At 49.6% G+C, this 121,074-nt stretch overlaps 2 protein-coding genes and 1 long non-coding RNA gene across 5 annotated transcripts in view; 1 reads left to right on the top strand and 2 right to left on the bottom strand.

The window, feature by feature from the left end:
• Positions 1-2,225: 2,225 nt before the first annotated feature.
• Rab6b (RAB6B, member RAS oncogene family) lies at positions 2,226-70,914 on the bottom strand. Its single transcript, NM_001108775.2, is given in 8 exon segments — positions 2,226-6,318; positions 19,145-19,211; positions 22,326-22,419; positions 23,663-23,774; positions 25,064-25,169; positions 25,361-25,414; positions 43,206-43,264; positions 70,499-70,914. Coding segments are annotated over 8 exon segments (627 nt in total). The 5' UTR covers positions 70,569-70,914; the 3' UTR covers positions 2,226-6,253.
• On the top strand, positions 27,410-45,384 carry LOC134480222 (uncharacterized). Its single transcript, XR_010054467.1, has 2 exons — positions 27,410-40,647; positions 41,249-45,384. It is a non-coding gene; the product is annotated as an uncharacterized LOC134480222 (long non-coding RNA).
• Positions 70,915-93,213: 22,299 nt separating the features above from the next.
• Slco2a1 (solute carrier organic anion transporter family, member 2a1) overlaps positions 93,214-121,074 on the bottom strand; it is an 84,185-nt gene continuing 56,324 nt past the window's right edge. For 2 of the 3 annotated variants that reach the window (XM_006243655.4, XM_039080798.2), the window contains 11 exons: positions 111,497-111,724; positions 110,339-110,437; positions 109,380-109,516; positions 107,209-107,284; positions 106,525-106,689; positions 105,288-105,477; positions 103,609-103,777; positions 101,244-101,407; positions 98,556-98,620; positions 95,959-96,082; positions 93,214-95,188 (listed from right to left, as the gene is read on the bottom strand). In XM_006243655.4, the coding sequence (XP_006243717.1) occupies positions 95,068-95,188; positions 95,959-96,082; positions 98,556-98,620; positions 101,244-101,407; positions 103,609-103,777; positions 105,288-105,477; positions 106,525-106,689; positions 107,209-107,284; positions 109,380-109,516; positions 110,339-110,437; positions 111,497-111,724 (1,538 nt within the window). In that variant the 3' untranslated portion in view covers positions 93,214-95,067. 3 annotated transcript variants of the gene reach the window in all.

Raw genomic sequence — 121,074 nt, 5'->3', positions numbered from 1 at the left:
GTTCTTTGAACATGGGATCCATGGGAATTCTGGGATTACTTAGCCTGGTATGACAAATTAATAGGCTTATAAAGTAAGAAGGTAATTTAATTGAAGTTAAATAAGAAAGGATATTAATTTAACTCTTATAAAGAGAAAGGTGAGATATATATATATATATATATATACACATATATATATATACATATATATATATATATATATATATATATATATATATATATATATATATCCCCACAGAGAGATTAATCTCCACAGAAGAGAAATTTAAATATACATAGATGAATAAATAAATAAATGGAGGCCTTTGATCTCATATAGGTCAGGCAGGGGTAGGGAGAAAAATCTTATCTCAGACAGATAGTAGGAATTTAGGCCTTGGTCTCGTGTATGAACAGGACAGGTCTCTGCCCCCAGGTGGTTTTGACAGGTAAGTAAAGTAGCTGGCTGCCAACGGCTGGGCAGGGAGACGGGTGGGACTTTAGGATTCGGGGACAGGGGACTGAGGGAGGAGGAGGAAGATAGAGCTGCCATGCCAGGAAAGGAGTGAGGTGTAGAAGGGAGAACAGCGATCATGTAAGAGCCAGGGAAGAGGAGCCCCCCCCACACACACACACACCCACACCCACCCCTGACTGGGTCTAGGGCAACAAAGATAAAATATAGACTTAGTAATAACTCATGGCTATCAGGGGAGGTGTTAGCTACGGGGAGGCCTGGGAGTGCTCCAGCTATTGAGCTGTTTAAGGCATTTTAAAATTTAAGGCTTCGTGTGCGTGTGAGTGTGTCTGTGCATGTGAGTGTGTGGTGTGTGTGAGTGTGTGTGGTGCGTGTGTGTGTGTGTCATTTGAAAACCCAGAACATTGGTGCAGGTAGGAGCGCATTGCTGCCTCAGCCACCAGGTCAGTTTGAGTAAGATTAATTGGCAGCCACAATAGTGTCTGCTGCACCATTTCATCCACCATGTGCTGCTTCCATTTCTTTCTTAAAGAATTGCCAACGTTCCAGCTGGCTCATTCCATTCTTCCCCCAAATTGCCTCTTTGCTTCCCTCCCCTGTGCTAACGGGGTAGTAGGTAGGCTGTTTCTCTTCTGGTAGCCTCAGGCAGCAGAGGATACCTAGTTCTATTGACCTGGAAAAAAAGGAAAGATGTGTATGTATTCAGGTTATGTGTATAAGTGTGTGTGTGTGTAATTTCCTTTCCCCAAGGCTACAAGGTTTTCCCGAATCTATTAAATCAGAGCGTAACAAACAGTGGCCACTCGTGCAGTGATGAGGAAAGTCACCCTGTAGCCCCTTGCCAATTGCACTTTAAGCAGAGCCATCACAGTGTCATTGTCATCTCACACACCCGCCTGGAATACCTCCTCAGTCTTCAGGAAGTGTGGGCAGCTGTGCTAACATCTTACCCAAAGAAAGCAACCATTCCCTCAGTGTGTGAAGCCTTGTGGCCCAGAACACTACTGTCCTGGGGAAGGACTGGCTGTTCTCACAGTCTGGACTACGTAGTAATTTTCTCAGGCTCTCAGCCGTCTACCCTTCCCCATCCCCTGCAACTGGTCAGCGCACACCTTATGGCTAGATGGCCGATCTAAGGCAGTGGGCAAGAACTTTCATAGCTTCTCCTAATCAGTAGCTGCCTTGTGGAAAAATTGGAGTGTCCCAGAACTTTTAGAATCGTTCCGACAGGTCACTGATGAACTTGGACTTGAAGAGTGTACTTCCAGCATTCTCGGGAACTGATCCGAGAGCAAGCTTGGCTCTGAGGGCACCTGTCAGAGGTTGTCAAGATCCGAGGGACCTCTCAGAGACTGTTCCCTAACTGCTGTGGGGGAAGCTTCAGGTAATCATGGTTGGTACCATTTTAAAGGTAATCATAATTACCCTTTAACTTTCCTTTAACTGATGGTCTGGAAATCAATAGTCCCTCCCTGCATTCTTCCTAACCCCTTCCTAGCCATGTCATGTAGAGTGTGGGGGTGATGGTGAATACATTCCCAAGTCCTGGTCTCTCCCAGAGCTTTCCAAACAGATTAGATGTGGAAAGGCTGGTGGACACAATCTCACTAGTCCGCAGTTTTATTTTAGAGCTGGTGAAGAGCCCAGGTGAGCAGGGAAAAGAGGCTCTGTGGAGGGGACACACCACACAGACAGAGGGCCTTTGAGGAAACCTGCTTTTAAGCCCTGATATATAGCTACACCACTTAGAAACAGTCGACAAGAAGTTTTGTGTCGAGAATTAGGACAGTTTATTGTTTGACCAACATGCTGAGTCTTTTCCACATATTACACAGTTGAATGTAAAGTCAATATGGCCACTGTGCCTTCTGAGCCCAGTACAGATGGAGATGCTGCCCTCTGCTCCTCACTTTGAAGGACAGGTGAGGTGAGAAGTCAACACATTACAACAGGCAGGCTGGCCTTCGTTGCTATGGAAGCTTCCTGCCTCCTGAAGGGCCCATCCAAACTCCCGCTGCAAGGTTTTCCTGATAATCATACCGCACTGCAGAGTGTCAATCAGACGGGGTCTGGAGTCCAAGGGGTCTGCACATTGAAACTGCAAGTTTTCGGAGTAGCGAAGAAGTTGATTTCAAACAAAAATGAAAAGGGTACCCTGACTACTGCTCCATGTGTGTGAGTGTGTGTGTGTGTGTGTGTACACAGACAATGCAAGTAGATTTGGGGACCACCCTTCCTTACAGTGAGAGCCTGAAATGCACCTATCTTCTCTCTAGCTAGTCGGGCTGGGAATATCCTTATGTAAGCCACGCAGTAGAGATGGCTTAGGGGCATGAGCACAGCAGTCCTCATCAAGAATGCCAACACTAGTTCTGATCATCTCTGGCTTGGGGGTGACCTTGTCTTTTCCGGTTCTCCCACCTGTGCAACAGGAAGGGTTTGGCTCCCAGTGCTGTGGCAAGGTCACGGTGCCTCCCATTCTTGGGGGAGAGGTAGTTTAGAAACTAGTGGGCATTGAGCCCTGAGCCTTTGACACTCAGACAGACTCTTGCTAGCTGGTTCTTGTGTCGCTAACTCCCCATCCTCAGCTACCCAGTCTTTGCTGACAGCCTCTCCCCCATCCATATGGAGGAGGAATAAACTGCTCTGCCCACAGGATGCTGAAGCCAGCAGTGCTTAGATCTGACATTGGTTAGCCACTGGGATAGAGACTAGGCCCAGGCAACTACACTCCTAGCTACCCCTTCGAAATTCTTATTTTTGTTTCCTGAGACATTGAACTGATGTGGCCATGGCTTCCTGGATCTTGAGATACTGGGAAATGTGTAAAGATGTCGACAGGGAGCGGTGACTGATATAACAGCAAGGCTCTCACCACCAAGCACTGTAGCCTCTGACCCCACAGCAATACCAGCACTCAGGACACTGACGTCACACCTTTGTTTTGGTCTGCAGGTGTGTACAGCTATGCTACCTGCCTTTTCAATCTCAGACTATTTCTGCACTGCTCACAGAAGTTTTACTGACAATTGTCCTTCAAGGCTCCTAAAGAAAAGGAAGAGGGCCATGCCCATCTGCCAGGCCAGACACGGTGTCCAGAGATCATGCCCTACGAGGAATCCTCCACTTTGTCCTCTGACTGATCTGAATTTAGTAAAAACAGGGACAAATAATTTCAGGACGTCTTTAAGAGAACCTGACTGGATCCTACCTACAAGTAGGATGATGGTGGTGATGGTCAAGGGGAGAGCCCAGGTCCAATACTGTTCTGTGTTAAGGCCTGGCTGCTTTAACTGCCTTTAGGGAAGGAAATGGGTAGCTTGGCTGAGGAAAAGAAGGCCAGGGTACCTCTGGGATGGGAGAGTGATGGGGCAGAACCCTCATTTTCAGGGGCCGCAGGGCTGGGAGAGCCTAAACTCAAGAAGGAATTTTGTACACAGGTTAGGAAGGCAGGGTTCCTTAGGCTGGATCAACCAGAAATAGTGTCTGACATGGCACCTGCTGTTTCTAACAGCAGACCATGACGCCTTAGATTGTGTGTACAAGCGAGAGAATGGAGCTTCTAATCCGAGTTACAGGAATACAAGAAAGGTTATTCAGGGTCAAGAAGGTTAAAATTCACCCTACATTCATTCAGTGAGAGCCAGTAGAGAGTTCTGACAGTGGGGCTCTGCCAGAGGCCACCAGCAAAGCCCCTCACTGCCAACCAGGCTGCTGTCACCACGGGGTAAGTATGCTTTCTTCCAACAAGCACCACATAGGTGGGGTGTCCACACTGGGGGGGACACTGGCCCACGACGGCATGCACACCTGTGCACACAGGTACATAAAGCAGTGTGAAGGTAATTCTGTGGACTATTTTTGCTTGTAGTTTAACACATCTATGCACTATTTTTATTGAAGGCAAGACAACCACAAGTTATTTGACAATATTGAATTATTTCTTATTTCAGTACACTGCATACTTTTTTCCAAAAACCGGAATCACAATGCAAGTTCCAAGTGGTGAGCAGGAGAGACGTGGATATACAGTGAGCACATGTGTATGTGAGGATGTGTGGAGGGTGTATACACAAGTCTATCTCTAAGTATAGTTATGTACACACATATAAAAACTAAACACGTGACACTTCAGTATGCTCATACATTGGTCCTTGCCTTCTGGAAGAGGTACCCAGGGGGATCCTGCTTCCTCTCCTTCACCAGAACCGGCTCTGACACTGTCTCCCATGATGGAGGGGCATGACAGGCCCACTCACAGAATCAGCCTGCCATTTTGAACTCATTTTTGAGAGATTCCATCATTCATGCCAACTTCCTTGCTGTAGTTCTGCCCTGTGGAGACAATTCACTTTGCCCACCAGCAGTCTGGAAGAAGAACCACTGCTACTGGGGCTGGGATGTTCTGATTAGAGTCACTGCCCTAGGCCTGCCCAAAGGCAGACAGATGGGTAGTGAGTTAGAATGTGAGTTATTTTGCTTTGAGAAGAGCACTCTCTGTTAGAGACTCTGAAGGTCTTCAGGACAGAAACGGTCTGGGGAATGAGTGGAGACGGCAAGGACAGCCTGCTGGGGGGGGGGGGCAGGTGGCAGTGCCCTGGGCAGCCTTCTGGAAACCCCACAGTGACTCCAAGATGCTCGAAGTGCAGCCGCAGCACTCCCAACCAAAGGTATTCATACAAAGACTGCAAACGTACCATGCCAGGGGTGAGAACACACTGAGGAATCAACTTTTCCAGGACAGCGTTCGGCAAGATTGGTAACCAAGGGTCTGAGAACATGGAGCGTTCAGAGTCACGGCGGACACCCCTCTCTTCCTCAATCACAGCTGCAGTGATAGCATGTGCCCTAGGCGTCAGCATCCCTGAGCCACCCAGCATCACATAACGAGTTGGCAAGTCAGCCTAACCACATGTGTCAGCTGTGGGGCCAGTAGATTACAACCTTTGAGACCACACACTGCCTCAGCCCACAGCTGCCAAGAGCACCCCATCCTTCCGGTAACTTCTTGTTCTGCTCGTCACTGGGTCAGCCCAGAGAACACACTGTTGCCTGTGCTCTCTGACTCCATGTTTGCTTTTCAGGGAAGGAGAAGAGGCAGAAGCAGCCGAGGGGTTTGCTGCTGAAGCTATGGTCCAAGGGCCTTCATTTCCACTCAGGGACCTGCTAATGTGCCCCACTCTGCCAAGGAAGGGCTCAATAATGGCCCTGCTGGGGCCGTTTTGTTAGATTAAAGTCTGATTTGACTGTGGGGTCCTGGGCTTGGTTGGCTTGGGTCATGTGACCCAGAACTAGAACGTAATTACTACTGTTCAGTTAATTGCTTTAATTTTCTGGGCTGGGGGTAGGAGGATAATAGAGGTGACACACAGTTCCAAGAGAACAGGAAGGAAGGGGTGTGTAGAGAGGTTCTCTGTAAGTTTACAAATATACAAAAACAAACAAACAAAAAAAGCACTTCTTTCAAATAAAAATGACTACTTTTCTTATCTGGCAAAAAGTTGTATACACATGATTTAAATTTTTTTTTAAATTTTAACAGTTTTTGGCAATCTTAATAAAGTACAATATATTACAACCAAACCAAAAAATAGTCGTTTAGGTAACAGCTGTTTAAGAGTGACGTGGTCCCTGACGCCCAGCCTCCCTCCCCATGTCCCACCCTACTCCTAGAGAGAGAGAGAAAAGAAAGATCCTCCCCGTCTTGATAAACTCAGTTCCCACCCCGTTAGGAAGCTAACCGATAGGAGGCAAAACAAGTGAGTGGTGTTGAGGAAGCCGAGTGGGCTGTGCATTAGCAGGAACAGCCGCCCTCGCTGGCCGGGGGCTCCTGAGGTTTGTCCAGCTTGATGTCAATCACTGTAGGAGGCGGGCTAAGGAAGAAGTGACGGTCACTGAGATGCCACGCTGTCCCTCTGCAAACCCACAGCCTCAGCTCTTGGCTAGAGTAGGAAGGAACTCCTTTCACCCCTTTTTACTCTCCTATCTCTACCTGTCTACACCCTGTCCCCCCAAACGGTCGGTCGACCCAGAGTGAAACGCTGGCTGTGATCTCACTATCAACACCACCCAGAGGCCAGGGAGAGTCCGGCTCAGAAGCTTTCCCCAGGGACTGATGAGCTGTGCTCCAACTCTTGCATCTAGCAATAGTCTTAGCCTGGTTAACGGCTGGGAGGGAAGAGTCCCCCAGGCCAGGCTCAGGATTGAGTGTCCATATCAAAAGATGCAGAAGGATGTGGGGTTGTCATGGTGAGCAGCGGTGGTCCTTACTTCTCAAGGCTGCTACAAGTGAGAAGCGGCTTCTGTGGGGACTAAACAGCCCCCTCCCCTTTCTAACGACATTCTGGGGACTGGGGACTGAATCATACTTGCCAGGAACACCAGCAGAGTGGGTTCAAAGTGCAGGGCAGCCTGTACTCTCTCCTCATCTCTGGCTGCCAACCCAGACTAACTAACTTCATGAGACTTTAGTTTGCCTCCAGCCAGATCATCTCGCTGCCGCTGAGCAGCAAGCCCTTGCATGCTCTGCAGCCTCATCCAGACCAGATCTCTGGCTGGACTCTGGTGGAGCTTCATTGCTGCAAAAAAACAGGTGAGTGGGGTGGAGTGGCCACGAGGCTTGCCGCTAGCAGTCGATGATGCCTCTGCATCTCCTATTTGGGGGTACCATATGAGGTTCTTCTGGCATATATACCCTGAGTTTCTCATCGTCTCTTTGCCTTGGCTGTTAAGAAGCTCACAGACAGTAGTTTGCCCTTTCTATCAACCACTCAGCACGGCGTGTCTTTTTCATGATTTTCTCCCTACCTATCTTGTACGTGTGCTCATAGAAAAACATACAGCTTTACTCTGTTGACATGTGTGTATGTCTACACCCACGCGTCTGATGCCACTGTAGAGTACACATAAGTAAACCTGCTTTCCTTCCCCCTGCCCCTCAGCTCAGCTCTGTCCTCTCCCATCCCATGATCCTTTTCCTCTGCTCCCTACATCTCTACAAACACTTCCCAGACCATCCTGACGCTACTCTCTGCTAACTGGTTCTGTGGCGATCCCTACTGATCCCAGTGCACTCCAGATCCTGGCTTGCTCGGGCCTCTTTGGGGGTCTTCTCATTTTTCCCAGGTGCCCCTCTGAGCCACCTCACCCCTTGCTCAGCAGAGTGGCGTCCTTAAGGCAGCCCAGTGACAGCCATCACTTGGAGCAAAGGCATGACCTCTAAGATCTCTCATACTAGCATCCATGCTTTCCCACGAATCAGCTCTGGTTTGATATACATGGAGATTCCAGCAGTCAAGACTGTCTGTCCCCTTCTTCAACAGATTCCATATTTTCCTTGCTTCTAGAAGTACCGCACACAGCCCTGTTCCATCCAGGTCCCCTCCCTATCTCTGCCTGTAAATGGCCTCATTCTAAGACAGGGCTTTCGACTGTGGAGCCTCTTCTGGTCACAGCGACCTCTGTTCCTGGCACTGCACGAGGCCCGGTGGATGTACCACCTAACTTCAGCATCAGATTTCACAGAGGGATGAATAAAATTCCCGTCATCTCGACTGGAGGCTGAGGGGCCTGGGAGAACCCCAAGGCTACGAGGCCTTCCCACCTGGAGTTGGTTTACTTACTTGGACTGAGGATAGAACCTAGGACCTCAAACACATCAAGCACGTACTCAACTGTGAGCTATACCTCCTGTCCAGCTTATGTCACCACACACACATTTCTACTGTCACTGAGTTGTGCATTTTCCCTAGGTGTCATGTGCACTACTTAAAAGGCCCTGGCCACCCCAGATCTGTTTCCCAGACTCTGTCTGTCTCTGTTTCCCTCTGTCTCTCTGTCTCCCTCTCGTGTCCCCATTCCGAGATGGCCTTTTGTGTGAGATCTGTCACTTGGTGTGATCTCTTAGCAGCACGCCATGGCTCCAACCTGTCAAGGTACTGCTACTTAATCCTAACATTGGTACTGAGACTTGGTAGGCTCTCCTGGTGCTTACGGCTCCTCCCTTGGGAGTCTGAGCTATACCAGGGCCCATCCACTTGTCTACAGTCCGCCTGCAACAGCCATTCCTTCTACTGATTGCTGGGCACCACACCCACCACCAGCAACTCCTGGGTGATCCCTCTCAGTTGTCGTAGATGCTTCTCTGAGTCTCTGGCAGAGGTACCCACCTCTGACCATTCCCATTGGGTGACACTTCGTTTTTGAGCACGGTTTTCATCTTCTGGCATCATTAGAAAGTCATGGTATGGGCTGGAGATTTAGCTCAGTGGTAGAGTACTTGCCTAGCAAGCGCAAGGCCCTGGGTTTGGTTCCCAGCTCCGAAATAAAAAAAAGAAGAAGAAGAAGGAGGAGGAAGAGGAGGAGGAGGAGGAGGAGGAGGAGGAGGAGGAGGAGAAGGAGGAGAAGGAGAAGGAGAAGGAGAAGGAAAGGAGAAGGAGAAGGAGAAGGAGAAGGAGAAGGAGAAGGAGAAGGAGAAGGAGAAGAAAAATGAATGCTAGAAAGTCATGGTACCAGGAATCCTGTGCCTCCTTGTGCTTTTAGCCCTGGCCCTTGAACTGTGTGAGGTGACCCACTATTCAACTTGTGCCTAAGTCCCTGGGACACCTTGGACTTTAGGTCTTGGACCTCCCCTTTTATGCTGCCCAATGGGAACTGTATCATTTACCTCCTTGCTCCCCCTTTGGGATGCCTCTTGGAGAATCTTTGACCGCTAAGTCATGTATACTAATAGATGGTCCTTCAATGCTTCAGAGATCTGCTGAATATGGCATTTAAAATTAATAAGAAGGATGTCCATGATAGAGAGACGTGCTACAGCAGCTCCTGGCTGCACCCCAATCTCCTTCAAAGAAGATGATGGACGCAGAAGAACCTTCACTTGGAGTTTGCTTTAAATGTGGCAAGGCTGGACACCAGGCCAAAACCTGCCCTTCACCGCTACCGCTGCCAGGATGCTGTCCAACCTGTGGACAAGCAGTAGTGTTTTACTGGAGCTAGATTAATAGTTTATTAGAACTGTATTGATTACTGTTAAAACTCTGGGATTTTGAAGTCTGAATACAACCATAGCATAGCACAGGAAAGAAATCAGAAGCGTCTTTCTTTTTTCTTTTAAATACCTTAAGTTACTTTCTTGGGACGCCTTTACAAATTGCATTTACACACCTTAAAAAAAAAAAAACACCTTCTTAGACCCTAAAACATCTTCTTAGATCCTCACAACTTCGGCTTTAAAACTTCACACCTTTTTTTTTTCCCATCCAACAGTTGACTAAGAGCAGTCATTGTCATGCAGAAATAGTGAAGAGTTACACTGAAGTCTGTTTTGTGAGTTTGTCTCTTTTCTGAGTCTGGTAACAAGGTACACCGTGCCCCAACCTGGTAGTAGCTCTGGGAGAGTGAGGCCTGGGGCCTGGTATTTATACAGAAGACAACGAGAGGCTGTGGAAGCCTTGGTCGCTGTTGTTAACTTAACAGCGCTGTCACCAGCCAAGTCCTCAATGCCAGGCATCTGGGACGGAGGGACTCCATCTGAGTTAAGTGGGAAGTGCTTATGACTCTATTAAAAATGACAGAGGGGCTGGGGATTTAGCTCAGTGGTAGAGCGCTTACCTAGGAAGCGCAAGGCCCTGGGTTCGGTCCCCGGCTCCCAAAAAAAAAAAAAAAGAACCAAAAAAAAAAAAATGTAAAAATGACAGAGACTTACCAGCTACCTGGACAGTCAGTCACCTGTAGTCACTGGGGCAGAGGTCCCAGGACCGTGTCAGACTTCAGCTACTAGGCCCACAAGAGCCTGAGAGACTTTTCTGTAAAGTAAGAATGTCAGGGAGACTGGCCTACCTTGTCTAGGCAAAGCGAGGTGATCATCTTTCCCCAGACTGAAAAGGCCCCTTTCTCTGTCACCCCATCCGCCTATATTAAATAGGCTTCCTTTACCAGGCCTACGACCTAACTTGACATGACCTTTATGTCATCCAGGCCTCTACCCTCACTCCGAGGAACGTGGACTGGTTCAGGCTGCAGACAGCATGCAGACCAGAGTCACCTAGTGGACAATATGGTCCCTGTGGGTGACACAGCGGTGCTGACCATAGAACCTAATTGGAATTAGTAGCCAGGTCACAATGACCACCAAAGGAGAGACCTCGGGGTCTCCTTTGGGGAGTGGAAGTGGTCTTAAATAAAACTGTTAACTTCAACGCGCTCTGCAAAATTACATGGGAAGCTAATGAAAATCATTAAAACAAAACAAAACAAAACAAAACATGGTTTAACACACTCGTCTTGAGCCAACCCCCCCAGCAGGTGCCACCGTCCTGCCTACCCAATTCATTTCCCAATCATCTAAAGATATTCGGGAGAGGGGAAGGCTGAGGATGGTCCCCAAACCCCCATACAGGAGTTGGTAAAGATGGTTTTAAGGTCTTTAACGCCTGAGAGGAGGCAGCTGAGTCATCTTCCCAACAGGGCTGCACTCCAAGCCTGAGACTTGGCGATTACCCTGAGGCCACTGGCTATCCCGCAGAGGGAACAAGGGAGATCCATCAGACCCCATCCCGTTGGGGTCCAGTCAGTGTCAACACCGCAGGAAGGAGCCTGTTTCAAACGCAGCCAGGAAGGCCACTGATCCTGCAAGTGCCCCACCATCAGCAACCCGGGCTCTGTCTGCAGACGGCCCTACCACTGGAAGTCAGAATGCCCCAATGTAGGCTTGTCCTCTGTGCCATGCCACAAGGGACCAGTCCCATCAGCACAGGTACCTCAAACTCTTCTGGCCTTCAGGCTTAACGGCCTGGCAGGGGACTCCTGTCACTCTTGCAGATCCCAAATTCATGCTCCAGGTAGTGGGTTAGTCCATCACCTTCTGGGTGGACATAGGGCTAACTTTTATGTGTTGACCTCCCACTCAGGTCCCACCGACCCATCACCAATTTCTGTTACGAGGGTGGATGGGATCCCCGCCAACTGACTATGCCCACTTTCCTATATTCTTTTTTTTTTTTTCCCGGAGCTGGGGACCGAACCCAGGGCCTTGAGCTTGCTAGGCAAGCACTCTACCACTGAACTAAATCCCCAACCCCATTCTTTTATTTTAAAGATTTATTTATTTATTTATTTAATGTATGAGTACACTGTAACTAACTTCAGACACACCAGAAGAGGGCATCAGATCCCATTACAGACGGTTGTGAGCCACCATGTGGTTGCTGGGAATTGAACTCAGGACCTCTGGAAGAGCAGTCAGTGCTCTTAACCTCTGAGCCATCCCTCCAGCCCTCTTATATTCTTGCAGGATGATTTTTCTCACATTCTTCTCTAGTCATGCCTTTACTTGGCCACAATATCCTCAGGCACTTTGGGGCCACCCTCTCTCTGATCCCCACAGCCTCTCTTTACTGTCTTCTTCCCTTGACTGCCTCACAGATCCCTACCCTAGACAACCTTGTTTCCACCCTACCAGATCCTGTCGACCCCTAAGTATGGGATATTTCCACTCTGGTAACTGCTCACCACCACCACTCGGTCCTAGTTTTCCCTAAGGATCCTTCTTCCTTCTCCTTCAAGAACCCAGCTCCCCCTTTCTGAGACCTATCATTGCTGTCTCAAGCTCATCATCACCCACCTCCTGTGTCAGGGACTTCTAATCCCTACTGACTCGCCTTGCAACACTTCCATTCTCCCTGTGCATGGGCCCTCCAGTGCCTACCGCTTACTTCAGGACCTCCATTATTCCAACCCGCTCTGTGGTTACCAACCCCTATGCCTCAGCTCTAACCTTCCTCCTATGAATTCCCATGTGACCATCCTTGACCTAGGAGATGCCTTCCTTACTCTCCCCCTACACCCTGACTCTTATTTTCTCTTTGCCTGCACCTGGAAGGGCCCTGATACAAGGGCTTCAAGACAACTCACAGACAGTTCTCCCTCAGGGCTTTCGGGATAGTCCACATTCCTTTAGCCAGGCCTTGGCCCAGGACCTCTCCTCCTTAGACCTCAATGCTAGTATACTTCTTCAGTACGTAGATGACCTCCTATCCACAGCCCCTCCCTGTCTTTGTCCCAGATGGCCAACTCCTTCCTTCCCTTGGGATCATCCTCCCCATCTACAGCTCAACTGTGCTCTCCCACTCTAGTATACTTGGGCGTTCAACTTAGCTGAGGCTCTTAGACCCTCACCCCTGACCAAGTGCGGATTCTGAGACCTACAGGCCCCAATATGAAGGATCATATTCTTTCATTTTGGGGCCTGGTGGGATTCTTTAGGCACTGGATCCCCTATTTTGCTAATATGGCTGAGCCACTATACCAGGCAGCCAAGGAGGTCCCCAGTGGGCCTCTCACCCACTCAGCTATAGTTCACCACCATTTCCTCCTACTCTCTGAGATACCTACCCTTTAAGCAGCCTCAGCCTTGGCCTTTTCAGATTCTACTCAGTCCTACCACCTCTTTACTGAGGAGAGGCTGAGGTCCTGACCCAACCCATTGGGCCCTCTCACTGAGCCACTGCTCTTCTGTCTAAACAACTGGACTCTACTGTGTGCGGATGGCAGCCATGTTTGTTAGCCCTAACAGCAATGGCTGAACTCTCTGAAAGGACCTCGAGATCACTTTACTCCAGCCTATTACTGTATACTCTACCCACTGCCTCTCTGATCTCCTGACTCACTCTTCTTTTTCTTTCCTCAGACCCTCATGGGTCCAAACCTTTTATCTGTTAGTCCTGGAAAGCTCCCAAGTCACCTTGGCCCTTAGCCCTGCTCTAAACCCAGCAATCATTGTTCTGCTCCACCCTGTTCCAATATGCCTTCCCACTCTTGCTTACAAGAGGCCCTACGTTTGCCCCAATATGGTCTCCTCGACCTACCTTTCACAAACCTAGAACTCACCTTTTTTGTGGATGAAAGTTCCCTTATAGATAACCCAGGGACCTGCCAGTCAGCATATGTGGTAGTCACCTCAGCTGAACAATTGAGGCGAACCATCTCCCAGAGGAACCTCTTCACAAAAGGCTGAGCTAATTGCTCTAACCAGGGCACTCCATATTGCCAATGGACAATGAGCTAACACTAATTCAAAGGTTACCTTTCTCAAAGCTCATAGCACCTCTGTCCTATGGAAAGAAAGGGGTTTCCTCCCCACCATGAGTACTCCTGTTGTCCCCTTATAGGCAAGTTCTTGGAGTTCTCCAACTCCCTGCAGAGATGGCCATAATTCAGTGTGGGGATAAGGGAGGGTTCAGACCTTTACAGATCCAGAGCCTCTGGATAATGCTAGGCCGGAAGTCTGGCTTTTAGCTCCTACAGACTCACAGGGGCACATCTTCTTCCTAAAATTTTCCTACAAACCTCAGTACCAGCTGGAAGAAAAAAACCAGATCCCTTAACAAAGGGACCACAACCACAAAAGATTGATGGCTTTACCTAAATAACAGCCTTATTCTTCCACACATCATGTCCGACATCCACCAGAGCCTACACATCGAATCCAAGGCTTTGTTCCCATTTCTAGAGCTCCCTCTTGGACCCCACCTCTGAGTCCATATTTTACAGGCCATGCTTCCTGCCAAACATGTGCCAAGACAAATTCACAGGAAGCTCTCCAGATACGCCAGGCCCTGCACCAGCTCAAAGGATACCAACAGGGACAAGACTAGCAAACTGACTTCACACTCATGCCCACCCAGAAAAGACCCCACCATCTCCTAACCCTTGTTGACACTTTTACGGGGTGGATCCAAACGTTCCCCACCTCCTGGGGAGCAGCAGGTATGACGGCCCAGAAGCAATTTGAACATATCATTCCCCAGTTTTACGAGCCAAGAATGCCTTGAACGTCTTGACAACTTCACATTCTGTACCACCCCAGTCATTGAGAAAGACAGAGAGAGCCAATGGCCTTATCAAAGAACTCTCAAAATTCTCACCTGAGCTCAGGTTATCCTGGCCTTCCCTTCTCCCCAGTGCTCTCACCTCTGAGCTACCCCAAGTTCTCCTACAAGCCTCAGCCCTCTTGGGCTCCTGTATGGAAGGCTGTTTCTCCTCAACCACTATCCACTGGCCCAGACTCTCCCATTGGTCAGCTACTCACCCTATCTCTCCTGTGCTCCCTTATCTGCTTACACACTGACAACTATCTCCCTACCCCAACATCAACAGACTCGGCCGATGCCTATCACCTCCTCCTTTCCTGGGGTGAGGGGACCAGGTGCTTCTCAGACAAATACCTTCCAAATCTTTAGAGCTCCAGTAGACTGGGTCCTACATGGCAATCACCACTCCCTCAGCTGCCAAACTCCTAGGACATTGGTGTTGGGACTATCTACGTAGGCTCAAAAAGGCCCCAGCCCAAGATGGCTGCTCTGTTCAGTATCAGGGACCCACTGCTCCCAGGCTCTACAGGGATTCTCAAAAACACCAACGTGACTACATTCACTCTATTTGCTTCTTCCTTTTCCTAGGTCACGCCCTTTCTCTGCTGCCACAGGCACCAGAAACCATGACACCCGTCTGATTGTCCATCTAGGTGAGACTGAGTCAGTCAGGTCCGACATGCTATTGACGCTTCCATGTCCAGCAGTTGAGCTGGTGAGACCCACAACACCACTGTGGGCCAAGCAGACTGTCCCTCTAAGGGACGTCAAGATGGTATCTCTACCCCTGTATCCTTCTTTCAGTGCACAGGGAGTATTGTTCCTCTATGATTTGCTTCACCCACGACCAGATGGAGGAAGCTTGTTGAACCCAAAAGGTCAAAGAACATGGGGGTTGCTCATGGAGTCCTGGTACAAGGAACATCTCAGGATGGTACGAACAAAAAACTGCTGGTGAGCATGGACAAGGATGGGTCTGTCCAGCGGCTGGATATTCCCCCACTAAACCACAGCTATGTTAGTATCTGAAATCCTTGGAATGACCAGTGGGCTCAGGATAATAAGCAAAGTCTATCAAAGTGAAACATCTTCATACCCGTGTGAACAAATCAAACTCTGGTCACCCTACATCCAGACCCTGCCCTCTTGCCTCCAGAGCCTGGCAAACCTCACCAAGACCATACAACAATAGGAGTCCCTCTGATCACACCTGAGAAGCGCCTCCCAATCTCAGGTAAAAACTAAAGAAAATGAACCTTTCTCCTGGCTGGGCCTCATCCAGGAGGGAGCAATCCTACTTAACCTCTCTAAAACCTTCAACCTTAACAGTTGCTTTCTCTGTGCTGCTCTGGGTCGCACTCCTCTGATCAAAATTCCCTTGCCGGTCCACTCATGAGGCCAAGGACTGGCCGTGCAACCAAAGGCTATCACTATACAAGATGTACCCTTCTCCAGAGTTCTCTGGACACTCAGTTCCCTTTCTGCTACCCTGGATCTTGCTCCCTTTGCAATATTACTAACACATCTTTGGTGCAACAGTCCTATATCAAAAAACTTGCCTCCTGGTGATCCTTCCTCTCTATGTATGATGACACTGGTACTGGACCAATACTTTACGGAAAGGCTCAAACAACCAGGAGTCCTTTCCTACCAGCTCTTCCCAATCTTGGACACCCTTTGCCCAGACAGATTACACTATTAACAGGTACTGCTGCTATGGCCCTGACAGTAGCAACCACCTTAACTGCAGGTGCCGGGGGATACAAGTGGAGGCAGAGGTCAGAGGGGTGTCTGACTGTCTCCAAAAGGCCAGCAACAACTTGGTGGCATCATTGGCCACCCCTCCAGTGTCAGATCACTTCGGTGGCCCAGGTGGCCAGGAAGAACCGAAGAGCATTGGTCCTCCTCACAGCAGACGAGGGAGGCACCTGTGTGTCCGTGGGAGAAGAATGTTGTTATGTCAGCAAATCTGGCCCAGTGGGGGCCAACACTGAGTTACCTCACACACTGTCTGAAGAGCTCTGCCAAGACAGCCAGGGCATGTCTCCATTTTATTCTTTCTGGCAGATTCACTCTGCACATGGCTGGCCCCATTTATAGGGGCCGGCGGTATCAATCTATTTTTTCTCCTAACACCACGCATCCTCTGCTTTCTCTGGGAATGGATCTTTGAAGTTTCCCAAGTAACTGCCAACCAAATGCTTTGGCACAATACCTCTCACTGACCTTGAACCCACCGGCTCTGGACTCTCTCCGCTCTTCAGCTAAGTAACCAGCTCTGAATCGGTGTCCCTCTACCCAAAGAGGTCGGGATGCTTGGTTAGAACCCACTTAACCCTGGCACAAGCTAACACATCATCTCTCCCTGTCTCTGTTTTCGGCTACGCACCGTGAGTGCGGGGGTTCAGCCCTTCTACCTTCTACATGCATAATTCCAGCTCCTAGCTCACATCATCACCCTGTGCCTACAACCCATATAACCCCCTTGCTTTAGCCTGGGCACTGACCTCCAGGCATGACTCACCAGATGGCTGACTCTCTATAAACCTGCCTTTATACTTTTGTCTTCAGACACACCAGAAGAGGGCATCGGATCCCATTACAGATGGTTGTGAGCCACCATGTGGTTGCTGGGATTTGAACTCAGGACCTCTGGAAGAGCAGTCAGTGCTCTTAACTACTGAGGCATCTCTCCAGTCCCCAGCCTTTATACTCTCGATTTGGTTTGAATTGCTTCATTTCGTCAGCAGAGAAACCTGTTAGTTACTGCCAACGTACTGCCATTATTTGGCACATGCAACCCTTGTTCCAGAAAGGAGAGCCCTGTGTTTGTGGGCACAGCAAAGGGCTGTGGCCCTATCTTTCTGTGGTCCCTTGGCCCAACTCTGTGGAGAAATCAAGCGCTGGGTGGTGGGTGAGGGGGAAGCTGTTAGAATGGCCCTGGGGAGGCTTCCTGTGCAGGGTAGAGGTGAAGAGAGGAAGCTCTCTAAGGACCTGGAAGCAGAAAACAGAACCTCTGGGCACACAGAGCACCCCTCACACCCCGCCACGCTCTGGGCCCACATAGCTCTCCCCGCCCTATCCCCAACACTCACACCAGTCCAGGGAGTAAAGCCACATTAGGACCATTCACGTATCATCACGTAGTGGCCATTCCTGGTTGTCAACCTGACTACATCTGGAATGAACTACAGTCCAGCATTGGAGGGCTCACCTGATCTCGAGGCTGAGAGATCCAAGTTTCTGACCTGGATCTTGGCATGGAGATCTTGAGGCATAGTGGCTAGGAATCCCAGGAGACTAAGGCAAGGAGACCTCTGGTTAGTCATCTGGGACAAACCAAGTCCCAGATCCAGGCGTGGTGTCACACACCTTTAATCTGAACCACACCTTCTACTGGAGACCTACATAAGGACTATGGAAGATTTTCTCTCTTCTTCACCTGCCTGCCTTGTGGGACTGAGCCACTGCTTGGACGTCCATTTACAGCTGCTGCTGATCATTGTTGGGGAGTTGGACTACAGACTGTGAGTCATCAACCAATTCCCTTACTATACAGAGACTACCCCTGAGTTCTGTGACTCTAGAGAACCCTGACTAAGACACATCACCGAGTGGCACTTCCGTGTGCTTGTCCCTTCTATTGATGCAATCCCAAGCATGACCCCTAGAGCACATCATGACAGCATCTGGGTTTGAACCATCAGTCAACAGAAGTGCCAGCTTGACACCGAGCTGAGGTGACAGCTGCCTCCACGTGGCCCCTACTGGGCTGTCTAGAGTCCGTTCCAGGCTGCTCTAGGCAAACAGATTGCCCTGTGTGATCTTGCTACCTGCCCAGCGCTCTTCTCCCTAAAGCCGGGCGAGATGCTAGGTACACTAGGATGCCATGTTAGTTGTCACTCTGAAGTGAGAGTCCATGGGACCTGACTGTTAATCCAGTATGGAGTCCCACCCGGGCCTCGAGGAGAAGCTGAATGAATTACCACTGTACATGCTAGTATGTTGGCTTTGCTTTGGAGTGGGCAGGATAAAGACAGGGTATAGGTCCCTCATGGTGGATATAGGGTGCTTGCTCCTGCCTTCCCATTGCCCTGCTCTTCTTTTGACTCTGCAGGTGGGTTTTTGCTCAGGCAGGGCCATCTGATGGACTTCAAAGAAAGCCTGCTTGTGGGCAATGCCCTCGCCCATCTCCAGTGCCTCCAATCTCAGCCTCACAGGGGCCCGCTCAGAGACAACGCTCCAGAACGGAGTAGGGCTAGATATGAAGGAAGTCTCCGTGTCAACGCCAATTCCCTGAGTTACATACAGTGCACCTCTGAGTAAACCGATCTACCTCTACGAACCTCAGAGTCAGCCTCTGGGAGTAAGCTCCGTTTTCAGTTCTACTGTGTGAGTGTTGGGCAAGCTTTTCCCACACAGCAGTGGGAGACGGTGGAAGCATTGACAGGGTGAAATCAAGGGCTCACTGCATGGAGGCCTCCTTGCCTTGGATCTCAGGAAACACACGTAGTTTTCACTACAAAGCAACACAGAGCCACCAATCCCCCACCCCCACACCGACCCCTACCCACACACCACACAGCCCTTGCCTCTCCTCATGGTAGGAAAGAAGAGGCAGCCTTGGTTAGAGAGGGTTGGGAGCTCAGAGAACATGGAGCCCATCTGGCTACTGGAAGAGGTGACCTGGCTATCTGTATCAGTCCAGGGAGGGCTGTGCTGGAGGCCAGGTGGTCTTCCTCTGCTCACCGAGCCAAGTGACTCACGGGCTTGGGAGCCATCTTGCTCACTCCCATGACAAAGGAAAAGGATACTCCCTTCTTTGCTCTTCTCCTGGACGTTCTCCATGCCGGGCAGAGCTGATGCCACACGTCGAAAGAGCTGCAGGCAGGAGATGCAGGGTGAGGCCTGCCCACTCCCCCTCCTTCCCTCTCCTGGTCTCCCTCTGCACTGCTTTCCTCCTGTATACAGATCCTGAGGATTGATGGCCTGTCTGTCCACTGACTGCCCCGGAGTGCAGGCCTGTTCTAAGTCCTCTGCTGTTGTCAGAGTCCCTCACAATGCTGGTCCTGGAGTGGCTCAGGATGCAAATAGGAAGAGGGAGCAGGGGCTAGGAAGACAGTCTGTCACCAAAGTGTTTGCCACACAGCATGAGGACCCAACTTCAGCCCTCAGAATCTACATAAGAAGCTGGGGGGTAGTCGCACACTTGTAATCCTAGTGACGGGGTGACAGAGACAGGTCCCCAAGGCTCACTGGCTAGCTGAACTGGTACACTTAGGTAAAATCGAAGACCTTGTCTCAAAGTACCAGGTGGAAGACACCTGAGCAATGACACCAGAGGCTAATCTGTGACCGCCACAGGTAGAAACACATGCATGCCCACACACACCTGCACACAAATACATGCCCCCCCACACACACACACGACATGCCTGCACACAAAGAGGAGCTGGGGCTCCTCCTAGAGACAGGCTGGCCCACAAGCAGTCAGCAGGGGTTAAGAGAGTGACTGCAAGGGACCTGCCTTAGTGCAGAAACAATCTTGGCCACAGAGAGCAGGCCCGTCAGCAGGCTTCTGTCCATCACTCTGACATGGGGACGAGGTGTTGAAAACCAGTTTCTGGCCTCATGAAAGATAAATGACTCTCCCCAGGGACACCAAGGCAGCCAGATCCTGGGAGCCAGGGCCACAGCCACAGTGAGGAATATGAAAATTTGTGTGGATGTGGGGGTGTGTGTGTGCACTAAGTGTGGTGTGCATGATTTTGTTTGTAGAGTGGGTATAAAAGTTAAGTGTGTGTCAGGGTGCATATGTGTGTGTGTGTGGGTGTTATTGTAAATGTTATGTTTCTGTGTGTATACAAGAAAACGATTGTGGGAGGAGCAAGCACGTGCAGTGTGGGTCCACGTGTAAGTCTACCTAAGAGTTGCAGGCCTAAGAGTGTGCACGAGAACAGGAGACATCAGGGGTACCTAACTGGTGGATGCTGGCAGAGGTAACATCTTGAACGTAACAAGTACAGGTAGGAGCTGGGAGCACAGAAGATTCTGAGCTGGGCTGGATGTCTAGGTCTCTCCCAAGTTAATAAGTTAAAACCAAACTGCTGGCCAGGCAATGGTGCTCTATACCTCTAATACCAGCACTTTGTGAGTTCGAGGTCAGCCTGGTCTAGAGAGTAAGTTCCAGGACAGCCAGGGCTACACAGAGAAATTGTGTTACAAAACACCAAAAACCAAACTAACCAAATGAACAACAAAAACAAAAAAATCAACTAAACAAAAACAACAACAACAAAACAAGAACAAAAAAATCCCTAACTCCCAGCAAAGCAGTGTAAGGAGGTGTTGCCTTACGGAGCCCCCCCGACCCCCGACTGGGACTAACGCCTTTACAGAGAAGCTGAGGGAGCCTTCAAGTTCCTTTAATGTGAGGACACAACTGGAAGGTGCCAAATACGAGGGAACAGAGTCTGAAAGACACTGAACCTTCCAGCACCTTCACCTTGGATTCCTCAGCCTTCGGAGCAGGGAGAAATGGTTTTCCGTTATCTCGGGGCTACACAGCCTGCAGTAATTTGTGATAGCAGCTCAAACTGGCCAGATTTAACTCCTGCTCGAACCCTTGCTCAGATTCTAGATCATTCCAGGACAGGGGAAAGGACCAGTCTCTCCTTGGCCCAGCAGATTGTAGATGCCTCTGCTCTGTGGATGCCTGATAGTGTCCATGGCTTCCACTTCCCAGGATGTCATGGGACCCAAAGAGCAGCAGCCCTACCCCCCACTTCTTTTCCTCCTCCCTAAGACACCATTAGGGGTGGCTAGGTTCACATCTGATATGGAGGCCAAGAATGGAGCTGAGGGTCCCTCCAATTGGGCACTGGGTTCTGGAAGCCGTGGGGTCTCCCTGATGTGGCCACAGGGCCCCTCCTACTTTGTCCCTTCTAGCTCCTTTGTCAACCTTAATTTCAGTATTGTCAACATGAAGCGAACCATCACCATCTCCCGAAAGTCAAGTGGTGTGGAGGTTTGCCTGGTGTTCCTGGGAAATCTAGGGCCACAGCAGATACTGCATCAGGCCACGCTCCTTTCTTACGGTCCCTTCCTGGGCTATGGGCACTCTGCTCCGATCAGTCCTGCCTATGATGTCCTTCCTCCTTGCCACCACCCTCCTCCTGCTCCAAGACATGGGTTCTTCACCTTGCTTGAGCCACGGACTCCTTTCACAGTCTGCCGAAGCCGGTGAGCTCATTTCCAGATGCAGTCAAGTTATAGGGATTGTGAAGGAAACGGTTTGCTTCTGAATGAAACTTCTCAAATATTTAAGGATCATACAATCTGAGCCACGTAGACATCTGTGTCTCCTTACAAACACTCTAAACAGGATTAGAGGTGGTCTAGGAGGATGCAGCTAACGCTGAGGCTGGCTGTGTACGCACATCACTGAGGACGAGGCAGCAGTCACAGTATGCGTGGGACTTTCTGAAGCCCAGGTTGGCTGAGCTGCTAAGCTCTGCCCACGAACTACTCTGGCTCTGTGGATCCTAGCCACACCTCGTCTCGCTCCTGTGATTCCTGACTGCCAAGGGAGCCTCTCTGCTCCACTTCTGAGTTACCCTCCGTGGCTCTGGGTTCTTGTCAAGTACAAGACATAAACCCAACATGTCGGTCAGATTCAACACCCTTGCATTTGCATCTGAAGTGAAGTGAGATGTTCCTCATGTTGGACCTTCATTCGAAGACGCTGCTCCTGGGACCCACACCTGATGACGGCTGTGGACACTAGTGACCGACAGGGTCTGCACGGCTCCCAAGCTGAGTGCCCGTCCCCCTTGCCACCTGCTCTATCAGTGCTGGAAGCAAGCGCCCTCCCCCACTGCCCAGAGCTCTAGGTTTATGCGCTGGTTGCCTGCCCCATCCTAGTCACCAGCCACTGAGAGCAGGGAAGACCCCCGAGAGGGCTTCCAGACCTGAGCAGGGCAGGCCTGTCCTCACCTGCTTCACGTTGTAGCCGGTCTTCGCGCTGGTCTCGATGAACATGACACTCAGTTCTTTGGCCCGCTGTTCCCCTTCCTCGATGGTTATCTGCCTGGAAATGAAGGGGAGAGGGAAATCAGGTGGCAGAGAGGCGACCCCTGGCAGAAGCGGAGGACGCAGCCTGAGATAAAGGACTGTGTGGAAGACGGAAGGAGCCTGCCAGGCCAGTCAGTCAGCCTTGGGCAGCTTCCTGCCCAGGGGTCCCTGCCAGGGAGGTGCCTGCCAAAGTCTATCTAGTAAGAGGGTGGTATCTGGGCACAGAGGACCCCATGTGTTTTCCATATTTTCCCACAGCTTCCAAACTAGGGAGCAAGGCTACCCCCCACCTTCTAAGGCAGGGTCACATGTAGCCCAGGATGGCCTTGCATTTGTGTTGTAAGGAAGAGTAACACTGAACTTCTGATCCTCCTGTGTGCACTTGCCTACAACAAGGGCGGTAGACATATGCCACCAAGCCTGGTTGTATGAGTGCTGGGGATGGAGCCTGGGGCTTCATGCTTGGAAAGGACAGTGCTCTAGAGCTGAGCCACAGTACCCATGGCTTTCTCAGTAGTGGTTAGAACAGGATCTGCTGGACACATGCAGCCTTTACTGGAGTGAATCCTTAGGTCCCCTCTCCTAATGCAAACACCAAAATTAAGAGTAGCTTGCCTAGGCCCATACTGTTCTGCCGAGGAGACCGTTTTCCTCCCCTCTGGGCAGGGCGCTAACTCAGACTGTTTCTCAAACAGTGGGGATGCTGCAAGATGCCACACATGCTTTATTAGAAGCCGTAACACGTGGCTTTTCTATCCAAGTTAGCACAGGGTTGCAAGAGTGGATACGTGTGTAAAGGACACCTTAGTGGGTGGGGGTTGGAGGACAGCTAGGGAGAAACCTTTTCCAAAAACACTCCACGCCTAGACACAGCCACAGACCAGGATGCATGGTCTGGGGACGCGGTCTTTGCTCTACTGACATTCTTCAGACACACACCTGAGAACCTGGGTTTCACACCTCACATGTCAATGCCAGGATTTCACAGCGACGGAAGCTGTGTCAGAGGCTACTTTGGGACCATGGTGGGAACACCTATGCAGACAGGCCCCTGCCCTGCCTTTGCTGAACTGAGGAAGACAAAGCTTTCAGAGACGAGAAGCTTGCAGAGTGTGGGGGCTAACCGGCATGTTGGTGTCCCTGTGTGTGGAGACCAGCCTTGCTGCTCCGGTCATCTCAGACCTGGGCAGGAACAGGCACGGGGGGGTGGGAAGCAAGGTCCTGCTAGTCACAGCACCTCCACTCGGGTGCGTGCCTACCTCTTGTCAGCCAGATCCGTCTTGTTGCCCACAAGCATGATGATCACGTCACTGCCCCTCTCTGTCCTGACGTCATCAATCCATTTAGAAGTCTGCTGGAAGGAGTTGAGATCTGGAGGCAGAAAGAGGGGACAGGGTGGGAATGAGGGCCCTGGAGGGGTCAGAAGGCTAGCCCAAGTCCTGCCCTGTGATCCTGGAGCTCCTCCAGCACTGCTTAGCCGCCCTAGGGAGAGAAGTCAGAGTACCTCGACAGCTCACAACTTCTGCGCAGAACAGCAGCTCTAGAGGCCACACAAGAATCAGAGCTGATTTGAGACTCACAGCAGAGGGAGGAATGGTAGGCCATGATGGGGCTGGTTGAGCTTTGGACCAGCGAAGGGAGGACGCAGTGTCCCCTAGGAAATAGTGTCCCACCAAAGTGATGCTCAAAGGAGCTAAGGAAGACCAGACTGGCTGGGCAAGAGAATCTGTAACCCTGTAGGGAAGCGTGGAGAGATAAAGCTCCCCCTAGGGGCGCATAAATCCAGAAGCAAATCACCTGTGTTCAGTATCATCTCCCTCAGACACCCAAGCTCAGAACCTAGAGAAGGGGAGGTGGCTGCTCTCCCTAGCCTGTGACACAGGTCCTGTAGGACTCAGCTCCCTCTTCACTAGGAGCTGTAGGGAGTGCTCAGGGAGGAAGTGGACAGAAAGGCAAGGCAGAACTGAGCAGTGAGGCATGCCCCCACCCCATGTGATCTCAGGGTCCTCACAGCACCCTCTGAGTAAAGCCTGGTGCTTCCCAGGCGTCTTCCTCTTTAACACAATTGCTCACCATGAATTAATTTCGTTGCTATAGCAACAAACGCATAACTGTAACTTTGCTACTGATATGAATGGTAATGTAAATACCTGATATGTAGGATATCTGATATGGGATCCCCATGAAAGAGTCATTTGACCATGAAAGAGTGTCAACCCCCAGGTTGAGAATCTTTGCTCTGGATGGTTTGGGGGTAGCTGGGCTCTACATAAGGCCTGTCCCCAACCTCTGGATCCCCACTGAGTCTGGGCCATCCTTTCAAAAACCATGTATACAAGAGGGGCTGCCTATAGGGATGCGTAGGGAGAGCTGGCACACACGTCAGCCAGGGTCAGGGAGGGCACAGAGAGCTAACCTTGGAACATCTGCCATTGCCCCCACCCCAGGAGGACTGTGGCCCGAGAATGACTGACGCTGCCTTATGCAGTCCTATCTGTCACAAGAGTTTGAAGGACAGTAATGAATCCACAATGGTCCAAGATAATGCCCTACCCCACACCGAGCGCATGCCTGTATACACACACACACACACACAGGTCTGGTCAGGGTCACACTGGGGAACAAGAGCCCTCCCCCTTCCAACACAGACCCCTACTTACTAGTGATGTCGTACACCACCACAGCCACCGTGGAGTCCCGGATGTAGCTGGGAATCAGGCTGCGGAACCTCTCTTGCCCAGCGGTGTCCCAGAGCTGCAGTCGAACCTACAGGGCCCGCCCGAACAGAGGCATCAGCAGAGTGGTCGAGGGGGTTGGAGGCCCAGACCCCACAATGCTGGCACTGCCAGCTCCATCCTGGTCTTGGCAGGGACTCCGGAGCGCGCCTAAGTGAGGTCTCTAGCAGACAAGCCCAACAACGCCCTCCCTGTCCTTCCGTTCCAAGACCAGGAACTCACCGTACGGTCTTCCAAGTACATGGTTTTTGACAAGAAGTCAATCCCGATGGTTGCCTGTTAAAAAACAAACAAACAAACAAACAAAAAAAACAGCACAGAGAAGTCAACACAAAAAGGAATCACACAGGCTGGAGAGATGGCTCAGTGGTTAAGAGCACCCGACTGCTCTTCCAGAGGTCCTGAGTTCAAATCCCAGCAACCACATGGTGGCTCACAACCATCTGTAAAGTGATCCGATGCCCTCTTCTGGTGTGTCTGAAGACAGCTACAGTGTACTTATATATAATGAAAGAATAAATCTTTAAAAAAAAAAAAAAAGGAATCACACCAAGGAGCCCAAAGGCCAGGGATCCCAGGAATGGCATAGACAGCTGAGGGGACACTCAAGCCAAATCCCTCCACCGAGGAAGGAGCCTGAGCAAACTAAGGGTGAGAGATCAGGTTTTCGTTTGTTTTCAGAGAAGGATGTTCTACACAGAGGGAGAGAAAATGCCTCAAGAAGGGGGAGAGAGCATGGGGCACCGGAAGAAGGTCTTACCTGCCTCCAGCATCCCCTGAGCTCCCACAGACTCTGCCTTGGACTTAAGTTCGACATTGTCCTTGGGGAGGCAGGGTTGGGGGTGGGACTTGCCTCTGCATGGGAACAGGGAGCAGTGTGCCCTGCCTTGGGTGGGGTACTGTGGAGCACCCATAATGCCTTAGTACAAAACCCAACGAGCTCTCATGCTGCCGAGTCAAGGGATGCCATCCACACCCCTGTGCCACCTGGGGCCTCTTCTGTCCTGGTAGGCAACTCTGCCTCGCTGGTCCTTACCTGCACCCCATGTCTGTAAGCAGGGGCCAAGAAACTGTCAGTGTGAAATAGAGCAAACACCACTAAGTAATAATGAAGCCCCAGACACAGCTAGGCATCCAGGGCACGGCTCCAGCCGTGTGCTCCGCCCTGTGCCTAGAATCATCTTGTAATACAGAAAAGTTGGCAGGAACCTTTGCTCAGTGAAAGGGGCTCAGTAGAAAACATTGTGTGTGGTGGGATCCCAACTCGATCAACTGAAATAGATAGATGGGTTCATCTTTTCTCAGACACAGATGAAGAAAATCTGCCGTATGCTGGTATCTGAATGAACAACTGTACCATGGGCTCTGTCCACTCCCTCTAGTATGTATCTTTTATTTTCTAAAATAAACTGTTAATATTTATGAACTCAGAAGGAAAAAAATCTTTGAGAGAGCATGTGTCTTAGTTAGGGTTTTACTGCTATGAAGAGACACCATGACCAAAGCAAGTCTTATAAAGGACAATATCTAACTGGGCTGGCTTACAGGTTCAGAGGTTCCGTCCATTATCATCAGAGTGGGAGCATGGCAGCATCCAGGCAGGCATGGTGCAGGCAGAGCCGAGAGTTCTGCATCTTTATCTGAAGGCTCCTAGTGGAAGACTGGCTTCCAGGCAGCTAGGATGAGGGTTTTAAAACTCACACCCATGGTGACACACCCACTCCAACAGGGCCACACCTTCTATAGCGCCACTCCCAGGGCCAAGCACATACACACCATTACACCATGCATGATGGCATGTTAGTACCAGCACTACTGAGGGAGAGAAAGGCCAACCTGAGCTCTATATTTAAAAAAAAAAAATCCTTGAAAGAAAAAGTTCAAAATGTTTCATCATGTGACGAACTGTAGTGGACACAAAAGACACACCAAGGGAAGACTTCAGTGCGAATACAGAGATCTCTGTCAACTCGACTTAAAATCACCTCGGAGACACAGCTTTGGGCTGTCTGTGAGGGCATGTCCAGGGAAGCTTAGCTGAGCGGGGAGAGCCAACCTGAATGTGAGCAGTACCACACCATGGGCTGGGGTCCCAGACTGAACGAAAAGTACAAACTGAGAGCAGACACCTAGCACCTCTCCCCTTCCCCTCCCTTTCCCCCTTCCTTTCCCCTTCCTCTTTCTCTCCTTCCCCTTTCCTTCCCCTCCCTTTCCCCCTTTCCTTCCCCTCCCTTTCCCCCTTCCTTTCCCCTTCCCCTTTCTCTCTTTCCCCTTTCCTTCCCCTCCCTTTCTCCAAGGTTTTTGTCCACTTAATATGAACTAGAGTCACCTGGGAAGAGGGACTCTCAACTTGTTCCGTCTGTTTAGACTGTCCTGTGGACATGTCTGTGGAGATATTTTCTTGATTAATGGCTGCTGTGGGAAGGCCTGCCCACCGTGGGTTATGTCACTGCTGGGCATGTGGTTCTAGATGCTATAAGAAAGCAGGCTGAGCAAGCCATGAGGAGCAAGTCAGTCAGCAGTGTTCCTCCACGGCCTCTGCTTTCTTTTGGCTTCCTGCCTGACTTCCCTCAGGGATGGAATGGGACGTACAAGTATAAGCTGAATAAACCCTCCCTCACCAAGTTGGCCCTGGCTGGTGTTTTTATCACAGCAACAAAAAGCAAACTAGAATCAATCCTCTCCTTCCAGACTGTGGCGATAGTGTAACCAGCAGTCTGGTGCCTCTTATCTTTACCATGACAATTGATCCTAAGCTCTTCTCAAACTGACCCAAAAGAAATCTGCCCTTCCTTCCTTAAATTGCTGCTTCCCGGGGATTTGGTCATGGTGATTCAAAAAGTGCCAAATGCCAGCTCACTCTTGAATGACTGCACAACTCCACAAAACAAGAGCAACAAGCACACCGCAGACACACACACACACACACACACACACACACACACACACACCCCATTCCAGTTGTCAGTTGGGATTGCGGGAAGGAAAAGACGAGGCTGGGGTATGTCTCATGACTTTGCCAGTTTGTTCAGAGCTGGGAGAATCCGTGTTGAAATCCTGGCATTACTAGCCCAGATATGCAGTGTCCTGCCCACCACAGCCATGAGAACTAAATCTAAAACTGACAAGTGCTTGCAGACCAGGCCTCATTTCCAAGCGACCACACGTTTTCATTCATCAGTGAGTGGACTGACAACTCCGTGTCTATTCAGAACCTTAAGGAATGTGCCAAGCAGGCAGAAATGTCAACTTCTCTATGTGCCACAGGATCCTTGAAGGCACCATACTCCTTCTTTAGTGACCCCTGAACCAAGATCAGATGCCTGGGCTCAGGATTAGAGGCAGAGGCTGCCAGCATCCCTGGCTGCAGGGTGGCTAAGTTCCGATCAAAGGAGAGGAAGGTGATGACCATCTGGAATGAGTCCTTCCTGGGTTCGTCTCCCCTAAGCTGCCCCCTTCCCCACTGCTTGGAATACAGACTGCTGGGGCGGGCAATAGTGGTTCATCCAGCTGAAGACCACAGGGCAGGAAGACTGTTCAACAGAGCCTGACGCCCTGACTGTGAAGTTACCTCGGCAGCACTATTCGTTTGTACGAGAGAGACTTCACTTTCTATTTTGTTCAAGCCACTTCCGTCAACATAGCGTAACTAACCTCGATCAACAGAGTGAAAGACCATGGAAAATCGTATTCCCTAAGGTCAGCAGCTGGGTGGTGACAGGGATGTTACTGATAATAACTGAAACGGCAGTAATCCTTTTCCCTCTGTTGTGTGCGCATGTAAGACACTTTGCTGCCACGGAGCAGAGACAGGCCATTAGATAATATGACAAGGAATTGTGCCACTGGATCAAGCTGCAGCAATGCTCAGCCCGGTGACTTACATCATCAACAACGCTCACTGAGCCACAGACTGTATCTCTAATAAGCCTCATAACAATGGATGAACAAAGAGATGGCAATGAACCAACGCTGAGAGGGACCAACTTCCTCTCCCAAAAACTGTCTCCTACCTCTATCTGGTCATAAAGCTTCTACCTAAGAGCCATCCCTAATTGCGTAGCTGTCGCTCTCTAAGACCTGTTCTGGCCACTCGTTCAAATCTGAATCTGAAACATCCCTTAGGTTCAATGTTTTGAATGTTTGCTGCTCTCCAGCTAGCAGTGTTAACTTGGAGAGGGGTGGAACCTTTCTCTATGGGATCTGCCTGGTGGAAGCAGTTGGGTGGGGGTGGGCTTTGAAGGTTACACAAAGCCTTTATCCTCGATCTTTCCTGACCTGCCTCATAGTACGATGTGCCTCTGTACGTGCTGATACTGCTGGACAGACTGAGGTCCTTTGAAAAATCATGAGCCAACAAGTGTCTTTCTTTCTTCAAGTTGTTTCTCTAAAGTGAGGAACAGAGAGTTGGTCCCGGCAATGTGGCAACATTCAGATAGCTAATCTTACCAGGTGGTTTATAAGCCTTTGAAACTGGCTTGTGAGAGGAATTCGCAACAGTTTAACGATGTGGACTCTGAGGCTCTAGACACACTGTTCTGGTGAGAACCTGGAGGATCAGAACACTGACAATGACATGAACAACGAAGACCCTACCCACATGGTCTCGGGGAGGAACAAGGACTCCACTGGTCACTGGACTCTAGAGGTCACTTGAGTCTGCCAAACAATTTATTTACATTCTACCCATGACCTGAAATTTTGAGTGAGGTGGACTTCAAAGGTAATAGGGAAATTGCAAAGCAACCCAGCAGTCGGCCTGGTCTGGTTCTGGGTGGTTATGTTTAGCTACATTTACAGTGAGGCTTGGGACAAAATGAGGAGAATTTTCAAGATGTGTGTGATGGTTTGTATATGCGTGGCCCAGGGAGGGGCACTGTTGGGAGTTGTGGGCCTTGTCCTGGCTGCTTGGGGGCTAGAATTCTGCTAGCAGCCTTTAGAGGAAGATGTAGAACTCTCAGCTCCTCCTGCACCGTGCCTGCCTGGATGCTGCCATGCTCTTGCCTTGATACTGGACTGAACCTCTGAACCTGTAAACCAGCCCTAAGGAAATGTTGTCTTTATAAGACTTGCCTTGGTCCTGGTGTCTCTTCACAGCAGGAAAGCCCCAACTAAGACAACGTGGGATTTGGCCCTGAAAGGAAGGTGAAGGTGCTTAAGGCTGTGGATAAGAGAAGTGGGGTCAGGGCAGGCTACTGATCTTATGTCATCACTGTCATTAAGAAGATGGACACCTGGCACCGGGGCAACAGAGCAGGTGAGCTGAGACTCTGTCCCCATCCTAGGGTCTCCAGGGCAGAAAACAGAAGACTGATCAATTAAAATCCTTCCCTTCAAAAGGAGACTGTATTTTGAAGAGTCACCAGGGTGCTCTGATGGAAAGGGGCCACCTAAGGAGATGGTTTTCTAGGTTCTGGTTCAGCTACTCAGGTACTCAGAAGCTGAGGCAGCCATAATCGAAGGGGTCCCCACTGTCGGCACTTTGGACTTATCTATCTGGTGCTATTTTTCAGGTGTGCAGAATGGAAATTATGGGGTCACAGAGACTTGCACCAAGATTTTTAAGGAACACCCGTGTGTGAGAGACCAAGCGATATGCCCCAGATTCTAAACATGGGGCAGAAGGCTCACTGTTTTCTCTGCTGGCTGCTGATCCTACTTTTGTGTAATTCTGAGCCCAGTCTACGTTACAGGGGATCCCAGACTGTTCTGAGCACCAGTGGAGACTTTGACTTAGACTATTGGTCAGTGTTGAGACTGTGAGGGCTTCTTGAAGTTGGAATAAACACATCTTTAGCTTTTAAGATGGCCATAAGCCTTTGGCAACCAGGAGGGAACGTTATGGTTTGACTCTGAGTGTCTCTCACAGGCTTAGGTTTTGACTGTTCTGCAGCTGGTGGTATTACTTGGAGAGAGTTTGGAACCTTCGTGAAGCAAGACCTAGCTGGCGGAAACAGGATACTCAGGGTGGGTGCTTGGCATGTACCCTAGGTTATACCTGGTTCTTGCTCTCCCTGCTTCAGGGTCCACTGTGATTTGAGGAGCCTCCACCACAAGCTGGCACTGCTGCGAACCCTGCTGTACCTTCCCTGCCATGAACTCTTCTGAAACCGTGAGCCAAAATAAGTCTTTCTTCCTGTTAAGTTGTTTCTGTCAGGCAACTTAGTCACAACAACATAGAAATCATAATTTACCAACCATGCATATTGTTCCACAGCTCCACACAGCACAGGCTGGTTATCACCTCTAGCTGTCTGTGCTAGCTGTCTGTGTCTGTCTGTCTGATTGGATAAGGCTATTCTGATTTACAGAAAAAAAGTCAAGAAACAACAAGGTACAAGAGACCACAAGCTGGTGAACAATAGCCGCATTACAGTCTCTGGGGGAAGCAAAGAGAGCTGGGCATTTAAACTCCCTGCCCACAAAATAAAAACATGTAGGGATTCTTAGCACGTAGCTTGCTCATCATGGGCTTCAGATTCACCTGGGTAGAACATCAAGATTCCTGAGCCCACTCAGGTAGATATAAGCACAGGCTCTGAGTGTCAGAATTACAGACAAGTTCTCAGATCAGTGCTCAGTGAAGTGTGCAGACAAACTGCTCTATGCTGTGATCCGGGTCTGAGGAGGTTGTGGTGTCCAGGGCCACAGGCTGTTAACAAGGTGGGGAGGGGGAAGAGAGGGGAGATGGAGATGACACCAGTGGATGAGTTGTTATGCACAGTGAAGAAAACAGGCTCGCTCAGAACCAAGGTCCACCACACAGGCTGGATAGCAGAGCTGGGCTCTGAATCCAGCTCTCTCTGATGTCAAAGTCTCTGCTTCAGGCTGTTGAGCTCCTCCTGTTCTACAAGTCCATTTCCAAAGCTGTCACCGTGTTTCCCTGGAGTCAAATCCTATCTGGCTCCCTACTGTCAGAAAGCAGTAAGCATTGGCCATGAGAGCTCTGCAGAGCCCTCTTAAGAGAGAGTTCGTTTGCATTTTAGTAGACATAAATAAAATGAGCCCTCAAAGGAGGAAGGGAAAGGGCTTGAGAGACTTGGCTGGGTCTCCATGACCAGAACGTAGCTTTAGCTCCTGGGTACCATCTACTTCCCAGACACCAGTCACAGCAGCTGGCCCCACACCACTGCCAGCTGGAGCCTGTCTCTCCCAAGAAGGCCAGATTTTCAGAGGTGGTCATGGTCTTCCCTGGGCGGCTTCTTTGTGGCAGATGGTATAAATAATTAACAGTCAAGCCACTCCACTTCACTCTTGAGTGCCTACTGTGTGTTTTTAAAAATAAATCCCTGGTCCTTGTCTCTAAGGAGCTTCCGACTGGTGGAGGAGCCGCACACAGAAACTGTCACTCACGGCAAATGGGAGAGGAAGAGTCAGTGTGGAAAAGCTGAGGCCCAGAGCAGCAGGCCTTGCTTGCTTGGTGTCTTATGGAAACGTGGAGTGGATATGGAAGTCCTCAGGGCAAAGGCCCTTCCAGTAGGCAGAGGCCGGGGAATAGTGGGAGATAGGAGATTTGGGAAGAAGCACTTCAGAGGAATGAGGGAGACTCTGGTTCTCATCATATGAGGTCATCTAACCCTCTTGATGGTTAATGCTATTAACTCTGAACCACTAGAACAAACAGGTGTTGAAGGCATCAAAAAGTGCTGGTAAGGTGCTGGGGAGATGGCTCAGGGGTTAAGAGCACTGACTGCTCTTCCAAAGGTCCCGAGTTCAAATCCCAGCAACGACATGGTGGCTCACAACCATCTGTAATGGGGTCCGATGCCCTCCAGGGGTGGGGGCGGGGGCAGGGCATGTGGATGATACTCAGGACAGGTCCACTTGGGGAATGTCAAGAGACATAGAAAGGCTGTATGCATGGCTGAGGCAAGGTCTTAACAACCAGAGTAGTTGGTATGTGTGGGAACGTACACTCACTTGTGAGGTGACAAACCAGAGGTTCAGACAAGACATGTGACTTTTCCAAGATGTCATAGTGAGTCAGCATGGAGACAAGGACCACCCTGCCCCTTCTCTGCTGCTAGGACACGAGCTTTGCATGAGGACATAAAGGTGGCCTTTGTGCGCTGAGGGGTAGCTAAGTTTGCTGAGTTGATTAGTATATACTCTTGGATCACTGCAACCAATACTCGATAGAAACAAGCACTGAAGAACGGGACGACTTTCTTCTAGCTTGCAGTTCCCCAGAGTTCAGTCCACAGCTGTTTGGCCCCACCTGCTTGGGAAGGATACCTGGCAGCAGCAAAATGTGGCCAAAGCTCGTCACATCACAGCGGCCCGGGAAGAGGGGAGTAACACAGGGAGCATGGTCTTCCAAGGCCCACCCCCAAAGATAGAGCCCCATCTCTTAAAAATGGCACAGCCTCTTAAAATAGTGCCACAGGCTGGGGAATCAGCATTCAAAACATACGCCCATGGCAGATGATTCAAATCCAAAAACAAAAAGTTAGATTGAGAAACACCTAGATTAATACTTCACATCTCCATCTGTCTGTCTGTCTGTCCGTGTCTGTCCGTGTGTGTGTGTGTGTGTGTGTGTGTGTGTGTGTAATGGCATTCCCAGAGACAATTAGCTCATGAGAGCTCTGGCCTGACCAATGAAGCAATCCTTTGATGGGTTCATAAGAAGATGATGTTTTGGGGACATAGTAAAGTATAAGAGATGGGGGCTAATTGGAGGAAGTAAGTCACTAATATGTCCTTACACAGACACTATCTCTGCTTTTTGGGCACAATGATGTGAACTGCTTTGCTCTGCTCTGTGCTCTCTACTACGATTGACTAACATCTCTGAAATCACACGCCCAAATCGACACTTTCTACATTAGGGTGTTTCTGTTGGGTGATTGGTGATAACCTGTGGTAAAGCAGCTAAGATAGGATGATCCTTTGGAGCAGATTACAGGAAGGTAGCCATGACCACACCACACAAACTAGTGAAAACGGACAGTACATGACCATCACTCATGCTGCCCAAGTGGAGAGCCACAAAGCTAGATCCAGACTGGTGGTCGTTCCCACAGGGCATGGGCTGGGATGACCAGAGCATGGCACGTGGAGCTCCAGGGGCTCCTGGGCTCTGTCTGAGAGTGTTGTTTAACTGCTATTCAGGCTCAGACCTGTGTCAACTCCGACGACGGAGACCACAGACCTCAGATGTTTATCTACACAGTACAATATGGTGCTGGCAGGAAGCGAGGTGGGTAGGCAGGCATCACACTTTAGAGGTTGGTGAGTCAGAAGCACGGATCGCCATGTGAGGAGTCTCTGCGTCGCTGTTCACTACCAGCCAGTCTACCTGCCAAACCACTTTGTGTACATGTCTGTAGGCTGGCCCCAGGTAGCCCTAGACACTGGTGACTTTTCTGTTGCTGCGACAGAACACCTGACAGAAAGAACTGAAGGGAGGAAGGTTCTATTCGGATGGCTTAGGGGTGGTGGGACCAGCACATGGCGGGTGGCAGTGTGAGGCTGTTTTTACCGAGCCAGGCCATGAACGTAATCCACCGCAGTGCTGCCTTCCCCACAGAGACACACTTCCTCCACTAGAACTTCCCCAAACATCCCTACCTGCTGGTGACCAAGCACACAAGCCTGTGGGTGAGGTGGGCTAGTTTGTGTGGTAACAACATCTGATCGTAACACAAACCTGAAAGTTCTTGCAGTTACAAGAACCACGCACGCACTTTCCTCCTGGCCACCAGGAACCTTGGGATCAAATGTTGAGCCCCGGGTGGTGTTTCCGCATACTTAACCCAGCGCCCCAGCTCCTGAAGCTAGTTTTTTCTCCTTTGCATCTGCAGTCTGGTCATGAAGGAAGCTCCTGCTTCGGTTGAACGTTGGAGGAAGGGGGACGCCAGGTAACAAGAACAAACAACTATTCAGTTAGGCCCAGGAATCCTTGGTCGTTCTTCTTAACCAGCTTCCTCTCAAGGGTCAACACAGGTCACACAGGAGAGTTGTGTATTGGTGGATATGTATTTGAGTGTGTGTGTGTGTGTGTGTGTGTGTGTGGATACGTGATAATGGGAACACACTCAAGTTTACACTGTATTTGTACAAAGGCCTGAATGGGTACATTCGATTGGTATGAGTTAGGGGTGGGGGCACTCCTGCTCTGAAGGAAAAGCCAGAATTTCTGATATGCACATAGCCCCAGTACTGCCCTGAGGCCAAGGTGATGAGGAACCCTCACAGGGTCTTTGGAAAGGGAGGACACTCAGGCTGTGCCTATCAGGGGCACTCAGGGCAGGCTAGCGCTGGCCCCTGAGAGGCTAGCATGCTATCAGCAGTGGGTCATGTGTCCAGTGGGCATCGGTGGGATTTTCTTTGTTGCTATTTGTATGTATGTATGTATGTATGTATGTATGTATTTATGTATGTATGCATGCATACATGCATTTCTGTCTTGAGAAAGGATCTACTGTCTCCCCAGCTCCCAAGTTGGCCTTTAAATTGTTGCCGAGGATGGCTTTGAGCTTCTTATGCTCATATTTCTACCTCCCGAGTGCTGGGATCACAGGTTCCCCGTACTGAAGAGCCAAGGTTTGATGCATACTAGACTCCACCAGTTGAACTAAGGAGTCTGATTAGCTTCCCTAGCCATCAATCCCCTCACCTCTCCAATGAAGATTCCAGAGTTCCCTGTAAGGGCTGTTAGCCCAAATGAGTTAGGCTCTGTAAAGGCACTTCGTTCTGTTATATGCTGCGCCGACAAAAATGGGCAACTGTTAACAAGGAACCAGTTGACCCAGGCTGTCCAGGCAAAGGAGCACAGCCAAGCCCGGGAGACTGCCCCACTGTCTGTCTGGTTATGCAGTATGGCCTCAGAGTCTGCCCAGGATTAATAGAAACAGGGAGCAAGTAAGTACCCTGGGGAGAGGGCTCCTCTCCCTGGCTCTGGTGGCACATTAAAGACTCTGTTAGTCCTGCACTGGAGACAGGAACTGCCACACTCCCCACCCTCTGGGAACCTTTGCTGTCCTATATCAACATCCCAAGGGTCTGGCATTCCAGGGGCTTCAGCAAAGGCGGAGCTCCAGGAAGGTGGAGCTGAGAGAATGCCCCTCCTCCACTGTGCCAAGGAGTCATGGCCAAGGCAGCTTCTCTGTTCTTTGTTTTGTCTTATGAGGTATGAAACAAATCATTTCTGATGGTAGCTGCTGCACCAGGGATGAGATATCAAGAAACACTAACAACAGGCATGTGCTCGGGGAGTCCCGTCAGTCTAGAAGCCCCATGATCCCCTCACACAGCTGTGCCTACTCTGCCTGTGTTTCGTGATGCCTCCTCTGAAGGAGACTGTGGTAGTCTATTGTGATACGTGGCCCCGAACCTGGCAATGCTAATTTATTCCTTTGCGCTGGCAAACAGCGCTGCCTGTGAAAAATGGCAGCCACTTTATTTTACACATGCAAAGAATATTAACAAGCACGATTTCCTCCCACCGTTTATCTTCCTCGGAGTGCGGTGTTAAACAGTATCAACAGGGGTTTCAGTGGTGGTGTGCTCCACGCATCCCCAGTCTGCACAGAACTTCCACCAGCACACCGGAGCAAGACGACGTCCCTGTGGCACTTGTCGAAATCTTCTCAGCCCTCTGCATTTATTACGAAATATAAATCCGCATCCGCACTCTGACAGGATACAACAATAAAGTCTACAGAGGAAACCGGCATGGCAATCTGCATAAACCGACGCCCGCATTTACTTCTTCTGGGGAGGAGAATGAAAAGGCAAGAATGTGTGTCTTCTTTTCGCCTTGGCCAGGCCTGAGCCCAGGGCTGGAGAGAAGCATCCTTAAACGGCAGAGAGCAGCTGGGCACGATGAGCCCTTGACAATGAATCTGCTGTTCTCTCCGAGCAGCCAACCATCGGACCAAAGTCTCTGGGGGAAAGTTATGCAAATTCACATGCAAATGAGTCTGGTAAACTTAAAGATTCTGCCCTGAAAGTGGCAGCTTTGGAGGGAGGGTCTCACAGCCTCTGGGAAACACATAGGGCCAGGTCACTGCCAGCCAGTTCCAGCTGCTCAGTTAGTGCCCTGGAGGAGTGATGCTGGCTTCCAAGGTCACAGGGCAAGCACCTGGCTTTTCAACTTCACAATCTGTCCGGTGGTTACTTTCCTCCCTATGAAGAATGGCCATTCAATTTGTGATTGTGTGATTGTGTGTGTGTGTGTGTGTGTTTAAGGCATGTACCTGTGTATGAGTATGTATATAAACCTAAGTTATTGATTCTGTTCCCCAGAATACTAAGACAGAAATACTTTGCTCCCCGATTCCTGGGTGGTCATGGTGCTCATATCATGAGAAATATCACTGCTGTCAACCAAGTCCTTGCCCAACCACCCTCCCCTCCAGTAGGGGCTGAGCCTGCTGAGCCTGTGAAAAATAGTGTTAGTGATGTGGTCCCTTGGGTGTGTGGTCCAGACAAGCCGGGGATTGATGGCTGCTGGAGCGGGCAGGAGGGCCACCTGGAGAAAAGAGTGGGGCCAAGGGGAGATGAGGAGGATTCGATCCAGCCACAGTGGAAAGAGGAATGAGTGCATGCGGAAGCAGTATTCAGGTATCCGGAAAAGACTGAGGTGTAGGGATCCAGCGTTGTGTGTGCGGATGCTGCATCAATGTGTGCATGTCGGTGTGTACATGTGCCTGAGTGAGTGTATGTGTGTGAGAGATTGTATGTGTGCGTATCTGCATGTGAGTGTGTGTGTGTGTATATATGTGTATTGAAGCACAGCTTGTCAGGTAAGAGGCCAGGTACTGCTCTGTCAGGGAGAAGTCTCTGCGGCCACAGCAAGAGCACACAGTCAGAAAAAGGCAGGAAGGAAACAGAAATAAAATCCGAGGCTTCAGGCACCATGTGAGGTGACTAAGAGCTTCTCCCAGAGTACAGATGCAAGCTGCATTCACTTCAAGGGCCCAGAGGAGAATCCATACCTGTCCACCCACCACATCTACTCAGATCTCATGAAGAGTGAGGCCAGATGGAAATCTTGAAGCCCTCTAACAAAGCAGATCCGAAGCCACTAGAAGCTGCCAAAGGCAAGGAGAATGCCCGGACCCCCATCCTCCAAAAGAACAGGGCTCTCCTGTATTTGTTTCATCCTCAGGCCTCCAGGAAGGTGAGGACAGAGTAACCTCCTATTGTTTGAAGCTACACAATTTGTGATAATTTGTTACTGCAGCCCCAGGAATGAGTGTGGGAAGCCTTAGGGCAGAACAGACTGCCATGGCTTGAGGATCAGCTGCAGGCAAGAGATCTCAGGAGATCTGAGCTTGCAAGGAAGACCAGAGCTTCCTAGGAGCCCCGCCCAGAGTCTGAAACACTCCTCATCTCACAAGTGTCCTCTGAGAGCACGTGGGCCTCTCCTCGAGGCAGCCCATTAGATCTGTGGAGTTCTAACTAGTATCACGGTGTGAATTACAGGAGGGGCCATGGGCTCCCAGCACTAAGCTCTCATCTCTTCTCAGTTTTGTAAGATGCTAAGGCCTGAGCTGCCAGCTTTGCAGACGGGAAAGAGCCTGAGAGAGGTCGCACTAGGCATTGATTTCCCAACCTCAGCCAGAGGGTGGACTAGAGGACCACACTTCCTATTATCAGGGCTCCTTCACACAGAGGACCCTCCCAGGGCCTACGAGGATTTCCTGGGTGTGTACATATGGGTGGGGGAGGGCAAATCAAAAGCCAATTCTTATTACAAGATATGTCCAGATTTTTTTTTCCTAGGTAGAATTTGAAGGTAACCTCTTGTAAGCATTTCTTCTAGGCTCTGCCCAACAGTTACCTAGCAACAGCCAGGTATGAGCCTGGCTTGCTATAAAAAGACTGCCCCCCACCCCCACCCTGGCCTCTCTCCCTCCCCTTTTCTGTCCTCTCCCCCTATCTTTCTCTCTCCCCCATACATTCCTTGCTTTCTCTCTCCTCTCTTTGTCCTCTCTCTCAGTCTCCAACCCCTCTCCTCACCCCCTTCTCATGCCCCTAATAAACTTATTTTATACTACAACCGTTGTATGACTGGTACCTTGGTGAGGATGCCTCAACATGGGCCGACTAAGGTACCCCTTTCCTCCACATTATGCTACCACATTTCAAAACATTACTTCTTAGTTGGGTTTTACATGAAGGAATCAAAATAGATACAATTGCCTCTGGTTGAGACTTAGTTTTCCGCCAATTGAAAACTGTACAAATGAATCAGTTTGTATGGTATGATTAAGCAGGGCCGTGAGAGACTACATAGTACATGTGTTAGTGGAGAATAGGGTGTGTGTGTGTGTGTGTATGTGTGTGTGTGTGTGTGTGTGTAACTGCCAGGAGGAAGAAGATGTGCTCCTCAGAGGTCCCCAGGGCTGTCAAAGTGGCAGCTCAGAGGGCCCACAAACAGAACCTTCTGAGAGGTTCAGGTGAGGACCCCTAGCCTACCATCCTCAGGTCCTCATGATGGCCCTTTGGGGCCTCCTGCATGCTCAGCTCCTCACCAAGGTGGAACTGGCTGTGACTGAGGGAAGGCCAGGTTTCAGGTAGGCTGCTTTCTTCTGCTGCCTCTTGGCAGACCATGTACTACGGCGCATGTCAGGATGAGTGGACGAGAGGAGAGGTCTGGGTATGGAGGCATGAGGAGAAAAGAGGGAAGCTGACTGAATGGTTCTAGGCTCTGCCATGCTGTACCGCTGTTGGAACAGACAGGATATTGGTGGGAGGGTGACAGGCACGGCCACTGTGCAGTGGGACAGCCTGAGAGGAAATATATTTCATCTCCTAGGGTCCCTGGGGACTTTATCTATTTCCCATACATCTCTGCTGCTATGCTCAGAAAAAGAAAAGAAACAGTCTGTCCTCCTTCATCTCTAGAGGATTTAAGAGGAGCAATCATGCGCCTGTGTGTGTGTGTGTCTTTGTGTATGTGTCTGTGTATATGTGTATATCTTTGTGTGTATGCCTTCGTGTATGTCTGTCTCTGTGTGTAGGTGTGTGTGTGTGTCTTTTTTTTTTTTTTTTTTTTTTGGTTCTTTTTTTCGGAGCTGGGGACCGAACCCAGGGCCTTGCGATTCCTAGGTAAGCGCTCTACCACTGAGCTAAATCCCCAGCCCCGTGTGTGTGTCTTTGTGTGTATCTCTCTGTGTGTAAGTGTGTGTGTCTTTGTGTGTGTGTGTGTGTGTGTGTGTGTGTGTGTGTGTGTGTGTAAGTGAGAGAAGTGGAGCCCAGCCTCTCAGCCTAATTACTGCTCTACAGAGCTTAAGGAAAGGATTTCCACTTGAGGTTGTGAGAAAAAAAAACAAGTCAAATAATTCTACCACGCATGAGGAGAGCAGTGTCTGTTCTGTGATCTCCCTTGACTCACCATGACAGTGGACCTGGGAGGCGATCAGTCTGATGGCACTAGTCAACTGAGGCAAGCAGCCATTACTGTGCCTGTAGGCACCTGTGACACCATCTGTGGCCAGGCCTTCTGCAGTGATGGCTCCAAGAAGATCCAGGACTTGGCACATCCCAAAACACAGGTGAGAACCAGAAGGGCAGAGGAGTAGCCCTAGATTTGAGGGGCCCAACTAGCCTTCAGGACCATATGCTCCAGCCAAAGGATCATGGGAGCTGATAGAAGGGGCATGGCCTCTGTACTCAGGGCAAACGTTTGCCTGTTGGGCCCTACCCTGGTGCCTCCCTTCCCCCTCGCTGAGCCTTTTAGGCTGCTATAGCAAGAAGTTGTTTACACCCTTGGCAGCTGCTCTTAGCCCCTGATTTGGGGCTGGGATTTTCCATGGCACCCATCCTTCCCACCGAGCCTTCCAGCTTGTTGTTGTTAAGAAGTTGTTTATGGGGGTTGGGGATTTAGCTCGGTGGTAGAGGCTTGCCTAGCAAGCGCAAGGCCCTAGGCTCGGTCCCCAGCTCCGGAAAAAAAAAAAAAAAGGAAGTTGTTTATGCTCCTGATTGGGCCTGGAACTTCCCACCACACAGACCTTTCCTGTTTTCCTAGTTGGGGATTTTCACCTGCCTTGCTGTTTTCCATGGCTTTTGCCTCGGTTATATAAGATCTCAGTAAAGCCCTGGTGGCACTCTCTGAAAACGGGTGACCCATGTATATGTTTTCTTTCAATTCCGCAGACCTACACCCGATATTTGCACACTGGCGGTGCAGGCGCCGACATCTGCCCAAGCTTCAGGCAGTGGAAGAAATTTCAGAGCAGAGAGAGCAGAGCCGGGACAGTGACAGGAGCTGAGGCTCAGCCGTGTCAGCGCCACCACACAGACAGCAGCAAGAAAAGTCTGACTTGAGCGACAAGTGTCAGGCAATGAGGGTGATAGTGGGGAGAAAGGGAGGTAAAATTTCAAAGGTAACCTGTCCACTGCTGCAAAGAGTCTCAATGTGGTGCCATTGAAAAACAGGAAGAAGATCACTAAATATATATAAAATCAAGCAGTAGCCATGTGTGGTATAGGCAGAAAGATCCAGAGATCAAGGTCATTCTGAGCGACCCAGAAGATTCAAGGCCAGCTGGAGCCACATAAGTCTCTGTTTCCTAAGGGAAAGGGGAGTCAACTAATAAAAACGTGAGTGTGTGCACACACAGAGCAAACACTCATTCACACATGTGTGCACACACAAAGCACAACGGAAGACATTAGGAGGGAGTCTGTTAGGGATGACACCTCTGCTCCACAGTCAGACCAAAGTGATGCAAAGTCTTAGCTTGTGGGAGGACACAACAGTATGACCAGCATCCATGTCCCAAAGCCATAAGCATCCTCTGATGCACCCAGAGTCTCCTGTCCTTCCCCACAGGCAATCCTTCTAGAGTCCATGTGATATAGGATTTCAGTCCACCCATGGCACAGTGGAATAGGAACTTGAGGGAAACGAAAAGAGGGGGTTTCCCTCAGAGGGCATCTGAGACAAGGACGGCTGCACCAGGGCACTGGCAGACCGACAAACAAACGTAGAACCACGGTGAGCTGCTCCACACCCAGCGGTGGGGAGCGGCATCTTGGAACAGCTGCCCGAGAGACTCTATAAATACTTGTCCTTGAGAAGGTGTTGACAAAGGGATTCTCCGTTCAAACAGTCCCTGCATCTCCTTTCAGCAGACTGAAGGCCTGGGCTGAGGGAAGAGCCCTGGGAAGCAGTGCTCAGTGAGAGCAGTCCCCCCTGTCTAAACAAGCCAGCTCTGCTTGAAACCACACACTCCCTTTTCCAAGTAATAGCTACTGCCATGTCTGGGAGCTAGTATCCCACAGGACCCACAGCCTAGAGAAATGAATTAGAGAACTGTCTATTTCCAAAGGTGGGGATGGGGACAACAGTACTTTTTTAAAAATAAGGATCATTGAAATGCCTAAGTGTTAACAACTCTGGCAAAATGCTTCAGTTGTGAGGAGATTCACTTGGATACCGCCCCCTCCACCACCACTGATACCAAACAGATATGTCTCTGCCCCTCATGAATTTGGTTTGGGGTCAGTCACCTATGGGTCTGTGGCTGAGCCCAGGCCACCATTCCCAAACCAGGATCCACAGAGGTCTTTATGCCCAGTCTCCTGACCACCCAGGGCAGGGTCAACTAACCATGCACGCCTCTCTGTGGCAGGGTGTACTTCAGCCCAGGGAATGTGAACACGTATATGCACGGGCGTGTGAAAGTCGGTGCGTGGTCTGGGTTATATGTATGTAAAGTCCAGTCAGTACGACCGCCACTCCTGAGGTGCATGCTCTCCAACTGCTCTTGTGTTTCATCTTGCCCTCTTCTGCTTGCCCCACAACATAACTGTTGTGATGGTTCCAACCTGTCTTTTCAAAAGATCCCCTCTCTCGTTTTGTTATTTCTCCCTAAAAAAAAATTTTTTTTAAAGTTTCCTTTTCAAAAATCTAGGATTTTCTGAGCTCATTTTCTGCCTAGGCCCAGTACTCAGGGAAGGCATTCTTTCAAAGCAATAAGATGCCTCAGAAATCTGGACTGGCCCCTCTCTGAGCTCAAGGATCCCTGGAGGCGGCTGGCAGGGGTCTCCAGACAGGGTCCACAGGCAGGGGAGGAGGGAGGTGGAACGTGGGAAGTGGGGATCTCACCTGGTAGGTGTTGTCGAAGCTGTCGTACATGAACCTCGTGATGAGAGACGTCTTCCCGACTGAAGGCAGAAAGGAGAGAGAGAGAGAAGTTCAGCTGTAAGATGAGCCTACAGCCAGGGTCTTCTAAACGCACGCACCCGAAAGCCTGGCTCATAAGAACCACAGCAAGGGGAGAAGCAGACCCCAGGTAAAAGACCCCAAGTCAAGGTGCTGAAGTGAGCTCCAGGGGGCACACTCGTCAGACACTAGGCTGCCAACGGAAGAGGCATTCCTACCACCCAAGTCCAGGTCTGCCTTGACCCCAGGCACCAGGTGACGTGAGATCCCAACGGAATGCTCTTCTCAGGGCTGCCTGTGCTCCCCTGGACATGCCATCGGACAATTAGCTCAAGGGAGGCTTTCTACGGTTCCCATTTATCAACTTAAACATTGGTGAGAAAGGGGAGCGGTGGAGGCAGACTTTTCTCAGGTCTCTCAAGGTCAAGCCTATTCCCCACAGAGTGTGCCTGGCTGCCCAGTTCAATGCTGGGCCGTTAGCACCTCTAGATCCCACTGTGCAATTGACAAGAGGACCCCCCCCCCTGAATACTGTAACAACTGCAGGCTTACCCACAGGTCCGTAAACTCCCTAAATGGGGCAGAAATGTCCCCAACTGAAAACTGCTAGTATGGCTGAGAAGCCAAGAGTCTCTTGGGAGACCCATAAATGCTGTTAATTTCCCAAACTGCAGGGGTTGGCTTCTGACACAACCCTGTGCAGGTCCCCTGGGACAGGACAGTGACAAGGATGCCAACTGCTGTACTTGGAGCCATCTGGAAGGGGAAGAAGGATAATAATAAAGGGACATTTGTCGGGTCACTATGTGGAACTCTTCTCTCCTCTGTCCCACCAGGACTCAGCCTCGAACCAGAGAGGTCCAAAAGGAGCTGCAGGAGATAAGTACCCCTGACAGGGAAGGCAAAGGTTCCTAACGCCCTGTCCACTGTCCAGCAGGCTATCCCCAGGCTGGGACTAGTGGGATGGCTCATCACTGCCTGGGCAGGGCAGGTCAACCCAATGGGATCCATGGACAGGCCCTTTGCTGGGTCTGAATCTGCTGTGCCCAGCATGTAACAGACAAGTGCAACCGCTCCTGACAGCCAACATGGCCAAAGAGAGGCAGCCAAAAGACCCCAAGTCTGACCCGGCTGAGGTGAAACCCTACTGGGGCACTTATTAGCCGTGTCACCTTGAGGTGGTCACCACTCTTCTGCACCTCAGTTCCTCTTTATAACATAACAAACAAAACAGAGAATGTCAATTAGTAAGAAGGTCATAAGATGAATGGAGCACAGGAAACACTAAAGAGCAAGAGGTGGCAGGTCACTTAGGATAGCCGAGGTAATTTCCAGAATGGCATACGACGGGAGAAAAACAAAACCACTAACACCAAGGCTGTGTAGTGAAGAAACTGACTCCTCCTTGACTTGGGGTGGGGACCCAATATGCTTGGATTGGAATTGGGGGTGGGGGGCAGCAGGAGTATCTTTGTTTTCCCTAAGCCCCCTCACTCTACCTGAGCCTGTACTAATGAGGTGGTGATTCCCTAGGTGGCCTCAGGGTGGGGCTGTCAGCCCTAAGACCAGAGGCCTGGGTCCCAGAGTCAGTCCAACCTCCAGGGAAGGAAGGCTGGAGCCTTAGCTCCATCACAGGGACAACACTAAACAGCTCTGTCTGTTGACGAAATCCCAGTGAGAATTCCAGACAGCCAGGCCCTACAGAGAGCCTCCTGGGTGGTGAACACACAGATATGCCTTGAGGGTGGACAGGCTGTGATTCTGTGAGGAGGAGGCACAGCCATACTGCATGGGAACCCACTGACTGGTGAGGCTGGCTAGCCCCCACCCCACTCCAGAGCTGTGATTACAGAAGTGCATCATCACCACGCCCAGCTTCTAATGTGGCTGCTGGGGAGCCAAACTCAGATCTTTATGATCGAACGGCAAGCGACCAACTGAGCTATCTCTCTGCTGCCCTTCAATCCCACCACTGCAATCTTTTTTTTTTCTTTTTTTTTTTTTTCCGGAACTGGGGACCGAACCCAGGGCCTTGCGCAAATCCCCAACCCCCCACCACTGCAATCTTAAGGAGGGAGCTTTCAGGGTTTCTGTTCTGAACCTAAGGGGCACCGGGACCCCCTGGATTTAGAAATAGTTGGTCAGAAGTATAGGTGTCTTGGGGACCCCCCCAACATTTTCCAGCTTCTCTACTTGGAGACAGTTCCCCACATTCCGGCACCCCTCATTCTTCTCGTCCTCGTGCTCCCCAGAGCATGTCCCTGCTCTTTATTTCTGATCAATCTGTTTCTCTGCGGCCCCACATTGGTCAAGTTTGGAACTGCGGGGTCTCTGCCCTGAGCCTGGCTTCTGAGGCTCAACAGCCGTGCCCTGAACAGAAAGCCTGAAAAAGCTACCAGGACACCAGGAACTGCAGGAAAAGTCACGCTCCACGGCTGCGGAACCTCCAGGAGGCCTGCGCAGAGTATAAGGCATTCCCTCTGTTCACTCACATTGGCCTCCGCCATGGCATGGCAGGAAAAAGCCCCTTTGCGCATGCTTGGGGAGTTCTCTGCCAACTTCATCTCACCCCCAAAACCAGAAGACGGTCCTTCCCTGCCCCTTTCTTGCCCTCTACCACAGCCCTGGGTACAAGCTGGAAGTAGGTCATGGCAAGGGTGGGGTGCAGGGTGCTGAGAGGGATGGCCGTGGTCAGCATGCTGCAGGACCGGAAGTGGGAGGAGGGGCGAGAAATGCTGGTGGACCTCAGCCTTGAATCCCTGCAGGAACCCTTCAGAGAGGCAGCCTTCCGTCAGCTCTACCCTCAAGGTCACCCTGCCGCACCGCCGACCGGCTCAGGACACACTCACTGCAGCACAGCAGGGCAGGACTTTATTAGAAACAAGCAGGAGAACCATTACTGAGCTCTCTTTACTCTCAGCAACGCTGGCCACCTCCCGGAGGTGGGGGTGGGGGTGGGGGTGGGGGTGGGGACAGTCCCACGTGACTAGACAGGGAGGTGCAGTCTTCTTTCAGAGATGTGAAATGAAGGTGAGGAAGTTCACTCCGCAGCACTGACCAGGAGCCTCCAGGAAGGAAATACCCGTGAGCCTCTACCTACACCAGGCAGGGAATTTGGCACCCAGGTTTCCTCAGGAATCCATGTTATGTATGCATTAAGATACCCAAGGTCAAGTTCCCTCCCTCCCTCCACCACAGATGTCTATTTTATCTCGCCCTGTGAGTGAGATTCATTCTCTCGCCCTTGAACCCTCCTTGGTACTTAGCTTCTTAGGATCTGTGGACTGTAGCATGAATATCCTGTATTTATGGCTAATATCCATTTATAAGCAAGTACGGACCATACGTCTTTCTGGGCCTGGGTTACCTCGCTCAGGATGATATTTTCACTTTCCTGCAAATTTCAGGATGTCTCTGTTTTTAATAGCTGAGCCTCAGGGGGAGAGGATGTGCTTATCCCTGTTGCAACTTGATGCAGCCATTGTGGGTTGGTACCCATGGAGGGGGGGCTTCCTCTTTTCTGAGAAGGGGAGGGGCTAGTGGGGGAGGGGGTTGTGAGGATGGGACTGGGAGGAGAGGAGGGAGGGGGGCTGGGATCAGGATATAAAGTTAATTAATTATAATTAATTAATGAAAAGAAAAAAGATGCCCAAGGTCTCACAGTGAAGAAGCAGTGAAGGAGTATAGATCTGCCTCCTGTAGAGAGGTCTGGCAAGTAGCAGACCCTGGGGTCTGTCAGCAAAGCTGCCGGTGGGAGGGTAGGGTGGGCAGCAAGACCCCAGGCTGTGGGGAGGGTAAGTAAATTCAGAATCTGGGGAGAAAATGTCCATGAAGAAAGTGGGGGAGTGGGCCAGGTTATCATGAGGACCTATGTGGAGGCCCCTCAATCCTAACACTGCCCCCCCAGAATAGTGGAGACAGTGTGTGAAGAAAACATTGTTCCCACGAGGGGACATTGGAAGCTCCATGAGGCTGCAGGGTCGATTCAAACAAAAACTCATCTTTGGGGCTGGATGTGGAGAGAGCTACAAGGGCAGATGGGAAGAAGGCTAGGGTGCCAAGGGTGTGGCGGCCACCTCTGAAGCTTTACAGCAGTGAGAGCTCCAGCAGAGTCTTGAGCAGAAGGCTATGGGTGTACCCAGGGATGGCAGTGCAACATTCCCACCATAGGGACTGCTCCCCATGCCAAACGCCCTCGCAATGCAAGCCTGGTACTCCATCAGGGGCTGGGGCTGGAGGTCCTACTCTGGTGACAGAAAAGGTTCTATGTGTCACCAAGGGAGAATGGACAGGTCACCTGCCTGGAGTGTGCTCTTGCTTGACACCGTAAGACTGGGCTCTCAGGTCTTTTGAGAGCCCACACTGGCCCACTTGGGTGAGATCACTCTGGTGCTCATGTGACAAGAAACTTGTCCCCCACCCCAGGTCCCCTGTGAGTGAGTGAGTGAGCCTTTTCATTCCGAGGACTCTGGCATTTACAATGCTGTGGGCCCAGAACCACCCCGTTGTGTCCTGCTCCAGTTCTGAACCTGAGAGAAACAGGTGAGTATCCTCTTTTGCCTCGGGCAGCTGAGTTTTGGGTGGTTTAATCCAAAGTACACAGAGACAGTTCTGAGCTTTTAAAAGGAACTCTGGGAGATACCACCCAGGATGTGGGGCTGAAGTCTGGTGAGGATGGAAGGATGCAGTGGTGGGCAATTGATATAATATAGGAGGTGACAGGACCCCATGGCAGGCCAGAGTCAAGTGAGAGCCCAGGATGCTTCCGGTCCCCTGGCTTTGTGACCAGCAGATGATGGAGCCATCCCCAGAGTCCCAGCAAACTAGGCCGGATCAGGTAACGAGTTCAGATTCTGAGGGCCATGGAATTATAACAATGACCAGACCAGGACACACCGATTTCAGAAAGTAAATATTAAAGCAATCAGTCAATTTCATGAGCAAAAGGGCCTATGCATATTTTCCATGAAATCTTATTTTCTTCGAACTCTCTCCTGTGCTGCTGGACAAGGATCATGCACACCCACAGGCTGTGAGGCGCTCGCTTCCACACACCATGGCAACACTGCCAACTGCTGGAAAGACTGAACGCTGACCCTTGCTGACCCTTGCTGACCCGCTACTAGTACCTGTCTGTTTCTTTGGGGTCCATGCACCCCACTGGCTTCCCACAGGCTTTGGGACCCAATCCGGCACAAGTTCCAGTCAGACCGACTTGGCCACGTTCTGTTCTGGCGGTTTCTAAACAGACGCAGAAGACAGTGAGGTTTCAGCACTCACTGGCCCTCTACTGGGTGCCAACTCTGCCAGGTTCACTCTGTGAACCAAGTTCACAGTGAGAGCACTCACCAGAGGCAGCCCTGTCTGGCCATGTGGAGCTAGGCCCCGCCCTGAACACCTGAAAGCCCAAGCTTCAGGGAAGGGCTGCAGTGTGGCCCTGCTGAGGGAGTCCTGACACAAGCCTCTTTGAGGGGAGCTGACACCTGGTTTGGTGTGGAGTGGTGACGGTCTGAGGGCTGGGTGATGGGGCTACCCTTCACCTCATGTCATCCACCCACACCGCTCCATGAGTGGCATGCCCGAGTCAGTACCCGTGAGGACTCTGGGTGTGGCTTGGGCCTGGCTCACGGGATAAGAACGGAATAGATGGGGAGTTCCAGATTCACATCCTGCTGCTGTCTCATTTTGTGAAGGACACACTTCCCCTCCCTCTCCTTCTCTCCAGAGTGGGTGTGAATGCGGGTGGAGAGACTACACTTAGGGCCAGGGAGTGAGACAGAGTATGAGAAATCGTCGCAGACTTGATGGAGGGTCCAGCAAGGCCTCACCAAAGCTGCACCGCCTACAGAGAGCCTTGGCCTGCGGCCTGCTCTCGGCTCAAGTTCACATTTCTGTCCCTAACTGCTCTGCGGCACTGCTGGACAGAGATGCAAATCAGCCTAGTCCTCCTGATGGTCTGGACAGAGCTCACTCACATCCTGGGCCTGAAATGGACAGAGGACAAGCCTTCCTGACCCTGTGTCACTGTGTCATAGCACCCCCAAAAGATGCCTCCACCTTCCCCCCAAAGCTCTGCACACCAGGCACGCTGTAACTGGCCCGGCTGCGGAGGGCAGGACACCCAGGCCCTAGGAGGAGGACAGGAACTGAGGAAGACACCAGCTACCTTTGTGTGAGTCTTGTTTCCTTTTGTTCTGGGTTAAAGAAACAGAAAACCCAGCCCCCTCAGACTGTGAAAGGCAAATGTGCCTGGGGCCAGGCTTCCCCTCCACTCTCTGCTCTGCCACCTCGTGCTCAAAGCAGCTTTGACAGCTCCCACCTGAGCCCTCAGGGCCCAGCTGGCTCACTGTGGGCTAAATGCAGAAACAGGTGAAAAAAAAATCCCATTCCAAACCTTCCCCCAACAGACTCAGACAATAATTAAGAAGTACGCAGAGCTCTTCATTGGACACTTTAATTAAGTATGTTAATTCCCTCTGCCAGAGGATGCTCATCTGCCTGGCCTCACTCAGGGGCCAGTAACTATGGAAAGTGGGGAGGGGGGCAGGAAGAAGAGGAGGCTGAGGGCAGCAAGGCATGAGGCAGGCTTGTGTGGACCAAGCCCTTCTGTACCAACCGGGGCTGACCATGCCTGACCGTCTGGCCTTCTTACCAAGTGTTCCTGCCTCACAGCCCCCCACAATCCCCCACAGTCCACCCCACCCCCACAGCCCTACTTCCTCTAAGCCTGTCCTGACTCAGATGTACAGTGCTGCTTCATTTCCACCCTTCGTGCTGGCTGGAAAAGTGGGAATCCCGGCCTACAGAAGGGAGTTCTGCCCCCCCCCCCCAATGTGGCCCTGATTGGCTGTAGACCTTGGAGCCATTGCAGCTCCCTGAGGAGCACAGACGTTCTGTGAGAGCAAGAAAGACCAGGATTGGGGGATCCAAAGAAATCGTAGCAACACAGAAGTCTACACATCGGGGCTAGAGAGATGGCTTCGTGGTTAAGAGCACTTCCTGCTCTTGTAGAGGTCTAGAGTTCAGTTCCCAGCACCCATGTCTGGTGGCTCACAACTACCGTTAACTCCAGTTCCAGTTCCAGGGGGATCTGATACCTCTGGCCTTCTTGGACAACATACACATAATCTTAATAGTGATGATCATGAATTAAAAATAAAATGCTGTAAAATAAAAAAGAAGCTCACACTTCAACCAGGTAGACAGGATGAGGCAGAAACCAGAAAGGGGGAATAAAAGTTCCTTCTTCCCCATGACATCTAACACTACAGGTAACGTACTTCACATGCAGGAGCCTCAGGCATGCAACGTGGTCAGCCTTCAGACACCTTCATCAAAGCCCTGTGCCTGTCAGTGACACAAGGGATTGCTAGGCCTTCACGTGGCCATCAGACAGTGCACTGGGAGGCCCAGCCTCAGTTTCCCTTTCTACACACACACTCTTGGCTGTCCTCCTGCTTCTTTTCCAGTGACTCTCCTTCAGCAGAAAGTTAATTAGAGGGAAGAGCCGCCCAAGGGCTGATCTAGGTGACACCCTTCCAAAGGTGCCCAGCCGGGGCCTCTGGCGGCCCAGAGGGAGGGCTCTGCCACCTTCCTGCTGTATACGCGTCCGTGTGTTCTCCAACTGCCTTTCTCTCTCCAGCTCCTGGTGTACGGAGGCATGACTGAGAAGTCGATGTTATAAATAGTTATGATATACAAGGTGATGCTTTGATAGAACTCCCTCTCTATATACGTACGTATGCAGTGATATGGTAATTAGTCCAGCTAATGTATTCGACACCTCACAGCTCCCTTTCTGGCATATGTATGTGTATGCCTGTGGTGTATGTGTGCATGCATGCATATGTATGTGCACATCTTCGTGCACATGTGCACGCACACGACACCCAGAGGTCAGATATCCCCTTTGATTTCGTTCCACCTTCTACACTGAAGCAGGGATTCTCACTTGAATCCAGAGTTCTTTAACTCAGCTAGTCTATCTAGCCAGCTTGCTCCAAAGATGGCCTCCTAAGTGCTATGATTGCAGGTGGCATTTATGTGGGTGCTGGGGACCAGAACATCAATCCTTACACTTGCGAAGCAGGTGCTTTATCCACTAAGCCATCTTCCCAGCCCCACCGAAGCCTTGTTTTGTAATGACAACACCAGACACACGAAAAGACGCAGTCACACGGTCTCATGTATGTTCAATCTACGAAAGTAGAGGGCAAAGACCTGCGGGTGGCTGCTGGAGCACAGGGTGGGGGTGGGGCACCGGGGCGGAGGAGAATGAGGGGATGTCAGTCAAAGGTACAAACTTGGGGTTATAAAGTGAGTGCTGGAGACCTAGTATCCAGCAGGGTGAGTAGAGCCCACAGACGACTCTGCAGTACCTCACATTTCCCGAGTCTGTTCTCTGCTCTCCAAAGCCTTCTGGGAATTTGCACATTAGTCTTGCTTCTATCCCTCCTTCCTCACAGCCTCAAGAGATTTCTGACTAAATCATCCCTGCCCTAACAGAGACGTCTTCTTCTCTCCAAATCCTTGGGGCGTTTGTCCTGGTCAGCACCACTGTGAGAATGAATGATTTGGGGTACATCAGCCACAGGAGTATCCCACTCCTTAACCCTAAGACACGCTAAAACAAACCAACGCCAACCTCAGGCCAGGATCAGGAAGCAGTCTAGAGCTCTGACTGAGGCTTTCTCAGTTCAAGGTCAGGGAATGGCATGGAGCCCCTGCCCCAACTTCTACCACCTGAAGTCATGAAGGCCTATGGGACGGTAGTAGGTACAGAGCTCAGTTACTTGAAGACATAGGCAACAAAAGGGAAGGGGGACATTACACAGTCAAGGGCTGAAGAAGGGAAACCATGAACTAGAAGTATAGAAGAAGCTTGAAGGTGCCTCTGCAGCACAAGGCCTCAGGGAACTGAAACAAAGACACTGTGTCCCAGAACAGACATTTGGGACGGCAGTTGGGAACTGAGAAAGGCACTGTTCACAGGAGAGATGGGTTCACTGATAGAACAGTGACCTGCTCAATCATCAAGAACCAGCCAGGACTAGTACCCAGAGCTGCCTATCAGATGATGGAGGCCTGAGGGGGCAACATGACCAATGAGTTTGCCAATGTGCCCAGGAACACGTCTTGGCGTTGTCTCGGCTCATTGGTGTTCCATTGAGGATGAGCTGAATGGTCTTTTAAGACGAATCTACTTTAATACACTGTGGGATGGAAGTTCTAGAAGGACTCCTTTACTGCTGTGCGCAGAATCCTCTTAGCCTGGGGCTTCATAACCTTAGTCATGTTCTGCTTTGCCTTATCCAGCTCAGAGCCCTGAAGCCGGAGTATGGAGCGGAAGTCTGTGGTGGGAGGGCAGCGGGGAGCTGGGGTAGCATGACCAACAAGGGGGTAACAGTTGTGTTACTGGCTCAGGACCACTCTGTGCTGGGAGTACCTGCCCTTATTTAATTCCTTAGATAATTCCTTCCCTGTGCCAAAAAGACTGATGGCAACTCTTGAAAATAAAATCAGACATTGAATTGTTGAAGACAGTGTCAAGGTATGGTACCTTCTTATTAATAAAAGTGAGCAGCTTCCCAATCCCTGCTGATGTCCACTGCTTGGGGAAGCTCCACCTTGCCTCTCCAATAGAGAAGCCCCACTTTGCAACACCCGGCCTTCTCCCTTCTGATACTCACACAAGACCAGATTACCAGAGGGCTGGGGTGAACCTAGTGAGAAGGACTCACTGCAGGTAACCAAAACAAAGACACTGTGTCCCAGAACAATCTGGAGTGTGCATCCAGAGGCGGCCGCCCTGGAGTATGGGCATCTGCTGGTACCCAGCACTGGAACTGTGTCTACCCGAGACTCCGGCTCCATCTGCGTCTCTGGCCTTCCTCTCTGAACTTTGCAATCACAATCACACCTCCGGTGCTCAAGCCAGCCGGAGGGTGAGACACCGGGTCTCTTGTTTATAAATTCAGGAAGGCAGAGGGTAGTAAAAAAGTAAAAAAAGTAAAAAAGTAAAAAGAGAACACACAAGCACAGTTTGTTTATCAAAATACATCTTGCAACAGTTTCCCCCGAAGCGTCTCATCTTCTCTGGCAGCCAAAGCTGAAAAAACACAGCGGGACCAGCTGCTGATTTAGATGAGGCTATGAGATGGACTCCAAAAGAATTTTACAAAAGGGTCTGGAGTGCGGAAATTGTATAGCCACTCAAAGGACCAATCTGAACTCACACAATTAACCGCAGGCCATCGCTACTGAAACCAAGGCTGACGATGAGACCAAGTTGGCGTTCAGAGGTACAGCTCAGGTTAGTGTCCCAACAAACAACTGAAGACGTGCGAAACCCAAGATCCTGTGCCTTTAGCTTCTGGTCAAGTTGTAGTAGCAAAGACCAGACACATCTCATCCCAGTGACAGACAAAATACAGGAAGACTGCCATTCTTCTCAGCAACGGTGGCCCCAGAGAGACATGAAACATGCTATGCCCCCACGTACTTAGGACAATGCTCTAAGAGTCAGGGCGACCTGGTGCACCCCTAGGTGGAGGAGGTGGGGCTAAGAGCCTAGAGGTGGTGAAAGCATTGGAGTCAATGAGATAAGAGTTCCAGAGAGGAGGCCCAGATAGAAAAACTGTAACGTTCACAAGGGACTCTCGCACGTCTCAAACTGAGCACTGAGAAGCCAGTGTGTAGATCACAATATCTGATATCCAGATATCAGCAGGAGAGGTTTCTTAGATACTAAGAGCATGGTCGGTCGGTCTGTCTATCTACCTGTCTGTCTGTCTATCTATCTATCTATTATATCTATCTATCTCCCTCTATATCTATCTATCTATCTATCTATCTATCTCCCTCTATATCTATCTATCTATCTATCTATCTATCTATCTATCTATCTATCTATCTATCTCCCTCTATATCTATCTATCTATCTCCCTCTATATCTATCTATCTATCTCCCTCTATATCTATCTATCTATCTATCTCCCTCTATATCTATCTATCTATCTATCTATCTATCAAAATACAAAAGCTAATAGAATTTATCACTAGCTGATCCTCAGGACATGAACTGTTACCGGAAATTCTTCAGGAATATGGGAAATGGAGCTGGGTAGAAACACAGAGAGACAAGAGAATGATGGACAAACATGGGTGAATACCAAGATTTTTGCCATTTAAGTCACTTTGAAGGTAACTAAACAAAAATAACAACAAGCCTGAGAGAATGTGAGAAGAACCCTCATTACTCTGGAATGATACCACAGGCACGTGGAAACCGCTTTTACCAAGAAACCTGGCTCCTCACTGGCCCCAGGAGGCAACTAAAGCAGGAGAAAAGCCTTCACTCTTGTCTTCCTCTTTGGCCTTAAACTTGGCATCAGAACTGAGTATCCTGGTGTCCTCCTTCAATCCCAACAGCCTTCGGGAGGCAGAAGCAGGCTGGTCTCTTACATGGTGAGACCCTGCTCCAACAAAGGTTCCGGTTCTGCTTAACTGCACATAGGTAGGTCAGTCATTCAAGGGCCGTCTGTGCGAAGACAGTGACTTATCTCACTCCCTTCAAGTATGCAGATAAAGCATCTTCCTGTCAACATTCTGTTCACCACACTCCGCTCCCCGTCCCAAAGTACCAGGAAGTAGCCACTCAGCTTTAGACCTGCCATCACCAGGATACCTGTGGACAGAGTGCCTGCCTCCACTGTCCCTTCCCTCAGAAGCCATTGTCTTAGGGAACTGGCCTGCCCACTAAGTGAGGACTTAGCCAGCTAGCAGAGCCAGAATGATAAACTGATCACCCTGACCAGTTTAGCCAAGCCTGCTTAGTTACACAGGCCTCACTCCAATCGTCCTCTGTTTAAACCTGAAGCCTAAGTCAGTTCCCAGAAGGACTGCAAAGGCTTAACAAGGCCGCTTCCCAGCAGAGCTGTGCTGACTGACATCCTTCCTTGATGTATCACCGCCACCCCACCTGCCTTCTTTGGAGTGAGTGTCAGGGACCTGACATGCTGGAACCTTCAGAGCGGGCCTCTGGCCTAGGACTGCAGTCATCATGAGCAAGTGGCATCTTTGAGATATCAGCAGCCTCAGATTCTATTCCCAGAAAAAACATTTAGGAATGGAAGTGAAATAAAGACAGACAGACGCTCAGATAGCTCACTGCTTGCAGAGCTGTGGTACGAGATAAGAAACTAAGGGCAGGAGAGGAGGAGGCTACGAATTCACACAGCCTCGTCGCCCACACAGATGCTTTAAGGACCGACAGGCCTGGGTTCTAATCGTGGCTCTGTCTCTGATCTGCTGTGTGATCTTATGTCAGTTACTACCCTCTTTGGGGCTCAGCTTCCTCAGACATACAATGGGGAGAGAAATACCTATCTCACAAAAGTCTGAAGAATTGTGTGAGAGTAGTAAAAATGTAAAACTTGGGGGTCCTGGCTAAAAGGCAGATGGGAAGCAGCTTGGGTATTAGTTCTGCAACTTTTTTCATAATCTTAAAAGTATGCTAAAATAAAACACTAAGGGGGAAATGATGTATTAATATATAATATATATGCTAATACATGCACAGACACAGACTCAGACACAGACACACACGCACAGAGGGAGAGGGAGAGGGAGAGGGAGAGGGAGAGGGAGAGGGAGAGGGAGAGGGAGAGGGAGAGGGAGAGGGAGAGGGAGAGGGAGATGAGAGTGTCTCTCTCTGAGCTACCTGGTATAGAAATTGTGCATCCTGTCTGATTAAACAGATGTGCTGATGAATATAAAAAATTTTAAATTTTTTCTCATATATTTTGATCTTTCTTTTTCCTTTTTTCTTAAGATTTTATTTATTTTATATATATGAGTACACTGTAGCTGTCTTCAGGCACCATCAGAAGAGGGCATCAGATCCCATTACAGATGGTTGTGAGCCACCATGTGGTTGCTGGGAATTGAACTCAGGACCTCTGGAAGAGCAGCCAGTGCTCTTAACCGCTGAGCCATCTCTCCAGCCCAAATATAAACATTTTAAGATTTTATTTTTAAGCAATGTTTTAAGAGCATGTGCATGTGAGGGGCTATGTACTCAGAGTGAGTGCAGTACCTGAGGAGGACAGGAAAGGGTATGACGACCCCCAGAGCCGGAATAACAGGTGGTTAGAAGCCACCCGATGTGGGCGCTGGAAACCTAACCTGGGTCCTCTTTAAGAGTCATTCACTCTGTCAAGCACCGGGCATCTCCACAGCCCCTGGTGAATATGAAAATTCCCTAAGGAACAGGGATATTACTGTACATCTATTCAAGCCTCATGGAAGAACAAAACTGATCTGGGTCAGAGGCTGTTGGGAGATCTTATCACAGGCTGACACTGATGTACGAGTATTTGAGACGTGTGTAGTGCACACACATACACGTGTATGCACATACATGGCCAATACAGGTCTGTGTGGAAATGCCTCGCTTTCTTGCTGTGGGGAAACATCACCTTCAGGGTTTCTAAGACCCTCCCGAGACCGTGGCATTCCTCTGTAGGCTGAAGAACTACTCGGACCCCAGCCAACCTACCCAGGTCTGAGTCCTTTCTGCCTCAGTGCAGTGCACACTCATGGCAACTTCAGAAAGCTATGGTGTCTTTCCTGTAGGGTCAAGTAAAGAGTTCTGAAAGCCAGACACGCTGGACCGGCAGGACCCCATCCACAGCACACATAGCAACCCTTGGCTTCCGGGGAGAGTCACACAGGAGTGGGCGAATGTGCTCCCATTCAATTGCTCAGCCCCTCCCAGCCAGCCCCTCCCAGCCAGCTGTGCCCATGCACCCCTGTGCTGCAGAGCTAGTCCATCTTGAATGCAACATGCTGTAGTGAGGGGAAAAATGAATGCCGCGTTCCCACTGCCCCTTTAGGAAGTTCCTGCCACTGCACTCTGACAGCTTATCTCACTGGATGTCTTGACTCAGCCAGCCGTAATGTTGGCAAAGTAATGGGCACGTTTATCCTTTTCTTCCCAAGGCTGGTTGCTGTGGATGTTAAAAGTCCGAGTAATCCAGGGAAGGGGTGAGGTGACAAGATGGTGGTCAGAATACTTGAGAGGCATGGCTATGCTTCCTAAGTTGTCAGAGAGACTTGTAATGACCTGTAGCTCCCCAAATTAGGGTCACTACTTTTGACATGATGATAGGATAAAGCTTGCTCAGGAGTGTGGAAGGGACCTGATGACTGACACTGGCAAACATCTTCCTAGAAATCTACTTCCTTCTCCAAGGGACTATGGGATGGGGTAGCATCACACCAAGGGGCAAACTGGGATGCTCTTAGTCTCCAAACAGGGGGCTGCTTCTGATGCTGGCTCTGTGGGCCTCTTCTCCTGTCCTCCTACAGACCCTCACACAGCTGCTCAACATTCTGCTGGCCCAGGAGGAGATAGAGGCTCAGCCCTGCTCCTCCTAAGCCTGCTATAAAGGGGAACACGAGAGCAAGAGAGAAACTTCTAGACCTCCCATTCAGCCAATATCGACCATGATCCTGCTCCTCAGAAACCTGCATATGGGCAGGTCTCCTGCTGAAGTACCTACCACGAGGAAGAAAAACTCACTTCAGACCTCAGGGCCCTGGGGTTGTGAGTGGACTTAGGCCATCTGGGATGCAGAAAGGACCGCTGTGTCTCCAGCTTTTGTGGAACTCAAATGGTTGCTGGCCAGGCACTAGACTGAATGGGGAACCAGGGAACCAGGGCAATGTTCAGAGTCTCCTCCCAACTCTATAAGCTCTAGGTCTCTAAGGAGCCATTCCTAAAGGCAGCCCCATAATGTCCCAAACCACAGAAGACTCTGGAGCAGATACTGTCAGAGAGATGTGAAGCCAGAGGAAGGGGGTTTGGGGGAGGTCCTGTCTAGCAGGATACAGAACTAAAGCCACAACCAGGCACTGTCTCTTTCAATGCATAACTGACAGTCATCCTCAGAAGCCACCTGTCTAACCAGGGCCACACATAGTCACTGTCTCTTCCAAAGAACAACTGAAACCTACCCTCCGAACCTCTTCTTTTTACTCTTGGTCACCAAAGTGTCACCAGACCAGGAAGATGTCACCAGCTAAGGCCCACTGTAAACATGCAATGAGAAGTGTCAAGGGTCAGGAGAGAGGTTAGGGGACAATGAAGGCTGGTTCCTGGGTAGGCCATCACCCGAAGTGGCCTCAGAATACAAGGACATGATAGAAGGCCCTACAGAATGTTCTAGCCCTGCATCTGACAGGAGACAGCTTCAGGAATCAAGATTTATTTGGGAGCACGTGAAGAAGACAAGGAGATCACGCATCAGGGGTTCACACATGGGCCTGGGTGGCTGCTTGATTCAGAGTGCTCATGGGTCCCTCCTGAGAACTCCACTCCCTCTCTGATGAAGGCATCTTCCCTCTGTATAAGCTGTTCATCGCTGTGCACCAACTACCATCGGTAACTGTCACAGTGGCTCAGAACAGTGAACTTTACCATCTCTCAGTCCCTGTGGGCTGGGAGTCCAGGCATGGGTGGAAGGGTCCTCTGTTTGGGGGCCTCACAAGACCACAAGTATGGTGTCTCTGGACTGAATTTCTCGTCTGAAGTTAGAGTCCTCCTCCAAGGACATAAGACTGGAGTCACTTTCTTCTCAGAGACCAGTCACAGTTCCCAGCCTTTCTCTACACACACAGCATGGCAGTTTAATTCTCTGAGGCATGGAGGAACGGTTTTCTAATAGAAAAAGGAAGAAGGGCTGAGGAGATGGCTCAGTGGATAAAGGGCTTGCCACACAAACATGGGGATCTGAGTTCGAATCCCCAGCACCCGTGTGAAAAGCCATGGGTGGCCTATAAATCTTAGCACAGGAGGCAGAGGCAGAAGAATCCTCAGGGCTCACTGAACAGCTAATCTGCCCGTCCGTGAGCTCCAGGTTGATGGAGAGACCCTGTCTCAAAAGAATATGGTGGAGAGCAGGGGAGGATGACACTAGGCGTGGTCCTGGGGGGAGGGGGGCTGGAGTGGGGAAAATAAGGAGCAGATATGATCAAAGTACACTGTATAACTGTATATATATATATATATATATATATATATATATATATGTGAAGTTTTTAAAGAGTAATTTTTTTTTTGGTTCTTTTTTTCGGAGCTGGGGACCGAACCCAGGGCCTTGCGCTTCCTAGGCAAGCGCTCTACCACTGAGCTAAATCCCCAACCCCGTAAATGTTTAATAAAAAAAGAAATGAAACCGTCAAGGGACAAACTATCTTGTTACCTTTCCCAGTGACATGACTCAATTAAATGAGTGACCTCCCGCCACCTTTGCCATACTGTAGGGATTAGCAGCAAGTCACAAGTCCCATCTGCACACAGAGGAAGGACATGAGACTCGTGGTAACAGGCTCCCTTCCACTTCCCAAGCGGTTCCCTTTCCCCTCCTGCTGCTGTGATCCCCTGGAACAAGGTCTCCTAACCCCCAGACATTCTCCCAGCCTGCTGTGATGAAGGCACTGGTGCACCCTCTGCCCAGACCTCCACGCCATACCTGGGCTCCCCAGACAGAAGACACCAGACCATGCCAGCTCTAGAATCTCTTCTGGCCCCAGCGATGGAGAAGAGCAGGGTTTTCCTGCCTCTACAGGTGGGGCTCTGGCTTTTCTGATGAGGGCGGGAAAGGATCAGGCCTGGAGGAGAGTGGCCCGGTGCCTTGCCAGGCCTCCTGCTCCTTGTGATCTGGGCAGTGGCCTGCAGTGTTATGGTAGGGTGTAGAGAAGGGGAAGGCAACCCAATGAGCCAGAATTCAGGACTTACAGGCTCTAGGGCTGCACGTAGGTTGTGCTGCAAGTTTAAAAATAATCTGAAAGCATTCCTAACAGTGGCCAGAGAAGTGTACATCTGCAGGGTCACAACAGCAGCCCAGACTCGCGGGGGGGAGGAGTGGGGGGGGTGGGCTCAGCATCACCCCACTGCACAACATACACAGGGAGTGCTCAGGCAGCGGGGATGCTGGAAGTCCTCCAGGGAGCACCAGGCAGAGTCTTCCTTTCCCCTGCTGTCCCATTGGGCTACAGTCCTCTTCCGGCCCTTCTCAGTCACAACACACTACGCCCAAGAACCAGCAACAGTTTGACAGAACCTCCAGTCTTTAACTGGGCTTTGTTCAGAACCCTGGGATGGAGAGCACCATTAGAACGGCCAAGTATCCTGGTTCCAGAAGCCTCACCGGAAGTCAGCAAGCCCTTCGGGCTCGCCTAGTGTGGCTGCTGAACCTGGCCTGCTACAGGCAGGAATCACGCTCTCCCTGACTCAGCACATCCTTGGTCTCTCTTCCCTCTGGTTACACCTGTGGCTCCCTCCTGGCTTGCTCACTGTACTGGACAGGAGGGGAAAAAAAATGAGAAACGTGTTCTAAACGGCTCCATTGCTCTGCCCTGTGACCTACTTCCTGCTCATCCCACAGTCAAGGTGGAATGTTTCTCTTCGACTCTCAGAGTTAGCCAGAAGCTTATCTGCCTGTCCCTTTGGGACTTGGCTTTAGTGCACAGGTTACAGTTACAGCAATCTATCCCAGAACCAGGGATGGGTCTCCAGTTCCCATCCCTGCAGAGGAGGCTGGAACAGGTCAACATTGTCCCTCTTTCTTCTGCTGGACACCAACACAGAGAGCCCTCACCCACCCTGACTGCAGAAATGACCTGGTGCTGCTCAAGGGGCCACGGATGTAACCATGAGATGCTGTCCTTGCAGATAAACCAACTAGGACTACATCCACGCTGCCAAAGCTATACCAGGTGGTGCACTGTTGCATTGGAAGACTGTCAAGGCAGGAAGGGCAGAGAGCAAAGGTCATGGGTCATCAGAAAACCAGTTCCCATTTGATCCCAAAAAGCTGCTCTTTCTCCATTAGGGGTGAGTTCAAGAGTGGCCGTCCTCTGCCTCCACTCTGGCCCCTGGCTCTCAAAAAACCTAGGCTTTTGGAGCAGCCGGTCAAGATTAGGTTTTTGTCTCCAAGGCAGGGAATGGCACTGTCTCTTAATCTGTGCTGTGCAGTCAAATCTCCTAATCTTAAAGGAGAGCAGCACAGGAGAAAGCAAAGGGAAGTGTGTGGCAAGGCTCCCCAGAGGGGGAACGACGGGATACTGATCAGAGCCCGATCATCACTGTGCATCAGATGCACGTCTGCCTGGGCAGTGGGCAGAGGGAAGTCTGTTAGGACTGCTGCAGGCTGGCACACTGGTGTTCCCAAGGTCAAAGCATCCAGAGGCCCAAGGCTACCATGGAGGCAGAGTAGATAGGGGAGCTCAAGACAGCTGGTTCTGGGACATTTGAGAGCATTTGAGGACATTTGGAGATGGCTGGGAGTCCCTCCCTTAATCTCCCTTGTCTCTGCAGACCAAACTGAGCGAATAAACCCACCCAACTGAGTAGGCCAGAAAGCTAGGTAGAAGTTGGGCTTACACTTCCCCAAATGCCCTCTATCTGACCTAGTTCAGTCGCTCAGACCTTCAAATATGCCACACTCTGCCTTTGTCTTCTAATCCATGAGCATGGGCCTCCTCTGTCCAAGTCTCCAGGGGTCACCAGAAAGGCTCAGATATCAGTGTGGGAAGGCAAGGGAGGCCTCTTGGGCCTGGGTCTGCCATCTTCTGTAGGCTCAACTCTTATACCTGCTACTCTCCCATGCCTGCAGGCACCAGGGTCCCAGCGGCCCTGAACCTGTTCGGTTCTTCAGGGGCCCTAAGTCCTCTACTGCCTTGGCACAGCAGGGCCCTTTTGTGCCCTGCATCCCGTGCTTGCATGTGTTTTCCCACTCACCATAAACCCTATGAGAAGCTCCCCAGGACTTGTTCAAGCAGACCAGTCATAGCCTTACTTCTGAATATAATGCTTCCTATTTCTAATGACATTTTCCCACTTACCTTAGGCCAAGTGCTGATCTGAACAGTCCACATCCCTCAAGTGGCATCTCGAGTAGCTTCTGCCCCTGTGGCCTGCCAGGGAGAAGGAAGGGCTCTTCCTGTCAGGGTGTGGGCAGCTCTCAGAGTGGGGAAACTGCTGTGTCAGTGCTAGCTGCTGCCTCTGAGGGTGATGAGCAGGGGCAAGCAAGCACTGAGACAGAGACCTGAGTCTCTTCCCTGTGGAGTGGTAGGCACCTTTGGGCTCTGCTGGGCACACGGAAACCTCCACAGAGGAGGCCCATTCTCAGACCCTCCAGTTCTGCTACTGTGCAATAGGACGTGCCAGCCCAAGGCCATGGTGCGCAGCTTACCTGCAGAAATGCTTCATGCGTCTCCACTCCTTCCCTGACAGCTGCAAGGTGAGGAGGGGGAGGGGAAGCCCCTGTCACGACTTTATTGACAAAGGCAGCTGGTACTTGAGCTTTAACTGCAAGCTGTGCGTTCACACATTTGATCTTGGGTGAAATTCCAGCAAGGTCATGCCAGAGGAGGACGCGTGTGCACGGTCCTACTGCACCCCAAAACTACCCAGACAAGTGAGGGGTGTGAGCTGGGGCAGAAGCCCAGGACTCAGGCGGTCTGAGGAGTGATAGTCGGAGCAGAGCTTAGGCAGGGTCACTAACACCCACCACCTTGGTTCTGGCTCTCTCTCTCTCTCTCTCTCTCTCTCTCTCTCTCTCTCTCTCTCTCTCTCTCTCAGCGAGTACCCGAGAACCACCACCTTCCCTGCTGCCTTCACCTTAGGCCATTCATATGTGGAAGAAGTGCCTTCTGGTGACAGGAAGTAGAGGATGGACCAAAACACACATCAGGAGAGCCTCTCTGCAGCACCTCGCACCGGTGGCATGCTCATCTCCCAGCTGAAGAGCCATTATAGGCCTGACATCTTTAGTGCCAGCGCTGAATTACAGAAGCACAGCGGGAGCTGCACCAGCCGAAGAAGCCACCCTACCCAGGAGCCTTGGGAGCCAGAGTGGAGCGGGGTAGGGGGGTGGGGGGTGAGGGGGACTCATTTAACAGGTGACAAATAACATCTGTGTTTCTAGGACACTGCAGCCCCATGAGCAGGACAAAGCCAAGCAGGGGTTAGTCCACAGCAAGTGGTTTGACAAACTGACACTCTTTTGACGGGTTTTCCCCTCGTTGGTGACCAGTTCCCAGCCACATGTCCCCAGTAGACGTAGGCTGAAGGCTGATTTCTATTGGTTTCCTCCAAACCATCCAAAGTAAGCAATTCTTACTTTGGGGAGGCAGACTACCTGCCACACAGTGCCAGGACTGCCAGCCTCCTTCATGGAGACCCTGCCTGCCTCTTTCCCAAAGGCTCGTCCTCCCTCTGCTTGGCTCCAACACCCTTCATGGTCAGTGGATCTACAGGGGGATCTACTGGATCCTCTTTAGCAAAGTGTTTGGCACAGATGTTCTGAGTCATTTATGTATGGCACACCCTGTGCTTATGAGACCTCAGTGTTCTTTTGTCTCTGCTCCTGGCCCTGACTTTGACAATGACCTGATCCAAAGGCCCAAATGCTTACGTGTGTGTGTGTGTGTGTGTGTGTGTGTGTGTGTGTGTGTGAGAAGGTGGCAGGGGTGGGGGAGACAGCCTTGGGTCTCATTCCTCATGATCTGCCTGTTTTTGAGACAGGGTCTCTCATTGGCCTGGAGGCCTGAAGCTCACCTTATAGATCAGGTTGGCTAGCTGGCAAGCCACAGGGATGCACCTGCCTCTGCCTCCCCAGTGCTGGGATTAAAAGTCATCTGCCACCATACTCTATTTTTTTTTCTTTTTTTCAGAGCTGGGGACCGAACCCAGGGCCTTGTGCTTGCTAGGCAAGTGCTCTACCACTGAGCTAAATCCCCAACCCCACCATACTCTGTTTTTATTCAAGTTGTGGGGATCAAACTCAGCTAGCTATTTATGTTTGCAAAGCAGGTATCTCCTGACTCAGCTGTCCCCCAAGCCTTGGCACTCCAAATTCTAATTAGTTACACTCATGGTAGGCAGAATCAGCTCTCTCCAAGCCTCTGCCTCATGAACCGCAAAATAACAGTCAGTGCCTGTTTATCACAGAGTGACCAGGAAGTGCTCCTGGAGAGCCTGGGGCAGACAGACTTGAGGTTTACAGAGGAAGGACAATGGCAGCCAGCCTTTCTGTGTATTTCTCAGAGACCACTTTACAGAATCCATTCTGCTTTCAGGGCCACACTGTCACCTGTATCCTTCAGGACCCAGGCCTGTCCCTTGAGTATTTCACTCCCTGGATACGGTGCTAGGCCAAGGTACGTAGCCCCAGTTACCTGGGCTCCCACTGGTCTTGTTACCAAGAGAACAGGATAAATATGTTTTTCTTCTAAAAATAAACTACTTTATGAAAGTGATTTAAAAAGTATTCATGGCAACAAAAATTTTACTCTTTAAAATGATCACTCAAAAGCAAAAGTTATAGAAATGATGAAGAAAATCTGACGTTTGAAGCCCAGACATATAATATAGACCTCCTCAGGAGTCCTGAGAAGAAAGCCAACATCCGCCTCTTCCCTGGTTCTAGAAACAAAGCGCCTGACATTCCCAGTCCCCTTGGGACTTCAAGTCCCCAGGCCCTGCCTGGAGCCCCGTCTCCCAGCAGCCTTTCTGGCTGGAACAAAAGAGCTGCCCATCTCAGGGCGTGTCTGGTCCTTCTCCCTGGCAACCTCCACCAAGAGTTCCTCCATCTTCTACACAGTGAGAAACAACAAAGGACCACAGACAGACAGACAGACAGACAGACAGACAGACAGACAGAACGAAAATGTCCAGAACAGTGGTAATTGTGTTTATGGATTTTGCTGTTCTACCTAACCTTTCAGCTCCCTTGACAGTTCTGCCCACCAATTTCTTTATAGAGACCAAGCAGCCCTGTTGTACCAGGCAACAGCAGAAGGCACAGGGTGCGGAAGCTGGATGGGCAGAGCAGGGTGGAGGTAGCATACATGCTACTTCTCTCAGGCCTGTCAAGGATAATCTGCAATGTCAGGGCAACACAGACTGATTTTGGGGGTGCAATATGGAAGAAAAGGACAGGAAGTTTTGTTCTATTTTAAAATGATTTATGACCATTTGGGGATTACAAGGAACGACAGTCATATTATTTAAACACTGGTGATTACTCCAGGGCAGAACTACAACACTTCAGTTTCTTTTCTCTCTATGGTAAGTCCTCTTGCATTTATCTTTGGCACTAACGATGCCATTTTTCTCTTATGCTGCACACCGGTTAACCTTCAGTAGGTCCTTTAAGAGGCAGGACCAGGGAATTTAGTGCTTAATCTGGCATGCATGAGGCCCTAGAGCCAATCCCTGGCACTCAGGATGTGGAGGAGAAGGAAGGCTCAAGGTTATGCTCAGTTACACAGGGAGATCAAATCCAGTGAGGCTTGTATAAGACCCTTGTCAATCTTCCGATCCCCTGACCTTCACCTAACCCCTCATGAAAAATAAGGCCAGAAACTTATTAAGTGGGGTTTTGATCCACTGGAGCTGCTTCTGGGAAAGGATTGTGCAGTTATCTAACTTCCTGTGGTAATATGACGTCATGCCTTCATAATCACTCTCCACCATGATGTCATCTGTTATGGGAGCCTCACCAGAACTGAGCCAACGCCAGCACCCTGTCCTCGACCCTCCAGAATGTGAGCTATGTAAACCCGCTCTCCTTACAAAACTGGCCTGCCCTGGTTGTTTCATAATAGTAATGGAAAGCATACTGATAACCCCCATCTTACTGTGTATGCATTTCTGCACACCTTGTTAGACAGACAGACAAACAAACAAGGGTTCTAGGTCTGCACCCAATGTACAGAGTTCTCTCTCTTGTACTAGCACCCAGGGGAGGGGGGAGGGGAGAGAGAAGATTAGAAGGAGAGGGAAAGAAACGAGATGAGGCACAGGACAGCGTGGTGATTGAAGCCAGGTCTCCAGGAGATCTGCTCTGGTCTGCCCTGTCCCTTCCCTCTCTGGGAGTACAGAATCCCTCCCCGCATCTCTTCAGAGATATAAAGGGAGCTGGGAGAATCCTTTGAGAATCTCAGGTGCTTGGGCATAATGATGCAATTCTCTGGAAAAAAAAAAAGACAAAAATACCAAAAACAACAACTCCCTGGTAAGAAGAACCTGGCCCGAGAAAGCACCAGGTGCCACGATGGGTGTTACAGGAAAGCCACCTGACTCCCTTCACTGTTAATGCGCTGACAGGCCACCAGCAAATCTCACACCTCAGGGACGTCATCATTTTCATCTTCGGTGAACACGCACAGCCCACAGATGGGAGCTGGGAGCAGAGGATGACTAAGGCACTCCTCTCAGCATGCTTTGGTCATCCACTTAGGGTGCTGAAAACTCACCCTGAAGTCCTTAAAATTAAAATCCTCAGTTAACCGAGACAGAAGAGGGGTCACAGGACTGCGCATGACCAACTCTTGTTAATGCTCACTGAAAAACCAAAGCTGTGCCCATTTGACAAGCTGGAAGTTGAAAGGAGAGAAGCCTCTGGAAGGGACAGTGTGCCCGCCACCAAGCTAGTACGGGGCTGTGTGTGCCGGTGCACGGGGTGGCTGCGGGGAACAGGGCTCAGCCTGTGGACAGTTGCTCCTTAACCCTTAACTGAAGAAGAAGTGGAGGACGGTCTCTACCGGGTGCCAGCCATCCCTGAGAGTATCTGTTCTCAACCTGTGGTCGTGACCCCCTTGGGAATCATGTATCAGATAATCTGTACATCAGATATTTTCATTCCTTTTTGTAACAGTAGCAAAATTACAGTTATAAAGCAGCAACAAAATGCTTTTATGGTCAGGGGTCACCACGACACGAGGAACCGCGTTAGAGGTTTGTAGCATGAGGAAGGTTGAGAACCACTGCCTTAGAGTCACTCCTGACAGGTGTGTCTCCACCTATACTTTCTGCATAGCTGGGCACAGGAGAGAGGAGATTCCCTGGAATTTATACCCACTCCTTGTACTCAGGCCTATAGAGACAGATGGCCTACTGCCTCAGTCCCGGAAAGCAGACAGCCCCTTGTGTCTGTCCACTTTTCCTTCCCTCCCTCCTCACCACACACACCAGGATGTGTCTGGTGAGGTCCAGATCCCCTCGGATGCTCCGATCGCTTGGGAGAAAGATGGACACCGGGCAGGCCCACTCTCCCTCAGACACGTGTTTATCTTTTTCGGATGCTATGGAGTGTCCCACAGCAGTCTGGTGTGCACCACCCACCCTCTTGTGTTCCCCTACCATTGCCATCGGTGTTAGGGTGAATCGGGAAGACCCACACAGCTACCCGAGCACCAGTAGTGTTGCTGCATGGCCTTCCCTACGCAAGGGAACACCTCACCCTAAGTCCACAGCCCCTGCGCAGGGTCCCACCCCATGGGAGGCGGGCACTGCTAGTCACACTACAGTCCACAGGCCAGATGACACGCCATTCACCATGCTGGCACGCTGCTCTCCTCCTGGCTGGAGGTGTGTTCCGGAGAGTGGGCACTCACCAGCTTCCTGTTCGAAGCAGTTCCCTGGTGCCTTTGAAAGCCTCACGCCTACCTATGATTGATTCTCTGCTCCAGGGTTATCTTCTTCCTTACCCTGCATCAAGCCTGGCACCCCTCTTTGGAATCCAGCTGTCTCTGCCCACAAGCCGAGAGGGATGCTACCACAACGCTGGGATAGAGATCAGGAGAAGGCTGTCTCCTTCCAACCTCGTTTACTGCCTCCATCACCATCAGCTGACTCGGCTCCTATAGGGAACCTTAGGCCTCATATTTCAGTTGGCTCAAGTGCTCCGGTGGAAGGTGAGGGGTCTCTGAGGTCACATAGGAAGGGAGAGCTAGGGTAGGGTTTGGAGCAGATGTCAGGAGCTTCCCTCCACAGCACAGACTGCAGAGGATGCTGGCGTGCAGAATCGAGGTTAGAAGAAGAAGGGGCTACAGTCATGACCCACTGGGCTCCGGGATACACATAACCTCTGCGACTCACAGACAGCAGAAGTTCTGTAAGCCGGAGGTAAACAATTCACTAATAACACATCGAAGTGGAAGAAACTACTCAAGGGCTTCGGGCTGTCTGCCGGAAGGGACCAAAGTGGCCGGCAGTCAATCTCACTGATGGATTATGTTCCAAGGGCCCATGAACCCTGTCTCTAACCAACTAGTCAAGCATTCCCGCCAGGTCACAACCAACTGTTCCTGAGCCCATTTATCCTCTCAAAGAGGTTCCGGACTTGGCTTCTCGAATTGAAGGTCATCCTATTTCCCAATGACATGCTAGTTAAAAATGGTAGACAGGAAAAGGGAAGTGTGAGTGCCTGCTCCCAAAGGGTTCGCAACTCACAGTGGGTCTCTGGGCAAGCCCTTCCCACTACCTTCCCTCTCCACATGAGCGTGTGAGGAAGGGTTGTCTCTCATTTCTGTGACTTCAGACTTGTAGGGGTTGGCAGAGCTCTCCGTGGGGGGGGGGGGGCGCGGGTTTCCACCCATCGGAACAGTTTCTAAGGGAGCCCGGAGTTTTCATTCAAACCCACCACATTTGACTCTTTATGGAACTGTGTTTAGATTTAGAATAAACAAATATTGTTTGAACTCCAGGCACTGGGGGAAACACGAGGTATAAGGGCTGCTTCTAGCCACCCATTACTCAGAGACAGAAACTGAGTGTCCAGGAGGCCTCAGATTAGATAAACAACCTCCACCCCAAGGCTGCTGGGCACCTGCAGGTTTCCTCCTAATGCTGAGGTGCTCCCAAATCCTTCCCACACAGCAAGGAATGAAGGTGTCCTTGGTGACACTGGGGTCTACAAAGCACAGGTAGTCAGATCCAGCTGGCTACCTAGCTGAGAGGGGTTTGATCTGAAATGTCCCAAACCCTGCTCTCCAGGACAGGCAACCACTTCTTCCACTCTGATCCCAACCCTCCATCTCAGGTACTTTCTGAGCATCGGCAGACAGGAGATGGCCATGTGACCTCCACAGCCCACACGTACACGTCATAGCTGCACTGTGCCTGGGCCCACCAGGTCCTCCCACAGCCTTCTTCCTCTTGGCCTCTAAACCAGCTAACAGAACTGGTTTACAGAGCTAGAGCCGGGGATCCCGCCCCCTAGGGATCCCCTTCTCCTCCAGCAGAAATGGATGCTTAGAAGCCCAGCTTGTCTCTATAAACCCCTGAACCGAGGCTCTCAAGGAGCCACTCCTTCCTACAGGTATCAGAAGGGTCTCGGCTCTTCAATCTGGGCTTCCCACCTTGGACCAACCTAGGTTTCGGATATTGGAGACGGGAGACTCCTGGGCAGCAAAGAAACCCTTAGTCTCCCCCTCTGTAGGCTCTGGCTGGCTGCCACGGTGACCTCCCCTCCCCCAAGAAGGGCGGTGAGCTGGGAGAGGGGGGTGGGAGAATCCACCGGCTTCACTGATGCTCTCTAGAGGGGGCAGGGAAGCCAGGCAGGGCGTGTCGCCTAGGCCTTTCTCTGCCCAGTGCCAAGCTCATAGATATGAGATGCTTCTGTACCATCCCCCAAGTCAACTGCTATGGGGAAAATCTTCACTCTCACGATCCACACCCCTGAGCCCCAAAGAGGCTAACGCATTAGTGAAGGACAGTGAGTCTAGAACCTTCTGCCCAGTCGGATGTAAGCCAGAGAAGCTAAGTGCCCTGTTCCCCTACCATTTGCACCCACTCTTTTCGAAAAGGGACAGGTATCGTGTCCCTCATTACCCAGCAGCAATCTGTTCCAGGGCTGGACGTGTCATTTCCCCAGGTTCCAAGCAGGGTCCGCAGGGAGCCCCTCGGGCTTAACCTTGGGGAGGGGGCAACCAGCTCCCAGCCCCACCTCATTCTCCCAAGAGAGAGAGGCTCCTGTCCCTTCGCCCACACCCTCGCGGGCACCCAGACACCTGCACAGTGCTCCGCAGCCTGTGCCGCAGTGCGAGCTAGTCAGCGAGCCTGCGAGCCCGGCGCCTAGAGCCGGCGAGCTAGCCGCCGCCCTCGGTCCTCCAGGACGCACCTGCACCGGGTACCGGTACCCACATCCCACACTCACCCTCATCCTCTGACCCCAGAGCCGCCTTCTTCCTTTCCCCCCTGGTCTTCCACAGCCCGGCCCCGCCCGAGCCAGTCCCATCTCCCCATCTGCATCCCTCTCCTCTACCGGGGCGTGGAAGGGCCTTGGCGAGCCGGGGCTGGGAGGGTCCCTAGTGGGGTGGCTGAATGGGCGGCGTGGGGAAAAGACTCGGCTCCGAGCCGAGAGAATAAGCCGAGTACTCACCGCTCTGCTCCCCTAGGAACACCAACTTGAATTTTCGCAGCGGGTTCCCAAAATCTCCCCCTGCGGACATGGTGCTGGCAGCTGGGGCCGGGCGAGGAGGAGGAGGAGGAAGCGGCGAAGGAGCAGGGAGGGGAGAGGAGGAGGGCGAGGGGAGGCGGCGAGCGGTGCGGGAGCCGGAGGGGGAAGGGCTGGCTGCGCGCGCCCCTGACTCCCCAGCTGCGGCCGGGCCCCGGCCTGCGGCTGCGTGTCCGACGGCGGCGACGGCGGAAAGGGAGGAGGCGGGGTGCGCGGCGCAGCCCTGGGTGGCGCTGGCTGCACGGGCGAAGGGCGCGCTGTGGACGCCCGAAGCTCGGCGCGGGCAGCGAGGCACGGGCGGAGCGGGGCGCAGGGACCGAGCTGGGCGGAGGAGCGCTCTCCGAGCAGCGCCACGCGCCCCCTCCCGCCCGCCTGCTCCGCCCGCGCCTGCGCTCTGCGCTCTCCCCAGCCTCTGATGTCATGCGGGGCCGGTGGGTTTGCGGGGCTTGGGGGGCGTGCGCCATCCAGCACCACCGCCCACCCCCGCTGGCAGCCCGCCCGGGAGAGCCACCTCCCCTTGCGCCTATGAGAGTTGTCCCCTTTGGAGCGGCTTGCTCTGGCCCGCTGCTTGTCTCCCCCATCCACCTAGGGGGGAAAAAAAAAGGACAGGATGTGAGGGTAGGAGGACATTTGCTTCTCGTGTTTGACACCTAGATGAGTCTCAGACCCAGATGGCAGACAGTGCAGGAAGGTAGAAAAGGGCCAGTGTGTGGTGTGGTGGTGAGCAGGAAGATCTGGGGATACCTGGAGCAGATGTGGGATATGGCTCCTCTGTGGTCCCCGGTGGCCTCTAGCTCACCCTCCTATCTAGGCTCAGACTCTTCATGGGAAGGGGTCTGTGGTTGTCCCCCCCGCAAAGCTGGCCAGTGGGAGAGAAGCCCTTACAGGATGTGCCTAGTTGGGTTTGAATCCTAACCTGCTCCGTGGTGGAAGCCAGCTCCACTAACCCAAGGACAGTCCACTGCCTCTTTTGACCCTGAGGCCACCAGTCCAACCACGCGCCTGCACCCTGCTAGCTAGATTTGGTTAATTTAGGTTTAGGTAATGATCTCCAAGATGATAAGAGGGGGCGACCTCTATGCTTGCAGGACACACATAAAGAGCAGATGCCAGACTGGGGCTAAATGCACTCCCCAAACAGAACAATCTAAAGCATCCGGTTAACTGAGGCTTTACGAAGCCCCTCCCCTCTTCCTCTCCTGCCACTTGTCAGTCTTGACCTTCTCTAGCCATTCCCGGAATGTTTATTTGGGAACGTTTGGAATGTGTAGTGTATGTTACACAAAGAGAGCCACGGGTGACATGCACCCCCGTGCCTCCAGATTTCCCAAGGGACATTTGTGAATTTGTCCAGAATGTCCCTACTAGAGTCTCCCTGCCGCAGGTTAAACCCCTCAAGAAACTCTATGGAAGGAGCAGCTGGGGTTCCACTTCACACAGCTTAGGAAACAGTTGCCGAATGCTCGCATTAATGTCTAAAATTACTCTCAAATCAGAGTAAGTGTTCTATTCCCGTGGTCTTCTTCGGTTTTGGAGTTCCTGGAGTTGCACGCAGGTCATCCCTCTGAGATATAAGCGCACAGCGTTTGGCACATGACTAAGGGTAACTCTCAGGCTGCACCCTACTTTTGTCCCGCGTATGCTGCTGTCTCAGGATCCAGCATGGGCTGAAGAAAGTTCTGGCAGGTGTGTCCAACCTACTGTCCATAGGCCTTACAGGATAGCTATGAACTCAGCCCAGTGCAATATTGCAATCTTATGTAGAACATTATGAGATACTGGATGGGTTTTAAAAATTTTTTTTGCAAGTTTTTGTTTGTTGTTGATTCCATTGCCTGGTTCTACAGCGTGGGTTTTGTAGATTGCAATGTTGTGTCTCAATAGCTAGAGGTTGGACACTCCCACAAAGAGGAAATTACTCCTAAGCCACACCTCTCCCTGACTTTGAGTGAAAGGTCAGCGGTGGTCAAGGCATCCAAGGGGGTCACATCCTCCCGTCTCCTCACCCTTACTGGTTCAGTCGACTGGGTTGGCTCCTGCAGTCTGGGCAGAACTACACAGCATCATCTTCACACTGTGTGACTGCTAACCTCAGAGTGCATCTGCTCTCTTCCAAGTCTCTCTCCTACCCTTGCCGTTCCTTTGTCTCCTAGGGGAAGGGATTATCCTTATTGTGTCCTGGGACATCAGGCCTTTCCCATGTGCTAGAAAAAAAGAGCCACTGTTAAGCCTCGATTTGGCAGCCCCACTAGAAAGAGTTCCTTCTGCATAGCATCTTTCTGCTCTAGCTGATGAGTGTGCTCTCTGAACAAGGGACACGGAAAGACACTGCATCACAATGAACACGCACTTGCCTTCCAATATTTCTTTTATTCCCTCCCCCCCTTCCTCCTTCCCCAAGGCAGAAAAACCCAAACTCTGGTTTTTCTCTCAGTTGTAGCCCATTTAGAAGTGTCCTCTCACCACTTCCACTTCTCTTGAGTCTTTTGAATTCATATTTCAAGCTCTGTCTCCCGACTTGCGCTCTCCTTCCCATTGTGCTACCAAGATTCCTGTTCATGCATAGAGCAGAGTCTTTCTGCCCCATGACTGTTTAGTATTCCACTGTCTGCCCCAATTTTGAAACCATTTTCAGTAAAAATGTGTCCAGTTTTTAAAGCTTGAAATAGTTTTAGATTACATAGAGGTTTCAAAAAATAGTACAGGAAGTTTCTGTGTCTCTTCATCCAACAGCCCCACGATAACATCTTACATAACCACAGTACCTTAGCAGAGCCAGGAAATTAACCTTGGAAAAAACACCCAGCCTTCTTTCTGCTTTGCAAATGGTGCAGATAGGAATGTTCTCGACCTGTCTCCTGGTGTACCTGCATAAAGGTTCCAAAGGTTTGCAGAGAGGAAACACATCAGGTGGACTAGAACGTGATGTATGTTATCTTTATGCTAAAGGTCGCTGTCAGAGCATACAGCCACCTCACCACCCATGTGTCTTTATGTTCTTCAAGAACGTCTTGGCTATTTGCCCTTGGCTATTTACCTAAAAACATTCTACACATTTCTCTTTATTTGGAACTCACTATGGGTTCACAAGAAGTTGCAAAAAAGAAGTCAGAACCATGGGTACTTTACCTACCCCCCCTTCCACCAGGGTAGTATCTTACAAGTTCATTGTCATAGCCTGTTATATAGACAATCAAGAAGGAGGTCTTTCTGGCATAGATAACTCTATGGGGAGAATCTGAGTTCCTGTTTGTATCAGTGGATCTACTCCATTAGTGCTAAGAGGTAGGCCATTGATGCCTGAGTTCTTTGTATTCTTTAGATAAACCTTACTTGATTATTATAAGTTGTTCTTTTATATACATTAAATTTGACATCCTAAAATTTTGGCTTTTTTGGGGGGGGGGAGCTATGATTGTTGTCCCGCAATTTTCTTCTCTTTTGACATCATCATTTGGTTTGGATAGTGGACTCATGCTGGCCTCAGAAAAGGAACTGAGAAGTACAAAGATATCATCCATTTCTGGCAAGAGATGACTCAGTGGTTAGGAGCATTTCCTGTGCTTCCTTCCAGAAGACCAGAGTTCTGTTCTGAGCACCCACATCAGGCAGCTCATGACCCGCCCCAGGGAGCTCTGACTCCCTCTTCTGGTCTCCATGGGCACTCACAGGTCACACAGACACACAGACACACAGACACACATAAATAAAGATCCTTAAATTTTTATGTAGTTATTTTTCGAGGCACAGTTTCTTTGTGTAGCCCTGGCTGTCCTCTGTAGACCAAGCTGGACTCAGATTCAGAGATGTTTTTGCCTCCTGAGTGCTGGGATTAAAAGTGTGAACTACCATACCCAGATAAAATAATTTGCTAGTGAAAAAAATTTAAGTTGGATGAAATTAACTAATGAAGTCATTAATTCTTGCTTTTCTTTATGGGGAGACTTAAAAAACATCAGTTCAGTTTCTTCAATAAATATTAGGCTCTTTGGGTTCTCTGTTAGTTTTCATGAGGGATCAGCAACGGTGTCTTTAAAGGAATCTTTCCATTTAAGCTATACAATTTGTGTGTGAGAGAGACTATTTGTAATGTTGTCTTATTAATCTTTTAATTCTATAAACTGTCTAGTGATATGTCTCCTATTTTAGTCATTGACAGTTTATAGATGCCTTCTTCCCTGTCCCCCAGCATTCTGTCTAGAGGTTTATTGGTTGCCCTGATCTTCTTAAACAATGCACTTAAAAAAAGATTTATTTTTATTTATATGGATACACTGTAGCTCCCTTCAGGCACATCAGAAGAGAGGGCATTGGATCCCTTTACAGATGGTTGTGAGCCACCATGTGGGAATTGAACTCAGGTCCTTTGGAAGAGCAGTCAGTGCTCTTAACCACTGAGCCATCTCTCCAGCCCAACAATGCATTTTTGATGTATTAATATTATTTTTTTTCTCTTGTGTGGGTCTTGTGTGGACAGCCTCAGCTGCTCTGAGATCATGAGTGCTGTGGTTCTGTCATATACAGAAGACACTTTTTGGCCTTTGTACCTTACAGTCTTTCTCCTTCCTCTTCCATGTTTCCTGAGCACTGGGGGAAGCGGGTCAAGCACATCACTTTGAAACCATAACCTTTGTGGTGATGTGGGTAAGGAATGTCCCCCACAGGCTCACATAGTTGGGGTCTCTGTCCCTGGTTGGTGGAGCTGTTTGGGAGGTTATGGAATCTTTGGATGATGGAGCCTTGCTGGAAGACATACGTCAGATGATCCAGACTTTCAGAGTTTATAGCCTTGTCCCATTTCTTGTTGGTTTTTCTGCTCTCCGCTTGTGGTTGAAGATGTGATCTTCTCCGCAGCCGAGACCATCAGCTACCATTTCTTCTCCATCATTATGTACTCACTATGTTCATCATTATGTTCATTATGAACCGAAAGCTGAAATTAGCTCTTCCTTTTTGCAAGTCATATATGGTTATGGTGTTTTGTCACATTGATAGGAAAATAACTAATATGCCCTTCCATTTCTCTTCCCCACAGGCTCGAGACCTTGAAAGAGGCACTCATTCCAACATTGAAGATCCCCACAGTCTTTAACAACTTCAATATTTTAGAAGTTCAAAGTCAGCTCCCATAAAATAACAATAATAATGTTACATACTTATAGCATATAAGGGCATAGAGTAAATATATTTAAAAATGGAAGAACCAGGGCCCAGCAGGGAACAATCACACCAAAGCAAAACTAAAATCCAACAGGACGAACAGCAGATCCTGCAGCTTCCTGTCCAGCAACTGGAGCTCATATCATAATCAACTGGGTACCAGAGGACTCAGATAGCTTCACTCCTCTGACTCTGCCACCTGTAGAACACACAGATTCTCTCCTAGGCCACCTCCGCTCCATGCCTGCAAATCTCCTTGACAGATGTCCCTTAGTTCTGACACCTCTAACATCCCAGAGGGTTCTCCATAACACTGGGGCTTCATTTTCACAACTTCATACCTCTTAGTACCTCTGTTCAGGGTCTCCAGCCCCGCTACACACTGCCGGGCCTCAGCTGCTCATCAAGAGTTTCTACATCCTGTACCCTCCATGCTGTCTGCTGTCTGATTTTGCTAGCTTGGATAGATCCTGGTACCAGTGAGCCACAGTCGCATTTGGCTTTTGTGCACTGGTCTTGGGGAGACATTTCCCTAGGCAGTTGCTTTTAAGGAGCTCTGAAGTTGGGCTTTCTTGCTTTAAATGAATTTGGATCTTCACAGGGTAGAGCTTCCTATTTAGTTTTTTTTTTTTTTTTTTTTTTTTTTTTTGCCTTTGGGACAAGAACAGTCCTGGGAGTCCCTTCTCTAGCACACAGCAATGAATGTGTCCCTTCTCTTCTTGGAATCGTAAACTAAAATAAAGACCATTCTGGTTAGGTTTCTATTGCTGTAATAAACACCATCACCAAAAGCCACTTAAGGAGGACAGGATTTGTTTCATCTTGCAGATTACAGTCCATCCTTGAGGGAAGTTGGGTCACAAACTTGGAGGTGTGAACTGAAGCAGAGGCCCTGGAGGAATATTGACTACTGGCTTGTTCCTCGTGGCTTGCTGAACCTGGGTTGTTGTGTTATACTGTTTTGTTTTGCTTTGCTTTTTTATTTTATTTTGTTTTGTTTTTCTTTAGGATCCAGGACCACCTGCCCAGGGGTGGTATTGCCCACAGTGGGTTGGGCCTTCCCACATCAGTCAATCAAGAAAATGACCACACAGACTTGCCTACAGGTCAATATGATGGGAGCATTTTCTCTGCTGGGAAGCCCCTTTCCTCATGACCCATCTTGGCTCAAGGTGACAAAACAAACAAACAATTAAACAAAATCCTAGCCAATACAAGCCTCTTACCACTTACATTGATTTTCTCAGAGTGTTTTATCACAGTAACGGGAAAATGAAATAGGCTGTAGTTATGACACTGATTCACAGTGGAGCTGGATATCCTCTCTGCCTGCACCCCACCCTAGGTTCACTTGATAACCTCACCTCACACGATGTCTCCATACATTAACGCCATTCATTATACTAATTTCTACCGATTTTGAGTTATAAACCCGCTATTACAGCATCACAAAGGACAGGCCTGGGAGTCCCTTCTCTTTCACAGAACAATGAATGTGTCCCTTCTCTCCTGAGCAGGCAGCTACTGACCTGCTTTCTGCTCCCGTGGCTTCGTCCTTCCCAGAATGTCATACACATGGGATCAATCAATAGGCAGCCGTTGAGATCTATTCTATCTCACTTAGAAAAATTAGTTAAGCTCTATCCATTTGCTTTTTATTATTTGTCAAATTACGATACAGTTTCATAGTCTCAATTTGGGGAAATTATAAGTAAAACTGCCATCAATATACACATACAGATCTTGATGTTAACATATACCTTCAGGCCACTAGTATGCGTGCCCAGGAGTTAGATTTCTCTGTCATATGACTACCTTTGAAGAAGCTTCTGGGCTGTTTTCCTAACAGTGCATTTCCCACACATTTATGGAATATCAACACCACAACTTAAACCCCAAAGCACAACTTTTCTTTTTAACACAAATTTTCTTTTTAAAACACAGCTTTATCATTTTTTATGGACTTAAAATTTGCCCTGTCACATTAGCATTACATAACTTATTGTATCCTGTGTCACGGTGTTTTCTATAATTATGCACAAGCACTTTGTGTTTCTAGTCAGTGCTAATGGATTGACTCAGCACGAATTTATTTATATATTTATACATCAGTATAATAGCATGATATTATATTCAGATACTATAGGTACAGTGGGACCTATATAAGTTGTAATTACTAATGAAATTATTTTCCTACATTAGAAAGTAACAGATTAGGGACTGTGGAAATGGCCTAGTGGCTAATAAAGCTCGTTATGTGGGCAAGCTCGAGAAGCCACATAAGAAGCCAGGTGTAGTCACATGAGCCTGGAAATCCTTCACTGTGGTGGTGAAGAGACAGGAGGCTCGCTGGGGCTTGCTTTTAGCCAGCCTGGCTCCAGGTTCAGTGAGAGACCCTGCCTCAAAAGAGCAAGGTGGAGCGAGACACCTGACCTCATTCTCTGGCTTCCCAGGTGATGCGCATACAACACAATGCTCTCTCTCTCTCTCACACACACACACACACATACACACAGTAATTAGTTAATTAGAGAGGGAATGAGTGCACAAAGCTTCGGGTATAAAATGAGAATCTAAGGGGCACAATAGTACTATGACCAGAAGAAAGAAAAGGAAACCAGGGGAAGGGGGAGATGGTTCGATCTGTACAGTGCTAGCTGCACAAGCACAAGGACCAGGGTTTGATCCTAACACCCACATAAAAGATGGGCATGGTGCTATGGATGCTGTAAACCTAGCGAAGAGGGGGTGGAGATAAGTAGATCCCTGGTGCTTACTGGCTAGCTGGTCTGGCCAGTGGGTGAGCTCCAGGTTCAATAAGAGACCTGTTTTAAAAGTAAAATGGAAGTTGATCACGGAAGACATCCAATGATGACCTCTGTTCTACACACACACACACACACACACACACACACACACACACACACACTGCACACAAAAACTGAAGGAAGAAACTAGAGGACGTTATGCACAAATATAATGAGAGCAACTAAAACTTATAGCACACAACAAAAAATTCCTGTGTGAAAAATGAGAACTGAGAGCCGGTAACTGGCAGCGCACGCCTGGAATTCCAGCACTCCGGAGACAGAAGCAGAGCTTGCTTGCTTGGTAGACAGTGGTGGACAGTAGTGGACAGCAGTGGACAGTAGTGGACAGCAGTGGACAACAGTAGTGGACAACAGTAGTGGACAGTGGTGGACAGTAGTGGACAGCAGTGGACAACAGTAGTGGACAGTGGTGGACAACAGCAGTGGACAGTGGTGGACAGTGATGGACAACAGTGGACAATTGTGGACAACAGTAGTGGACAGTGGTGGACAGTAGTGGACAACAGTAGTGGACAGTGGTGGACAGTAGTGGACAACAGTAGTGGGCAGTGGTGGACAGGAGTGGATGACAGTAGTGGACAGTGGTGGACAGTAGTAGACAACGGTGGACAACAGTGTGGACAGTAGTGGACAACAGTACTGGACAGTGGTGGACAGTAGTGGATGATGGTGGACAACAGTAGTGGACAGTGGTGGACAGTAATGGACAGTGGTGACAATAGCAGTGGACAACAGTGGTGGACAGTGGTGAATGACAGTGGACAGTAGTGGACAACAGTGGACAACAGTAGTGGACAGTGGTGGACAGTGGTGGACAACAGTGGACAGTAGTGGACAGTGATGGACAGTAGTGAACAATAGTGGACAACAGTAGTGGACAGTGGTGGACAGAAGTGGAAAACAGTAGTGGACAGTAGTGGACAGTAGTGGACAGTAGCGAACAACAGTATTGAACAGTGGTGGACAGTTGTGGACAGTGGTGGACAGCGGTGGACAGTGATGAACAGCGGTGGACAGCAGTGGAAAACAGTAGTGGATAACAGTGGACAGTGGTGGACAATGGTGGACAGTTGTGAACAGCAGTGGACAATAGTAGTGGACAGTAGTGCACAACAGTAGTGGACAGCGGTGGATAACAGTAGTGGACAGTGGTGGACAGTGGTGGACAGCAGTGGACAACAGTAGTGGACAGCAGTGGACAGTGGTGGACAATGATGGACAGTGGTGGACAGGAGTGGACAACAGTAGTGGACAGCGGTGGACAGTAGTGGACAGCGGTGGACAGCAATGGAAAACAGTAGTGGACAGTAGTGGACAACAGTGTACAGTGGTGGACAATGGTGGACAATGGTGGACAGCAGTGGACAACAGTAGTGGACAGTGGTGGACAGTGATGGACAGAGTGGTGGGCAGTAGGGAACAGTGGTGGACAGGAGTGGACAAGAGTATTGGACAGTAGTGGACACTAGTGGACAACAGTAGTGGACAGTGGTGGACAGTAGTGGACAATAGTAGTGGTGGACAGCAATGGACACAGTGGTGGACAGTAATTCGAGGCCAGCCTGGTCTACAGAGTGAATTCCAGGACAGCCAGAGCTACACAGAGAAACTTTGTGTTGAAAAACTAAAATCATACAAACAAAAAAAGCGAATGAGTCAGGAGTTGTAGATATTTTCAACTATTACTGAACTTGCTAAGTATCTCGTAACAGGTCTATAAGAAGTGATGGGATTTTTATCCTGAAACCAGAATTAAATATATAATACATTTCCCAAGATCTAAGTTATCATCATGACCAGACAAAATAATAGGATTCCTGCATCCATAATAACAATGATACTTTAAGAAGAAATGGCAAAAAACTTCTCATTTTTGTCATGGAAATTATATTTAAAATATGAAAACAGGAAAGATCTTTACAAAATTAATCTTCAGTTAAGGTACCTCATAATGAATTTTCTGTAGGGGATTCCTTTCAAAATATCAGAAATAATCGATCTAATGTTAGAAAAATTACAGGAACCATTTAAAGTTTAAGTAACTCATATGGCATAAGTGATACTGTCCTGTGATATTTTTACATGGTATCTTCAAGGATTTCCAAATTAGTTTGCAAAATACTGTCCATTTGTGGCCTAAAAGTCTGAGCTGAATCTGAAATAAGAATATTTTGAATATTTTATATGTGTCAAAAATAATCTCAGGTAGCTATAAATAAAATTAGGCTTGATCATGCCAGAAAATGTTTCAGCGAGTTTAATAACCCAGGCTTAGGAGAAGTACAAAACAAATGTTGGCCAGATATTCAATAAACAAAGTTTAAATGTCAGTGGGATTTTTTTTCTCCTTCCTGGTTTTACATTCTCATGTGAAGTATCTAATTTGGAAATGGCAAAGAAAGAGGGAAAATTATGTATGATCCGGCAAAATAAGAACAAACACTTATTTTGCAGCTTTTTATAATACAAACCGAAAATGACTCAAACCTGTTTTTTGAAAATGGATCAATATGCACATTTCAATTATAAGCATTGCTATTGTAACATTTGTTATAAAAGTATGAGACATTTGTGAAGAAAGCCTGATGTTGATGAGTCCAGAGTTATTACCCCTTTAATGGAATATTAATGCCAAGTTGACATGAGTTACTGATTTCTTAGACCAACATGATTTTTTTTTCTTTTTTTCAGAGCTGGGGACCGAACCCAGGGACTTGCGCTTGCTAAGCAAGCGCTCTACCACTGAGCTAAATCCCCAACCCCCCAACATGATTTTTAAAACTAGTGTATTAGTTACTTTTCTTGTTGCTATGACCAAATGCCTGACTTTAAAAAAAAACATGAGGGAAAAATTATTTCTTTTGGTTCATGGTTTGAGAGTATGAGTCCACCACGATAGGCAAAGCATGTCTCCACCTGTGAACTTTCACCTCCTAGCTTCTCAATGGAACAGAAAACAGTGAAGGGAAAATGCCAGTGCTCAACTGGTTGTCTCCTCCTCCTCCTCCTCCTCCTCCTCCTCCTCCTCCTCCTCCTCCTCCTCCTCCTCCTCCTCCTCCTCCCCTTCCTCCTCCTCTCTTCTCTGCTTCCCCTCTTCTTCCTCCTCCTCCTCTTCCTCTTCCTCATTCTCCTCCTTGTTCTTCTTTTTAGTCACTCTAGGACCCTGAATCGTGAGCTGCCCACATTCAGGTCTGGCCATCCCTCTTCAATGCTCTCTAAAAAAGTTCTTATAAACAAAAGTGTATCTCAATTCCTCAGGTATCTATTAATCCAATTGCGTTGACGAAGTTAACCATCAGAAGTGCACCTTTTGGCAGCTTGAAGTGATAAAGCTTCACTTTAGACCACAATTGTAGGCTTAGATATTTTTTTAAACCTATTTTTGATAAGGGTGCTCAAACACTTCCACCCCACTTCTAGGTGAATCAGACAAGGGGATGCGGACTTGTTTAGTAGTTCTCTGGGGTGATTCCAATCTCTATTTATCAGGATGCCAGCAGTCCAGTTCAGCAGTGTCAGGATACCAAACATGAATCAGCAGCAGTGACACGATCCAGCAGAAACTGCCAGGCTTCCGCAGAATCAGCATGAGTCAGCGGGAGAGAATGACCAGAACAAGCCCGAACACCAGGAGAAGTTCTCTGCTGTGTCTCTTTCAATAAAGTGAAGATGAACAAAGACAAAGTATGGTGGGCTCATACTCTCAACAAATGCTTCCTTGTAAGGGCCCCATCATTGTCATTGAGTCCTATTTACACTCTCTCCAAACATCACATGTCCTCCCATGTGTCTGTCCTTAGCAAACTACCACATGAGTCTGCATCACTTGACATATCCAGAAACTCCCACTTCGATCTTTGTAGTGTGCGAATGATTTATATTAATCAGGTCTGTCATCGTCATTGTCGTTGTCATCATCGTCATCATTGTTATTATAAACCTAAACAAGAATTAAAATCCAGCAACATGGCTGCTCTGGCAAGGGATTACATCCAAGGACCTTCTAGGTCTTTATGATCTGGCTGAAATACAGACAGGATCGTAGTGCACACCTTTAATCCCTCACAATGACAGCATGGTTAGTTTGTAAAAGGAAGCAGCCATGTTTGAAAATAACATCTAATTGAGGAAGTAACATCTAATTGAGGGGCAGACAAAGTGATGAATCAGAAAGATTTAACAGAATGAGTCAGAGATAGGATACACCCGCCTCACACAAGAACAGCACAGGAAAGAGAAGTTAGTTAAGGGCAGCAAGAAGGAAATTTTACGGTATGGTATATGGTAGGTGTTTTTGAGTATGGTAGTTTTATAAAGACAGGTGGCAGAGAGAACAAGCAGACAGGTGAAGACAGAACTAACCAGAGCATTGGAAGAAGTCAGGAGATTAGAACATATTTCCAAAGTTAGTATGAGGCCAAGCAGAGAAGTTCAGTGAGAAGCCAAGAGAGGCTGGATTGAATCAGTCAGCTTGGAAAATTAGGTTGTATGGAGGTTAGAAGCTTCCAGGTCTAGGCTGACCGCTAGTTACAACAGAGAAAGAAACACTCTGGGCTCAGCCCAACCCATGTGTTTGTACGGCTTGGATACAGCTCTCTTCTCTGAGGAAATAAAAGAGACATTTACACAAACATATACTGAGTGAGTTTCTTTATATAAAAGAGAAAATGGGAAATGGTAATTCTTTGTTTATTTTTATTGTGTCATAATCTGGAAGTAGTTTGTTTTCCTAAGAGTTCTAACCTTCTGCACTTTAACCCTAGGTTTCTTTGTTAATTCTAGAAGGAATCTAGTCCTTAATATTGCAATTTTGTGGGGCTGGGATGGGGGTACAGCTCAGTGGTGGTGCCTGCCTAGCATATAGTGTAACCCTGGGTTCAGCTGTAAGCATTTTAACATCATCACCACCACCACCACACACACACACACACACATACACACACACACACACACACACACACACACACCTACCTTGAGGCTGTAGAAACTACATTTATAGTTAGTGCTAGCTTTATTTTGTATATTTGTTATGGAAAAAGATTACTTACAAGGGAACATTTTATAAAATCTCTGGCTCTTCACCATATGTGTGCCAGGGATTTGAATTTGTTCTCTAATCACTTGACAAGGAATCCTTGGTTGTGTTCCCTCTTGTCTTGACGTGATTGATCACACAGTTTATAAACTAAGTCTCTGAGGAATAAAAACGTAATAGCCTGTGTGTGGGGGTGGGGTGGGGTGGGGGGTATGAGTGTGGCTCAGTGGTAAAGACCCAAGGCTTGATCTCAATACCAAAAAACAAAGTTATAGTAAACTTCCCTCCTTGAGAGGATTTTTTTTTTGGTAAGAATTTATAGCAGACTCACTTTAAAATAACAATGACATTTCTTCTATGACAGTTAAGGGACAGTGATAGATCCAGCTGGAGGAGGTTGAGCTCCTGCTCAGATAGGTTTCTCTCTTGTACATTGTCTAGGACCCGACCCCAGGGAATGAGACTGCTCACTTCAGATATGTCTTCTCACACCAGTTAATCCAACACAATTGCTTGCTGGCACAGAGGCTAAATTATCCTGCAGAGCTGTGCCCAGAGGCTTGTCTCCTAGGTGATCCCTGATCCCGTCAAGATGCAAACCATCACACCTTCCTGCCTGATAGCCCACCTCTGACCCACTAAACCTTGGCAGATTATCAGCCCGAAGATGTGGTCACAATCCTGCATTCAGAGAAACACCGGAGTGGTTTGGAGCTTTCTGACTCACAGTCCTTACAGCAAAGGAGATGGACATGCTCCTTCCTCTGCCTTCTTTATGTCTCTACAGCCAGGGTTGGGGCGGGTGAGCAGCCATCTTGGCAACTCCATAGAAAGCCGAGTAAAACCGTGGGTTTTAAGCTGGGAGATGTGGGTAAGCATATTAAATGAGTTCTTTCTTTTTTTAAACTCATGGATAGAGGATTAGACTTTTTTTTTTTTGAAAAGAAACAGACAAAACTGTTTTTGGAATAAGTACTTTGCAAGTATAAAATTAAGCCATATAGTAATCATACTAATTAAGCTCTCATTTGATAAGTAAATACTGCACTCTGTTGAGGTGAGACAAATAGATAAAGATGTTTGGGGCTAAAAATCTACTAATTGCATTATTTTCGGTACCGAATGAGTTTCAAGCAACACAGACTAGTCTGTTATTATAAATTATGCCTAGTGTTACAACTTAATTGTTTTCTTCCTATGACTGCAGACTGAGAAAGCAAGGAGGAAATGTCACCTTTCTCTTAGATTTTACTAAGAAAAAAAAAGTCAGACTTTTGGCTCGAGGCCATGTCTAGGGAAAAATGAAGTTCAGAGCAGGCCTCCCCCTTGGAGCACAGTCATAGCAGCCCTCATTCAAACAACTTCATAAATGGAATGACAAATTAATACAAATTCTACAATGGAGAATGCTTGCCAGTCAGGACATTTTAACATGAAAACAAGTCTGAAGCGTATTATTAATATAATGGAACCCTGAGTGCTGAGTATAATCTGAAATCCATCAAAACTCCTAATTAAATAAACCTGTAGAAAATATTAGGTATGAATTTGACTTCAAAGATGATTCTTTGTTTAATTCCCGGGCATATGGGGCAATTATTCTAGTGTCCAACTGAGGCATATGCATGGCACGGCAATGCTTTATACTGGGAAGTTCAATTTACGAAAGTACAAGAGATTAGAATGCACATCGGAATGAATTACGACACAATGTTCCCATCATGAGTTCAAGAAATAGAACATTGCTACAATCAACACTCCTTCCTCCTCTCAGCCACTAAAATTTCTTTTCCCAAATTTAACTCTTCTTTCTTGCTGTTTGTTTTGGGAATTGCTGTTTTTATATTCTGTGTTTCAGTCTTCACTCTACAAAACACTTGCAAGACTTACCTGTGATGCCGTGTGTTTATTGGCAGAATTGTAACCAGTGTAATTAGGAAGGCCCAGCCCATTGTGGGTGTGGCACCCCCTCAGCTGGTGGGCCTGGGTTCTCAAAGACAGCAGGTTAAGCAAGGCATGGGAGCAAGCCGGTAAGCAGCATCCCTCCATGGCCTCTACATGGTAAGCAGCATCCCTCCATGGCCTCTACATCAACTCCTGTCTCCAGGTTCCTGCCCTGACTTCCCTTCAGTGATGAATCTTGATGAGAATCACAAGATGAAAGTCAACCCTTTCCTCCCTGAGTTGCACTTTGTCCCACTGTTTCGTCACAGCAATGGAAACAATATGGGTCAACTGTCAGATCATTTTATGGTTAGTGCTACTTTGCTCTGTGTAGGAAACTCTTTCTAAGGTCTTAGATTTTCTTACCAACAAGTAAAAAGCTGAGTGAGAACCTTCTTCTCATTCTTCAGACTACTGTAAACCCAGACAATCAAGATACGGCTCTGTGCGTGCGTGCGTGCGTGCGTGCGTGCGTGCGTGCGTGTGTGTGTGTGTGTGTGTGTGTGTGTGTGTGTATTAAAAATGAGAGTCATGATTCTTTAGGAAATAATAACAGGATTGAGAATGAAGGTCAGTGGCTGATTATTTACTTACATCTGCAAGACCTCATGTTCAATCCTAAACACCAGGGGAACATGACATTAATGGGACCTGGAGTCTCTACAGAACATCACTCATAATGTCCAGGGCATATTAAAAAACTAGACTAGCGAATAAAAGGGGAAATGTGGCCAAAGTAGAGAAAGCAAAGCAGCCAAGTTATGAGATGACCCAGATGTCTACCTGAGCAGACAGAGTTGGAGGTAGCTATTAAAAATAGCTCAAAGACCTTACAGTCTTTGACTACAATGCGAATTGGTAAACAGGGACACAGCAGAGGGATTATGGAAGTGATTAAAAAAAGAAACAGTATTTTTAGACCTGAGAAACATTATACGAAAATGAACATATGTGTGGGTGGTTGCAAGGGGATATTTACAGGGTGCCGACGAAAACTCAATGAGCTTGGAGACAACTCATTGAAAGGGTAATCTGAGGATCGGCAGAAAAAATGGCGGAGGAGAACGACCCAGGGTGTTTGGGACGTCTGAGGTCATCCACAATGAAAGAATCTAAAATATAAATTACAAAATTATGATATAATCGTTCAGAGAGTACTAAGTATGATTCTCTCTCCCTAGGGAGAATCTGTTATAGTTGGTGAGGCCTGGGAGCTGGAGCAGAAACCTTAGCGATCACCGGCTTCAATGGCAACCGGAAGTAGAAAGAAAGGGATGTGGATGTGGGGTGAAGCTGAAAAAAAAAATGGCTCCCCTAGGGCACCTCTTTCAGCAAGGCTGCACTTCTCCACACCCTCCCCAGACAGCGCCACAAACTGGGGGTTCAAGTACATATTCTAGTACATAAGCCCAGGCGTGACACCACAGCAGACATAGGAATACACACATTTATCCAAACAAGTCGACAGCGGACTGTGAACGTGTGGGTATGACTACAGGCCACATAAACCCCAATAGAGCTCTTTTTGGAAACACCAAACTTTCAAGAGACTTCTGCATCGCTAATGAGATGCTAGGTCATTCAACTTTGGAAAGAGTTAATTTTTTATAGCCTATAAGCTATCATTTTTTCCACTTCTGGACATGTCTCCAACAGAAATGAAAATTTGCAAAAAGCTCACTCACAAATCTTCATAGTAATTTTATTTATCATAATAAAAATGTCGCAACATGAATAGATAAAGACTTTGTGGCATATTCAGCCAAGAGAGTGCTATGGAACACTATAAAAGAATGAACAACCACAGCTACAAGCAATGGATCTCAGAAACATTAGGATGGATTGCATAAAACCATTTGCATGAAGCTTTCGAATAAGTTAGGTTAACTCGCAGGGAGAGAAAGCTCCTCACTGGAGGGACGCAGAGTGGGAAAATGTACTCAAACCAATATCAACATAGTTTCTGAGAGTTACAGTGCTCTATACTTAAATGGACATGGTGATCGTGCTCTCATACACATCTGTCAAAATGCACTGAACGATTAGCAGATCTGAAATGATTTTAGTCGTACACTGCCAGGAAAGAGTTTTAAAAACATGGTTTCGTCTTGTTTGTAAATTTTTGGCTTACTCATTTAAGGCTGGAAGAGCTAATGCTTGACATATAGAAATCAAAAAAGGGAGACTTAAGGCAAGAGGTGGAGAGTCCAGTTTCCCCTGCATTGGGATGCTGGTGTCTGATGCGAGTCTCCTTCAAGCTCTGCCGCACCTGGGATTGATCAGCCAATGGGGGGGGGGGGCACAGGAAGCGGCAGTTTATGTGCTGTCCTGGCTACTTCTGCCTTTGCTTCCAAGGAGCAAGAGCTTTGTTAGTCTTGTTTATCTTGCCCCTAGGCCTGGGGCTCAGTTCTTTTCAGAACGCTCTAGAAGGCGACAGGGTCACAGGCACCTTTTCTGAAGATGGGCAGTGCCTTTGATTATGATGTCTTTCAGAGGCTAGTGACTGAGGCCCAAGAGGTATACCGGTAAATACTGGAGACCTAGAAGGTGGAGGTGGAAGATGACTGGGTGCCCTGCAACCACTGACTGCTTTAGTCTGTAAGATCATGACAAGGCTGGATGGGAGGGGCCCCACGATGCAGCCGAGTGACCACCTTGGCCGTGCCAGCTCACAGGGCCTGGGAGCGCCCTCAGGGGCGAGAGTGCTTGGGTGGGGAGACTGGAGTGTCAGAGGGTGGCGGTGGGTTTGAGAGGGTGCTCTTGGCAGCGAGCAGCCTGGCCTCAGGAACACCCTCTCTGCAAGCTGCATGCGGTGATCCCCGCGGTGGCGCTGCCTCACTGCGGCCCTGGTGAGCGGCGCCGCCTAGTGGCGGACTACGACTTCAGGGCCCAGGAGCACGGATCACGCTTGCAAGAATAAGGCCTGGATACTGCTCTCTGCCGGAAGTCAGACCAGTTGCACTCCAGATCCCCTGTCTTTAAAAAGCGTGGTAATTGCATCTCACCAGAAGCCCAAAAGCACGAATGGCTTGGCGTTCTCTGATCTTTCAATACACTCTCGACTTCTGGAGCTGTTCTGGAATTCCAATTGCCCCAGTATGGGCCCAGGGGAGAGTCATTTCGAGTCATCTCCCACACCACCCCCAACTCACACCTCCATTTCTCCTCTGAAAGCTGGGAGTTTGTGAAGGTTAAGAATATTCAGTCTAATGCTTGACCCTAGCTGAGACCGCTAAGGTCACCCTTCGTTTTGGGGGGCTGTGTACATTTTAAATGCTGTACTGAGAGACCCACAGTGCAAAGAGAAGTTTAGGAGCCTGAACAGAAGACCTGTTCAAATAAGCGGCCCTATTTGGCTTTTAATTATACGCCTAGGGCTCCAGCTCCCATGGGGGTCGGGGGGTGGGGGCAGAAAGAGAGAAAGGGAGGGAGGGAGAAGGAGGGAGAGAGAGGGAGAGGGAGAGGGAGAGGGAGAGGGAGAGGGAGAGGGAGAGGGAGAGGGAGAGAGAGAGAGAGAGAGAGAGAGAGAGAGAGAGAGAGAGAGAGAGAGAGAGAGAGAGAATAACTTTGGCTGAAGCAAGGGAGAGAGACTACTCCAGAAGCAAGCTGGGACTACTTAGGAGGATGGTTGTTCTGGTCTCTGGGGTCCAAGGCTGTATTCTGAGGTAGGAATGCCCTCCTGGGACTGGTTGACTGGTCTCTAAAGCCATTCCCCAGGCTTTGAATGGGAAGAGAACTAGGCTGGTACCAATCTTCATGGCTTGGTCTAAACCAGACCTGAAGGATCCCCAAGGGGCCACTAAACCTAGATAGACTCTACCCTCCCCTCTGACCTTACCACAGTTCTCCTTCAGGTGCCCCAGTGTATTCTCAGCATATGCACAAGTTTGCTTGCCTTCCTACCTTTGTTCACAAGTTGGCTGTCCTCTCTGCCCATGCTTCTGACCCTTGAAATCAGCCCTAGCCCCTTTCTCTGATTTCCCGACTGAATTCACAGCACTTGGGTCTTTGCCTCATGTCAAATCCCTATCCTTGCTCAAGATAGATGCCCTGCAAAGTCAGGACATGCCTCTTGTCTGGTCCTTGCACACACCAGCTACCAAACAAATAAAGCGTGATTGACAACTGGAGGGAACCTCATTTATCTATCTATAGATGTGATGGTCACACTGGCCTCACCATTCAGGAAGAAGCTCTGGGTGAGACTCCTCCCCTGGAGATAAGCCCCTCCCCTTGGGGAGGGCATACTCAATCAGCTGTCTTCTCCCTAGCTCCTCAGCCTTCTCATCTTTTTGCCTAAGTTGTTGTCAACTAAAGAGAACCTTTTTCTGGCCCTGCATCTCTCTAAGCCTCTGATCTATCAGCTCTGCCTGTTCTGAGCCTGTCCTCCCCACTTCTCCACCCCTAAGGCAGCCTTGACCTTGACCTTGACTTTGTCCAGGTATCATATTTTCACCTCTGGGGACCCGATGTGGATGCTTCCTCCCTCTCTGTGCTCACCCCTCTGACAAGACTAATGGAAGGGTCTCAGTGAGCATATCGGTTCACTAGACACACTCCCCACGGTGGAAGATTCTAGCACTTGTCTACGTCTGTCCCCTCTCCTCTCTCAGCACAGAGGATTGTATTCCCTCACCTGTACAGAAGTTAGATAGTGCCGTGAAACTCGTTCTGGCCAAGAGCCTGGGAACAGAAAGACTGTGCTCCTTCTGGCCCAAATACTTGCTTCCCATGGCGAGACCTTCTTAGCTTTCTTCCCTGCCTCACTAATTGTGGATCGACGAAGCAGAGGTACCTCAAGTCCAAATAGTTGGCATTCTGAGCCACCCTTGGAAGCCACCCAAACAAGCCATGGGCTTTGTGCAAACAAGAGATAAATGTGTGTTGTGTCACGTGACTGAAGCCTAGCCAAGCCTATTCTGGGTGGTTTGAAGAGTTCAGTAAATACATGCATGGCTTGGCAAGCTATAGTGATCTATGTACATTTTATTGTTGTTATCAGAGTGTAGCAGGTGCCTGGGGGGGCAGGGACTTTAGCAAGGTAGAGAGCCCTGTGTCCTGTGGCCACCGTACAGGGCTGGAAATGGGTGTGGAGACTGATAAATGGGCAGGGCATGTTACTAGAGAAAAGTTTTCTCTCATTAATGATTTGCCAAGGGCTTGCCCAGAACCTGCTTACATATTTAATCACTGATGAAAGGTTAACGAATCTGGCCTTCTTGGCAAAGGATGGACATTTTTTCCCTCCAATGTTTAGCTCCCGTGGCTGGGAAAGATAGGATTTTTTTTCTGGATTTGCAAAGATTGTTCTCTCCAAACCCCCACCCCCACCCCCACCCCAGTGCCAATCTCTCTGGGAAGCTGCAATACAATATTTTACTATCAAGTAACAGTAATTCGGGACCCAGCTTAGCTGCATCTCTCCATCTTTGAAAGTGTTGAAGGCAAATACAACATGGCTTTGTTTCTTAAGCAAGAACGTGATAACCAGTTACCAGATGGGCTATTCCCACAAAGGTCTGTCTGCTCCGTTCTCACTGCTCTGCTTCTCCAAGTCCTCTCCTCTTTGTCCCTTTTCTCCACAGCTGGTCTTTAACTTGTGGTGCCCAGAGGGCTCTCTGGATCTTGTTGGATGAATAGTTAGCAATGTTCTTGGAATGCTTGAATAGAGGGTGGATAATTGATATTACCTGGACCCCCCCAGCCTCTATCGCTCAACCTACATGACCTTAAAGAGATGCTTCCACTTCCCTCTCCCAAGTCAACGAACTTCAGTGGGAAGCGGGGGTGGGGGTGTTCTCACTACCTAAGACTCTCCCTAACTTCAGAATGACTTAAAAGGAGAGAGGGGCTTGGGCAGTCAGAAAGACTGGGTTTTCTGTTAAAGCTCTCTGCTGGCTGTTTCTCTGATTTTGGAGTTCTCTCCACCTTTCCTTTCCTTTCCTTTCCTTTCCTTTCTTTCCTTTCCTTTCCTTTCCTTTCCTTTCCTTTCCTTTCCTTTCTTTCCTTTCCTTTCCTTTCCTTTCTTTCCTTTCCTTTCCTTTCCTTTCCTTTTCTTTCTTTCCTTTCCTTTCCTTTCCTTTCCTTTTCTTTCTTTCCTTTCCTTTCCTTTCTTTCCTTTCCTTTCCTTTCCTTTCCTTTCCTTTTCTTTCTTTCCTTTCCTTTCCTTTCTTTTCTTTCCTTTCCTTTCCTTTCCTTTTCTTTCTTTCCTTTCCTTTCTTTCCTTTCCTTTCCTTTCCTTCCTTTCCTTTCCTTTCCTTTCCTTTCCCTTTCTTTCCTTTCCTTTCCTTTCCTTTCCTTTTCTTTCTTTCCTTTCCTTTCCTTTCCTTTCCTTTCCTTTCCTTTCTTTCCTTCCCCTGCTCTTTCTTTTTCACTGAGACAAGGTCTCACTATGTAGCCCTGGCTGTCCTGGAGCTCCTTATGTAGACCAAGCTGGCCTCGAACTCTCACAGATCCAGTTGTCTCTGCCTCTCAGGTGCTGGGATTCAAGGTGTGCTCCACACGCTTAGGATTCTCTATTTTCAAATAGACTAGTGCGGCTTCCATCACAAGCTGTGATGAGGATCCTACCTGAGGCTTTGGACCAAAGGATGCTGGATAGATATCTCTCTCTTCCAAAGGATGGCAAACCCTTCACTTCCTGGTTCTCCGGTTCCCTCCTTGTGAGGCTGGATGGTGCAAGTGGAGTGATGGAGTGGTAAAGGGGGAAGGGTTTCCTAGGTTGGGTGGGGCAGCAGGGAATGATATAGCTATGGTTGTGCCCAGGAATGGGACTTTGCCTGAGTCAGACTCTACAGGATTTCTAAGCTCCACAGAGAAGCAAGGAGAAGAGATCAAAGACCTACTATGGCCTTCTTAAATGTAAAGGCACCATTGGTGGTTAATCCTCATGGTTGATTTGACTGGATTTGGCTCTATGCATGGGAGACCCACATCACACAGGGCTCAGGGGCTACCTTCATCTCCTTGGAAAATGAGGTTTCTGGATTCCTTTTACAGTCGCAGAAAGGGACTTAGACTTTGTGAAGAGTGTTCCTGCATTGTTTTATGTATATGAGTGCTCTATCTGCATGTACGTCCACATGCCAGAAAAGGGCAGCAGATCCCGTTATAGATTGTGTGAGCCACCAGGTGGTTGCTGGGAATTGAACTCAGATCCTCTGGAAGAGCAGTCAGTGCTCCTAACCACTGAGCTGTCTCTGTGGGCCCAAGTGTTCCTGTATTTTAACAGTAGTCTTGAGCATGATACACTCAAGGAAGTCTGTGACACATTGCTCTCTAATTGAAAAAAAAAGTGAGATCTTTAAAGCAGCTCTGCTATTTGAGAGGCAAGATTTGCTGGATCAATTATGACTGTGGTATTCATGGATGTAGTGTTTGTGACTGAGCCCACTTCTGGATATGAACTCAAGGGCAGTGACTGGGCCTCCCAAGAGCCCATTCCCACGAGTCTTTGACACTGGTCTACACAGAAGGCACAAGGGTCCACACAACAACATGCAATGCCTGGGGCCTGCTCAGCACCAGGCAGGTAGCAGGAGAGTGACACGGACTCTGGCGTCCTTGGCTACAGGACTCTAAAGGTTAAAACATGGCTACTTCCTTGTCTATACGGCACAGATTCTGTGTGCTCTCTGACAGGCCCATGCCAGCACAAATTCACAACCAACTTACACCCAGAACATAATTATCATATATTAATAGCAATATAACAGAATAAAGGCTTGTGGGGACAGCCAGTCTTTCAGACATGGATGGAAGGTTGGCGTTCATTGTTGGTGAGGTTGGTTGAAGGCTGTGCCTTCAGCTTCTGGTTAAACTGCAGTGAGTAAGCCCAGGGTTAGTTGCTGAGAATCATGTTGCAAGCAGAACCGTCGCACATGCTGAAACTGGCCCACGAGGTTGTGTGGAGGCTCCTCCTTAATACGATCTGTGGAAATGAGCCCGGTGGCTTCGGAAAGAACGCTGCCAGTAACGAAGGCTCCAGGAAGGCTTCGGTCTCAGGAGCTCTGCCATGCTGACATAAACCATTTGGCTTCTCACCGTATAAGGCATTTCTGAAAGGCACTTAAATGTCACAAAGCCAGCTCTCCATCTCAGACACACAGTCAATCCGGTGGAGCCCTGAAGGATGTGGCTGGGTGGTCAGGCCAGGATCTTTTCTGCCAATCTTTGGGTACTTGATATGCTTGGCAAGTATGGGAGTGTGTCCTTGCTGCCCAGCGAGCGCTCTCTGGGAGGAAGCCCTTGTGTGGTTGGAGGTAAGGTTTTCAGGGGAGCTCTCAGAGAACCATACAATATCTCTGTCAAGCACCATTAAACAAAATCATTGGTAGAAGCCTCCTTATTCCTGGACCTCTGCCTTTGCCTCTCCATTGCATAGCAGGGGTGGCCCCCAGCCCAGGCCCACAGAAGGTGCCCATCTCCACCCAGAGGTAGTGAGGAGAAGCTGAGAAAATGCCAACGAACACAATGTGTTTGCAAGCAAGTCAACCTTTTTATGGGCTGCAACTTGTCATCGAGCACAGTGACAAGTGGCATCCATTCTGCTCCACCATTACTCTGGCTGTATCTCAGGTCCCCCCCCCCTGCCCCCACACTCCTCTGCACAGGAGCTGAAGTCCAGACAGCGAAGTCCACGTGAGGCACGGTAGAGATCACCATTTGTGTCTCTGAAGGGAAAGGCCTTGTCTCCACTGTGAGGGTGGGAGACTGGGCCCTTCTTAGGTGGGTTCCTTGTGACTCTGTTGGGTTGAAAGGCAGAAAGAAGCGTATGCCGACGGGAGGATAGGCCTCAGGTTCCTGTGAACAGTTTTGGATGATCCAGCCTTGTTGGTCCCTTCATTCCTCCTCAGATACCGGGGCATAGTTTATAGAGAGGGATACTTCCCAAAATGGTGGTTTCCAAAACAGCCTCGAGGGCACGGCTTTCATGCTAGACGGAATCCAGATGAAAAGTGGACACAGCCAGCTCCCTTAGCCCCGCTGGAGCTGATAAGAAACCAACTACCTGCTTCTCCTCTGGCTCTCCTGGGTGTGGGCAGAGGCAGAGGAGATCCGGGCTGCCTGGCCCAGAAGGCAAGACTCCCTCTTTTCACTCCATTAAGTATTCCTGAGACACTGGTGAAAACAGAGGCCGCCTCATTATGGGCATCTTGTCTGGAGGACGTAGGGCCTACACTGGGGATACCTTCCAAGGACTTGGAGAAACTAAACTCTCAGGCCCGGTGCTCATTCAGCTCAGTGTACTTCAGGCCTTAAGACTTTAGGCAGAAGAGAAAAGGCAGGTGACTCAAAGGGTGAGTGAACTCTCTCTCATGTGTGTGTGTGTGTGTGTGTGTGTGAGAGAGAGAGAGAGAGAGAGAGAGAGAGAGAGAGAGAGAGAGAGGAAGAAGAAGAAGGAGGAGGAGGAGGAGGAGGAGGAAGAAGAGGAGGAGGAAGGCATGTTAACATTAGTTAATACAGGTAGGTGTGGAAGGGATAGGATCCAGTCTCTGGGGTGGGGCAGTAGTCCCAGCTGAGGGTCAGATGAGGCCTGAGGTGTTCTCCTGCAGGCTGTATTCCCTGTTCTTCTTCATCCTCCAGCTGATGAAGAAGAGCAGCAGTGTGCCCAAGGCCTTGTAGACCATCTGTAGGCCCAGGTACCTAAGAGGCAAGAAAAGATAGAGATGGTGAGGCCCAGGGACAGCGGGAAATGAATATTGTTTTCACAGTAGCCCAGGAGCTGTGAAGACTGTTACTCAGGTAACGAGCTGTCACCTCCCAGGTGGTCACTGGGGATGGACACATGACACTAGTGATCCTCTGCTCTCTAGTGGAATCACTGATGGGCAGAGGTGACACTGCTGTCCCAGCTGTCTCCAGAGGGGCTCTATCTTTCTGCTGCCCCTCTGCTGGCCTTCTCTACCCGTCCTCAGTATCTCGAACCCTTGCACAGCCCCTGCAAGCCCACCTTCCCCACCATTTCTGAATGATGGATGGCAGCAACAGATTTGGCTCACTGGCATAAGTTGGACTCCCTTCCTGGACCTCTGCTGGGCGCCTTGCTGTGTTCCCCTCTCTCTGAGTGGTGGTGATTGTCTGGTATCGCTCTCAGGCTCCAGGCACCGCTTTACCTTTGGTGAACGTTGTCTGCTGCTATGAGTGGGCTTGTGAAAGACAGTACCTTAGGGGACACCTCAAAGCAGACTCTGCGTCTCCTCATGTGAATGGCTCCTTATATGTCCTCAAATGCCTGCCATGGTAGCCCCTGCTTTCTGTCCATGGCAGAATCTATGGAGATGTCCCCTCCTATCTTGTCTCTTAGAAACCTGACAGCCCCACCACATCCATGAGGTTAAAAAAAAAATGGCCTTTTTCCGTGCTGGGACTATAGGCTTCATCTCCTAGACACCTGTGTGTGTAGGAGCCCTCACCTGTTTCGGAGAGCATCGTTGTCATAATACGCACAGGCCCCTCGTCTCCCTGAGCATAGGTAGTTCCACCGGACACAGGAGGAGTCGATGAGGAGGCCATAAAGGGATGGAGCCGGCAGCCAGGCTGGCAACAATGGGAAAGAGAATTCAGAGATGGATCTGCAGTCAGAGATGCCTGAGCGGCCCCCACCCACACACACCAGTGGCACAGTCCACACATTGCCCTCGGAATCACAGTGACATGGGAAGGCAGAAAACTGCAGTGAAGCTTGAATTCCCCTTTCACTAGAAGGCTTAGGAGAGGAAGGGGAAAGCCTTTCAGAGCAGAACGAATCATAGGGTCAACCTGGTGTCAGCGCAGAAACACTGCACAGTTCTCATGCTCAAGGTTGGCCCCAAGTAGAAATTCGATCTCGAGATGTCCCCAAGTTCTCCCGAAACCTCTGTGGGTGGGCGGACTCATCATAAGGAAGAGCAAGTGAGGGAGGGGACCCCAGAGTTCACTGATGCCCATTTTCACTGAAGTTCAAGTTCCAAGCTTGCCTCCCACTCCAAACTACCCCGCTAGATTAGACAACACCCTTTGGAGACCTTTAAATACCTCACCTTGCTCGGAACACAGGCTGCCAAAATATCCCACACATGAGTGTTAAGAGGAAGTCCGGCGGCAAGCACAATCCGACTTTACTGGGTGCTGAATATTTCAGATACCCACCACCCAACCAAACTCTCTGGTGCTAGCCAAGTTGTGAGCAGCCAGTAGGTCAGAGTGGACTTGTCTAGCAGCCAGTAGGTCAGAGTGGACTTGTCCAGCAGCTAGTAGGTCAGAGTGGACTTGTCAAGGATTTATGTTGTGGATGGGCCATCCCATTCTCAGAAACATGGTGCTAAAAACACCTGACTATCTAGCACCCTGTGAGTTCCTCTTTCTGGAAGAAAGAGGCAATCCAGCCCTGTGTCCCTACCCACATCGAGAAACTCCCAAGAGCAGTCTCTCGGCTCCTGCCCACGTTCCAGTTTCCAGGTGAACAGTGGCTGGAAACTGGCCCTAGTGACACATCCCTAAATAGAAGAGAAGTGAAAGAGAGTTTTCAAGCATACTTCAGTGGGTAACTCTAAACCTGCTGGGGTTTATAAATAGGCAATCTTTTCATCTAACCCAGAGCGAAGCTGTGTTCTTAAGCGATGAGTGGAATCCCTCCAGGCCTGGGTTTTCTAACTATGGTCCCACATAGTCAGTCCTCTGAGCTCAGGTGGAGAAGAAGCAGCAGCAAGTGCTTGGAGCAGCGGGACAGAGAGGGCATCCTCTAGGTCACCAATAGAAGCAGGCCAGAAGGTCCTCTGGGAGGAGTGCCAGGACTCTTTCTCTGCCAGGCATTGGAGTAGTTATAAACCAGCTATAGATGGTAAGTCATAAATATAATACAAGGAGCTGTGCTAACAAACCAGCCTCAACCTGGACAAGATACCCTGTGTCCCTTGTGTGGCCCTAGGAATATGAAAGTTGCCAGTTAGAGGGTTGAGGGTCCATTGGAACTTAGAGACTTTATTACAGGACAAGTGGCTTGTGGCTAAGAAACTCCATTGAAAATGCTGGCTCAGACCCTGTGTAGGCTCCTGCCCATCCAACTTCAGTCAGGATGATGACACACACTGGAAGGCTAATGGGAGCCATGGCAGGGCAAGATCTGACCTGCACCCCTGTACAATACTGCAGAGGGTTTCAGTGATTAAGGTAGGAAGGCGCAGATTGATAGTAACTCATATCCTTCTGCCCGGAATCTCCAAGTCCCCAGCCCTGAAATTCTTAGTACAAAGGTCCTCTGTTAAATTCAATCTCTTTACTTTTGATTACCCATCGTAGCAAGGCCCCATATCAGCGTCTAGTGTTCAGTCTAATGCATGAATGTGGCAAGGGTGTCAAAGGGCAGACCGGAGTTGGCAGGCTTGGAAAGCACCTACTAGTGTCCCCTCACCTCCTAGTCTCTGCATTCAGGGAAGCCAGATGCCTCCTGCTCTCGTGGGCGTTCTCCCTCCCTGTTGGTCTCTGCAGATTGTGTGCATGCACAGCTTGAGTGTTTTTGTGTTCAGATGGGGGGAGGGGGCCGTTGTGTGCTCCAGGCTACTTAAGGACAGACAGCGTTCGGAGGCAGAGGGTCCATCCACAGAAGAGACATTTGTTGAACCGTGGCAGAGGATTGGAGTTTGGAAAACGGGAGGAAAGCCAGGGCTGGGCTCAGTCAGAAACTGCTCTCTCTAGGGCAGGAATGCAAGGTCTTGCTTCCTAGGGCAGATTCTTGGAGAGATATTTAAAAATACCTGCCTTTAACTCTGTTTTCGGCACTCTCCGCTATGACCTTTTCTTACATAATTTAAATTTGGCTTGAATGCTGTAGACAGAATCTTTCCCGATCTCAAGCAATCAGGCAAACTGTCATTTGTCAGGGTTTGGTGCATCTTGCTGTTAGGAATACACAGCTTCTCTATACAGCCAAGATGAGCCGGGGCTTCTCCCAACCCTGCCCTGCCCCACAGAGCCTTTAGATGCTTACGATCCAGGGCCTCTACTCCAGAAGGAAGGCTCTTACGTTACCTACCCAGCAAGCGCATCAACAAGAACTGTACCCCAATGGCAAACGACTTTTCATCCTGGTTCACCACGCTGAAAAGGAAAACAGGAAGTTAGTACCAGGAGGACCTGGAGAGTATGAGGTGTGGGGAATAACCAGACTCAGAGCAGGTCAGAACTGGTCCTCATGGAGTCTGACCAGGCACATGGATGATGAGAGTTATTTGCTGAATGGTTGTTACGGCCATCGTTCTCAAAGCACTGCTGCTGGATCTGAGGCATCGCCCAGACTACATTCAAAATACAGATCCTCAGCCTGGCACCCATCAAACAACGTGGATATGCCAGGAGGGTTGGATGCAAACGTGAGTTTGAGAACCGATAGTCTGTATTGCTTTCAGGACTGTCCAGAGACTTCTTGGAGAGAGAGCAGGCAGGAGAGACCAAGTAGAAAGGAATTTCTGGCTGGATGCTTAGACGGCAGGTCTGAACAACACCCACGGAATGTCTTGTACCCGGAAAAGAGGGCCCTGGGCTATCAGCTTCTGTGCAGATCTGAAACAATTCCTTGCCCTGGGCCAGCTTCGTAAGGTGTGACTTGAGCAGCTGCATAGGATGCCACTGTCAGAAAGGCCCAGCTTCGGATTATGTATGTCTCGGAACTCTTAATGAATCAGAAGTCAGAAAGGCTCTACATGTGCACCGGGCCCTATGGTGTCTGTGCGGGGTCCTGCGTCCTATCCTTCCTCCTTCAGGAGGAGGGGGCAGCAAGGCCAGGTGAAGAGGTTCAGCTCTCCTTAGAGAGCTGCCACCTCAACTGGAGAGTGGAAACGAGGGTTGGCATCTGAAACACAGGGTGAGGAGCCCAGAGCAGGGGTAGACGTGCCTGCTGCGTAACCAGACTCCGGCTTCTCCACGCTCTCACCGCGCACACTCCCGGGTGGGTGATTATCATTTGGAAGAGAATTTGGAGCTGGGGACAGAGAGGAAGAGAACCCAGAGGTGACCTGCAGACCCTTGCACGTTATCTTGTAACCACTGTCAAAGTTAGTGAGCATCTGAGAGGCATCCCAGGGCGGTGACCCCGCGGAGAGGGGCTCTTTGGAGTTCAGGTAGGAGAAAGAGGGGCCATCTGGGATCTCCCAGGGCTCAGTGCCTGGAAATCCCGATTGAATGGATGTTCTTTCTCTCAGGGTCAGCTTCCCTCTGATGGCCCCATCCACAATGGGTGCCTGTGACGGCTAATCTTCACGCCAACTTGCCTGCAATCACCTGGGAAACAAACCTCTTGGTGTATCCGAGAGGATGTATCCCGAGGGGGAGGACCTCTGCTGAATGCTCATGGTACTATTTAATAGTTTGGGGTTCTGGGTTGAAAGGAAAGATGCCAGACTGGGATAGAGTGAAATATATACACTAAGAAAGTGTTCTGTTACTAAGTTACATTTTTGGCCTAACATCTGGCCCTTCCTCATTCCTTAACCTTTCGGGGAAATAGATCTTAACAAATATGGAGAACAACAGCCCCCATCTCCTTTTTGAGGTAGGGCAGTGGTCCTCCACCTTCCCAATATCGCAACCCTTTAATACAGTTCCTCATATTGTGGTGACCCCCTCCAACACTAAATTATTTCGTTGCTACTTCCTAACTGTAATTTTGCTACTGTTATGAATTACAATGTAAATTCTGTTATTTCCCCCCCCCCATAGATGGTCATAGTAGGCAACCCCTGTGGAAGGGTCATTCCACCCCCAGAGAGATTGTTACCTATATGTTGAGAACCTCATTAGGTAAGGTCTCATGTTGCTTAGATTGGCCTGTAACTTATTATATAGGTGAAGAAGACCTTGAACTCCTGGTTCTCTTGCTTCTAAGCCCCGGGTTTACAGGAGACACCCCCCCACCCAGCAGAGGAACTTCTACTTACAAAGCAATTGACCCTGCAACGCAGACACTCACACTTGGACGTGGTTATCACTATCTTCTTTTTGTAGTCAAGAAAACTGAGGCTCATGAGCTCAGGCAACACCTAAGGCACTCAGGTAGAGGCTTTTAAATCTGACAGGGAGTTTCCAACCTCTTGTGTTTCTCCTCCTCTGCTTTCCAAGTAAGCCAATGGGGCTGGGTGGTAGGGAGGCCAGAGAGGCAGGATGTGGTTAGGTGAACTTGGGTGAGACTCCTTTTCTTTTCTTTTGCTTTTTTCCTTTTCCTTCTTGGTAGAATAAGGGTAGGGAGAGGTGCTCTCTAAAAAAACCCTGACTCCACCCTAGTGAGCTTGTCCCTCCAATCTAAGCACTGGGTCTCTAGCCTCCTGTAATTTTCTCATTTTCAGCCATTATCCCACAGCTTTTGCCTTGCAGAATTCTAGAACTTTCCTCAGTTCCCGATTTGCCCACTTCTCCTCTTTCTTTTCAGATTGAAGAACAAGTGAATCTGAATGCATGGCCTGTCTTTAACCCGTGGCTCCGCCTTTTGACAGTTCCGCCATCATGGGCTATGATTTAACTTCCCACGGGTGCCAACAGAGCCACTGTTTCATGGATAGTAGGAGCTCCTCTGGGACTGGGGACTCCTGCCATCCTCTCACCATTAGACACTTGAAAGTTGCTGTTAAGGCCCCCAGGGCCCGTTGAGAGAGGAGAGACTGTAACTGGGAGTCAGGATGTAAAGAGAGGGTGTGGAAGCAGCAGCCAGAGGCTCGGTGGTGTCACTCACCGAAGGACCATCATGTAGAGCGGGTTGTGGGAGATGCAGGCAATGAGCGCCGCAAAGGAAATGAGGAAGATGGACGGGAGCAGTAGCTGCGCGCAGGACGTGGGGCATGAGCCTGTCTTGGCTGACGCCGATCCTCCACTCACACAGCTGCAGTTCAAGTAGATCTTGAAGAACAGGAGAAGCCACATCATGATTTCACCTCCATATGCGTCACACATCCACATTGCCTCCCACCGATATGAACGAATCCCTCTGCTCTCCCTCCAGCCCTCCAGGGATGGAGGAAAAGCTGAGATGTGAAGACTGATGAGGTCAGATGAGGGTTTTAGAGTACCCAGTAGGGTCCTGACTCTTTCACTGTTTGGGCATTAGAAATGGACTTCACCAAGAGTCCAGCATGGGGGTTGGGGATTTAGCTCAGAGGTAGAGCGCTTGCCTAGCAAGCGCAAGGCCCTGGGTTCGATTCCCAGCTCCGAAAAAAAGAAAAAGAAAAAAAAAAAGAGTCCAGCCTGGGCTGAACTCTTGCAGTCTCCCCAACGTCTCATCGCCCAAGATCCCACCACCAGGTAAAGCACCCTCTGCTCAGAGCCTAGAACTGGGTAGCTCTCCTCCTGGTCCAGCCAGCTGTGGTGACTGTGCAAGTAGTCATGGGAGAAGGCATACTTGGGGAGTAGAGAAAACAGTAACGGAGTCTCTTGAATGCTCTGCAGCACGTCTCATAGAAGAGGCGTGCTTTGACTTAAGAGGAGACCCCCTGCCTCGTCATAATTCTATGTTTTCAACACTCATTTGGTGGCCACTGCTCATCTGGTCCTCTTTGCCTTCCCTCCTTGCAGCGACTGATGGCCCAGTCTACGGTGATGTTGGTGTGAGAGCTGTTGTAGAGCTAGGAGGCCTCCCTCTGTCAGTCAGCGAGACCGCGGCTCTCAAGCTCAGAAGTTCCTAATATGCGATACTGCTGTAACCTCCCGCATCTGGGTCTTAAAATAACAGGACTTTTCCTCCCTTACAATTTATTATTTTTCCCTTGCTATCACGGTAATGGATTTTTATCTTGATGTAGTTGTGCTGTTGTTGGAAGCCTGTCAAGATTATTTCTGGAAGTAGATGAGTCAGAGGTAGGTAAATAAAGATAAGAAAACCACAGAAGCCACCACTCTTCCAGTTAAAAGACAAACTAAGGGACCATCCTGTCTCAGCTCACCCTTCTCTACCTGAGAGCCATGTGCCTTTGCCCATAGTGACAGATGGGAGAGTAGCTTTTCCCTGTCACCTCAGAAGAGGTGGGCGCTAGCCTGGTCCATGGCCTACACATGGGTGCATTCTTTCTATGGGGTATCCTATAGTAATGGCATAGACTTTCCATTGCTCTCATGGGAGGGAGTTCAGAGGGGGAATAATCTACCTCCTAAGCCTGGCTTGTCTGGCCCTGCTCAGCTCCGGGCCTGTCTGTTCCTTGTCCCACTAGCTGGGACACTTGTCGCTTAGCTCCGACCAGGCCTTCCCTCAGCTTCTGTGGTGCACTCCCACCTGGGCTTGGTACCTGTTCTTCCCTCACCTGCAATGGGCTTCCAGGTTTCCATAGGATTCCTCTGCTGTTGGCTCTGGTGTAAGTCACCTCGGGAAGTCCCCCAGTACTTATGGTGTGCATTTATTGGACTGAATATAAACTGTAAGACCAGGGCTTTCTGTCAACATGACGGTCACGTGCATTCTGTTTACTGACGAATAAACAAGTGACCGGAGGAGTCATTTGCTGTTGGCTGATCCCAGAAGGTCTGGGGCCACTGTCCTCACATATTGACCGACAAATCCCCTGTAGGTTGTCCTGTGAAGGAAACACCTGGCCTTGAACACCAAGTGAGCAGAGCTTTTGTTTCTAATCCTAGATTTGTGCTTACATTTGTGGCTTCAGGTCGATTCTGGCATTCCTGGGAGTTGAGGGCTTGAAGCAAAGGCCTTCAACTGCTGCTCCCAGCACTGGCCTCTTAGGTCCAAGACACAGGGAGCCCTCTGCTCCCAGCCCATGGGACTCTGTAACACGGCCTGACCCCCAGAACTTAGAAGTTCCCCCCGACAGGGAGTCATCACTATCAGTCACAAGTCTCAGCTGAGGGTGAATGCTCGGACTTGCTTCCACTGTCTTGCTAGGTCCCCAAGAATGAACCCGTTGGTCTCAGGGCCAATCTTTAATTGACTTTGGGTTGTGGGCATCTGGTCACGACCCTGGGGCAAAGAAGGTGAAGAGAGGGTGGAGGAGGCTAGGATGCTGATATTGAGGATCAAGGGACAGTTCTTGAGGTGACACACTGAGCCCCAAGGCTCCATGTGGTTCCGTCTGGCCCTGTGACCCCTCCGTCCTTACCGGTTCCTTAGAAGCTTCTGAGCTTGTGTTGGTGCTGCTGCAGCCGGCGTGGCAAGGGGAAACGTACTCGACTCCATTGTCTCCACAGACTGGGTGGAAGAAGGAATCTGGGCACGAGCAGTCCCTGCGGCAGGCAGGAGGCTGCTGCGGATGTATAGAACTTGATGTGCTGCCAGTGAAACAGGAAGCGAGGAATCAAACAAAGCGAGACGAAGAAACAGCACTGCACTCCAGCCCAGCATGCGTTCCTGCTGGGAGCTGGCTGATATGCCTGCCTGCCTCTGTTTGTCTTGGGCCAGTGCTGCCCTAGGATCTGAACTCAGTCCACGGGAGCCAGTTGTGAATCTGCCATGGTTTGCAAATCATGGCCCTCTCCACTTTTCCCTGACCTTGGAGCCCAAACCCACCAACTACTCAGTTATAGAGGTCTAGTCAGAAAACTCCCATGCCACTGTCAGAGTTAAAATGACCGACAGACCGAGGCTCTGTTGAAGGAAGTGGTCTATGCAACAGCGATGTCCTTAGTGACATTTGCCTTCTCTCATTGTCCAGCTAGGTGCTGGCTAAAGGCTGTGGCTGAGACCTTTGGAGGGCACTAGGATTTTTGTGGACTTCATCTCCTGAGACAAATGGATTTGCTGGTCTGGGTCTGTCTGTTCCCCTCCCTATCCTGGCCAGAACTTCATCAAAGTCTCATCTTACTCTTCTTCTTTGGGGAAGTTCTGATGGCCAATTAGTGCATTGATAAACAATAGTGACTGTTGGCATTTATGGGACATCCCAAGGGAACGGGCTTTTCCTGTATGGATAACTGCGTCATATCAACAAAGAGTGTCATACCTAGAACTCAGACCAGGCAGGTGACAGAGGTGGGACCAAACTCCGGGTGAAAACCACCCCAAGGCCCCCAAACCCCAAGGCCCCCAAACTTTCAGGCTTCTCTGGGTCCCCAGCCTGCAGAACAAAGGTGAGTTCCTCGCACTGAGCAATGTCCCCTCTTTTTTCTGCTTTCTTCCCTCACCTACCCACTACAGAGGAGGCCATCTCTCACCATGCTTGCCAACGTTTTAGGCAAAGTTCTAAAGAATAAGTTGCGAGGGGTGGGGTCGGGGGTGGGGAGAGGTGGGGGGTGGGCATGTTCCTTGCTCGCAGGGTTGTAACACTCTCTCCGAAGATAGAGCTTGACTGTTCGTTTCACACTGCTTTAAGGATGTTTCACGACCCTTTGACCTGCCTCTGCCTCTCCGGTTCTTGGTTTTTGTTTTTGTGTTTGTTTCTGTTTTACAGTGTGCCGCCATTTTGATTGTCCACCTCGAAATCTCTTCGAGTCTCCTCGCCTCTTTCTTCGACGGCTCAGCGAGACTCTAGCTGGTCCAGAGCTGGTACTAACCACTGCTTATTTCCTGGCTCCTATGACTCAGGCTCATTCAGATGCTAAACTGACCGGTTTCTGTTGCTTCTTACAAGACCAAACCCTGAGCCCAACCCCAACAGCTGGCGCATCTCCTCTCGTCATGGAACCGACTGTTTGAGACCCGGTTTCCTGTGTTACCGTGTGAGAGGTCAGGTCAAAGGAGCAGGACGGAGGAGGTAAAAGGCAGAGAAGACAGACACACACACAGTGGCTGGATGCGGGCTATGCTTACAAGGGAGTGTCTTGGCATCCTTTAGTCCGTTACCTGGGAGGGTAGACCTCAGCCACGGCTGATGTGGAGCATCCCATAAAGAAGAGAGGTACACAGAGGATCATGGAGATGGTGATGATGGTGGCAGCCACTCGGGGGATAGTTTGCAGAGGGAAAACAAAACGCTTCATGAGGATTCCTCCAAACAGCATCCCCAAGGCTGCAGCCGGAAGATTTACAGCACCTAGGTGAGAAGGAGAAGAGCTGGAGGCACAGCCTGGGAGCCTTGAGCTGAACCACCCACCAGGAAGGAAGGCACGTGGGTATGTTGAAGTGTGATCATAGCACCCACTACTGAATATATCGTTAACCACCAGGTGTTTGCTGGGTATGGCCCAAGCATTTTACTAGAGGACTGGCCAACCTGATCAAAGAACAAAGAGGCAGTCAGTTTCTGACACCTATAATCCCAGCCCTGGAAAGCGGAGGCAGAGGGACCAGGAATTCTAAGGGGTCCTCAGCTACCTAGCAAGTTCAGAATCAGCCTGGGCTGTTCTCGGCCTTGTCTCGAAAGAAACAAAATTGAAAACAAGACAGCAACAATAAGAAGAAAGTAGGTCATTCTCAGGTGGCGACCCCTGATCTGAGACTGAGGGCTGGAGAAATGACACCGTCCCTAAAGGCTACACAGGACTTCGGCACGGACGGGGAAGTCGCCCTCAGAGCTCATGCCCTGATTATCTTATCAAATCTTTGGTCAAATTCACCTAAAGATTGGGCCCAGTTATTCATCTAGGCACTTGGTGGAACCTGCTGTGAGAAGTAAGAGGACCCCCGCTGTAGATTCTGGGTTCATGAGTGTGGGTGGGGGCCAAGCATCTGCGCTGTCCTGTGTAAAGGAGTCTGACGTGTCACAGGATTAAGACTTTCAAGGTCCTGGAGGAGGAAACCCCTACGAGGGCTTTTGTATGTCTCAGGCTCCATCTCTCCTCTGTTGCCCCTGATAAGGTCAGTTGGGAGGATATCAGATTCCTATTCTCTTGATGGGAAGGAAGGCAGCCCCTAGCCTCCACCCAGTCCTGAATAGAAGAACAGGAGACTCAGAATCTTGCCAACATCACTCTAGATCGCCAACCAGGAAAAATGTTCTTAAAACTCTTTCTCTCGGGCAAGCTCTCCTGTCTCCTGCCCATTTCCGGTCTGGCCCTCTGTTATCTCTGGAAGGACCGTACAGCACTCAGTTCCTCCCCAGGGCAGCACCACCCAGGCCCTGCAGTGCCCTCTGACACACCGATGAGGAAGTTGGCATAGGCTGCCGTGGCTCCATACTGCTTCTCCAGGAACTTGTTGAGGAATGTGGAGAGGCCAGCGATGACTGAGGAGAAGGTACACTGGCTCAGGACCACCAGCATGAAGAGCGGGTTCATCAGCAGCCTCAGGAAGATGCGGGGGAACCCTGCAGACAGACGGCTGTCAGGAAGTAGGCCTTGGCACGAGCATCACGGGCTTCCTAGAGCCTTGCCGTCACCCTGACTCATTCACAGGGACAGCTTCCTCTCTTCCCCGGGGGCAGAATCAGAGACACCAAGACTTCCAGCAATCAGCCCAGAGTCCTTGGATTCCCACTCAGCACGCTTGTGGTCTGACTAAGAGGATGCTGGTGGTGGGCAAATAAAAACACTGCTCACACTGGGAAAGGTCTCCTCCCACAACTACCACCTCCATAGAAAGAGAAGAGAGAGCAGAAGGGGAAACTTGGGAGGGGGTTGAATGGCTCTGCCTGAAATGGGGTTTCCTGGTCCCTGTAAAGAGCCAGTCACCAGGGTCCATGGCAAGAGGGAGCCCTCTGAACTGAGGGAGCCCCTGGGAGGTGAGGCAGTCACAGACCTTATTGTTTCTAGTTGCCCTTTACCCTGTACTTGGCCTCCTGCCTCCCAGAACCAGCCCACCCGAGGCTGCCGGGGCGCTCAGTTACGTTTAATGAAATCCATCAGGGAGCCTCTTGACTTGTCCTCCTCCGTCTTCATTGTTTCCTCTGCGGTAACAGACCTCTGAAGGCAGCAAACATGGCGGTGTCAATGGCCCGTCCTTGAGCCCTTGGATCTCTGGACTCAGTGGCTCAAGGACCGCACATGTGTGGGGGGAGGGCATCTGGAGAAGGCTCTCTTGAAGCAGACACCACCTGTGTTTTCAGGAGCCTGGTGCCTTGGCTAGAGGCCAGAGTGAATCTACGCCAATGCCTCCCACAGTTCCTATGGGCACCTTATTTCATCCGACTTCCCCACGACTGATGCCAAGAGTGTCGTGCTGGATCCTACCCTTGTCTATGTTAGGACGACACTGTGTCCCATATGCAGACTGTGGAGATGACTGGCTTCTAGGACACAGGGGTCCATAATGTCTGCTGTCCTCAGCTCTCCCTTTCTGTGTCCTCTCTGGGTCCTAACCATTACCAGTGCCTTCTGGGCACATTACCTCAGTGCCCTTGTCAGTCTCTGAAGCCAGCAGTTCCAGCAAGAGGCCCAACCAGCTCTCTCCAAACCACTGTGTAGATAGAGGGCATGGCTTTGCTGTAAGCGTTTTTTGATGCTCCCATTAACCGAGCACCTCTGCTCTGGGCAACACGCCCATCACTCTCCATTCATCGCTTCTTCTCTTACAACTTCCTTCCCAGACATATTCTTTAATTAGCCCCAAGAGCTTTACAAGAAAGGAAGCTTAGAAACAAAGCAACTCGCTTAATATCATTCAACGAATTTACGAGTGGAGTAGTCTCCAAGCTCAGATCTGTCCAACTCTTAGCCTATCAAAATATACCATCACCTCTCAAATACTTCCCTGGGATAAGCCTTGGACCTTTACTCACATCCCCATTCCCCACAGTGGGGCCCTTTCTGTCTTAAATCATAGACACAAAGCACAGCCACAACCCATTCACAGCCAAGCTTGCATCACTGTTCCAGAACAACCAGGCGGGCCTTTGTCCAGTCACTCCGATGGCCCTCGCCCTGACCCTCCACTGTGTTTTCCTTCTTTCTCTTGAGCCGCTCAGATTTCCAATCTTCATTCTTTCATGAACCCCAATCTCAGCCAACTGCCATATTGTCATGGTCACACATGGTCATATACATGGTCACACAGTCACCTCAGTTCCCAGAACCCACAGGAGAAGACATTAGACCAGTTAGTATAGTGTAAAGGCTCCACCTACCCTCCTCTCTGCTGCTTCCTAGTCTCCTTTTTCTGGTTCCTTTCCCCAGCAGATACAACCCTGCCCCAGACACACTTCTTTACCTCCATGCCTGCACTCACACCTTGAGGGGACTCCCCCTTCTCACCAGGCATTCGAGCTCAAAACTTAGTAAGCTCCATTAAATGTCCAAGTTAACTGTGCCTCACTACCTGCTCAACACACACACACACACACACACACACACACACACACACACACACACACACACGCACGCACACACACAGTTATAGCTGTCTTCAGACACACCAGAAGAGGGCATCAGATCCCATTATAGATGGTCATGAGCCACCATGTGGTTGCTGGGAATTGAACTCAGGACCTCTGGAAGAGCAGTCAGAGCTCTTAACCGCTGAGCCATCTCTCCAGACCTCCATATTAGTTTTGTAAAGAGGTCTTTAAGTAGCCTGGAGCTCCCCACATAGGCTGTCTGGCTATCAAGCCTTAGGGAATACTCCCATTTAGCTGCTCCTCCCATCTCTGGATTGCAATTATATACCATCATGCTTGGCTTAAAATTAAAAATAGAGGTGGTATGGCTCAAGCTCAGGGCCTCATGTTTGAAAGGCCGGCTCTCTATGGACTTAGTTCTCTCCCTGTTTCCCTATCCCACTGTGCACTGTTAATTGTTTCTTAACTCTTTAGCCCAGCTCAGATGAACTCGGGGATTTCCAAACTCTGTTCCTTGGAACCCTCTGGTCTTCGGGATGACGGCGTGCTTAGAAGGCACTAAGGGGCTCCCTCCTCTCAGTTTCTGATGAACCAACCCCGATTCCTGAGACTTTTTTTCATTTCCCTCAGTTTGCTGGGGCAGCTGCTCTGCGGTTTATTTCCCAAGCCCATACCCTTTGCTTAAGTGGCTGCTTCCACAGAGTTGTGGGCTCTGGGAAGCTTACCTCTGCTCCTCTGGACATTGCTCGGGGAAAGAAAAAGAAGGGCAAAGAGGTGACAATCAAGAAGCCTGAGGAGATGAGCAGGCCCAGCCACCAGGCTCCAATCCACCGAGGGTCACCTGGGCTCAGGTTTACGGTAGCTGAAAAGAAACCAAAGGGTAGAGGTGTCCGCTGGTTGAATGCACAATCTCTCTGATCTAACTTGAACGGGAAATCTGGTTCAGGGGGATGTTTTACTGACTTTCTTCGTACAATGGTGGGAAGACACGCTACAGATGCAGGACCCTGATCAGTACAACTCTTCCTTTTCAGGCCTTTCTTGTCTTCCCAGAGTACCCCTGTCACTGCACAGAAAGGCAAACACTAGCCCTCCCACCATCAGGTTTCCCCTCTAGCTCTTGGCAAGAATAAAAGTGAAGTGATCTGGTCTCAAGGACTGACATGGTCCATTCACTACTGCACACTTTACTGCCACCGTCCTACCGGCTCTTCTAGCATCCCGGTGACGTAAGAGTTACACAATCTGACTTCCTCTAATTGATCAAATCTCTTGTCCATCAGTCAATTTCAAACCTGTCTTCCTGGTGTCCTAACCTGTGCTCTTAACCACTGAGTTCTATTGCACCTTACTTTTGAGGAGCCCTGAGACAGGAAGTCCCATAATTCTTAGGAGCTTGAGGAACTAGCCATCAACAAAGTGGGTTGCCTGGCCTCCAGACAGACATGTTCCCCTGAACATCTGCCCCATTGCACGCTAGCCCCGTCTGTGATCCTGAACATTGAATGTAGACACAGAAGGAGGAAGAAAGAAGCAAAATGGACTCAATGGCAGGCACCCCCAGGCAGTGCCCCACATGGACTGAGAGCTCCGTTGATGGTCTCTTTAGGCAGTCAAAAGGGAGGAGCGAAACCAGAAGCAGCAGCAAAAGGGTGATAAGAACGAGTGACCTCTGCACACGCACCAGTGTCCACTCTGCCGTAGTCCACGAAGATTCTCAGCATGACTGAGCCCAGCAGGTACCCGAAAGCCGGTCCGAACACAGCGATGGCGAATAGGATGGCTGGAAATTGAGGCAAGGGATTAAAGGCTGAGGGACATTGCGGAAGTTCAGCAGCCCTAGTCTCCCAAACTGAAGGAGATTCCTAAGTGCCACTCACTGTCCCCTGGGAATAACAAGCCCACGCCTGTGACACCTCCCGAAGCCCGAACCTATTACATCTCCTGCAGAAAAGGAAGGGTCGGATGCCAAGGCTTACAGAAGCAAGCCTGCTGCTGCTCTAGCAGAGAGACCTGCTGGCCTGGAATGAACTTTCCTCCTGGATATCTTTAAAAAAAAAAAAAGAGCCAGTCCAGAGCATGTTACAGTCACAGTGTTGTGTGTGCACAGTGCTGGTGGCTCCGGCAAGTACATGTGGAGTCAAAGATGTGACCTTCTGAAGCCCCGAGAAAGCTCAACGTGCTTTTTTCTAAGGGAAGGAATTAGGTACCAGTTGGCCATCTGCTACCTTCTTCATGCATGCTAACCTATCCACAACTCAGAGGATTGGTATATCACCTAGCATGAGCCTGGAGAACCCGGTAATTTGTTGAGGGTCTACTGAGTGTCTAACGCCTGGCCCATAGGCCACATGGTCTCCAGGACAGTTGTGAACGTGGCCCAATACCAAATTTAAACTTAAAGCATTATGTGGTTTGTTATTGCTGTTGTGGTGGTGGTGGTGGTGGTGGGCGTTGTCATCATTGTTACATTTAAAAAAAAAACCCAACTGTATGGTCTTCTAGTGTGAGCTTGGTAGTGCACAATGTTATTCTGTGATGCCAAAGGCTCAAAACAGGGCTAAAGGGTGATCTGTTTCAGCTCACCTAACCTCAAAGCACCCGGTACACACAAAGAATCTTAGCTCCGTCCTCCAGGTAAGAGCCTGGAGACTTGGGTTGGCCACTTGGGGTCCATCCAAGTGGAAGGAAACAGAACTGTCATTTCACAACAGGCCTTTGTCACCCACCATGTTGTGGGCCAAGAGAACCAGACCCCATTTCGTCCCCAAGAGCTTCAGCGGGTACTGCATCCGGCCCTGACTCCCCACCCCTCACAGCCCTGTTGAAGCCCAAGACTCACAGATATACAGAGGTGAGTTGGTAGGCTCGGCAAAGTCATCCACGTAGGAGATCCCAAAGGGCTGGATGGGCACTGTCCCAATGCCGGCCAGTAGTTGAGCAACCACCATCAGGCCCCACAGGCTGCTGGTCTCCTTGTGGGTATCTGGCACGGTGCTATGGCACTTACTGGGGGGCAGGGCTGGCAAATGCTTCTGACAGAGGTCAGTCTGAAAGCTGCTCCTGTTTCCTGTAACGAGAATGCCCAGTGGTCACCACCACCCTGGCCTCCCGTGTCCACCATCTGTCCTTCCATCCTGCTCTTGTTCTATCCTTTCCTCCATAGGAAGGGAAAGAGGGCCAGGGACAGGAAAATAGGACACGGTCCTTGAGGAGTATTCTTCTGCTTGCTTAGCAGAGGGGGCGACAGAGACTGAGGTGAGAGCAAGGTGGAGGGAGGTTCTTGGAACAGGAGCCGCCCTGCCCAGGAAGGAGAAGGTGCGACCGTGTCTCCTTTTGTGGCTGGTGCTGGCAGAGGGTTTAGTATGGTGGATCCATACTGCAGTCCTGGAGGAAAGCACCACCCGTCTGGAAGAGGGGATCCACAGTCAAAGCTCAGAGCTCTCTTCAGCAAAAGACTATGTCACTGCCAGCCTTGGCTCTGGTCTTCCCTGCATCTTGACCCCCTGATCCTTCACTTCTGAATGATCCCAGCACCAAATCAAGGTGAAGGACTTGCTGCCAAAGGCATTTAGTGACCTGACCACACCTGGGCAGCCCCCCAGAATTATAGACTCTTAATGCTTCTTGGCCTTTTGGCCAGGACCAGGAGAAGAGTCACAGACTCTGAGAACAAGGGGATTTGGAGACTCTGTCATGTCACGGATTGGGGAGCAAGGCTGCCCCTGGAGGCCCTTCTGGGAGGGCTCCAGGCATCCCAGTGTGGCCTTTGGACACTGTGGTTCCCACGGCTGCAGGCTTTGCCAGGCTTGGCAGCTGCTTCCTTGCCTCTGTTTTCAATTTGGCCCACACTGAACAATCAGCATGGTCAGCTTTCCAAGGCTTGAGGGGTTTGAGGGAATCTTTTCCAGATTCCTTTTATTCCTGCTTCCTTCTGGCCAATGGAAACCTCTGACGTCACCAATCTTCCCCTGTAGGGTTTTCATTAACACGAATGGAATCAGTTTAATTCCTATTTATGATCCTAGAAGAGTGTCCCTGAGCTAGAAGGCCCCCGAGTCCCCTGGAGAGAAAAGGTGGGGGCCATGGAATAGATGCTAGGGCTGGGGCAGGGCCTCTACCTTCCCTGATGTCCCATCCCCTTCCACACAGGCCTCATATGGCCTAACCCCATCACTTTCTGTTCTCGGTGCCAGGGTCTAGACAAGACCCATGTGAAAACTTCCAGCAAAGGGGCTCCTTGGTGGGTCACTGAGGTCTGACTCAGAAAAAAAAAAACAGAGCGGACAAAGGCCAGGTACTATAGTATCAAGTGTTCTGTGAAGTCCTGTATGGTGTGCTCATCAGGGATCTCAGCACTCAAGGAGCTGAGGCAGAAGGATTACCAGTTAGAGGACATCGTGGTCCACATAATATGTACCCCTCTCAACAAACAAAACTGTTACTACAACCAAAGCTGAGGCTCACTCGTGGTGCAGAATGTGGATGACTTTAACAGAGATAGGAGCCTTGGCCACCTTTAATGAGTGGCCTTTGGTGTACATTATCTATTCAAGAATAGTTTAAAGGCCATCTGAAATCAAATGGTAATGCCAAGAAAGAGGAATAAAGGGTTGTCCCCGTGCCGGCTTGATCACCGAAGGCATGTGCCTCTATCTGAGACACCGTCCTCTGAGCCGTAGTGAGAGTGAAGCCTGCCTCTTGACAAAACCTGCACTAAGATTTAAGTCCTCTTCAGTCTCCCAGTCATCTGGCTAGTGACCATGAGAGAGGGCTCTCTCCATGCAGGTGACAGAGGGACATGGACATGGCTCTTACATAGTCTCCAACCCATGACGGCCCTCGGGTTGTTAAAAAAAAGCAACCACAGTATTGCTTCATCAGGTCAGAAACAGGATGCAATGAGATATCACGTAACATCCCACAGGATGGCTAGCATCAAAAAGCCAGAAAGCAGCCAGTGTTGGTGAGGATCCAGAGACAGAGAGACCCTTGTGCACTGCTGGTGAAGCATGTAAAATGCTGCAGTCACATTGCAAAGCAGGCTCAAAATTCAAAAAGAGACATTACCTTATGACCCAATGATTCCCATAATAATCAAAACGATTAGAAGCAGAGGCTCGAAGAGATTTTTCTATTTTTGCTTGTTTTTCAAGATGGTTTCTCTTTATAGCCCTGGCTGTTATGGAACTCACTCTAGTAGATAGGCTGTCCTAGAACTCACAGAGATCCTCCTGCCTCTGCCTCCTAACTACTGAGATAAAAGGCATGTATCACCACTGCCCTGGAAGAGCTCCTTTTCTTTTTTAGACCGCCCCCCCCTTTAAAAAAAGAGCTGTTTATTTATTTTATGTGTATGAGTACACTGTAGCTGCCTTCAGACACACCAGAAGAGGCCATCGGATCCCATTACAGATGGCTGTGAGCCACCATGTGGTTGCTGGGAATTGAACTCAGGACCTCTGGAAGAGCAGTCAGTGTCCTTAACCACCGAGCCATCTCTCCAGTCCTGAAGAGATCTTTATGCTCCCATATTTATGGCACTATTGTTGGTGAAAGCCACGAAGTAGAAACAACCCAGTAATTGAGTCAAATATGGTACGTACAATAGGATATTATTCAGTTTAAAAAGGAAGCAAATTCTGCTAATTGCTAATATAGATGAGCCTCGAGGACACTGTGTGCTAAGTGAAAGAAGCCAGACAAAACGGCAAGTCCTGTCAGACTTCATCCATGGGAGGCTTCTCAAGTGGCCGAATCCATAAAGACAGAGAGTGGAATGAAGTCTGCCAAGGGCTGGGGGAGAAAGGAATGAAGACACTGTGAACAGTCATTCACACAAGAATGTTCTGGAGGTGGGTGGCTGTGATGGATGCACTTAGCCTCACCAGCACACATCTTACCGTGGCAGAATGGTAAACTTCACGGTATGCATTTCGCCACAGTTGGAAAAAAAAATACTGCCGAGTACACAGAGGACAGAGAGTAAAGGGTAAATGGGAAAGACAGGAAACTCAGAGTTGGGGTGGTGGGGGGTGGGAAGGTGTTTGAGAAAGTTCCTTGGAGAAAGGGGGCCTCTGAACCAAGAAGAAGGCACAGTGGAAAGCCGGGGTGTCTCAGCTCTCAGCAGTTCACAGGGAATTGGGGTGGGGGGAGGGGTGATGCAATACGGCTACCACAGATAGATAGAGTGCCTTGGGAAGGAGCCTGGATCGTACCCCAAGGATACCCCAAGACAGGTGACGACCCTGACAGGGCACTGCAGTACAATCTGGGTGGACTAAGGCCTGAGCTCAAGGGCAGGAAGACCCTCAGCCAGAATGACTTAGAGCTCAAATGGGTGAGGCTGGTGCTGTGCCTCAGGGCTTCGGAGGCTCCATGGTTGTGTGAGTATCAATGCATATACTAGGTTGGAGCATGGCGGGAGAATGAAGGGAACCGGAGGTGGAGATAGGGGAATGACGACTTGAGGAACTCCCCGGGGAAATGGAAGTTCCAGAGAATAGAGTTTATTCTAAGTTTACTCTAATTCCTGATTTCATCCATCCTCATTATTTGACGAAACCCACGTTCATGAGAACATTGTTGCTGTCTTGGCTGGCAAAAGCATTTTTTTCTGTCAGACATTTAATGGCCATCAAAGATCATAAAAACATTGACTGCCTTATTAAGTCTTCATGTGGCACACTGCGTGGTATGCCAAAGCCACAGAAATCCTCGTGAAGTTTCGTCTTGTGAAGCGTTCAGCCGCCAAAGTCTCTGGGGATTGTTTCGCTATTATTAAGTTTAAAAATGTCAGTGTGCAGGTCAGAAATACCTCTTACTCAAAATATGTATGAAATAAAAATAATCTGTTGGCCCCCAACTACATCCAAGTCTCCAAATTCTCCGCGGCTTTATTCTGTTTCCCACACTGATTTAAGGTCTCCCTGCAGAACATGCCTTTCCTGATGCCAGTCCTGAATGGGGCCCAAGCCCATTTCAGATCCAGCTCTGACATGTGAAAGGGGGACAGGACTTGGAGCTGAGGAGACGGCTCAGTTCATAATGTGCTTGGCCTCATACATGTGAGACCTGAATTTGATCTCCAGAACCAATATGAGGAGTCCAGCATGAGGGCACACATGTGTAATGCCAATGTTGGCAAGGTGGGGATCGGATGGCATGTGGCTGCCCAGCCTAGCCTGGTTGGCCAGCTGAAGTCCCAGTGAGAGAATATGTCTCAAAAAATGTGAGGGATGACAATTCTGAGGAACAGCACCCAGGATGACCTCTGGCCTCCAGATGTACCTACCTCCTGCGTGCATGCACACACACACACACACACACACACACACACACACACACACATGCATGTATGAATGCACACATGAACATGCACACACACATGTACATGCATCAGTAGTTAAACGAAGCCCAAAGAGCATGGCTTCTCTCCCCATGGGCACCTTCTCAGAGGAATGACAGGTGGCTGGCTCCCTTGGAGGTGGTCAGCACTGAGGCCTGGAGCCCAGAGGAATGGAGAAAAGCAGTGAGCAGGATGTGCTGAGAAAGTCCTCTGTTCCCTGCCCTACAGGGCAGTTGACAGCAGCTGGATCCTTATGCAAGATCTTAGGAACAAGACCCAGACCCCCTGTAGTGGGTGGTCCTGGACATCATACTCTGGGTGAAAATAGTGTCTTAGATTTTTTAAACCATTAAGCTCTTCCCTTCAAACAAAATCGGCATGAATCAGGAAGGGCATCATAGATATGTGACTGCAGGGGCAGGAGGAGGGGAAGAACAGACCTTGGAGGGGACCGTACTGACGGGCAGGTTCTCGACAGACACAATGACAGAGTGTGTCATGGGTGGATTGTATTTCTGGGCTGCAGTCTCCCACTTCCTCCCTGGGGCAGAGTTCTTAGCTTTGTCCAAGGGCTTGAGCCCATGTAAGGGATCAACAAGTAACTCATCACTTCTCAAGTCATATACCTGGGGCTTTCAGAGCTTTCCCCACTGCTCACTGTGGTTGTGGACATGGCCAACTTAGCAAAGTGATAGCTGTGCGTGCACAAGGACTTGAGTTCAGATCCTCGGCACACAGAGAGAAACTCAGGCGTGGCGGCACACAGCCGCAATCCCAGCCCTGAGGAGGCAGAGGTAGGCCAATTCCGAAGCTCGCTGGCCAACAACTTAGTTAAATAGGTGAGCACAAGGTTAAGTGGGAGATACTGTCTCAGAGAAGTACAGTTAAGGGTGATTGAGAACCATCCAACATTGACTTCTAGCCTCCATATAAATGTCTATATTAACACATATGCACACATGCACATATAAACACACATACAAACACATTGATGCACATAAGCCTCACACGCACTTTTTTAAGTTTTATAGATTTATTTCATGTGTCTGAGTGTTGTACCTGAATGCATGTGTATTCGCTGTGCTTGTGGTATCCTCAGGGATCAGAAGAAGGCATTGACTCCCCTGAAACTGGAGTCACAGATGGTTATGAGCCACTATGTGGGGTCCCAGAACTGAACCTGGACCTTCTTCGAGAATAAGTCCTCTTTTTTTTTTTTTTTTTTTTTTTTTTTAGTTTTTTCCGGAGCTGGGGATCGAACCCAGGGCCTTGCGCCTGCTAGGCAAGCGCTCTACTGCTGAGCTAAATCCCCAACCCTGAGAATAAGTCCTCTTAATCACTGAGCTGTCTCTCCAGTCCCACATATTTTGTTTGTTTGAGATAGGGTCTCACGTGGTAGCCCTGGCTATCCTGGAACTCACTCTGTAGATCAGGCTAACCTCAGACTCACAGAGATCCACCTGCCTTTGCCTCCCGAGTGCTGTAATTAAAGGTGGGTGCCACTATATTTACAGGCACACACACACACACACACACACACACACACACACACACACACTCACACACAGAGAGAGAGAGAGAGAGAGAGAGAGAGAGAGAGTCTTAAAAATAATAAAAGTCCTGAAATAAGACCAGATAAAAGCCACCCTTTGCAGCCACTACAGAACTTCTCTGAAATCCACCCAAGGTTGCCTGCCCCCACACTGCAGGGGTCGTTAGGAGGGAAAAGAACCTTCATTAATAGGAGCTTAGTCTATTTCCTCTCTTCTCCAAGGCACACTCCTGGAAGGCACAAGTTCATCAGAGCATATTCTTTAACCCCAGTAGGACACAAGAGGTCTGGTTCCATCAACTTTTACAGGACTGGGCAGTGCTAACTAGAAACAGGCTGGCCTCGCCCCTCCTGAGGTTACCCAGCCCCACCCTGGCAGCACTCGAGTCAACCTTCTGACTCATGCTGAGTTTTATATCTGCAAAATTCCAGCCCTGATTTCTGGATCGCTCCGAGGTTTTGCAATATAGGAGATTTTGTGTCAAGAAATCAACTTTCCTGAGACGGGGCCCATGGACTCTGGCAGGCATGGAGCAGGTCTGGAGTAGGGATGACATCCCCAACATACAGAAAGGATGAGTGGCTAGCATGATAGAGGCATGTATGTCAACCATTCCGATCTGATCAGTGCACACGCATGCGTAGATTGAAACATCACATGCTACATAAGTATATGTGATCACAATGTGTTATTACAATTAAAGACATTTTAACGTACTAGTTTATGATTCTTTGGGAAGGTTATACAATGTATTTTTATTATATTCACTCTCATTCCATCCCCCCCCCCCCACCCTAGCTCTTCCCAGGTCCACCCCTGCCTTCCCATCCCTCCGCAGCTTTGTGCTCTTTTCATTTGTAAAACTTTGTTTATAAAGCATTGTTTTATAAGAAATAATTAGTATATCATCATCTGGGACCCAGAGGCCCTCCAATACCACTTTCCTTCAAAGTGATGGGTCACTCGGAGAAACTCAAATGAATAAGGGAAAAGACCCCCAGCAGGCCATGTTACTCAGGCCATCAGAGCTCAGGGGCAGGATGCAGTAAGGACAGACACACCAGCAGCAGCGGATTCCAACAAAGAAATCACGGGGCAAACGCATGCTCTTGGGGAGGATCATACGTGTACAAGGAAGGAGTGTGCTGGTATTTGGCATGTGTGTGTATAGGTGTGGGGGGGCGTGTGTGTGTATGTGCGCGTGCATAGGTGTGTACTGAGACTAAAACTCTCCTTCCACACTGGCCCTCTTGTCATAGGAGGGTCCTAAAAATGCTACTTGTACTGGGCATAAGGGGACAGGCTTGCTGTGTGCAGGACTTAGCGAAATCACAAGCCATACGGCTAGCCTGAGACTTCCCTCTCCCGGTATTTCGTAGCCCTTTGCTGGTGCACAGGAGCTGGGACCCTGAGCATCAGACTCGTTTCTTTAGTGGCTAGGAGAAAAATGATGACAGCTTGCAGCATTGACTTTAATACTTAAGGAGATTGGCGCTTCACTAGCACCTTTCATTGGTTGTGAAATCGAACTTATTGCTCACAGATTTATTCCCTAGGCTGCCGGGGAGCTCTTTGAAGAGAACCCAGAGTGGTTTGCAGAGCCAACACCAGTTCATCACAAGTCATTCGTGCCTCCTCCCCCACACACATTTTCTTTGTTAGTGGGGCTCCATAGCCAGCAGAAGCCATGGGATGAATTGACTGGAGGAAGCCTGTTGAAAAGATCTGTCACTATATTTGCTAGGCAAGATGGGGACCCACATCTGGAGCATCCTCAGGGGGAGCCAGCTTTCTGCATACCTGAGGTAGAAGGGCTATGTGTCTATAACTGTGTGTTCTGTCCTGGGGACACAGCTGGCAGACCTAAGAACAACAGGAATGCTACAGAACCAGGAGAAGGGCCGACCAAACATCCTGAAGGCTGAAAAGTAAAAAATTAGACCCCAGAATAAAAAGCTCCAGCCAAGGAAAGTGACTCTGACAGGGATAAAATACAAGGCTTGGCAGCAAAGGTAAGGCAAAGCCTGGCACTCTGGAGGCAGAGGCAGGCGGATCTCTGAGTTCAAGGCCAGCCCCATCTACAGAGCAAGTCCCAAGACAACCAGGGCTACACAGAGAAACCCTGTCTCAAACAAAACAAAGCAACAACAAGAGCATCTGTGGGGTTGAGTTGCTGGCTATTTTGATCATAGATCCACGTCTTAAACCTGCTTTAGGACCCTCAGGTCCAGAGTGGGAACTTCTCTTGTCTTTTTCCTGGGGAGACGCTGAAGTCCTGCAACCTTATTTTCTGAGGTCCAGTGAAGGTCTTGCAGCAGAAGTGCAGGCTCAGCCCAGCTGTGGGATGTCTGTTCCTGAAACTGGGGACTGTTGGACTTGGTCAGGATGATTCCAGGAGGGACGAGAACCCATGGGAGGCAGAGAATGACAGTGCATCAAGGTAGCCCCAGGTATTCATACCCTGGGAGTTCAGCCCTAAGGGCAAGGGTAAGCCTAGACCAGGAGAACCACCTAGTACAGTCTGGGAAACTACTAACTAGGGGAAGAGTGGATCCCTACCCCGTTTGTGCCAATGAGTATTACAGCACACACCTAGACACTTCGGTTTCTACTCCCATGGACATCGGTTGTCTCTGTAATGGTGCTGAGCAACTTCATGGTCTCTGGGGTTGGCAAGCTGGGAATATTTGTTACCTGGTGTTTGAATAAAAATGTCTGCCCATGACCTAACATGGTTTCCAAATACTTCATCCACTAAAGCTTCTGGAGACACAGAATGCAAACCAGACATAAACAGAACTCTCGAAGGATGGGTGCCTGGGGGAAGAGGGCGGTTCTCCCACTCATCCTTCTCACTCCTACCCCAGTCCAGGGCGTAGACAGGAAGGGGAGATCTGGAACATCCCAGAACACCCACAAGCCGTTGCTGACTGCTACCTGGCCTCGTTGTTGAAGAAGAAAAATGGCTGCATAGTTCCTAAGGGCCAAGAAGGTAGAGAGGAACCAGCCACACTCTCCTGCTGGAGGCCTAGGAGAATGAGTCATATTTTCAACTCACCTGACTTGCCAAACCACAGATGCTCTGTAATTATAATTTCAATCCTAATAAGCCCCTGTAAAAGATGTGCAATCCAGAAATTTTATTTATAAGCCATATACCCAGATTGGGCAGATCTATATTAACATATACCCTAGAGATAATGCCCCTCGTTTCTTGCTGTTTCTTCTGACCATGTGGTTCTGATCCATGTCAGCTTCTTTCCCTTACCTCCCTCCTCTTCCTTCCCTCCTCTACCTGCAACCCCCTCTCCTGAACCTCCAGTCCCGCCTTTCTCCCTCCCCTGTCCAATCACAGGCTGTAGTCTTTTATTGAGCAGTTAACTGGGGTGAATGTTCACATGGCATCCCTTGAGTACATGAGCATCTTTCTGCTCATCTGGGGCAACCATGTCCTACGGAACGAGTATTTAGCATTAGAATACAAGCAGCATCAGATCAATCCACTACAATGCTTGAAGA

The sequence above is a fragment of the Rattus norvegicus genome, chromosome 8 (assembly GCF_036323735.1).
Source record: "Rattus norvegicus strain BN/NHsdMcwi chromosome 8, GRCr8, whole genome shotgun sequence".
In the NCBI taxonomy this organism is placed as follows: Eukaryota; Metazoa; Chordata; class Mammalia; order Rodentia; family Muridae; genus Rattus; species Rattus norvegicus.
This window is presented reverse-complemented; position numbering and strand designations above follow the sequence as displayed.